This window comes from Lissotriton helveticus, chromosome 12 (assembly GCF_964261635.1).
Source record: "Lissotriton helveticus chromosome 12, aLisHel1.1, whole genome shotgun sequence".
NCBI classification, from domain to species: Eukaryota; Metazoa; Chordata; class Amphibia; order Caudata; family Salamandridae; genus Lissotriton; species Lissotriton helveticus.
In genome coordinates this window covers 278,343,645-278,465,540 of record NC_136073.1, presented here as the reverse complement: position 1 = coordinate 278,465,540, position 121,896 = coordinate 278,343,645, and the positions used below count along the sequence as shown (strand labels likewise).

Below are 121,896 nucleotides of genomic sequence, written 5' to 3'. Positions count from 1 at the left end.
AAACATTACCTTTAGCCAAATAATCTTATTTTTTGAGGGGGTCACCTGAGCTTTTGGCCCGGGGCTTGGCGGGCATCTTTGGAAACTACCAAACCCAAACAGTTCTGAAAATTAGACACCCGGGGAAGTCCAGGGAGGTATGGCATGCGTGGGTCCCCCAATGTTTTCCTACCCAGAAACCCCTGCAAACCTGAAATTTTGGTCAAAAAACCCACTTTTCCGTACTTTTTTGGGTGGGATCTCGCTGCCGGAACAAATGTCCTACCACCCACTGTGGGTGGGCCAAAGGCATGTGACTCAGGCTGGGGGGCTTAATTTGTCAAACTTAAATAGGACTAAAAACTACTTTTTTCAAAATTCATTTTTGGGGTGTTCTGCTTTGGGGCACCCACACAAGTGAGGTATCCTTTTACTCGGGAGAACAAGGGGAACGCAGGGTGGTAGGACTTTTTTGCCGGCACGGCGATCCCACGCCAAAAAGTTTGGAAAAGTGCTATTTTTACCTAATTTTAAGGTTTGCAAGGAGTTCTTGGTAAGAAAACATTGGGGGACCCACGCATGCCATACCTCCCTGGATTCCCCCGGGTGTCTAGTTTTCAGAACTGTTTGGGTTTGCTACTTTCCAAAGAATACCACCGAGCCCCGGGCCACAAACTCAGATGCCCCCCCCAAAATCAAGGTAGTTTTGCAATAAGGTAATGTAAATTCACCACCGTACGATTTGAACCGTTTCCTGTTGCAGCCACTATGTCTATCCACGCAAGTGAGGTACCATTTTTTTCAGGAGACCTGGGGGCACGCTGGGTGGGTGGAATTTTGTGGATCCACGCAGATTCCAGAACTTTCCACCACAGAAATGTGAGGGAAATGTGTATTTTTTGTCAAATTTTTATGTTTGCAAGGGATTCTGGGTAACAAAACCTGGGGGTAGGGAGACGAGTCACCCCATCCTGAATTCCCCTGGGTGTCTAGTTTTCAAAAATGTATAGGTTTGCTAGGTTTCCCTAGATGCTGGCAGAGCTTCGGCGCAAAAAGAAAAGGTAGTCTTTTTGTCCGAAGCGTGCTACATTTCACTGGGAAATTGAGGTGCGACCATGCTGCGTTTTGCGCTGTTTCATGTCGCAGCCACTATGCCTACCCACGCAAGTGAGGTACCATTTTTTTGGGAGACCTGGGGTCACGCTGGGTGGGTGGAAATTTGTTGATCCACGCAGATTCCAGAACTTTCCACCACAGCAATGTGAGGAAAATTTGTTTTTTTTGTCAAACATTTATGTTTGCAAGGGATTCTGGGTAACAAAACCTGGGGGTAGGCAGACGAGTCAAGCCATCCTGAATTCCCCTGGGTGTCTAGTTTTCAAAAATTTATAGGTTTGCTAGGTCTCCCTAGGTGCTGGCAGAGCTACGGTGCAAAAACAAAAGGTAGTCTTTTTGTCCGAAAAGTGCTAAATTTCACTGGGAAATTGAGGTGCGACCATGCTGCGTTTTGCGCGGTTTCATGTCGCAGCCACTATGCCTACCCACGCAAGTGAGGTACCATTTTTTTCGGGAGACCTGGGGGCACGCTGGGTGGGTGGAAATTTGTTGATCCACGCAGATTCCAGAACTTTCCACCACAGAAATGTGAGGAAAATGTGTTTTTTGTGTCAAATTTTTAGGTTTGCAAGGGATTCTGGGTAACAAACCCTGGGGGTAGGCAGACGACTCACCCCATCCTGAATTGCCCTGGGTGTCTAGTTTTCAAAAATGTATAAGTTTGCTAGGTTTCCCTAGGTGCTGGCAGAGCTACGGCGCAAAAACAAAAGGTAGTCTTTTTGTCCAAAACGTGCTAAATTTCACTGGGAAATTGAGGTGCGACCATGCTGCGTTTTGCGCTGTTTCATGTCGCAGCCACTATGCCTACCCACGCAAGTGAGGTACCATTTTTTTCAGGAGACCTGGGGGCACGCTGGGTGGGTGTAAATTTGTTGATCCACGCAGATTCCAGAACTTTCCACCACAGAAATGTGAGGAAAATGTGTTTTTTTAATCAAATTTTTATGTTTGCAAGGGATTCTGGGTAACAAAACCTGGGGGTAGGCAGACGAGTCACCCCATCCTGAATTGCCCTGGGTGTCTAGTTTTCAAAAATGTATAGGTTGGCTAGGTTTCCCTAGGTGCTGGCAGAGCTACGGTGCAAAAACAAAAGGTAGTCTTTTTGTCCGAAAAGTGCTAAATTTCACTGGGAAATTGAGGTGCGACCATGCTGCGTTTTGCGCTGTTTCATGTCGCAGCCACTATGCCTACCCACGCAAGTGAGGTACCATTTGTTTCGGGAGACCTGGGGGCACGCTGGGTGGGTGGAAATTTGTTGATCCACGCAGATTCCAGAACTTTCCACCACAGAAATGTGAGGAAAATGTGTTTTTTTTGTCACATTTTTAGGTTTGCAAGGGATTCTGGGTAACAAACCCTGGGGGTAGGCAGACGACTCACCCCATCCTGAATTGCCCTGGGTGTCTAGTTTTCAAAAATGTATAGGTTGGCTAGGTTTCCCTAGGTGCTGGCAGAGCTACGGCGCAAGAACAAAAGGTAGTCTTTTTGTCCGAAACGTGCTAAATTTCACTGGGAAATTGAGGTGCGACCAAGCTGCGTTTTGCGCTGTTTCATGTCGCAGCCACTATGCCTACCCACGCAAGTGAGGTACCATTTTTTTCGGGAGACCTGGGGGCACGCTGGGTGGGTGGAAATTTGTTGATCCACGCAGATTCCAGAACTTTCCACCACAGAACTGTGAGGAAAATGTGTTTTTTTGTCACATTTTTAGGTTTGCAAGGGATTCTGGGTAACAAAACCTGGGGGTAGGCAGACGAGTCACCCCATCCTGAATTCCCCTGGGTGTCTAGTTTTCAAAAATGTATAGGTTTGCTAGGTTTCCCTATGTGCTGGCAGAGCTACGGCTCAAAAACAAAAGGTAGTCTCTTTGTCCAAAGAGCTTAAGATTTCACTGGGAAATTGAGGTGCGACCACGTTGCATTTTGTGCCGTTTCCTGTCGTAGGCACAAGGCCGACCCACACAAGTGAGGTACCATTTTTTTAGGGAGACCTGGGGGCATGCTGGGTGGGTGGAAATTTGTTGATCCACGCAGATTCCAGAACTTTCCACCACAGAAATGTGAGGAAAATGTGTTTTTTTTGTCAAAATCTTAGCTTTGCAAGGAATTCTGGGTAACAAAACCTGGTGGTAGGCAGTCGAGTCATCCCATCCTGAATTCCCCTGGGTGTCTACTTTTCAAAAATGTATAGGTTTGCTAGGTTTCCCTAGGTGCCGGCAGAGCTAGGGTGCAAAAACTACAGGTAGGCACTTTGCCAAAAAAGGGTCAATTTGTAACTGCAAAATTTAGGTGTGACCACGTTGCATTTTCCTGTCGCAGGCACAAGGCCGACCCACACAAGTGAGGTACCGTTTTTATCGGGACACTTGGGGTAATTCAGATTTGTAAATCAACTGTTATTACCAATTGAGCTTTCGTGCATTTCTCCCTTTGAATGAAAGACATTGTGTAAAAAAAAAATCTTTATGAAAAATGACCAATAATTCTCATGCTAGTATGAGTATTCCCAAGTTTGAAAATGTGCAATTACATACTGTTTCTGAACTCTATAATTTGTACCCAATTCATAAATACATAGGTGTCTTTCATACAGATTATTCCATGTATACATTTTCCAAGACAAAGTACACTATACCCAGTAAATGAAAAAATACCATTGCAAGTTGCTGCTCAGTTTTTGAATCTGGGTTCGTCGGGTTCTTGGTGAAACTAGAAGTCCTATATATCCCCACAACCAGGAAGGTCTAACGGATGTAACGGTATATTGCTTTCCAAGAGCTGTCAAAATTAGAAAAAGTTATAGGTGAAAACGTTGAGACAAAAGGCTGTTTTTTTCAACAAATTTTCAATTATTCCAATATCTAACTGTTAGTTTCTATAACGAAACGTTCATGGATTAAGACAAATGACCCCTTTCCGAATTCGGAATTTTGTCTACTTTTCGAAAATGTAAAGCTTTCCAGGATCCATTATTGCTTTCAAACTCATTTCTACCATTAACTGGACGGAGGTGGAAAGCTCTAAAAATAGCAAAAATAGACTATGTCCCAGAAACATGCCAAAACTGAGTGAAAAATTTCGGTTCTCTGACAAAAGACTGTCATTCCCTGAAAGCTGAGAAAATGGAGATTTCAGCCCCACAAACCCTTTTGTGATACCATTTTCAGGGAAAACCCCAGAGGCTTTCATTTGCAGCCCGTTTTTCCCATTTTTCTGAAAAAAACAAAAAAAATCACTATATTTTGGTTAATTTCTGGGACCCCTCCAAGGGAATCCACAAACCCTGGGCGCCTTTAGAATCCACATGATGTTGGAAGAAAAGGACGCAAATTTGGCGTGGATACCTTATGTGGTCAAAAAGTTACAAGGGCCTAAGCGCGCACTACTCCAAAACGCCAAAAAAAGCCTCAGCACAGGAGGGGAAAAGGCCTAGCAGCGAAGGGGTTAAGCCTGGTCCACTGTCCTACTTCTAGATAAGCTCCAGTCACTGTGTCTAGCATCATATCTACTCCGTTGTACACCTGTTGGTTGATTTAGGCACTCACCCTAGATGATCCTAAATACAGGTCATGGATTTCATGAGTACAAATGGGCTAAAAGCAGGGAGAACACTAGGAGTGATCCTGTACAATAATTTTCTGTACCCCCACTTGCCACTTCAATGCATTATTTTTTTCCAACGGTATCATTCCCTTGGATACTCTATTGAATCCCTTCACTGTACAGAACAGAAGTGGTTCAATGCATTATCTCATATCATTTCAATAACTTTTGCACACAATATGACTAAAATTGTGATCTATTATCGCTTATGATGCACTTGGGCATCCCTTTCTAAAAAAAATACATGTGTTGTCCATTAATTTGGTCACCGCTTCAGCATCCACCCTACTTACCACTTCCACCTCTGGCCATTTAGAGGAATCACCAGCCATCACTATTAAATATTTTGCATATCCATCATCCTCCAGTATGGGTCCCACAGTATCAACTCCTGTTCTTTGCAAATGTATGCTGGGACAACTTATAGGACATAGCAGTGGTCTGAGCATTACCGGAGACACTTTGGAATTGTCACATTCTATTTCCATTTTCTCTACTTCTTTATCTATCCTAGCAACTAGTACATCTCCTTGAATTTCCTTTGGTCATAACCACCCCAAGATACCCTCGAATAGACTCCCAAAATCCTAATTCTCAAACTTTCTGATGGCATTAAATCTATTCTCATCAATATACAACTTTTCATTCACCTCCCAAATTGCCAATAATTCCTTTGGTATAGGAAACTTGGAGTGGAAATTGTGAAACTCACCACGAAATTCCAGTCACCCAAATGTCATCCCATTCATCTTAAGGTAACCCATAGTGGACTGCGACATGATACTCAAAATTCTGCTTAGATATTGTTCCTCAAGTATACAAAAAGTGATGGATGGAATGCTATCATTTATTTCAGACACTGGTAATTCCTGGGGCCATATCCTAATCCATTGTTATTTTGCACATCATGCCACCTCAGTTTGGACCCAGCTATGTCCACATCAGTCTAGGCCCTGCTCCAATGGGCACAGTCCAGGCAAAGCTGCCCAGGCAGGTCCTCCTTGAACGCGAACACAAGCAAGCCAGGACCAGTTTCGCCTTTGTTATGGACTAATCAGACCGGTCTAGCTTGGTTCCAGGGATACAGTGTGCATGAGACTCAAGTTTGGGCATACCAGTCCCACTTAGGGTGACATACTCAAGTATATAAAACGTGATGGATAAAATGCTTGAATTAATCTCTGCCACTGGTAATCAGTTTTGTTTTTGCAGAGCGATAGCGAAGCGGAGAGTGGGTGTCTGGTGTGTTGGTGAAAGTGTATACGGCTGTTCAGGTATTCTGGTCAAGTACTGTGTAGGGTTTTTGCGTGAGAAGTTTGAATTGGCTGCACTTGTGAATGGGGAGCCAATGAAGCTTCCTGAGGTGTGCTGTGATGTGGGTGTGACATGGGAGGTAGAGCACGAGTCTTGAGGTTGCGTTCCGGATGATCTGGAGTCTGTGTAGGAGTTGTTTGGAGATTCCGGCGTAGAATGTTTCCGTAATCCAGCCTGCTGGGCTACATGCTGGAGTGTATACTTGCTGGACTAAGTATCCATCAAGTTTGCAGATAGGGGCATGTCTAAGTACTATGTTTCCCCAAATGAGGAGAAAACATATTTTGAGTGCCACAATTTCATTTCAGTCTTCCTGAGGTTTCATTTTAAAAGCCTGAAACTGCCCGACATACGCACTTGCCTGATGACATGACAATTAATGCATTACGTTCTCAACAGCAACCTTGACGTGAACTGCAAGCCTACTCTAGTCCAACATTTTAAAACTATGTTGGAATTTCTCCCTATGCTATTTGCAAGAAGCTTATAGAGATCTAGCGAGAAAGGAGGCCCTTTAATAATTATCATTATAGTTGCAATTGCTGGCACCTACTGATGCTAAGCTTTATTTCAGCTGTAGGAGACAAACACAAGATTTATGGATTGTGCTAAGCATAGTATTGCAGATCCATGCCTGCTTTGCTCTTCCAGGAGGGAATTTTGCAGCTGTGCCTCATCATACATAGTGGCGTAGGTTCCTACATTCTCAGGTCCAAAGCAGCCGCTGGCCTACGACCTGTGGCTCAACACCTCCAGGACAAATACTTGGAAATTAATAGCCCATCTTCCCTTTCTTTTCGCTCCCATCTTTCCACTGGCTCAGCAAGGCTGGATAGAAAGGCTATGGTGGTGGCTAGTTGGGGAAACTTAACAGTCTTTTATTCCAAAAGTCAACCAGTTCTGGTGCCATCAAACAGGCACAAGAAGTATCCGAGTGCTGATGGGAAGAATCTAATAGTTTATAATTTAATGGATTGGCTATAGGGAGGCATATGAAGGTGTACCAGGCATTAATAAAGGGTGTTATGAAGCTTTTAACCTGTACAAGAACGAGAAGCTCCAGACCTCCCACCCTCATGCCACTTTTTAGAGCCACACACACTTTCCCACAAAATAATATAATTAGGAACTCCTACAACATCAAAGATATGTTGTAGCCTCAGAATTACCAGCCAAGGCTCTCCCAAACGTATTTTACTTAAAACTTTGTGCCGCATTTAGGTCACTCCCTTTTCCCTCCTATCCCAAAACGAATAAACCTGAGCTCTAGGTGGAATAGAGACAAGCTAGCATAGGATTGTCTTCCTGATTGAGTATAATTTCAATCCTTCACACGCATCTAACAAAAGTAACGTGGAGACCTGGTTTTTGAATACGGGTGTCTACTTCAATAATAACATATCAGTGCTAATTATAGGCAAGCAGGGTGGATTAGGAGTGCACTGTAAGAAGCAATGGGAAACCTGAAAGTTCTAACTACTTCCGATTCTGGTCTGAAATCAATAACATGATGTAGACGTGTGCATTTCTTCTCGCTTATCAAATTCGTTTCTCGCTCATACTCAATAATAGAATTCGGGGTATAATAATTATTATGTTTGAACCAATTAACATGTTTGAAAATGTGTTTGAATGCTTCCCATAGTGTGAGCTTTACAATCATAATAGGATATTAGCAACCATGTTTTTAGAAAGACAAAATTCTTTAAGTGCATATATCAGTCTGTAGGAGGAAACACCCAACCACCAATAACGTCATAAAAATAGCTCACGTCAAAAGTTTTTATGCTGGGAATGATTATTAAAGGCGAAGATCAGCTATTACGGTTTCATTAAAAGAAATTAAACACCCTAATGACGTACAGGGTTGTATGGCTCTACAAGCAGCACCCTAACGATAATGTTAATGGCTTCAATATCTCCGGACCAAAACTAAAGCTCACAGAAAAGTATAATCTCTGAAGAGAAATATTTGGTTCCCTTCTAGGATGCTCAAGAAAATAACTTGCTACAAAAACATAGTCACGGAACAGTAATTGAGCCTGTCCTCCTGATGCACGAATGGTTAGCTACAGTTCTGTAGTAGGGGATCTCTGTGTATAGTCATAATCTAGTGAATAGTCCCGCCCATGTGCGTGGACCCCGGAGCAATCAAAAATATTCTTTTACAGTGTCGAAAAATGCAGAACTGCACAGACACTTAAGAGAGAATTTAAAGACAGATAATGCAGCCTAATAAGGCTACACTGTCCAGTACTTCAACTAGAAATTCCACCACAAAAATCCACAAAACAGCAAAGCCTGTACAGATTTCCCTTGCTTTACAGCAAAATCCCTCAGGAATGATAGAGAGAAGAACCTGGACAGACAGGCCCCATAGGCTGCCATTATGTGGCTCAGAACAGGATACTGTGCCTTTAAGAGAACTTTCCAGAACTTCACAGTATCCCAGAATGCCCTGCAGGTCCCAGTTACTTTCAGTTCTTTTTTCCGGCTCCTGCAAGCAGGACCCTGGAGCATTGAGCTCTCCCTTTTCAAGGGTTTGTTGGTGTTTTTTCACTTTAAATTCGATTTGGGTACTTTCTAAGTACTTTTGTGCCTTTCTTCTTGGTTTTTTGCACCCTTTTGATGTCAAATATGCCTGCATTATTTGACAAATTCCCGGAGTGCTCCAGGAAGAAGGCCAAATCAGACCCCCATGAGGTGTGTATCCTCTGCCTTCCCTCTTCCCACATCCCAGAGGAGTGTGAGATCTGTCAAGGCTTCTCTGGCAGGACCCTGAAGGACAGAATGAAGATCAGGCTTCAGGGCCTCGAGGAAAGAAGGCTGAAGGCGCAAGGTGGGTCTGGAGGGGCTTCATCTGCCCATGCTGAGGCCTCTGGGGGACTCCCCAGGGGCAGGAAGTCCAGCAAACGCCCCCATTCTCTGTCTGGGTCGGTGGCACCCACCACGACGTCGAGAGGGAGGTCCAAGGCCAGCTCCCCGTCTCCCCAGGGCTCTGGGTCGAGGAAACGTCGGCCGTCGACGTACTTGCACAGGCCGCCGTCGAACCCCGTGACGATTTCATCGTCGTCGTCGACGTCGAGTGATCGGCGTCGGCGCTCGCCGCCGAGGCAACACCGCCGATCGCCATCGACGGACAGGACACTATCGTCGTCGAGGGGATCCTCGTCGTCGAGGCCGCCGTTGAAACGGAAGAGGTCGCCATCGGGGCGGAAGAGTTCGCCGTCGAGGCAGAAGAAGTCGCCGTCGAGGCGGAAGAGGTCGCCGTCGAGGTCGCCGTTGAGGCGGACGAGGTCGCCGTCGAGGAGATCGCCGTCGAGACACAAGGGATCCTCGTCGAGATGGTCCGGATCGACGTCGAGACATGGCAGACGTTCGGCGCCGAAGCATAGAAGACGGTCGACGTCGAAGGGGCGCTCGACGTCGAGGGACCTACGTTCGACGTCTGGTCACCGTTCTTCGGCGTCGAGGGATCGTGATGCAAGGTCTAGGACTGTGGGGGGCTCCCCTCAGTCCGGGAAGGATGGCGGGTCACCGGGATCGGTGTACTCGGAGGTGTATACTCCAAAGAAGTCTGTTACACCTCCGTCTCCGTTGCCAAGAGGTCTACCTCCGAGGGCTCCAACCCCTCCTCTGTTACCTCCGCTGCCTCCGCTTCCAACAGGACCACGGACCCCTGTGCCTGACAAGCCGCCACCGATTCCACCGAGGTCGGTCTCGTTGCCCAGGCTTCCGACCCCTCCCAAGAAGACTCCTAAGTCTAAGGAACCGCCCAAGCCCAAGACGTCCGCCCCGGGGAAACCGGCAGAACGTCCCAGGCCCAGGAGATCAAGGTCGCGCTCCAGACAGAGAGAAAGATTGAGGAGCAGACACAGGTCCTCCACTAGATCTCGACATCGCCATAGTAGGCATAGGTCCAGGTCCCGTACAGCATCCTCTAGGACCCGTTCCTATTCGCCTACTTTATCGGACTCCCCGGAGACTAGGGTGTCTCCGATCTACGACATCGGTACGTTCCAGGAGGTTCTCCTGAGGGGGGCTGCGAAGTTGGGTATCACGGTGACGGCTCCTACACCTACGACGTCCGTGATATTCGAGACTTTGCACAAGAAGCACCTGTCTCACCCTCTGCTGCCGTTGGTGCCAGGACTGGTCGAACCTGCGGAAGAGCTGTTTCTTACGCCAGCAGTGGTGAAGGCCGCTCCCTCCAGACTTCTGAAGAAGTACAGGGCGCCTGACTCAGACCCGGCCTTCCTACGGATGGACCCAGTGCCGGATTCAGTGATAGTGACGGCGGCCAGGAAGTTACATTCTACCTCCCCGTCCTCCCGGATAAAGAGAGCCGCTGGATTGATTCGGCTGGAAGGAAGGCGTGTGGGACTTCTTCCACTACTATGAAGGCTTCTAGTGATTCGGCGTTGCTGGGGCGGTACGACCGTGCGCTGTGGGATTCCATGGAACAGTTCGCGGACCTTGTCCCGCGTGACAGGAGGGAGGACTTCCTGGAAATCGTCAAGGAAGGGATGCTGGTCTCGAACCAGGCCATCAGCGCCGCTGCAGATATCTCCCTGTTGGCCGCACATGGCTACTGCCACGGTATCAACCAGTGCCGCCATGCTTGGCTCAGGCTTACGTCACTCAAGCCTGAGGCGCAACAGCGGGTGGCCAATCTGCCGTTTTCCGGTGAGACGCTATTTGGGAAACATGCAGACGACGAAATGGCCCGGATGAAGGCAGAGGCTGAAACCCTGACGGCTGTGGGCTTGGAGAAGCCCAAAGACAAGAAACCCTACCGCCAGTTCCAACGGCGGTTCGGCTCGCAGGGGAAAGGAAGAGGACAGTCTTCGGGACAACAACAGCAGCAGCAACAACAGCAGCAGTTCCAGAGACCCTTCCAGAAACGCCAGAGGGGTAGAGGTGGACAGCAGTCCTCTACCGCGGACAAGGGCCCGACCGGGTCTCGACCCCGAGCGGTTACTTCCCCTTCATCCGTTACCCGCTCCGGTGGGGGGAAGTGTTCAATTTTTTCTGGCAGAGTGGAGAAAAATTACTCAGGACACGTGGGTGCTGAATATGGTTTGCAATGGATACAGTCTTCGGTTCACCAGCCCTCCTCCATCGATTCCTCCGGTCAGCTCGCAGTATCAGCTGCGCGAGCTCCAGGCGGAGGCCGATATCCTGTTAAGGAAAAGGGCGATAGAAGATGTACCTCTGTCTCAAAGAGGAAGAGGTCTGTACTCCCGGTTCTTTCTGGTCCGCAAGAAGGACAAGAACGAGTTCAGGCCCATTCTGGACTTGCGACAGGCAAACAAGTGGATTCGCAGAGAAAAGTTTTGCATGCTGTCGTTGCATCAGATCTATCCTCAGTTGCAACAGGGAGACTGGCTATGTGCCATAGACCTACAGGATGCATACTTCCATGTGCCCATTGCATGCAAACACAGGAAGTTCCTGCGATTTCAAGTCGGCACCAATCACTATCAGTACAAGGTATTTCCGTTCGGGCTGAAATCTGCGCCCAGGACGTTCTCGAAGTGCATGGCAGTGGTAGCGGCACACCTGAGGAAGAACAAGGTGTTTGTCTACCCGTACCTGGACGATTGGTTGATCAAGGCCTCCTTCTCGGAAGCTCAAGCACACTTCCAGAAGACGTGCGTTCTATTGAACAGGCTGGGGTTGCACATCAACATGTCCAAGTCTGTCCCGACTCCGGTCCAGTGCATCCAGTACTTGGGAGCCTCCATCAATACGCTGTCAGCAAGCGTGTCTCCTTCGGAAGAGCGACGTTTATCACTCCTTCGGAAGGCTCGGGCTCTCATGTCCACTCCATCTACGACAGTGAGGACGGTGTCTTCTCTACTGGGATCGATGGCCTCTTGTATCTTCCTGACACCACATGCGCGGCTGCACATGAGACCGCTGCAAGAGTGCTTAGAGGATCAGTGGAACCAGAGGAGAGGATCTTGGGACGACAAAATACGACTGTCTCTACATGCTCTTCAGTCTCTGAAGTGGTGGTGTTCAGTGGAGAATCTCCTCAGAGGGGTTCCCTTCCACAAGGACATTCCCACTCAGACTATCGTGACGGATGCTTCTCTCCAGGGCTGGGGAGCGCACTCCGGAGACCTACAGATTCAAGGGACGTGGTCCTTGACGGAGTCCACGTACCACATCAATTTCCTGGAACTCCGAGCTGTTCACTTGGCACTGAAGGCCTTTCATCCGTCCTTTCAGACCAACTCTCTGCTTGTACAGACGGACAACACGACAACGATGTATTACCTCAACAAGCAGGGGGGCTCGAGATCCCGCACTCTGTCGCAGGAGGCGCAGGCGATCTGGCACTGGCTTCTGGCCCGAGGACTGTCGATAACGGCCACCCATCTGCCAGGTGTGCAGAATGTTCAGGCAGACGAACTGAGCAGACTGATTCAGGAAAACCAAGAATGGGTCATAAACGACGAAGTACTAGGAGAAGTCTTCGCAAGGTGGGGAACTCCAGACGTAGATCTGTTCGCCACCGTCGAAAACAGCAAATGCCGAGACTTCGCCTCCAGGTACTACCAGCCGGGGACGCTGGGGAACGCGTTATGGATCAACTGGTCGAACAGCTTTTTGTACGCTTTTCCGCCCATTCCCCTGATCCCGACGGTTCTCATCAAGCTGTCCCAATCCAGGGCGAGGATGATTCTGATTGCCCCGGAATGGCCCAGACAGTGGTGGTTCACGGACCTGCTTCACCGGTCTCTCCTTCCTCACATGAAGCTATACCGCAGGCCGGACCTTCTCACGAAGTTCGGGGGGCGGATGGTGCACCCCAACCTCTTGTCTTTGAGTTTGGCGGCATGGCTCCTGAAATAGTGCAATATGGCCATCTGAATCTCCCAGAGGATTGTATGGACATACTGAAGGAGGCTAAGCGACCTTCCACTAGGACTTCCTATGCTTACAAGTGGAAGAGGTTTTGCATCTGGTGCAAGTCTAAGACCTATGACCCTACGACATGCAAGGAGGATGTCATCCTTCCATATCTGCTACATCTGGCGCAGTCTGGCCTTAATGTCCATTCCATTAAGGTTCATCTGGCTGCTTTGACTGCCTACAGGAAATGCCCTTCACAGACTTCCTTCTTCCAGATCCCTGTGATCAAAGATTTTCTGGAAGGCTTGAAGAAAGTGTTCCCTCCTGTCAGGCTTCCGTCGCATTCATGGGACTTGAATGTGGTGCTGTCCAGGTTGATGAAGGAGCCTTTTGACCCTATTCATAAGGCTTCGTTGCAGCACCTGTCCTGGAAGGCGGCGTTCCTCGGGGCCATTACATCGGCCCGCAGGGTGAGTGAAATTCAGGCGTTGTGTTGCCAAGAACCTTATACTGTATTTCATGCTGCTAAGGTTGTTATGCGTACTCACCCTAAGTTTCTTCCCAAGGTTATTTCTGATTTTCATATCAACCAGACTATAACTTTACCTACGTTCTTTCAGAATCCTTCATCTCCAGCGTAAGGTCTTTGCATTCCCTGGATGTTAGGAGGGTGCTGAAATTTTATCTGGATAAAACCAAAGATATTCGTAGGTCAGACCAATTGTTCATCAATTATGGATCAGTCAGGACGGGTCTTGCTACCTCTAAGCAGTCCATCTCGAGGTGGATTGTGTCCTGCATACAATTGTGTTACTACAAAGCTAATAAGACCTTAGGGGGCTAACCTAAGGCTCATTCCACCAGGGGCAAAGCTGCCACGACAGCGTTGCTTCGTAATGTTCCCATTGCAGAGATCTGCAAGGCAGCCACTTGGAAGTCGGTCCATACCTTTGCTAAGCATTACTGCCTGGACGCTGATGCCAGGGCAGACGCTCAGGTTGGGCAGGCTTCGCTGCGGAATCTGTTCGCACAATAGTGGCGTTATTTCTTCTTTCTCCACCGCCGCTTGGTGTGGGGATGGGCTTGCCATTCTATTCACTAGATTAGGACTATACACAGAGATCCCCTACTACAGAAGGAGTAGTTTCTGTCCTGTAACTCCAGTTCTGTAGTAGGGGTATCTCTGTTATAGTCATAAGCGCCCGCCCTCCTCCCCTGTGGAGAGAGTTTTTCATGTAAGGAATGCTACAGGTCTGGCGTGTTACGCCTTCAAAAAGAACTGAAAGTAACTGGGACCTGCAGGGCATTCTGGGGTACTGTGAAGTTCAGGAAAGTTCTCTTAAAGGCACAGTATCCTGTTCTGAGCCACATAATGGCAGCCTATGGGGCTTGTCTGTCCAGGTTCTTCTCTCTATCATTCCTGAGGGATTTTGCTGTAAAGCAAAGGAAATCTGTACAGGCTTTGCTGTTTTGTGGATTTTTGTGGTGGAATTTCTAGTTGAAGTACTGGACAGTGTAGCCTTATTAGGCTGCATTATCTGTCTTTAAATTCTCTCTTAAGTGTCTGTGCAGTTCTGCATTTTTCGACACTGTAAGAGATTATTTTTGATTGCTCCGGGGTCCACGCACATGGGCGGTACTATTCACTAGATTATGACTAACAGATACCCCTACTACAGAACTGGAGTTACAGGACAGAAACTACTCCTTATATTATCACAGATTATACAAAGAATAAGAATTTCATAACCAACTTTATTGAAAGTTTTGCAGCAAACCACATCCTAGCACTGTACGATTTGTGATCTACATACAAGTACAAAAAACACAGTTGATGGAAAGAATGTAGAACAATGTCATACATTCACCCCAGTACAAGGATCTGGGCCTAAATCCATCGTTTTTTTGCACTCCACACCACCCTGGGTTAGACACTGGCTATATGCAAATCAGCTCTGACCCTGTACCTCATGGGAACAGTCCAGTCCGAACTACCAAGCCATGTCTTTCCCAGACCGGAATCAAGCATCCAAGGACCGGTTTCTGGCTATCAGCCTTCATCATCCTGGATAGCTTGACTCCAGTGGTGTGGAGAGCCTGGGACTCACGTCTGAGCATCCCCAGCCCACTCGGGGTGAAATTGCAAAAAACACAGTTGATGGAAAGAATGTAGAACAATGTCATACATTCACCCCAGTACAAGGATCTGGGCCTAAATCCATCGTTTTTTTGCACTCACACCACCCCAGGTCAGACATGGCCATTATGCAAATCAGCCTTGACCCTGTGCGCACCAGTCCAATGTCAGACGAAGAGCCGCCCTCCAGCATCTAAGGGAAACACATGTGCAGGATGGCTACATATTGTGTGATCAAGCCCCATAGAGGAGGTAGAGCACCCAGTCTATGCCCAGTGAGCATATGTCCAGCCGATATGCTGGATCACCTCACCCCCGGTGAACCAATCTGTACCTTGTGAAATGCAAGGTAGTACAGGTACGATAAATCCAGGCCGCCATCGAAAAGGGGGTTTACACAACGAAAAGAATGCCACCATGTGCCGACTCCCAGCCCACACAAAGCTGGTAATTTTAGTGGTCTCGAGTGAAACCATTTGCAGGGAATGTGATGGGGATAGCTGCCCAACACATACAGATAGCGCAGGAAAAATATCATTTTGAACAGGGCTGTGCGCCCTATGGGATTCAGAGGCACTTTGGCCCACTGGCTGAGGTCCTGCTCAAGCCACCAATTCAGTCCCCGGAAGTTGAGGGCCCAGGTCAGGCATGAGAGAAACGTGCACCCCATAATATTTAAATGAGTTATGTCAAATAGGAATGTTGGGGCACCAGACTCACCCTAGGGCGTCCCCCCTCCCCTCCACTAAGCAGGACTTGCCCTCATTGACCTGGAGCCCAGATCCCTCACCATACAGCCGAAGAAGTGTTAGGCAGCCGGCCCGTACGCTATGGATCCCTCAGGAACAGGAGCACATCATCCGCATACAATGCCACACAGTCTGCAAATCTAGCCTCCAGCACCACCCTGAGATCTAAACATCGCAGCGCAAGAGCTGTGCCAGAGGCTCTATTGCCAACATAAAAAGCAGTGGGGACAGAGGGCACCGGCGGTGCTTGCCCAGTTCAATGGGAAAGGTTGGAGATAAGATTCCGTTCACCTGGACCTGGGCAGTCGGGAAGTGGTAGTGGAGCCGAACCATCCAACTGAACCCCCCCTCCACCCCAGCGCGACAAAGAACTCCATCCATAAAGGCCCATGACACAGTGTCAAATGCCTTTGTGAAATAGACTAGCAAAAGGGCCTGAGTGACAAAACTCCAGCGGCCGGGACAGCAAGATGTATTCAGTGACGTGTGCTAAAGCCCGGCATCAATCCACATTCATCCGGGTGGACAAGGTGAGGTAAAGCCGGACCCAGTGGCTCAGCCAACACTTTTGCATAAATCTTAATGTCAGCGTTGATCAGAGAGATAGGGCAGTAGGTGCAACACTGGTCCCTCGGGAGGCCTTGCTAGGACAGGACAACGATGGTGGCACAACCCAATTCCGGCAGAAAGGACCCTTGCCACAAGGCGGCCATGTAGAGGTTTAAAAGGTGGGGACAAAGGATCTCACAGAAGCTCTGTAATATTCAATAGGATACACGTCCAGGCTGACCATTTAATTTTCCTGGCCTGCAACCCAGATACCACGGCACTCACCTCAAGCATCAAAGATTGATCCAGTTCCTGGGCTAAGGCACTGGGTACAGTCGGCAGCGGTATGGTGTCTAGAGCTCCACCGGCGGCAGGGAACACCGGGAGTATAAATAACCCTTTGTAAAAATCAGCAAAGGTTTGGGCGATTGCTGGCAGGTCTTCACAGAGACAGTCCCGGGAGTCTCGAATCACCAGGACCACTTGGTCGGAAATACTGTAGGTGGCCAGCCAGTACAATAATTCACCACCTTTATCCCCAGAGGCACATACCCTCTGGGTGGAGGCTCTCCAACACTGCCGTGCCTCTGCCAAGGAAACCTGCTGCAGTTCAGTGCGGGTACTGGCAAAAAAGATGATGAGAATGCTCGGTTTCTTGGCGGCGAAGTATCACCTCCATACTCAAAATCGGAGTCTCAAGTTCGGTCAGGCGTACCAGGGCCAATCGCCTCAGCCTTCGGAACATAGCCCTTAAAGCGGCCTCTTAAGGATGGCTTGCTAGCCGCCAATATCATTACTGCTGAAGACACTGAGCCAAGAATCAGCTTGAAGAACTGAGGTAATTCCTCCTCGAGAAAGGTCTCACACTCCGGGTTCTGCAAGTACCATGCATTCAATCTCCAGCTCAGCCGCAAGAAATTGGTTTGGGATCCCCATGACAACAACAGGGCATGATCAGAAATGCCACGCGGAAGTATGCACACGGATTGGACAGAGAGAAGACCTACAGCCGTAACCACATCAGGTCTATGCGGGAGTCTGCAGCACGTACAACAGATTGATGGTTGTAAGCCCTCCGAGTGGGATGCCAAGAGCGCCAGACGTCACAAAAGCCCAGCAAATCAGCCCAAGAGGACAAGTGAGCCGCATGGGAGCACCTTGTTGGGTACCCGCGGAGAAGGTGTCCAGGACCGGGTCTGGAAGTGCGTTAAAGTCCCCCCGATCATCGCAACGCCCTGAGGGAGAGTCAGGGTGAAGGTTCTCAGTGACTGCAGAGAAGGCTGCAGCAGAGGTTACAGGACACAAAAGGAGATACAATTATAATGCTATGCTTCCAATCAGCCATCAACGCTCACTTAGCAGCCCCGAGTATCAGTATGGTGTGCTGTAACAGCCAGGGGAAATGATTTGAATAGCAATATGGAAACTCCTCTAGAGCCACATGTAAAACCTGAGTGATACACCCGATCATAACCGAACCGTCCCAAAAATGGGTAGTTAGTTCCCAAGAGATGGGTCTCCAGCAAGAGAACGACCGCCAGCCTGTCGCGCTTAATGCATCTCAAATCCGCAGACCGCTTTAAGTGATCCAAGAGGTTATCACATTCCAGGAGGGTACTGTTAACGTGGGGACGACTATGACCCAAGATGAGCAACCCAACCCGGCAGTAGTGAACAGGGGATCCATGTGACCATTTGTGCTGTGTCGATTCAAACTAGCCAGTACAAAACATTCACACAAGTAAACTAGGCTCAAGAGCCCAAACAAACTACTCACCCCCAACATTCCCCCTCCCCACACTGCACCCCAGTCAGCATCTGTTGCCCTAACAGTCCCCAATCCTCTAACTAAAGGGGGAGTAGTAACTACTGTGGTTCACTGGCGCCCATAGAGCAGGACCCAACGCCGGACAGCTTGATATACTATAGTCAATTTACCCCTGGCACCCACTAGGATGATGCTTAGAAGTGAGAACAATGCAGGTTAAGGGCCCGAACAGGAGAAAGGAGGGAAATAAGATCACCCAATAACCTCACACAGTCTTAACACAGCCCACCTTTCATAAACCACATTAAAGTCTCAAAAAAGGGCATTAGAGTCAGGGCGGACTGAAAATCTGAGATGTGATGACGAGTCCAGGCCCACCCCATAGGGCAGAAAACCAAGAGTATCAGAGGTTCTCATCATCACTCAATGAAGCCGGGTCAATGGCAGGGGCCTCTTGAGCCGGGCAAGAATCCTTCGCACCAATATCGGGAGCGCCCCCCCCCCCCTCCGCCGACAGTAAGAAAGTGACCGAGCGTGCTCCGTCGCAGGCTTCAAGTGGATGCGCTCGAGTCGGGGGCTCCTCAGCAACCTTCCCTTGGCCGTCAACTCCTATTCCTGGTCATGCATGTTGAAAAGGTACAAGACTGTAAAAAGACCTTGGGGCGGGTGGGAAATAGTGGCATTTAGCGCAAGCCAAAAGCTCAGAGATTCTGCTTGACTTTGGCAAAGGAGCGCCGCTGCACCAACTTTGTATAATCTGGGAATAGAAGAATCCTTGCATTGTCATACTGCAAGCCAGGTTGGTTGTGGGTCTCTTGTAGTATCCCTTCGCAGCGTTTAAAATTCAGCATCCGCAGGATTACTGGCCACGGAGAAGCCACAGGCGGGGCCTCTATACCAAGGAACGGTGGGCCTGTTCGATAAATAAAAATGGGAACAGCTTGTTCTCAGGCATCCATGTTTTGAACCAATCCTCAAGCACCTTGGCCAGTACCCTCTGTTCCACTGATTATGGCAGGCCAACATATTACGCAGGATACATTTTCGGCTACTTCTGCCCACTCCGTCAGGGAGGACACAAAGGCGGACAACCTGGACATCTAGCTTTTGAGAGGCAACATTTCATCCTTGGCCATGGAGAGTCATCTCTTGACCTCCATGGTTCTGTCCACTTTAGGCAGATCTTCGGGCATCAAGGAGGGGACGACTTGCAGAACATCCACTTTAGATTCTACGCCGTCTCGAGAGTCCGGTTTGGCTTGAAGTATCACAGTCAAATCTGCCGCCCCTTGCCTCCACGAGTCAGACATCAGCCCAACCGAGCTCTCCTCATGCTCATGGGTGGCGGTCCGTGGGACCATATACTGGTCCATCTTAATTTGGGAGGGAGTTGGGGTTTGCGGCAGTACCTTCCCCGTCCCATCCTCCACAGCCAGGGGCCCACGGCGAGGGCAAGGAGCAAGCAAGAGCAGTTTTAGTGCAGGACCTGCCACATCGCAGCCGTAAAACAGCGGGACTCCAAAAGGCAAGTATGCAAAGTAGGCAAAGGAGGGATGCACCGGAAGAGGAGAGAGAGGCACAAGATGGCCAGGGAGTGACTGCCCACTAAAAGTTGCAGGGTACCATCAAGCACCTTCACACAGCAGCAGTCTGGGCCTCATCCACCAGAGGCGCCGCCACCCTTCCTTAGCAGGCCCCAGGTACCCGCACTCCTCCCCCTCCGCCAGCCACACACCCAAGCTGCGGGCAGGGAGGCACGTAGTCGCTGTAGTCACTGGGGGCAACCAGGCTTACCAGTCATGTGGGAACCCAGTAGGATATTTCAGGATTCAGAGGTGGGTGGGGTGGTCCAGCCAGACAGAGCCAGATCGCGAGGCCCCCCCTTGCCACAATGCCAGCCGCAGAGCCGACAGCGCAGAATGTTCCCACGTAGTCAGCGTTCAGTCACTCCACCACAGTACATGCAAGCTTGATGGATCCACCTTCCACTTCAAATTATCACAGATTTAAAAAACACGAGTACAGTTCTTAAATATGTACCAAACCCAGCCTTTTGGTCAAAGTGGGACAACTGGATTGAGGAAGATGTCTTTTCTGATGACTACGGCGATAGTGTGCAGGTCTCTCAGAGGACAGACAATTCAAGGTGGGTATTAGATCAACTTGTAGGCACTCTAAATTTTTTGGTAAATATCCGTTCTGTTGGAAAAAAAAAAGACAGAAAAATGGACACTGCTTGACTAACAGATCTACACAGCTGAACAGCCCTTGGCCTGTACAAGTATAGACAAAGTGACTTGATCACCTTGGGGCAAAAATTGGACTCATCTACAGCAAAACTTCACAGCTGTTATCTTTGATGATTATCTTTAGCGACAAGGCAAGACTTGAAAAAGCAATGATCTTGTAGTTTCCTACTGAAGCTTGGAAGGACCATCTCAGATGGTAATGAGTTTCTACATTGAAGTGCAAACAGCTGCATGTTCCAGGGCTCTATCATATTTCATACTTTATAAGTTCTTCATTCATACACCCACTTAGAGTCAACTTGGTCCACACCATGCTCAATAAATTTGTCCAGAAAAGATTCATATAATTTATTTGTTGATCACAAGTATAAAGAATAGACATTTCCCTCCACAGTGTAAGGACAATCGCACTGAAACGGTAAAGCAGCTAAGAAGTGCATATCCTCTTCTTCAGACGGGACAGATTTAAAAATAGTCATGATACCAGGCAAACAGCCATGTAATACGTCTTCATACAGAGCTGCCTTCAGGGATTGTGTCTGGCACCACCTCCTTTTTATTATCTTCAGGTTTCATGGCAGGAAACAGTAGCACTTCCTAGAAAAGATAAATAAAAAACTGTGATGTTTATTTCCAGGCATGTCTGAAATAAACGCATTGAGAGCAAAATTTCAATAATATTCCTTGAAGTTATGCATCCACAAGAAAGAAAATATATGTATATATCCAATTGTTAGGAGTGGATAAACCACAGGTCCGGACCACGAACAGGCACACACTCCCAAAAATCCAGGTAAGCGGGCTCAACATTGCATGATAGAATTTATTGTTCCATAGATAATGCAGACCAGTGTCCGCCCCAACATTATATATATATATATATATATATATATATATATATATATATATATATATATATATATATATATATATATATATATATATATATATATATATATATATATATATATATATGCTATAGTCAGGTCAAAGTATGCATTTTTGATGCATACAGCACACAACCCAGCTCCTTCACGTTTCGAATTGAGATAAGTGACCAGTTTCAACCACTCCTCTGCTTGTTTAACTCTACAGAACCATAATAGATAGGCATGAGTCTTTGCTTTGAGGGTAAGACAGTGGAGGACATGATCAGAATTATCCCCATCCTCTGATATACCCCCACAGACCAACTTAACTCCACATCAACAATGTCCACTCCATCACCCTCCTGGAGAACGTGAACAACATCTGCCTCCCCTAACTGGTCACCGAACCCACTAGACCCCATCTTCACTTCTAGCGACATAATCCAGTTCAGCCACACCACAGAACTCACCTGGACCGACCACAACATCACACACTTCACCATCACCGATGCCCAGCACCCCACCACCAGGCAGCAGATTTCCCTCCGCAGCTGGTGCAAGGTCACCAAAACTCAGTGGTCACAGACCCTCACCACCTCCCAACCCAAGGCCTCCACAGATCTCAACCAGGCCATCCAGAACTTCGCGGCCTGGATTTCTGACTGTGCCGACAGTCGTTCCGCTGAAACCTTCAAAAAACCAACAAGAGACCAAACTTGCCACCTGGTACACCCTAGGACCACCAAGTGCAACTGCCACCAACTGGAAAAACGATGGTGTGCCACCAAGAACCCCGCCGACAGTGCAGCTCACAAAACAGCCCTCAGCAACTACCACTGGCACATCAAAGAAGCCAATAAAGCAGACATCAGCACCAGCATCGACTCCGCTGCCAACCACACAAAGGAACTCTTCAAAATAATCAAAGAATTCTCCAACCCGACAGCCATAGAGAACAACATCCACCCTCCCAAGAGCTTTGCGACACCCACTCAGACTACTTCCACAGCAAGATCACCAACATCTACAACAATTTCAACATCCAACTCTCCACAATCAACCTAGACTACCTCAACCAACCAGCAAACAGCCAAACCATCACCACCTGGTCACTGCTCACCACCCTGACCGCCTCAGCCATCCATTCCGGGGCGCCTACCGACCCTTGCCCTCACCACCTCTACAGCCTCAACACCTCCATCTCCACAGCAACTTTACCAGGAAAGATGGAAACACGCATATGTCAAACCCCTCCTAAAGAAACACTCCGCTGACCTCAACAATCTAAAACATTTTCCTCCAATCTCACTGCTCCCCATTTGGCCAAAGTTCTTGAGAAAGCAATCCACTAGCAACTCACCAAATTTGTGGAACAAAACCACCTACTGCAAGCCTCTATCAGGATTCTGTGTCAACCAAAGCACTGCGCTGATAGCTACCACAGACGAAATCAGAACACTCCCCTCCCGTGGAGAAACGGTGGCCCTGATCCTCCTCAACCTCTCTACGGGATTCAAAACAGTCTCCCACAACACCCTCATTAGACTCTACAACATAGGCATATGACAAGACGCCCTCAAGTGAATCGCCTCCTTCCTTAAAGGATGCACAGGGAGCATCAGACTGCCTCCCTTCACCGCCGCACCCAAAGGCATCATATGCGGCATACCACAAGGATCATCTCTCAGCTCCAAGCCTGTTCAAGATCTATATGACCACCCCTTGTAGAGGTCGTCAGATCCCACTCAACAAAATCTCCTACGCAGACGACACTCAACTAATCATCTCTCACCGAGGACCCAGCCAAAACCAACTATAGCAACGCCATGACCAACTTAGCCAAATGGATGAGACAACTGATCTTCGGGAAGAACACCTCTGCATGGGAACACAGCTGGTGGCCTGCAGAAGTCGAACCCACAGCAACTGACAAACGCACGTAACCTCTGCATTGTAATCAACAGCCAAATGGCCATGAAAAGAAAAGTTAACAGTCACCGCCTCCTGCTTCCACACATTTCGCATGGTCCGCAGAATCTTCAGATGTATCCCAACCAACACCAGAAAGACAGTCACTCAGACCCTTGTCACCAGCCACCTCGACTACGGCAACACCCTCTACACCGGCATCTCCACCCAACTCCTCAGAAGACTCCAGACCATAGAGAACGCTGCAGCCAGACTCCTCCTGGACCTCCACAAACAAACCCACATCGCGCCACCCCCCTCCCCCCACCTGAGATACCTCCACTGGCTCCCCATCCAGGAAAGATGCCAGTTCAAGATCCTCACGCATGCCTACAAAGCCCTCCATGACCTAGGACCTGCCTACCTCAACCATCGCTGAACTCCATCAACCTGCTAGACACCTAAGCTCTGCTTCACTCAACCCAGCACCGGCAGTCGCTCCTTCTCTTACATCGTAACCAAGACCTGGATGAACCCCTCCGCCCCTCAGCTCCGTATGGCCTCCTCACTGGTAGACTTCAGAAAGACACTCAAGGCCTGGTTCTTTGACAGAGACACAGCGCCCAGATACCCTTAGGGGTGACAGAGTGCACTTTACAAATACTGATTGACTGACAGAATTGTGTCTACCTCCGGTTACAAAAGGCCAGTGGGAGAGACTGTGATCTTGGAAAAATCTGTCCATAAAGTCATAAACCAACAGTGATGCAAAGTTCAGTTATTTCTGAAACAACTGAGGCCTGCATCATCTAAGGTGCAAGGATCCACAGAACATAACAAGAATACAAATTACCTAGAATGCAGTTTGGGTAGTACTTCTAGGCCTCATCTGAAGAATGAATGAAATTGTTCTGTACTGGGTGATGGAGAGAATACAGATGTGTTCTAAAAAGCTAGGTAACATTTAAGCCTGAGGCAGCCACAGACCAGTAAGTGACTGGTTTCAAAATGCATTTTTGATTCCATTATTATACTTACACTATGTAATTACAATGTATCAGCTTGAATTGAGGCTTAGTGGGTCTTGCCACAACATGTTGCTGAGTTTGTTGGTGATAGTCCTCACATTAAGGATACTACTTGCTGTCATTTGTGATATAAAAAAAGTGCAAGTTGGGAGGCAAAGCTTGCTAATAACAGTAGGTATTGTTTAAGTTTTTTATTGTAACCATTAGGTCTTATCATTTTGATGTTTTTTCAGAAGAGTCCTAAAGTTTCTTACTATAGGTTATCTTCATCTTAGTAGAGAAAGAAGCTGACCGCCTTTAAAGTTTTTTTGGCGCCAAAGAACACATGAGAAACTTCCCTTTTATTAAACTTTGTTTGGGCTGCAAGTGCTGTAGCACCATGTAAAGTCTAGTTTTATGTATTTCTGGGTTACATTGGATTAGCATTGGCTGGAGCTTACAAAGTGACAAGGTAATTTAGAACAAACAAGGCTGGATTGCTGACATTCACTTATACCAGAATGTAAAAGAAAGTCAATTCTTGCTTTAATTCTTTTCACTGATCCTACTTTTGCCTGTCCAGATTGCATTGCTCACTCAGGCACAATTTAGGGGTTACATTTCACAAAGTCTTTGTAAATTGTAAATTGATACTTGTATAGCGCACTACTCACCCGCAAGGGTCTCAAGGCGCTTGTACGAATACCGCTGTGGAACCCATCCTGGCTTTCCCTGTGAGGTGTCCACTCCTGGGCACCCCCAAGGTGGAGGCCAGGCATCCTTAGCGTTGTGGGGGCCGTTGTGGAGATTAAGCAAGCTATTGCCCAGAGTTGCAGAGTGGGACTCCATGATTGGAATAGGCAACGAGGCGAGAATTATCAGGTCCGTGGAATTTTGAGCCCAAGACCCGCCGAGGCGGGGAATTGAACCCTGGTCCCGGGCTAGACCTCTGCATCAGGGTCTGCCGCTCTAACCATTGAGCCACACTTCTCCACTTGTGCCACATCACAGGGCACTAGTTGAAGTCTTATAGTTCTACTTTTACAGAGTTGCTTGGAGCGTTTGTAAAACACTAGGAACAGTTCGCTCACTGTGGGATCTTGTAATTTACCACTATCTATTGAAACCAGTAACCTCTCGTAGAGGAAAAATTGTCACAACCTTCAGCAAGGTCAAACATATTCTAATAGATTTGTGTTTGGAATAAAGAATGGAGACAAGAAGATGTATTGTTGAAGCCTAATCCACCCCAGAATTGTTTTTAAATTCCTCAAGCTGCTGCACTAAACTTTGCTTGGGCTTAGCTGCTTGGCCAAATGCTACTGAACAAACTGCTGTCACAGGGAACATCATGTCCCCCAACACATACACCTGAACACTTTCCTTTTAGCGGAGGTTTGAGTGTTCTGGAGTGAGCTATTATTTATTTTCTTGGATTTCAGTACTGCGTCTTAGGTTTCAATACCAGATATCGTGGTATAGATCATACAACAGCCATTAGGTGTTGTCTGATCTGTAAGACATTCGTGCCTCAGGGCTAAATGTAAAAAGGCCTTTGCCCCTCAACTACAACCAGGCGGCTGCCCCCGCCAGTCACTGAATAGCCTTGGTTGAGAAGGCAATAGGAGGCGGAAATGCATTACATTTTGTGTGTCCCCCTGCCATGAGAGCCAAGGTTAGATGTTGACAAAAGCACACAAAAAAAATTAAAGAGACAGAGCACCTCCAGTGTGCTTGCATGATTAAGCTCACTGGAGGAGAAACACAAGGTAGACCAGAAAATGTAAAAGGAGAGACCATTCTCTGGTTGTCTTTCCAAACACCAAGTGCTCTACAGGTACCATACAGCAGCATGGCAAGTAATTTCAAACGGTTTAAAATACTAAACCAAAAGTAGGAAGCCAGAGCTTTATTGGAAATCCAGCTAGTTCCAGCCAACATGGAATGCCTTTAAATAACAAAATGCTGTATTCCTGAGTCTTCTGTGGGACAGTTCCACAATTCAATTACTTATGCAATGCAAACCTGGAATTTACCTTCATATTGTTCGAGTCCGTGAGGAACATGGCAAGCCGATCAACGCCCAGTCCCCAGCCAGCTGTAGGTGGCAACCCATACTCCAAAGCAGTGCAGAAATTTTCATCAATGAACATGGCCTCATCATCACCAGCAGCTTTAGCCTAAATGAGGAAAGATGGTAACACACAGGCACTGAGTATAAACAGTCTTAATTATGCCCAGCCAGCTAAAAAAAGACATATGGAGAGCACAGAGGAATGATGGATGAATGTATAGGCTTATTACTTCACTTCAATAATTGGTTTGCAGCTTGTGGCCATTCTAGTTTTGCGGACTCTGGTAGCTGGGCTTGATGAGCACCTCAAACATTCTGGGCATCGATCACAGCACAGTATGCCTGACTCATGTTGTAGGCCCTCAATGCCTCACAACATGCTCGCCCTATTTAGGATCTAATTTTGCAACTGGGTTTAGAGCCATACTTGCATGGTTTCTTACTAGCGCTTCCAGTACCACCTATTCCCTCTTTCACATCCAATTAAATGACTGATCATGACTTCTGCTCTTAGCACACATACCTGTACTTGATATGTTCTCAATCAATGAAACATGGACTGCATGCCATATTCTGTCGCTCATAATTGCTACAGAGACCTGGATTGTGAACTCTTCAAGTGGAGTAACTGTACACATACTGTCACATCCAACTGATGCACTCACAAAGTCTATTGTATATAACAATCCCTAAAACCCATTTACAAAGAGTTCTAAATCAAATCATTCTAAAGGTAACTAAATGCAGGATACATCTCAATTAACAGTTTACATTTGTAAATTAAAATGATCTAAAGTTTTTTTGATGCAAAAAGTAGTGTATATCACATTGTAATAACATGAGCGTCTGCAGAGTCTTCCAGCGTGAGAAGAATGTAGGAGGTAGGCAGCAAAGAAGTGGTGATGTGATGCATTTTGAGAGCATGAACAAACGAAATGGAGGTGCAGGTATGAATAGTTGTAGATTTCACCCGTCTCCTTTTGCAATGAGACATTTTGATATTGATCCAAATGAAATAGGGGTTAGACTGTTCCCATACAGCTCTCCCACGATGTGAACCATTTTGGTATGTTTGTTCATCTTTTTCTAGAACTTCTTACAATCTACTAATTTCTCACAATCAAACAACAAACATCAGACAAAAGTGACAGCCTACAATGTTCTGTATGAAAGGGCACCCAATTTGAGAATATTCTATGATGCCATGGAAATTGTCGTTCGAGCTAAACAAACGAGAACAAAATGTGTAAATTATAACTAGACAGATCCAATTAGAAATATCCTGTAAATTAGATTTCCGTTAGTTCTTTAAAAGTGTTTCTACTATAAATATTATCCTTCAAGTTTTGAAAGGTCTCTACATGCACTAATTGCAAAATGATGTATTTGACAAACCAGTCTCTTTCCTTTCAAAAGAGATAAAGAATGTCTGCTATACATAGTGCCTCCCAAACATTAGTTTAACAAAGCAACTGAGTTCTTCACTCAGTTCTATTTACTATACTCAAGATTACACTAACTTCTGTGAAAATATTTTATGTTGCAGATGATACTGTCTTTGCCAACATATATACTGTGTGCTTCGTATCGATCACAAGATATAGTGCCACGTTCAACATAGTTGACAGCTCTTCTTGGCACATACAGTGAGTGGCGTTGGTATATCCTGGCTGCTATTTGAAGGCATAATACGGCTCCAAATACATGGATTACAATTCTTTACAGTGAAAGAGGTTTCTGTAGTTAGGACAGTTGCCTACACAGATTTCTAGTTGTAGATGGAGTTGCTGGTCTTCAACAACAACACACTTGTTTACCTTTGCCTGATCCTCAAACAACTCTCTTTGTCGGACTGGATCATTCAGCTCAGTGTAAGCATTGCACACTTCCTTCTTCATTACAAAAAGCTCAAACCTTTCCGTCAGTCCTTTCTTTGAACGATGCCTGGAGAGATCAAGAGGGAGCACATCAGTTACATTTTAATCCAACTCGAAGGCATTCTGAACATGAATTCTTAACAAATTCTCAACCGAACATTAGGGGGAAAAATATAAACAGAGCACTTTTGCAAGTGAATACTGCAGACTGGTGAGTGGGAAATGTAGGTGTCAGCCGCCCCTGAAAAAAACATTCTGCCTTGCAGACAGCAGGTGTAGTTGTTGTATGCTACTTTGTCTCTCCCTTTCATCACCCCGTAAGAGAGTCAGGCCTAACAGGTCAAAGAAGACTACTTGTTATTGTGTAATATACCTTGCCCCAGCTGTTTATAAAAGTCAACAATGGACAAGCAGTATGGGGAAGAAGTGTCGGTGTTTGATTTAAGAACAAGTTGGAAAGAATTAGTTCACCCCTTATTCACATTAAAATGAAATGAACAAGCAGATGAAATCCAAAAAGGGCTTCTGGGAGTCAGTAAGTGTCACACATTCTTAAGAGTCAGTTAAGAATCGATGGTGTGACCAGGTCACCATGCAGTAGTGACACCGATTTAAGCTAAGTTTACGCATGTACTGTGTGCCTTTCTAAAATGACTCAAAAACTATCCAACGTTACGGACGGTGTAAAAACAGATTGAATGATCCCTTTGTGTGAAGAAAATGTGTATGTGGGTTTGTGTAACTATGCAGAATGGTGGCTGTTGATCAGAGATTCAACATATTCGCTCAAAATACCCGACAGTTACATCTCTGAAAAGGGCTCCCTAATTGAATATTGCATATATGAGATTTTCGTTTTGATTGTCAAATGTTTTTTTGACGTTTCATACATGAAAATAATAAAAATACATAGAAAAATGAAAGGAGTAACCTCGTTTGGAAGATTTTAGTATGTAATGTTTGTATGTCAGGAAGACCAGCGTGCAGAGAAGAAGCTGTAAAACACAATTTCAGTTTTGTCTGTGTGACGTGAGCGCGAGAGGGCATAAAGAAATGGATGTCCAATTATAAGGAGGAGATAGAGCGGTTATTCAGGTCGCTGAAGTATGAAATAGAAAAATCTAGATTATTGCTAGCATGAAAAGGCCAAGAAAGGGTTAAGGATGAGTTGGGAAAAGCTTGGTTAAGGTAGGAGGACACAGCTGTGATCAAAGGTCAGTGCCCTGGAGAACGGCACAGGGTTAAGATTATGGACTCTAATATGCAAACACATGGGTTCTGTGATAGATATAAAATGATAGCTGGAAAGTTCATAAACTCACAACACAGCAAAAGGGTGCCCATGAATTCCCGATGAGGCTGGTAAGCGATGAAATACCCCCATCACAAATGATATGGGCCACAGAAACACAAGAGATGGTTATGCTTTAAAGTAGCCAAAATCTCTGGGGGATACAGCAATGGAGAATGAGAAATAACTAGAGGGGAAATGGCATGGTGGAGTATTGGCACCAAAATAAGAGATTCCCTTGGGAAAGCTTCATTACTCAGTGAACTCTCAGGGTTGAGGCCAGAATTCCCATTAACTTTGCACCCCCCCCCGTTAATGGGATCCTGATCATTTTAACTCTATGGGGCAAAATATACTGGGGTATTATTAATGTAGCCCCAAATTAAGAGAAAAAGGAGCAGCAGACAGAGTTATCGACTGATTAAATGCAGCAGATACATCCAGGAGAATATGAAGGGCAAAGAGTTTAGAATGCAGAGTAGAAGTGCGGGTCTTTGTGCCATAAGAAACAAGAGTAGTTTCAATGGGGTAAGCGGAGCATGCATTGGGATTTTGGGACAGGGTCGGAAACCACAAGCTCAAGATGGTTACAGAGAGGAGGGGGGTCAGAATTACATTAGCAGGAGATATGGCTTCTTGTTTTCACCCCTGGAACCTGGCCGCTGATTTTTGATTTTAATAGCTACTCGGTGAAGGAGCATGGCAGCACAGGCAAGATTGCCTCTCACCCTCTGAACATTGCACACACACATTCCTCCCAATCAACATTAGTATACAAAAAAAATAACATCGAGGTAAGCTTTAACTTTACTAGACGACTTTCAATTTCCAACATAATCCTCCACATATTAAATGGGTAATGTGGTCTTACCATTTAGCAAGAGGGCTCATGATCTGAGGATGATCACAGATAAAGGTGGGACTAATGCAGGTTACTTCAAGGAACTCGCCAATAAGCTAAGAAGCAAAATACAAATATCAGAAAGTATATCAACTCAAATAACACACACAGCCCATATTTAGAAAGAGTTCTATTTAAGGAAAAACTCGACCTTCCTACCATGCCTGAAGTGCCAATAAAGGTTTTTAGGACAACTTTATAGTAGCACCACATGGTCCCTAGCACCACCTATGCGAACAGAAAAATGCTTTCCAGTAAATTCTACATCCTACTCCAAAAACCAAATTACAGAATCACTAACTATATGCTCTGGGGGGCATGGCTGATTAGTGCTTTTAACATGTCCACAAAGTCGTTTTTTATGGTTGCCCTTCATTCTAATAGGACGCATCAGACTTGTGCCACCTCACAGCTTCACTGTGGAACCAAAGTGCAACTATCTTTCCCATGGCTAACTAGACAGAAGTATTCCGTAGAAAGAGCACTACAGAGGGTAGGTATTGTGTGCTTCAGATGGACACCTGGTCAGGGAAGAGGGTGTGACGCAGCGGTCAGAGCTGCCGACCTGGGAGCTGGGGATCCTAGTTCAAGTCTCAGCGTCAGAGCAACATCCTGGCGGGAAGAGGCCAAGATCCACTCTCCTTGTGTTCCCTCCTCCATTTGGACTTTGACTTACTGGATGACTTCGACCACAAAGGCCTGGTGCAGGAGTAGCCTTAAGAGGCGGAATGGGTCTACACTTCCGACTTGGAACGAGACTTATGCAAGGTCATACTGAGGTTCAGCTACATACAGCTTACATTTAGTCCCGGATCGTCTTCGAGTGCATGAGGGCACACTCCTAGCACACCTTGGAGTTGTGCCCTGAGCCCAGACAACAAAGATAGACCTCGTACAGGTCCATTTAACAGGGGTTTGACATCACCATATGTTTTGAACCCTGTAATGTTATGTGGGAGACCTCGGTATCTTGCACACTGGATTTCAATTTGGAAAAATTGCCAATCCAGATGAAAAGGGTAACGGAGCCCTGGATCTGTGCTCGAACGCTTGGAATGAAGGTCACAAGGCAGGGGTGGTGCTTACATGTGGCTCCGCTCCACTTACAGGGCAGAACACAGCCTATATGAAGTCACAAAGCAATGCACGTGAGCACTGCTGTGAAAAGCATCTGATTCAGTGTGGCGCCTGGGGAATATTCTTAAATAATAGGACTCTAGAGTTGGAAGTATTCATCAGAAACAACAAAGTTAAGTGACGGTAAGTCACAATTGACACAGAGTCTTGCTTTTGTATTTAGATAGTTACAATTAAGTTGGTGAGCAAGGAACCAGAGCAGTGCATTGACCAGCTATTGAGGGACACAGGTATACTCAGTAGCCATGTGTGTTTCTTTACCTCAAATTCTTGAGGTCAAACCTTCTAATCCCATCATTTTGGCTGTGCTACGGCATTAACATGTATTCATGTGTGGCAGCTATTTCCTACATACAGTACTTTTGCCAAACACTCTGGAGTTACAGAGCTAATAGTAAAAAATAATGGAGTGCAAAATTACAATAAAACATAATCGAAAGGCAAGGTGTGCAAGTTAAACTAAGTGAAGCCAGGTTAATGAATCACCAGACAGCACTTCTGAGCAGAGAGCAAAAAAGGGGGAATGAACGCCTGTAGAGAATATGAGCAGCAGAAATATAGAGGACTGAAGGGGATTGCGTGTATAGGCAAGAGGTACACAAAAAGAAAGAGGTGCAATCATCAAGACAAGGCAAGCATTAGATTAAGAGTAGCAGTTGTATAGAAATTAAGGAAATGACATCTTCCTTATATAAATGTCAGGCATCTGTAGAGGCATGCAATAAAAGAAATGTGATCTGACAGAGTGGTACTAGGCAAAGATTACTCCCCATTTATGGAAGAGGAGGAAAGTGGGAGAGCAGACAGAGCGAGATAGCCCCAGAGAAAAACACAGAATGTCAGTATTGTTGCAATGGACTGGAAAGAATGAAAGCATTGGATGCTCAATAGGCAGGATGTGATGAAATTATTAATCTGTCAGCTGAAGTCAGAAAAATAAAAACCCGGCATCTGTTATCGTAAATGTGACCAAGTCTAAAGAGTGTGATACGAGAAGTTAGGGGGTAGTGTAGTAGGGGAACCGCAGAGATCAAAAGACAAAGACCTGGAAAACGGCACACCTCAGATGCATAAAAAGATGTTTAACCAGCATTTGCATGTAACTAGGTTCTATGCAAAAAAAGAAAATGATAACCAAAAAAAGTGCCAAATTACAAAGTGACGAAATAAAAAGAAAATGGGGCAGATATTTGAATAATTGGCCATTTAACACGTGTGACAAATACAAACATCAGAATAAGAAGGGAGTTTGGAATGCAGAGCACACATGAGGGAGTTTTAAAGCATAAAAAGAGCTCTATATATGGAGTGCAGAGAGGGTGAATCAAGGTTTTTTAGAGCAGATTGGAAACCACACAGGCAAGATGTTTACAAAGTGGAGCAATGAGGAAAATAAGAAGCGCATATGGAATTAGTTTCTGAACAATAGGCAGAACAGTAGCATATTCAAAGAGTCAGGACACATGCAAGAAAAGGGACGGATAAGAGAAGAGTTAACAGATGGCTTAAGAAATGCTAGAGTGAAAAGATGGGAAGCAGTACACATAAATCAGCATATGTTGTTTGAAACGTGGTTGTTGAGACCTAATCTGGACACAAGTACGAGCTTCTAAACTAAACAGGTATCTTCAAATGTGTACTATCTAGACATACTACTCAATGGCAAAATATGTGAAATCACATTTATAGTTCTTCAAAAATATGTATAATAAACACTTTCATGTCCGGGTTGGTTACCCAGCCTGGGCAAACTGCCTTCCCACAAGCCCTCAAGTGGTGTCCTCTCCTGCACTCTCTGTACTGGTCACCTGCTACTGGCAGTTCAATCCCAGAATGTAAAGTCTCTGTAGAACTCACACAGCTTTTCGTTCACAATTCTGTTTTTCTTAATTTGCATATATGAATTACCCCACTCAGCAACTGAACATAATCACTGTTCTACCCAAATTGAAATTCCACCAATCATGGTATCGGACCGGTAGCACTTAAGCAGGAAGAGGACATTAACATTCCACAACAGTTTTTAGCACAATAGTGCTTAAGAAACCTCTTATATAACGGTGGTTCAAACGAAAATGTATTGAGTATTCTTGAGAAAAGACAAGTACAGGTAATTAGCTTGCATTCTTTTCCTAGTATCCTGTTGATCAGACTGGCATGCATTACAACAAAAAGGCACATAGAAGTATCATAATTTAGACTCTAGACTACCTGGATGCGGAACTGTCACCATGTAGATTTAGTTTAGTTTTAGACATGTCAAGAGTGTTTTGGCTGTCGTCGAGATCCTTCTTTTTGGCAACCAAGGTTTCCTAATCTAGGGCCTTTTTAACCCGTCTGAGGTCTTGATCCCCTTTCGATTTTGAGGCTGGTTCAGAGGGTCGACTGCCAACAGTGTCTTTGACTCCTGGGATTCTTTGAGTTTATGCTTTCCCTTGATCCCGGTTGGTTTTGGTATCAGGGCAGCCTTAGATTTGGAGTCCAAGAGTCTTGACTCCTTGTCACTGCTTCCTTGTGTTACCTGGCACTTTATTTTTTTGCTTCTCCATGAAGACTTCTTGGTCTTTACCTTCTCAGTCTCAATGATGTTTAAAATGTCCACGTCTTTTCACAGGCCTACCTAGGTGTCTGTTGCTTTAGAGACAGAGGACCTTTAGGTATGTCTTCACCATATTATGCGCACCTCTGCTTTTCGCTTGTGGTCGCAGACCTCTGCAATGTGGTCTTTTGGCAGGCAGATGTTTCAGACTTTGTGGCTGTCCTTTTAGGAGTACTTATGGTGGCACTATGGGCAAAATCTAAAGGGGGTATGCTCCAGACACTACCTTCATTCTCTGAAGGTTGTTTTTTGTTTGTGGAAATAATATCTTCTCTACATCGTTGATGTAGCCACTGATTACCCATCAATAGCTTTTTCCCCAAAAAAAGTCTTCAGCGAAAAACGTTGTGATTGTTGAAGTCTTCCACGTCAATGCTATGCTTCGAGCCTCAACCGTGGAAAAATTAATATGAAGATGGCGGCCAAACAAATGGTTTGCGTGTAGGGGCGTCTGATATCACAGACGGTAGGACTAGTACTCCAAATGGCTACCACCACACAGCAACAAAAAGAAAAAGTATGGCAAGCAAAATTATTCTGGATCCAATAACTAAATGGTGGAATAAGGCACAGCATGCAAATTCAGTGCAAAATCCTTGAGTACCATGCAGTTCAAACTGTAGGTCTCATCTCCAGTTTCTACGCAACCATTGTCAATAATTGATTTGAGGGAAGGATGGGAGGATTGTTACTAACATGGGGAGCATAGGTCTAAAAGTTCTTAAGTAAGCTACTGCACAGGTACCTTCCCTTTATTTTTAAGTAAGAACCGAATCGAATCAGAATATAAACAGAAGAATATGTTTTGGTATTCCACTTGTCAATACTGGGAATCAGGCATGCAACTGGGAGTCTAGAAAGCTGCACATGGGAGATACTGATAAAATGGTCACTGAAGCCTTCCAAGATGGCAACTTGTATAAAGTAGGATTTTCAATAAGCCACCAAAGGATAGAAAAAGCTCATATTCTCAGGGCTTTGCCCTTAAGCAAAGTTTTGGAAAATTTTTGTGCATTTACTGTAGGTCTTTATAGACCTCTAAATTGTTAAGATCTTCGACCCTTGATGTATGTAGATGAGTGCAATGGTTAGGGAGTGTCATTGCCAAGTTAATGTGTAAAATAGACTGACTGCTGAAAATAAGTAAGGGTGCATCCTGAACAGAACACAACCTTCTTTAAAATCTGTTCTGGACTCCGAGACAAAAAGTTCAAAGTTCTTAGAGGGAATGGAAGTAGGTGGTGCAGTGTACTGGAGACATGATTGTGTAGGAGAAGTACATGTGAGATAAATGGTCATGGGATATGCAAGTGTGCAATATAATCTATTTAGTTGATTAGTGCTTTAGGTAAGGCTATCCTCTGAAGGTCAGCTTGACTCTTTTTCCCCCACAGCTCACCTTGGGGCAGATTTATGTTAACTGGCGCATCCCCAGGGATGCGCCAGTTAATGTGCGCCACAGCTCCGCCACCCATGGTGCGCCGCATTTATAATGCGGCGCACCATGGGGCAAAAACGGCACAGATGCGTGACGCATCTGTGCCGTAAAGGTGACGCATTGCTGGAGTTGCGTCGCAAGCGCGACGCAGCTCCAGCAAGGCTCGGGGGTGCCCCATCTTAACAATGCTGCGTCAAGACCTACGCCTGCTTCAAGCAGGCGCAGGCTTTTGACGCAGCATTGGCCTGAAAGTGACTGAGTGAAATCTTATAGATTTCACTCAGCCACTTTTGCGAGGCGCACCTGCCCCGGAACGCCCACCCTGCGCCGGAACGCCCACAAGCGGCGCAGGGCTTTACAACGTGACGCATCTGTCTAGATGCGTCACGTTGTAAATCGTTCGTAGGGATGCGCGACGTTTACGCCGCCTTGCGTGACGCAACAGCGGCGTAAACGTGGCGCAAGTGCCTCATAAATCTGCCCCCTTATCTTTACTAAATGACTGGGCTGCAACCTGGCGATGACGAAAGATGCAGAGGTCATATTTTTAAGGGTCTAGTGGTTGGTCCATGCTTAGACTGCATATTATCAAGGACTTGGCAGTGTAAGGAAGGGCAAATGTTACATATTTACAGCATAAGAGTAATCCTTAAAGAAGAAGCACATTACCTTGTCCAAAAGTCTGGCAGTCGTCCTTGGTGGAGGGCACTCCACTCCTTTCTTTACACAAATATCATCCAAAAACGTGCGCATTTCTGCATTTAAAAACATTGAAAAGAAACGCTGAGTCTACTGCAGTAGAATATTAAAGTGAGTAAGACAAAGCTTCAAGGAGAACATGCTGGTTAGTACACCACTAAGGAAAATGTTTCAATATATATAACGGTTCACTCAAAAAACAATACTCCTCCCATTTTCAGGACGGAAAATCTAACTTAATATTGACTGTATTTATTGTGAATGAGCCCCTCAATCTGCTTGCGTTTAGGTAGTATGGTCCAATTTAGCTTGCAGAACAACAGAAACGTAATATGGGCGCCTGATGGATCCAAGCAACAGGCAGGTGTAGCCCCTGGGACCTGATGCAACTGCTCGGTTCTGAATTTGAAGCAGGATCCATACCTGCCCCCAGAAGCACATCTACAACCAACATATGGAAGGGAACAGATCAGCCATGCTATTCGGGACACAGCACTGCAGGAAACTGGTAGAGGTATCCAACTCTTGAGGTTGCTCTGTCTCGAATATCCTCCCTCTTGCTTTTCGATTCTAGGTAACGTTTTTTTCCTTGATTAAAGTTAATTTGTTTGTTGTTCTACTGCACTAGTTCAGGGTTACCTATGTTAAGGGCAGGTAAGTTGTCTGTGACAAAGGCCAAGGTACATCAAGCAACAGAAGAGTGTCAATTGTTCTATGTGTGTAAGCACAAACACATGAGAAGGGTTGAAAAAAATTATTAATAATAAATCACATTGGATTTTACAGGAAGCCCTCACTCACCACCCTGGTTGGTGACATGCTTCATCATCGGGCCCACAAGGAGAAGCCAAAAGCCTTCCTGGTGTGCTACTACGCCAGAATACTGCGGAGCTGGTTTTTGTGACAAGAGTATGAAAAAGTGAGTTAAAAATGTCAAGGTTGTATGCCACACAAAAAAACTTTATTCAGTGGTCAACCTGACATATTAAAAGTATGTGTAGGGAAATTACCAAGTAAATTGTTTGGATATTTCCACTTAAGGTGGGGTCGACATGTTTCTGCCCGTTATGTGCGATTTACTGGGCATTCTTCAGGACCAGGGGGAGTGTACCTCGGTGGTATGGGCGCGCTAAGGCCCACCCTGACCTGAGGATGTGAAAGTTAAAATCGTGTAAAAACTATTAAGTGCAAAGAGAAAGAGAGAACAAACCAACAAGTTGTGGGATTTACCTCGAAATGAGAGGAACCTGTATAGTTTGTCAGCTAAAATATCCACGCCCCATAGGTCTCGGGAGGAGGGTGGAGGCGAAAATGGCACACCACCCGCAACGCTTGGCACCCGCTCGGTACCTGGGTTCTGCCCCTTGACCGGACCTCGTGGAAAGGCCAAGGTACGCCACATCTGGTATCAGTATTGTCCCAGTGCCAGCTATGCAATGCATGTGTGGATTACTCCACCCCAGGATTAAATGCAATACGTTATGGTAAAATATCTGCGCCCGGTGTAAGGTACAACCTATAATGTCTGATTTGTAATTTACCTTCGGTCTCAAACTGCTCCGTGTCTGGAAGTGATACTCCCAGCGCTTTCTCCAATTCTTCTACCATACTGATCCTCCGGAATGGAGGCGTAAAGTCAACCTCAAAGGCTTGGCCTTCAGGTCCTTCTGGGTGGTACGAAATCTTGTAATCACCTGTGATGTGTTTCACCATACCTGCAAGAGAAATCATGTGAGCTCTGCATTTGACGTAACCCGTTCAGCAATTTAGTGCCTTTGCGGCACATCACATAACAAAAGCCTGTTCTCTGCTTTCCTGAAATACAAATTTGCCTATTCCATGCCTGCATGTTGAAATCATTTCTATAAGGACGTTTTGGAATCCCTACCTACAGGGTATGGTCCTCCATAAGACTATGAAATTGCTGTGGTTGACTAAAAGGCAATACTGTAGTGGAGGTGTATTGGATAATTTATGCTAAATAGTTTGAGCTTTTTTGCCATTTTTCTAAGGAATGTATTATTACCAACACACAGGTTGACCGTTAGCTATTCATTGCTTTGACCAAATAGTTAGTGGAAATTCGGTGTCATGGAACTAAACAATCAATAAATTGTTAATGTACTCCACAAACTTTATTCACTAGGGAGAGAGGAGTTGGAAGTAGCATAAAATGCACAGAGGTTTTTTAAACATCAGAGTACATTAAACCCTTCGACGCTCATGACGAGCTGGGCTCGTCATGGCGTAGCCTCCTCGCACGCTCATGACGAGCCCAGCTCGTCACGTAAAGTGCGGTTTCGCAAAACCCAGCGTACGGGCGGAATTCCGCCCGCACGCATGCGGTTAAAACTCACTGAATATCAACTTGTGAGAAAATACACGGGAAGAGGTTAGCCACAGTGACAACAAAGAAAAAAAATTAAAACAAACATAGCTGCTGCCTTGCAGATACCAACAAGCAAGTTTTCCCCCTTAACTCTGTGGTAGCTAGCCTGGGCCCCTCAATGAACACAAAAAGCTGAACATGATCAACGTACCAAGGCCAATCATAAGATCCCTCACATGAAGACTGGGATTCATGGAGAAAGAAACCAGCTTAAAACTTAGGTAAATTAGGAGAAAGAAAGAGAAAGCTGGATAAAGATAATGGTTGGGTGAAAGACAAAGTAACCATGAAAGCCACAGGGGGGAATAACGCTAGCTGCAAAGTGAAACAAGAAAGTAAAACACAAAAATAAAAGAAAGAAAAACGGAGACAGAGCGAGAGGGCCAGGCTGAAAGAGAAAGGCACAAGCAAAGAAGAGCCAGACACAAAAAGATACTAAAATGATAGATACTTGATGAGGCAAACTGCTATTAACAGACAGCAAGAAGAGCTAGAGACGCGTGCCAAGATGATGGGGACATTGAACAAACTCAGAAACGGAGGGTAAACGAGAATGAAAAACGGGGAAAAAAATACTGAATATGTCAGATGCCAGTATAGAAATACTTAAAAAGAGGTAGAGGATCCCATAAACTGGAAGATACAGAGCGAAGTACTGAGACACAAGAATAGGACATTGGTTTGTATTTAACCTCTTCAGCGCGGCGCAAATTCTCGCGCTGTGCTGAAGGTTCTGATGAGCCAACGGGCTCATGACAGAACGGTTCCGTCATGAGCACAGGTCAACCGACGCTCATGACGGAACCGTTCCGTCATGAGCACCGAAGGGGTTAAGAATAATACTTCCAACTGCATAGACAATAATAATGTGCTAAGTAATATCACCCACCGAACCATACAGACATTAAGACACTCCTACTGATACTCAAAAAAACAACTAATAACCTATAGACACTCATGTAGCTACTCACAAATCCATGCAGCCACTTATACACAAAGTGAGAGACTGACAGATATTTACATATTTAAACATTACTCACCAACCCATATATTCACTAAGATACAATTAATCAGTCAGTTATACAATCAATTTTACGCAAAAAAATCATCCGTTTAGACACTTATATACCCATTTATTCTTCCATCGACCTGGAGATATACATATAAACCATATTTAATTTTCAGAAAAACACATTCACTGGATGATGTCTCAGTGATGTCATCAGTGATATCATTTGAGAGGTCATCAGTGATGTTATGAGTGATGTCACTGACCATGTCATGAGTGATGTAATATGTGACGTCATCAGCAGTGCATTGCGGGCGCGTGAGTTAGCTGAACTAACTATAACGGGGGAATTTCAAAGGTTTTGTATGAGTGAAATGTCCAGCTAACTATAACATGTGTGAAACCTATGGTTTTTTCAGTGAATATATATAGTATATATATACACACATATATAGTTATATAATGTGCTTCTCTGGTGCATCTAACAAGCTGGTGGCATGTGTAACTACATTTTTTTTGTCTTGTAATTTTAATGCTTAGCAAAAAGAACTAAGAACTAAGTAAATACCAGCACTTCCAATGATGTTTAATAACAATATGTATATCTAAATAATGTAACCGATGTTATATTTGTCCTACGATCTACTAGTTCTTTCCATAGTCCATAATTAACCTGATATTTTAGCTTATGTATTTCAGGGCTAGCCGATCAAGTAAGAACATATATTATTAGTAACATTGGTACTTTTTTTTATTCTATGTAGTAATTTATAGTGGTACAGCACTGGAAGTCACCTTAATTTTATATTCATGCTCTAATTGTTCTTGCTTTTTACATTTATTCACAGTACAAGATTATTTTAATCTACAGAATAAAGTAATACTATAAAAAAATAAGTGACTAACGTAAATCTGAGAGGTAAGTTTCAGCAGGGATGGAATATTATCTTGGGTACAGAGATTAGAGCAGATAGCATAGTAAATACTGTCAGAAGCAGAGAGGGTTACAGACCCGCTAAAACAACAAGCAATGGCAAAGCCAATAGGTATTGTCATGTGAAAGAGGTGTGGCGCAGCGGCCATGGTGCCTGACTCCGGACCACAGGGTTCGCGGTTTGATCCCCGGGTCCGGTGGCAGGTAGGCCCAGCATCATGTGACTCTGGGCAATAGCTCGCTTAATCTTCCAGATGGCCCCCAGTGCCAGGACACCTCTCCTGAGGTAGCTGTGTGCTTTACGAATGCTGGTATATGCTGCAGGGCTAAAAGTTGGGGAAAAAGCACTATGACAAGGCCAGCATAGTAATGGTGGAAGGGAAGAAGCAACACAGACCACAAACGGAGGACAGGGGAAGATAGAACAATGGCACCGCAATCGGTGCCAGCAGCAGAAGGGCACCAGTCAAAATAAGGCAATCCGTTCTTTGTCCATGCTGCACATGAAAGAAAGGGAAGTGGAACTGGCACACGCCGTCCAACTAAGTGGCAGCAAATAAAGCCAATGAATGGTAAGCAATGGGCGGACTCAAAGCTCCTTTCAGTAAATAAAACTTCTTGCAAGCTCAGCACATGCGCTCAGTCTTTGGTCAGACCTAAAAACAGCATGCAGTGAACACCCTACCACATAAAGGAAGATAAAATCCTGAAATGCATCAAGCGGGCAGAAATCCATAAATATTTGCTCTGTTAGGTTTAAGGGCTAAATATCCCCTCTTCATGCAAAGTTCTGCTTCTGAGATGAAAACCTGACTAAAAAAAAAAGAAAAAAAAAGGTGACCAATTTTAATCTCCTCAGCTCGCTGCAATGCATTGAAAAATAGGAGTTGGCCCTTCTTACTTGCATAAAAGGCAATAACAGTGTTCTTCATAAACGGCTGCAGACAGTTTTGTAAAGCATCTAAACACTAAAATAGAATCACACTAAAATGTATGGACCTCAGAAGGATGAAAGGCTGGGTTGGCCTTGCTACAAATCAAACCCATCATAACCTGCCGAACACTCTACATACCAGCTTAGTGCTTTCTAGTGAAGTCAAGCACGGAACGCACAACTACATATACAAAAAGCAAAGCAGCATAGCTACAGAGAAAATGCTCCAAACCACTTCGCTTAAGTTCACGTGATATAAATTGCTCACTGCAAACTTGGAAAAAGCTTCTACCTACAAAAGAAGCATGTAATCACAAGGCAGTCCTTTTATTTCTATACTGAAGCAGTGTCTAATTCCGGAAGACGATTTGGTGTAAAAAAAGAAAGATGCATTTACTGAAAAACAAGAGTTTGTGACATTCCAGCTACAGGTGCAGACTTTGGGACAGGGGAAGCACGTTCGAGACTCAGCATCTGCTATACATACTGTTATTCTGGGCAAATCACGTAATCTCTCCGCAACTAAAAAACAAAATGAATGTGACTTTGTGTAATATAACTAGTGATCATGTATAGTGCCTTCAGTACCTTTGGGATCAAGTTTACACTTTATAAAAGCTCCACACAAAAAACACGATGCGAAAGAGGATCAGTTACACCATATGTATCCCTTTTGTATGCAGGCTGTTTGGCTATAACCAGCAGCCCCGGTGTCATGCAGATATCCAACACAATCTACACAGTTCACGTCCCGGACTTGCAATCATCTGGACCCAACACTAGGCGGCGTTCTATGCTATAGATATGAATTCAGCAGCCCACATGCCTCGAACGCTTCATATTCTATTAACATTTCGGCCTGTTGATAGAAACAGAGGCATGACAAATCACAAGTCAAGAGGCTACCGCCAAAGAGATTGCGGCCTATGGGGGCTAGTTTCGTCTGCAAGCAAGTGAAGTTGTGCGGATCTAGCCCGCCCAGCGCACATGGCAAATTCATTCAATTTCAACCATGGAGCACGGGACATGGGCACAAGATCCCACAGATGCATGCTAAACTTAGTCTGCCAAACTGTGCAGAGTTCCCAAACCGGAATCACCAGGGGTATTAAAAGGCATCTCCCGACAAGTCATGAATAATTGCAGCCACTCCGCCTCTATACTCTATTATTCCGCACTTCTAATCTCCAGGGTCAAGGCACCCACAACCAAGCAGAGGGGCTTGCTTGATGTTTGACCAGCACAGAAGCAAAAGAGTACTTTTGGGATAGAAGTGAAGCAAGGTTGAGGGCTGCGCAACCCTATCAGCCTTGCTTTATACTTTTGATAGGAAGCAATCTGTGCTTGGTCCATGCTCCACTGAGTGAAAACCAAGTGGCACCCGGCATTCGCTGGCTAATTAGGAGGCAGCAAATAAGAGTGACAATGAAGCCAATAAATGCTAAGCAATGGCAGACTCCAAGCTCTCTGTGTAAACAATACCCTGTACAGCACAGCATTATCACTGTCCACAGGTGAGACCTAAAAAGGAGAGTGCATTTGAGAGGCAGGCAATAGAAAGGGTCGGTGTACATATGAGGAGCAAAGACTACATAAATGTCGGAAGTACATTTATGAAAGAGAAAAGAAAAAAAAAAAAAGAAAAAAAAGAAAAAAAAAAAGACTACAGCAGGGAGGAGACTCGCTCTCCGAGAGGGAGACAAGAGCACAAAAGAGGTACACCTAGGAGCAGATACTAAAGTAAAGCACAGTTTTCACTCAAAGAATAGAACATGGATGTGAGTGCACCTAAGAGGTAGCCACTAAGGTAGACAGGGTCACATCTCCCTCTGTATCATTAGTAGGACATGGTAAGAAGGACGAACAAGGGACGCTTCACATTGTGATGAGCAGAAAGTCTAGAGGGACACTTCTTTAAAACATTGTATACATACCGGAGAGCAGCCTTTCTGTGAGGTCCATCAAGTCGTGGTAATCTGCATATGCCATGTAGAACTCACAAGTTGTGAACTCCGGGTTATGGGTCAAGTCAATGCCTTCATTTCTAAACTGACGACCAATTTCATATACTCTGTCAATTCCTCCCACTACCAGCATCTAATAGGAAGAAGCATATCTTAAGCGGCCCCATCATTCAGCACCAAATAAGTGGCAATACAAGTATCGCTAAATATTCCCCAATGACTCATCAACACCAAGAGCTTCAGACAAAATGTTCACATCATACACTTGATGGTTGTCCATAAAACAGTGGTCCTCACCCAATCCACACAAAAAAGGGAAACAACTCTAGTACCTCCACCAAAGAACTTGTATCCACTTTTACCAATAGTCATAATGATTGTTATGTCTCAAAACACTCACCTTTTAAAGGAGGTCCTTTCTTCCTTCATCCCTATGACCAAAGGCATTTCACTAGCCTCCTCCCTCCGTTTTCATTCAGAAACGCTGACAAATGTATTATTACACAAACTTGTCCTTCCCATGGGCAGTTGGGGTTCCTATGTTCGTTTAATCTCCAAGAGTAAGACTGCTTCTGTTAACTTCCCCCTTCCCAGTTTCAGTTCAATGACATACTGTGCCACTAACAGTCATGGAATTTCAACAATTGTCTTCCTAGTCCCTTCTCTGTGTACCTGTGTTCTTACCCACATCATGCTGACACTTCCAATTCCCACTTCCCCAACTGAGCAAGTCTACATGGTCATTCCCTTGAGCATTTTTATTGAACATCAGTAAATACAGCATCCTTACCTTGTGATACAGCTCAGGTGCAATTCTCATGTACAGGTTCATATCCAGTTCATTATGGTAGGTGATGAAGGGTTTGGCCACAGCACCCCCAGGTATTATGTTCATCATAGGAGTTTCAATCTGAAGTTCAGGTAGGACAATTAGAATTGGAAAAAAGCACAGCCAAATAGAAACACTTCAAACTTTAGTTGATAAAGGACATGCCTCTAAAAACAGAAGGAGCCCCATCACCACCCACACCCAGGACCAGTCATGGCCACAGACCTGAAATCAATGCACGTAGCTCATAACAGTAACTCTACATAAAGCCTACATTTAAATAATAAGAAAAAAGGATTACTATTGAACTTTCCCATCCATGACTTGGAGGATCTAATGGTAAGGTTCCTAGGTAGCGGTAAGTGCAGAATATTTACATGTACACCAAGCATAAAACTGACAGTGAACAGAGACTATTTCTAGAAAAAATCATGGGTCTAAGAAACTGCGCTGGGTAGATATTAAAGTACAACTGCAGGAAAAAGAAAAGATACCGGCAAGGGATTTATTTTTTTATTTTACTTATTCCCATTTCATTTTCCTTGTTTCTAAACTGTGCCCCTGTTGCTAGAATTAAGCCTGAAAATGTTCACTGCCAGAGTCAGATGCCTAACAGCCATTTTGTTCAACATAGAAACTCAACTGAAGGCAGCATACCCCATCAATATTTTGGTATCATTTTGGAGAAAGAACAAGAAGAGCTTGTACCTCAGTCTGGAAAGGGGGTGGCAAGGGAATCTACTGAAAACGCTCATGCCTCAGAACAGCCACGTACTCTCAATAGCCCTGGGTAAGAAATCTTCAGGTTGGCAAGTTTAGAATACAATACTTGTAAGCTAATATCTCAGTTGTGAGTTCAGGCATAAAGAGGACTTCTTAGAGAAGAAGATGTGACCTGATTGTGGAGAAACTTATAAAATCTCGTCAGAGTATATCTTCCAAGAATCATGATGAAAATGGTTTTTTTCTGAACACTATTAATGGAAGGGCCTTTCTCTTCAAAAAGAATTTGCTTTGACAATGGTAACTCCTCAATCCCAGATTCAAGGCTGCCTATCAATCAATCAAGGGTTTGTAAAGCGCACTACTCACCTGTGAGGGTCTCAAGGTGCTAGGGGAGGGTTGGGGGGCTGCTCCGGATCAGTCGAAGAGCCAGGTCTTAAGGTCCTTCCTGTTTGTGTGCAGGGTTGGAAGCGTCTGATGTTCAGGGGGAGCTCGTTCTAGGGCTTGGCTGCGATGTGGGAGGAGGCACTCCCGCCTGTTCGGTTTCTTCGGATGCAGGGGACCTCTGCCAGGGCGAGCGGAGCGGAGGTTCCTCTTGTTGAGTTATTTGGGTCCGATGATGAGGTATTTGTAGGCGAGGAGTTTGAAGGTGACCCTCTTCTCGACAGGGAGCCAGTGGAGGTCTCATAGTTGTCCTGAGGACGAGTCTGGCAGCGGCAATCTGGATGGTCTGGAGCCTGTGTAGGAAAGATCTGTTGATTCTGGCGTAAAGGGCGTAGCCATAGTCCAGTCTGTTTGTTATGAACATGTCGGTGACTATCTTGCTGCAGTCGCTGGGGATCCATTTGAAGGTCTTGCGGAGGATGCGCAGGCAGATGTAACTGGTGGAGGCGACGGCGTAGATCTGGTGGTTCATGGAGAGGGAAGTCTAGGATGATGGCGAGGTTTCGAGCGTGGTCTGTAGGGATCAGTAGGTTGCGGAGGGCCACCAGGAGTTGTCCCAGGCGTTGCAGGGTCAGAGGATGAGGATCTCGGTCTTCTCCGAGTTGAGCTTCAGGCAGCTGTCTTTCATCCAGGTTGCAACGTTCTTCATTCCCTCCTGGAAGCAGAGTCTGCTGTCTTCAGGATCCTTTGTGAGTGAGGATGAACTGGGTGTCGTCCACGTAGGAAACCATGCTGAGCCCATGCTGTCTGACAATGGCAGCGAGGGGGGCCATGTAGATGTTGAAGAGCGTGGGGCTGAGTGATGAGCCTTGGGGCACTCCCAGTTGATGTTGGGTTCGGAGAGGAAGGGAGGGAGTCAGATCCTCTGGGTTCTGCCGGAGAGAAAGGATCGGATCCAGTCAAGGGCGGCGCCTTGTATCCCAGCGTCCTGAAGTCTGGCAGCGAGGGTGCGATGAGAAACAGTGTTGAAGGCTGTGGAGAGGTCTAGAAAGATGAGGGCCATGGTGTGTCCCTGGTCGAGTAGCATGCGGATGTCGTCTGTGGCGGCGAGGAGGGTGGTCTCGGTGTTGTGGTTACTGTGGAATCCAGACTAGGAGGTGTTTAGGATGGAGTTCTCTTCGATGAAGGTGGTCAGCTGAGTGTTCACAAGTCTCTCTGTGACTTTGGCCACGAAAGGGAGGAGAGAGATGGGCCGTTAGTTTTTTAGGGCCGTTGGGTTGGCTGTGGGCTTCTTGAGGAGGGGTTTAACCTCAGCCCGTTTCCAGTCGTCTGGGAAGATGCCGGACGTGAAGGAGGCATTGGTGGTAAGTCCAAGTTTGGGTGCGATGGCGGCTCTGTGGAATATGTGCAGTGGGCAGGGGTCCGTAGGGGCTCCAGAGTGGGTTTTATGCATGGTAGTGGTGATGTGTTTGACTGTGGGCAGCTTCCAGGTCATGATGGTAGGCTTATCGGCCGCAATGGGAGAGTGATGTCCAGCGGCGGTTCGTTGAAATGGTCTTAGAGGTCCTTGATCTTCCGGTGGAAGTAGGAGCTAAGCTTGTCGCAGAGTTGCTGGGAAGGTGTGATGTACGTGGCTTCGCTGGGTGGTTTGGTGAGCTGCTGTATGACGCTGAACAGTTCCTTGACGTTAGTCGCATTGGTATGGACTTGGTCTCTTATGAAGGTCAGTTTGGTGTCACTTATGCGCAGTTGGTATTCCTTCAGGGCGCTCCTGTGATTGTTCAGTGCTTCTGTAGTTTTCTGGGTTTGCCAGGTTTTCTCTAGGCGTCTGCAAGAGCGCCTGGCTTCCTGTAGTTCAGTGGTGAACCAGGCGGCTTTCAGTAGACGTTGCTTGGCGGGGTGCGAGTATGTTGGCGCATCGGGCGATCCAGTGGTGAAGTTCTGTGGCTGCAGAGTTGGTGTCTGTCGTGGCGGGGGGGGGGGGCATTTTTTGGGGGGGGGGGGGACCTTGGTGGATGGTGGTGATGGAGTTCCTCTGGGACCTTGCTCCAGTTTCTTTGTGGTGGTCGTGGGGCGGGCTTGGGAGCATTGGTGGTGTTGAAGGTGAAATGGATGCAGTGGTGGTCCGTCCAGGTCGGCTAGGTGGTGTGGCTGAAACAGATGTTTGTTCCTCCAGCGAAGATGGGGTCTAGAGTGTGTCCAGCTCTGTACGTGGGTGTGCTGAGCAGCTGCTTCAGTCTGAGGTTGGCGAGGCTGTCGAGAAGAGTGATGGAGTGGGGTTTGTTGTGGTTGTCGAGGTGGAAATTGAGGTCCCCGAGAAGAATGTAATCCAAGGAGGTGATTGTGTGGGGTGCGGCGAGCTTGGGGATGGTAGTTGCGGACTGGGTGCGAGGACCCGGTGGTCTGTAGATGAGGGTGCCGAGTAGCATGGTCCTGGAGCTGGTCTGGAAGTGGAGGTGTTCTGTGTCAGAGTGGGGGATCACTCGTGCTGGATGTGGCGAGTCGGAGAAGGGTGTTGTGTGCGATGGCGAGTCCTCCTCTGGGGCGGTCCTTTCTCTGGAACTTGTAGCTGTCAGGAATGGCAGTGGTGATGTCGGGCCGCAGGTGGCGATGGTCCAGGCGAGAGGGTATCGATCAGGTCCCAGATCTCTACGGGATGTCGGTGTAGGGAGCGCACGTTGAGGACGCAAGCCAGGGTGTTGGTGGTGCGTGCATCGGGCGGGCCTTCGGTGGTGGTGGTGGGGGGGGGGGTATTGTCGATGGTGAAGGATCTGTGGTAAGCTCTGCACGCGAACTCTCCATGGGTGGTGTTCGGTGAGGCTCTTACACAGTCGGCGTGTCTCCCGGGGTTGAGGATGGTAGAATCGTATCAGTGGGTGCTGGGTGATCCAGGGTTCCTGGCGCTGATGGGTGCAGACTGGCTTGCCTTAGGGGCGCCTTCAGTGCCAGATGCGCACCCGAGCTGCGGTCTCCGTTATGTAGGGCAGGGGAGGGACCTCAGGTGGGAAAACGGGTGTGGGTAGAGGGTAGGGGCAGGGTGAGCAGTGGTGGGAAGCATGGGATGGGGACGGAGGAGGGGGCAAGAGCGAGTATGGCGGCACAAAATTAAAAAGACAGAGGCAAAATTAACCAACAGTGACAAAAAATACAGGAGAAATCCAGGCCTGACCCACATTAGAATTATGAAAGCACATGCATTGAGCATTATGAACTAGTTGACCAGTTTTGAGAGGAGCGTAAATAAAGCTCCCACTTATGAGTGTTTGACAGTGGACTCATTGAAACGTGTGAGACCTTACATCAGAGGTCTTCAAACTGGGGGGCGGGCCCCCCAAGGGGGGCCTCAAGTGATCCCAAGGGGGGCGTCAGGCTGTGCCCAAAAGAAGCATTATGCTCAGAGCAGTGCTTTGCTTTACGCATGGAAGAAAACGAGCAGCTGTAGCCTCTCTGTAATGTGCCATCACTAACAGCTTTTGTCATTTATATCAGGCTGGGAGAAGGTGTCAGAAGGGGAGGGACACCCACATTTCTATTAATCACACTGTGGGTATTTTTACTCGTTAGTAAGGTCTGCCTGACCACAATAATATGTTTGGTAATCGTGTATTTGGTTGCATTACTAAGAGGATTTTACTGGAATGTTTAAATATGTCTCCTGTTTAAATAAATTGAGACATATTTAAACATTGCCATTTTAATGGAATTATTGTGAAAAATTCTGAGGCAGGGGGGCCCGATAAATTAGATTTTTTCACTGGGGGTGCGCGGCGATAAAAAGTTTGAAAACCACTGCCTTACATCTAGAAGCTTTTTCAGCTTAGTAATTTGCTGTTGTATTTAGTCTGTATGAACAGGGATATTGAGGCTCTGGTTGTAAGTATTGTAAAGCCCACCTGACCACTGTTTGGCAAACAAGGCAACCCATCTCCAGAGACGTTCAGAGACTTTGAGAGGGTAAAATATCAGAGGAAGCACTAGACCTCAAAAGACATTTGCTAGCACTCGTACCTTTGGGGCTCTCTCCATCACAAAGTCTTTCCCTAAAGAGTCTAACACTGGGTAAATCCAATCACCAGCAAACAAACTGACATTTTTTCATTAATTACCCAAGGACTACTAAAGGAGATTGCTTCATGTAGTAATTCGTGATATTAAAAGAATTGCAAACTAACAAAGACTTAAATATTTTTATTGACAGCTGTCGTCAGCTACCAAAACTTTTTTTCTGGACTACAGGGGAATTTAACTCACTACAATGACATAATAAGTTAAATGCCAGGGTGCCAACATGTTTAGTAAATATTTGGTAACAACTAGGGAAACATGCTGCAGCATTGTTGGTAATGATACAAGACATATGACATGGACTCAAAACAAGAGTGATCACAGCCTGCAACTGCGCCATGTTATTCTGTATCTCTAAAGAGCATAGGTCAGGTGTGAGCAACAATGCACAAATCCTACCCAGAAAGACATCAAAATCCCTGAGATGAAGCATTCTGGAGGTGCAATGAATTCTTAAAACACAATAAAAATAGATAATAAAGACTAAGCATAATGAATGATTCAGAACCAATACATGACAGGAGTCACAAGTGGCGCAGTTTGGTCGTATGGGGAGGGTGAAGGGGTTGGAATTAGTATTAAAAGGAGGGTTATGAATGGGCTACAAGACATGCAGGTCCAATCTCACAGAGCCTATATATTGGACTCTCAACAGGAGAAGATTACTTCTCATTTAATCTCATATGAGGACTCACCTCCAGGAATCCTAGGTCATCCATGAAGCGACGTAGGTAGGTGATCATTTTTGCTCTGATAATGAATTTCTGTCGCACATGATCATTGATAATCAAATCAAGGTATCGCTGACGGAATCGAGTTTCCTGGATTGAAAGAAAATTATTATTTACACAGCTTTGTTCCTTGAAATGTATGCCAATGCACTACAGGTATAACAAAATGAAGTCAGAGTAAAGCAGCCAAAGAATCTGCCTTGTCATATTGTGTGCCTCGTGCACTCTACATGCTGAATTAAGATAATTTGGAATGCACTAACAGTCTAACTAAAAAAAGAGGGGACCTGAAGAGAGGCTGACATTTTTACTTCAAAAACTGCTAACTTAAGGTCTCAATGATCACATACATAAAAATAAGATTTCACCACGTTCAGCATGATATGCCATTACCTTGTCCTTTAGCCCAAAGTGGAGGTGAGGCAGCATGTGTAGACAGGGTGACAGCAGTGTCATCTCAATAGGTATGATGCTCAGTTCACCTTTTTTGGTCTTTCCTGGGTTTCCTCGGACACCTACAATATCTCCTCTCCGAAGTTTATTGTTGATTGCAGCATACTCTTCCGCCGACTTGTAATTCCTGTGATGGAAAAATAACTGTTTTTCTCTTTAAGAATCCCTTGGGCAAATCAACAGTTTCAATGTTTTACTAAATGTCCTGCCTACTTTAAGACTAATCTAAAACGGGGAAGCAGTATCTAGCAGAACAGCTGCAGAACAAAATGCACAATATATATAGACAAGTTCACCATTGAGAATGGCAAGTTTACCGCCTGGATTCTGTGTGCAGTCACCAGCAACACTTCACATGTTCTAGCAGTCATTGGCCTGTGCAGGTTCTGAAATCTGAATACACCAGTGTACTTCAGTCCTGAAGCGAACTACTTTCACACTTTGTCTTTAGGACCTCAGCCAGCAACGTCTGAAGGACAATGCTCTTTGTTTGGGGATTTCATTGATAGGGCAATTGAATTCTCACTGGTGGAATAGTTGGCACCTGTAAAGGCACCAGGCCAATATTTTTGCTGGGAATACCAGGCTGAAATGACATAGAATAAAAGCAGACTAGCCTTATGTTGGACCTGGCCTCGTGGCGTGGTTCCCCCCCCCCCCCGATCCTCAGCACCCTATACGCACAACCCTGCACCCCGAGAACCACTGGCCGGCCTATTCCCAGTCCGCCCAGAGCCCTATACAACCCTCCCTGCATGCTCTGACCCGGTGCCGGGTGCCCCGTCCCTACATCCCTACACGTGGCCACCGGTCACCATTATTGCCACACAGGCCCACCGGCCGCCATTTTTCCTTCCCGCAGTCCCTAGCTCTGCAGCCCTTGGCCGACCCCGGCCCCGGCCCCAGAGAAGCTTAGGCGGCAGACGCGCCATGACCCGGCTGGGGGGTAAAGGGCCCTCGAAGTACCCAGGACCAAAGAATTCGATAGCACCTCCGGCCTCCCCCCGAGAGACTAGTTTCTCTCGCACCTCTGGCCTGCCCCTGCGGGCTGGTTTCGATCACACCTCTGGCCTCCCCGAGAGCTGGCTCCAGACCTGGATGGGCGTCTGGGAATCCCCGGACGCATCTTCTAAAGCATCAAAGGGCCAGCCGACGGGACACTCTGCCGACCCGCCCCCGGACCACGAGGTAGCCTCCTGCGAGGGTCCAGACATCAAAGGGCCACTGGACTATATGAAGGCCCGCCCCAGAACTAGTGGGCAGTTGTATCCTGGACACGAAAGCCCTGCTGATCTGATCACGGCTGACCTGGAGTAGAACCCGAACTTTGTACCCTACGAGCCCTGCTGACGCGGTTGCGGCTCACCCTCGAAGAAAAGGAACTGAAACCACGGAGCCCTGCCGACCTCGTTGCGGCTCATCCTTGAAACACTAAGGACTTCGCTGAACATCCTGAGCCCTGCTGACGCTGTTGCGGCTCCCCGCGAACTAACAGTACCTCTGTACACTCCGGATCGAGCCCTGCTGACCTCGTCGCGCCTTGAGGAGTACTCTGGTCCGGCTGGACCATCGACGCTACCAACACGACCTGACTCGAACCGAAGTGAGTAGACCAGTCAGTATCACCGCCACCTTCCGTATCCCCCCCCCCGCCCCGGGCTCGAGGATTGAGAGCTGTGCGCAGGGTACGTGACGTACTGGCCGACTATTGAGACTGTCCCGCTTCCCTATTCCTTCCAACCGAGACTTTATGATCCCTCGATCATTGTAAATATTGATTCCTTTTAATTGTGATAAAGAGCGTGCTTACTAAAGATCCACGGTGTGGTATCCGTTCATAAGTGTGGTGTGAACTCAGTGTGTACGATCATAGATTCAGAGTCCTCCCCGGCGGGGACCGCACGTTAAGACTCTGCAGTATTGGTGGGAGTGGAGGATCCCGGGGTGGTCGGAAGAGCACCTCCTGACCCCTGGGGTCACCCCTTCTAACATTGGTGGCAGCGGTGGGATTCGACCCCACGCCTCCAGTCTCTCTTATAGCATATGACCTATTCTGAAAACAGTTCTACCCCATCCAGTGTCTAAGATCCAGACAATTCTTGAATGTCAAGGTAATGAAATGATTTAGCTGATTTAGTAGTCTAGTAAGTGGAGAGTCTATAGTACCATCATCCGGTTAATTAACCATTGCGCTCTAGTGGCCCTGGTCACCTCCAGGACCATGAAACGTTTACATGCACCTCGGTGTGATGTAGTTAAGTTGATTCTCCCTCGCTCAACGTTGGTAAACATGTGGGATGCTTCATTGAGGCCACATTGGAGAACCGTGGAGAACCATTAAAGCATAGTCTAGTTACCATCACAGACGGGAAAAACTGCCAGCTGCCATTCCAGGCAGGAATTAGGCTAATATTCTGGCCAAGAAAACTATCTGGAAATACAAGGGTCAGGCATATTCATTTTTCTTTTTTAAAGGTGAATTACCTGAAGCAGGAGTACTGACCTCTAAATGCCACTGGGCACAGCTCAATGAACAAGCATTTACAATGCAATAGGTCTCGCAGCATTAAAGTTTGAGTTATTGGCATTGTGTATGACAATGCGCTGCATAACAATTTTAACAAACTTTGAATTGGTGAGCAGTGAGAGTGTGTGCACCAGTATGCTGTTTTTGAAAGCAGTGTGGTAGAGAGTGCAGGAATTTGGGTGACCTGAGCAATGTGGATGATGCACCTCACGCACGGGGCTGCCGCAGTTATTATTCACACAGCTCTGATGGTGCACTTCACGCACGGGCTCACAGCTGTTAATATTCACACAGCTCTGATGATGCACCTTACGCACTTTGCATGCAGCACACAATGGCGGCTTCATTATACAGGATTATTGCCATTCTGTTTTTTCTGTGGTGAGCAGTAGACTTGGGTCCTGCGTTTCGAGGACAATAAAGGAGTATCGGCCATGTTTGGCTGCAATGCACATTTTAGTTTGAGAGACCTGCTAGATTTTGCGATCTACAGAGAACCTTTAATTAAAGAAGTTTCGGGTACACTTTCTACGCACTAACAGAGGGCAAATAAACACTTTCCTCGGTCTAATGTGGATATCGAGACGGCTATGAGCGGATCGGCTTCTCGAAGTATGGACCTATACCGTTTAGCTCTGAATAAACGAGTTTTCCTTAAGCCCTGATAATGACCTCCTAAAAAGAGTTGTTACCCCTACACTACATGAGGTTGAAACATGCAGGCATGTTAAGTACCACCTCAACCATATAATTACTGGCTACGATTCTGAAGAGTATCTTTCAATTTGAAAAGGAATCCCCATCCCCCTGAAATCCATACTCGCACACACCCGTAGGGGTAACCCGAAAGCTGGAATAAACCCCATAGATGTTACGATAGCAGCCTGGCAAGCACTTGGCCGCTCAGCGGAGAAGCTGCCTGGCGCTATGCTCACTCTTACTGTGGCTGAAATCGACAAGATGCAAGATGGGTTTCCTAATGGTAGCTTCCTAACAGTAACTAATCCAAATTATATACATAACAAAACGCCACTGTTCTATTTCACCTTTCACAGACTGCGTAACGCAATGCGTGCACATTTTCTCACATTTCCTTTGGAGTCTCCGACTCTGCAGTCCCTACACACACTCCTAATCAGTTCCACGAGACATTAATAATAACTAAACTATATAGGGCGGCCAGGGAGGAGAAAATGCCAGCTCGTAGTAATAAGAGTCTGGAGACATGTAATAGGTCCTTACCCCGTGATAGCGATAGTTCCAACAGCATGACCTTAAAAAACGTACATTTATTAAGTCCGGCTAAGCATCACCCAAAATGTTTCCGCTCCATGAGCCGTGGTACTCCGTGATCATGGAGTCGACCAGGAGAGAGCGACCAGCCAGCTTGCCTCCTAGGTTCATCCACAAAATACCATTCCAATGCCTGGTTTTGGCCGAGGCTGGTACCGGTACCGCTACTCCCAATGCATTTACAAACCAATACCTCTTACTCGCGTACTGGGGCTAAGCTATTAAATGTTTGTTCTTTTTGTCACACACGGCTCATGGAGCGGAAACATTTTGGGTGATGCTTAGCCGGACTTAATAAATGTACGTTTTTTAAGGTCATGCTGTTGGAACTATCGCTATCACGGAACCGACTTACCAGCAGGATTCTTTGTCCAGGGCTTGGCTCCTCTACTCGTTGCGCCGGCCACCACTCAGTGTTTCACCTGCCTGGGTCCTTGTGTTCCATCATGCCTCCCAAGGTGCAGGGGAGGAACCTAGCGGCTGTGGCGAGTCGCGCTCCTGCAACCCGTGGACTTGGTTCGGCAAAGTCAGCCGGCGCATAGGGGGAGTCACCGGTCACGCAAGGGGGATCAGCAGCAGCTGCTGCCGCCGGGGACATAGTTCAGAGTCAGCTAATGCCCTCGGGAGTAGCGGTACCGGCACCGGCCTCGGCCAAAACCAGGCAGACCCTCCCCGCTATGTTTAAATCCCGGGCGGGCAAAATGAAGACGCTGCAGCAACCAAATAAAACAAGCATTGGCGCGCGGGTGTGAAAGTAAAGCAGCGCTGCGGCGAAATAAAATTAAAAAATCGCTATTGTGTGCTTCCGCTTTGGCCGGCAATGCTTCCGGGTCGCCGCAGGCAGCGCGGCGGCCCGCCCTGCACGGGGAAGGGAGGCAGCTTTCGAGGAGGACAGCACCTGGCCGCGAGCGCGTTCTCGTGCGCGTGACCTTACCAAATCGCCGCGCGCGGCCAGTGCTGTCCTCCTGGAAAGCAGACACGCTGACTATAGGTCTTTGGCGAGAGCGAGCTTCGCTCGCTTCACCGAGACCTAAAAAGGACCAGGGATTTCAGAAACTCTTGCTTTGATGGTGACTAAATCAAACAAACAGTTTGAAACCATAAAAAACAATGTAAGTTTTCTGAATACCAAATAACCTGGGTTTGTGTGTATGCTGGTGCTAAGAGGAGACAGTTTTACTTCCCTACTGTAAAGGAAGTACACTTAAGGCACCTGTATGTTGGGGCCCTGAACATAACAGGAGGCTAGACTTTAAAGAACAGTGCATTGGGGTTACAGCCGATGACTTAAGAATGAGTAACAAGTAATTCAGCCCGCCTGCCTGCTGCTTTTTAACGCCTCGTGGCCCCCGCTCCGCGGGAGCTGCTCGCTGCTGGCCACAGAACGCTCCCTGGACTACGGAGGATCTATCCGGTTGGTGCTTGAACTTTTGTGGGACCCTGCTGCTGTTTGGTGTTTTATTGGGACAGTGCAGTGAAATCGCCGGACTAACGCGGGATTACGGGACTGCGAGGACCAGCATTCCCAGTTTTCTTCCAGCTGGTGCCTCTTCCCGTAATTCAGCCTGCCTACCTGCTCCACATAAACAGTCTCTTCCCACGCAATGCGGGACGAGCCGGGCGAAGCCCGGGCCAAGGGCGGGCCCGTCTGAGCCCGTCCGAGGACGATCGAGGCCGGGCTGGGCCACCTCCCTAAGTCCGGTTATGTGAAGAGTACTCTATTATTTTATACCTATTGTTGCTGCGCTGCAGATCATCCCAGCCCAAACCTACCCAAACATTCTGTCTATATTGATTGTTATTTCCTGTGCCCGAGTCCCCCACCCATCATTTCTAATGGCATCTTGAACTGGGAGAGGTCGAAAGGTTACACTTTCCACCCCTGGGGGGCCGGTTACCGGTACCATGGATCAATTTATTACAAGGGTTGCAGTGGTGCTGGAAAAAGAAATAGCCCTAATGGAGAAACGCTTGTCCTTGGATCTTTTAACGGGGAAGCGTTCATCTCTAGGCACCATTGGGTCTGCTACCACCCCAGAACAACCAGGAACAACTGACCCTCTAGTCACCTTGAGTCCGCGATCCAGCCTATCGCTGGTTGGGCTTGACACTTTTGTGGCTGATACTTCAACAAATATATCCACAGGTTGCTCTGTCGCTAGTGGGTCGCGAAGTAGGGATTCAAATTCCCCTGTGACCAATAGTGCCTTAACTAAAATCCAAACTCAGGCGACACCAGCCGGCAAACAACCAATGGCAATTCACTCAGTAGGCAAAAGGAAAAGAGGGGGTGGTCCTCAAAAGGGTGGCGCGGCAAAAATATTAAAAACAACTATGTTAAATTCAGCACCACAACATATTGCCCAGTCCCCTAGTCCCCATCCAAATCAACTGCCTACCTTAAGCAGTGCAAATGACGGGCTATTTGATAAAGTGCAAAAATTATTTAAATCACGGACACTACCTCTTTTGGAGAGAATTAAATTGATTAACTCAAAACTAGAGCAACTCGAAAAATTAGTACTAGCTAACTGTAGCGCGATGGAAAAGATAGCGAAAGGCATGGAGGGTCCTAGCGCCAAAGCCCCCTCATTTCGTCTTCCCGGGCTTAGAAGTAGTAGTGAGGCTGCCCAACAAGTCCACAAAGACAGGGCCAACAACCAAAACCCCCAACCTCGTGCTGAGACGCGTCCCGTAGAGATGGACTTATCTGGTCCTACCGGGGATAAGGGTAAGGGAGATGGCAAGGTGACATGTAGCCAGCCTGCACACTCTGTGCGGGTAGCGGAGAGACTGCCTAGTGGGACAACTTTACAGGGAAGCGAGGGTACTATACAGCGGCTGCCTTGTATTAATCTCCACCCAGTGTCAGTACCGTACACGGTTATTCTGGCGGGTGTTCCGGGGATTAGTGCTGATAAAATTGAATCACATAGGGAGTTGAAAAACAAAGTCACCCATTGGCTCAACCGGAATAGACCACTTCCACCTTCTTCAAACGCAGAGATATTAAATGTTAGAAGGGTGAGTTGGTTGGGTCGTAGTTGTCAACTTTAGAGACCCAAGGGTGGTAGAGTACATATGTTATGATTCTAGGCTTGGCAGAGTGGGAGATGTTCAAACCCTGGGCCTAAATTATTTTTATGCTTACCATGGGCCAACCAACCCCACCTCCTTTATTCGCAATATTAGACCGTTTGGTGTAAAACCGTTTGACAGGGTAGAGTATCATATGCCCCTGACAAACCGATTCGACCCTCTTATTGGCCTAGAGGGGGTGGACTGACTTGAGAACAACTACAGAGGTCTTATGGTGGTCCAGCCATTGGGAAGGGAAGACTCAGCACGCCAACTGAGTAGGGATGTGGATCGCCTTGTGGGTCATGCAATGGCGGATGGTGATAGTGCTGGTAGTGGTTTAGGTCCCTGTCCTTCACCCAGGATGCCTCCAGTACATCACGGTGGGATCGTAGCGAACAAGATTTGGGGGGGGTGAGGCGGTCGAACAAGGTTTGGTGAGGTCGTGCCCAGGCTCCTCAGCAAGAGGGGCCCCTACTGCTGGAAGGAGATTAATTGGGTTAAATCCGTCGGAGTCTGGTCAAAACCAGTACGCTACTCGGGACAACCTGTTAAAAATTGTCTCGTGGAATATTGCAGGCCTGAGAAGCAAAACTTCAATAGAAGAGTGGATAGATTTTGTGGAGGACCATGATATTCTGATTTTCCAAGAAAGTTGGGCCCTTGATCCTATCCATCGCATGGGGTACTTAAACTTTTTTAAACCTGCTATTAGAGGCAAAAGAGGTAGATCGTCAGGTGGCCTGACTATTTGGGTGAAGCAGTCGCTTAGCTACAGGCCCACCGAAGTAATGGTGCTTAACCCTGACATTCTTGTTATAAGGCTGTCGCAGCCGAATGATATGGAGATCATCATTATTAATATATATGCTAGAAGCCAGCCTGGGGGCGGAGCTCGGGAATTACTAAAGAGCTGGACCTCATTCTCAACTCTGTCGGGATGGTTGGCTTCGTGATTGTGGCAGGGGACTTCAATTGTACATTTGAACCCATACATCTTGTGGGTGAAGATATTTTAGCAGAGGAAGATGCACAGTGGAATATCCCCTGCCTCGACCTAAACCCGATAAAGAAGTGGACAGAAGCAGCCATACAGTGGCTGGGCTTCTGCCTCGAGCGGGGATTGAGAGCGGTCAATGGTCGATCCAGGTCTGACAAAACCGGTCAGGTAACCTTTGATAATGGTATCCATTCAAGCCGAATTGATTATATTGAATATGCTACTTACCAGTATGCATCTGTTCTTGGCATGTAGGGCTGCTAACATTCATATCTTAGCATTAGATCGCCGCCTAGTGTTGGGTCCGGATGATCGCACATTGTTGTCCTGGAAGAGTCTTCGAAGTATCCTGAGATAGGTGGCTCCTCCCCTGGACTACAGTGCGCATGGGCATCGGCTCCATCCCCAGATTGTTTTTCGCCATTGTGGCAGAAGATGGAGTGAAAAGTGTAAAGGATGTCCATGCTAATGATTGAATACAATAGTAGATCTGCAGCTGCGACAGGCACCGGGGAGGAGGGTGGGCGATATGAATGTTAGCAGCCCTACATGCCAAGAACAGATGCATACTGGTAAGTAGCATATTCAGTTCGAGGCATGTGGGCTGCTAAATTCATATCTTAGCATAGAATACATAGCAGTCCCTCCATTAGCGGCGGTTGCCCGTGCCAGCTGCAGAAACCTGAAAAAGTGTCTTGAGAACAGCCTGTCCCACAGCAGCTTGCTGCTTGGAATGCACATCAACACAGTAGTGTTTTGTAAAGGTATGTGGTGTAACCCACGTGGCTGCTCTGCAAATGTCCTCTAAAGGAATGTTCCCTAGGAAAGCCATGGATGCCCCCAATTTGCGTGTGGAGTGCGCCCTTGGGGGTATCGTTAACGTGCGCTTGGCCTTGTGATAACAGATTTGGATGCACTTAACAATCCACCTGGCTATTCCTGCTTTGGAAATAGGGTTGCCTTTGTGTTGTGGTGAGAAGGCAACAAAAAGTTGTTTTGTCTTCCTAAAGTGTTGTGTTCTGTCTATGTAGTACATTAACGCCCTCCGTACGTCTAACGTATGGAGCATTCTTTCCGCTACCGTTTGTGGGTTTTGGAAGAATGCCGGCAAGTCAATAGTCTGGTTGAGATGAAACTGTGACACCACCTTTGGAAGGAATTTGGGGTTAGTACGTAGCACTACCCTATTTGGATGAATCTGAATGAATGGCTCTTGGATTGTGAGCGCTTGTAGCTCACTAACACGCCTCAGTGACGTAATAGCAATTAGGAAAGCCACTTTCCATGTTAGGAACTGGAGTTCACACGAGTGCAGTGGCTCAAATGGTGGTCCCATCAGTCTGGTGAGGACCACATTGAGGTTCCACACCGGAGCCGGCGGTGTTCTTGGGGGAATGACTCGTTTCAGGCCTTCAAGGAAAGCTTTAATAGCAGGCACCCTGAAAACAGAGAGATGCTGCCTATTTTGAAGATAAGCTGCGATGGCGGATAGATGTATCCGAATAGAAGTGAACGCTAGATTGCACTTGTAAAGATGTAGCAGATAGCAAATGATGTTAGGGATAGATGCATCTAGCGGGTTGATGTCATTGGCTGTACAGTAAATGACAAAACGCTTCCATTTTGCAGCATAGCATGCTCTGGTAGTTGGCTTCCTTGCCTCCTTGATGATGTTCATGCATTCTGGAGGTAGGTTAAGGTATCCAAACTCTAGGACTTCAGGAGCCAGATCACCAGGTTGAGCTGTTGCGGATCTGGATGCTGAATTTCTCCATGGTTCTGCGTCAAGAGTCTGGGCGTGAGGCGCAGTCTTTGATGCGGCACCACTGAGAGTTCGAGGAACGTGGTGTACCATGCTTGGCGCGCCCACGTTGGAGCAACCAGGATGAGAGTCATCGCGTGCTGCCGTAGCTTTCTTGCCACCAGCGGTATCAGAGGGGCTGGCGGAAAAGCGTACGCAAATTTGCCTGACCAGTTCATCCATATCGCATTCCCCTGCGACTGTGGGTGAGGGAACCTGGCGGCAAAGTGTTGGCATTTTGCGTTTTCTTTTGTGGCAAACAGGTCTATCTCCGGATGACCCCACCGCTGGAAGTACGGGAGGAGTACTGACAGATGTAACTCCCACTCGTGCATTTGATGGCTGTATCTGCTGAGCAGATCCGCCATCTGATTGTCCTTGCCCGGGAGGTGTTCTGCCATGAGGAAGATGTTCCTCTGAATGGCCCACCGCCACATGCCCTGAGCCAGATGAGACAGCTGTGGCGAGTGGGTGCCCCCCTGTTTTTGAATGTAGTACATCGCGGTCATGTTGTCCGTCCGGACTAACACTACCTTGTTGCACAGATGTACAATGAAGGACTTGAGCGCCATGAAGATTGCCATCAGTTCCAGATAGTTGATGTGCATCTTCTGTTGCTGCGTCGTCCATAGTCCCTGCACGGTGTAAGTGAGCAAATGAGCTCCCCATCCCTGGAGAGATGCGTCCGTCGTCAGGATAATCTGTGGCACTGGCTCCTGGAACAGTCGGCCCTTGCAAAGGTTGTGTGGAGTCCACCAATGCAGAGAGTCGTATGCCCGACTGGTAACCAACACTAGGTCTGTTAATTGTCCTTGAGCCTGTGTCCACTGATTTGCTAAGCACTCCTGGAGCGGGCGCATATGTAACCGTGCGTGAGGGACTATGAAGATGCAGGAGGCCATCATGCCTATCAACTGCATGAACACTCTCGCTGGAAGTGAGTGTCGTGGTTTGAACTTTTGGATTAGAGACTGCATGCTGTCTATCCTGACTTGGTTTGGGTGAGCCATGGCCGTCAGGGTATTGATCGCCGCGCCCAGAAACTGCCGGACATGTGCCGGCTGAAGATGCGACTTTGGGTAGTTCAACGAGAAGCCCAGATCGTGAAGGAGGTGAATGGTAGTCGACATGTCCGCGGCGCACTGTTGTTCCGACTTGGCTTGAACGAGCCAGTCGTCTAGGTAGGGGTAGACATGGATGTTCTGCCTCCTGAGGTGCGCCGCCACTGTCGCCAGACACTTGGTAAATACTCTTGGGGCTGTGGTCACTCCGAAGGGTAGGACCTTGAACTGATAATGTTTGCCTTGGATAGTGAATCTGAGGTATTTCCTGTGGGACGGGTGTAGTGGAATGTGGAAATAAGCATCCTTGAGGTCTAAGGTTGCTAAGAAGTCCCCTTGGTTTAACAAGGGAAGAATCTGTTGTAGTGTAAGCATATGGAAATGTTCTGACAGTATATACAGGTTGAGGGGACGCAGATCCAGAATGGGTCTGAGAGATCCGTCCTTCATTGGAATAAGGAAGTACAGGGAATATACCCCTGTGCCCTCCTCCTCCACCGGCACGAGCTCGATAGCGCCTTTTTGCAGCATCACCACTACTTCCTGCTGCAATAAGTGCAAATGCTCTGCGGACATAGGCCGTTGCCTTGGTGGAATGTTGGGTGGAGTGGACTTTAACTCTAGACAATAACCGTACTGGACAAGTTGTCGCACCCACCTGTCTGTGGTGATGTTTCTCCAGACGGGCAGGAACTGCTGTAGCCTCCCCCCGACAGGTGTTAAGTGGTCGGGGGGCAGTGACAGAGAGTCACTGTTTGCTTGGGGTAGAGGAGCGGGAGTTGTTGTTTCCTCTGCCACGTCCTCTGGTGCTGTTTCCTCGGTAACCCCCCTTGTTCTGTTTGGGGTACGAGGATTGTGCTCCACCTCTAGAGAATTGTGATTGTTGACCCATCTGTCCTCTGGTGACTCCACGCGCACCTGAGCGACGAAAATTGTTGCCACGAAACTGTTGTGATTGTAGGGCCCCCATAGACTTAGCAGTTTCGGTGTCTTTCTTTATTTTTTCTAGGGTGGTGTCAACATCTGGACCAAACAGTCTATCAGGATTGACTGGCTGATTAAGTATGGTTGTTTGAATGTCAGGTTTAAACCCCGATATGCGGAGCCACGCCTGTCGTCTCAGCATGACGCTAGTGTTAATGGCCCTAGCGGCCGTGTCCGCGGCATCAAGTGCACACTTTATGGCTGCGTTGGAGATCAGTTTTCCCTCCTCTATAAGCAGTTTGGTAGCCTCTTGAAACTGCGGAGGCAGGTGTTGTAAAACTTGCTCTAGGGTGTCGTAATGCGCCCTATCGTAACGTGCCAAGAGTGCCTGTGTATTTGCAATACGCCAAAAATTGGCAGCCTGTGCAGCTACTCTTTTGCCTCCTGCCTCTAGCACTTTGGACTCCTTATCCGGGGGAGGAGCTTCACCCGTTGTTTGGGAGTTGGCCCTTTTGCGGGCATTTGCAACCACCAGGGAGTCAAGCGGCAACTGTCCCCGAATGTATGCAGGGTCTGCAGGTGCTGGTCTGTACTTTTTTTCGATACGTGGATTGACCACTCTCGCCCTGGTAGGTTCTTTAAAGATGTCCGCAGCATGTTTGAGGACCCCTTTGAGCATAGGCAGTGTCTTTACTGTCCTTTCAGAGACTGAAAAAGTGTCAAATAAAAAGTCTTCTTCTACTGGGTCAGCATGCATGTCCACATCATGATTAGCAGCTGCCCTCTCAATGAGTGCATGAAAACCTGCAGAATCTTCTGTTGGGGAGGCACGAACACTGAAAGGCTGTGGGTCTTGCCCCACATCTTGGGTGCTTTGGTCACCAATGTCATCATATGAATCCGGCTGTGCATCTGGTTCATTGATGGGGAAAGTGTATTGGTCATCTTCATCATATCCCTCACCCTCAGAGTGTTCTGGGGAAGGAGTTGGGCTCCTTCTTGGAGGAGGCTGGATAGGTTCCATGAGGCCTGAAGCGTCCTGAGGAAGCCTTTTCTTTTTCAGGGGGATGACATAGGAGTCCACTGGCTGTGAAGTGATTCTCCTCTTGTAAAGGGTCAATTTGCCCATGTCTGCGTCGATAAAACGCTCAGAATCCTCTTCTGAGTCGAGTACCCGACTTGAAAACGCCCCTGCCGACTTCTTTGGCGCCGATTTTGTTGAAAAGGCCTTCGGCGCCTCCTTTGGCGGCAGAAGGAAGAGAAGTTTGTTCGCAGGCTTCACCGGAGTGTCCATCGGCTTCTGTGGCGATGGCATCGGAGCCGACGTTGCAGAGGCCTTCTCCCTGATTCTCTGTAGTGAAGCGGCGACGAGGGACGCGTCACTTACAGTGGCCTTTGGCGTCGACGAGGAGGACTTGACCTTGCCCTCGGATCCGACGTCCTGTTGCCCCTTCTGAGTCTTTGACGATGATGCCGCAGCCGCCGACCCAGAGTCCTTGGACCGATGCGCAGATGTACCAGCCTTCGATCCGTGTGACTTTTTCGGCTCCGTCTCCACCACGCGTCCGACTAACGGAGTCCCAGTCGGAACCGGAGCCGTTTCGCTGGCTGTTGCGGGCTTTGACGGCGCCGCAGCGGTCGACCCGTGCCGACCACCCTTCTTAGAGGATCCCTCCTCTGTCGTCGATTTTGACACTGTGGAATCGACAGACTTCTTCGACTTCTGTGGCCCGGAGGTCGACGGAGTCGATGAAGCAGCGGGTTTGGTCGTTTTCGTTGGTACGGCCGCCATTTTAGGTGTGCTCGAATCCATAAGTTTCGGTTTCGATTTTGGGTCGGCCATTTTAGGTGTAGTCGATACCGTAGGTTTCGGTTTCGATAAGGCCTGCCCAGCAAGTTTGTCCGTGGCCGGGCCGGAAGGCGGGGCCGTGGCTTGCGGTACGGGGTCTAGGGTAAGGCCGACAGGCGATCCCGTGACCCGATCTCGATCTTCGTAACCTTCGGGGCATAGCTCGTCCCCTGAGCTATCTTCCGCGGCCCCATAAACCTCTTCGACGTCCCCTACCTCTTCGACGTATTCAAGGCCTTGACCCCCGACTCCGTCGTCGTGTTCCGGATCTGCCTCGACCTCCGTCTCGGGCGGGGAGATTTGAAGATGATGGCTCTGGTCCTCGTCTTCTTGGTCGCCGAAGATGTTTTCTGGATCTGGGGCCGCTTGTCTGGCTTCAAGGCGCACCGCGCGCCGAATCTTGAGTGTTTTCTTGGACCTGAACTTTGCACAGGCCCTGCAGTTGCCGTCGTCATGGTCTGGCGAAAGGCATTTGTTACAGACCGGGTGCAGCTCTATATGTGGGTATTTGGACCCACAGAGCGGACAGAGCTGAAACGGACTCCGCTCCATGCTGTAAAGTTGCAGTCGTGTCGCGATGAGAAGGCCCCGATGTCCGAAGAGTGTAAGCACTCCGCTGATTCCGACTCCAAGAGACGGAAGAACTCGAGACCGCACGCAAACAATACCGACGCAAAGAATACAAGGCCTTTTGGCCGTTTAAAGTTAGTTTTTCTCGGTTCCGACCGAGACGTCGAGACCGCATCCGAACCCAATGGCGGAAAAAAAACAATCTGGGGATGGAGCCGATGCCCATGCGCACTGTAGTCCAGGGGAGGAGCCACCTATCTCAGGATACTTCGAAGACTCTTCCAGGACAACAATGTGCGATCATCCGGACCCAACACTAGGCGGCGATCTAATGCTAAGATATGAATTTAGCAGCCCACATGCCTCGAACACTAATTAAGGTTGAGTATTGGTCCCTTCTCGAGGACATGATTATATCTGCCTGCCCTGAGAGCGATCATAACCCGCTCTTACTTAACTTAAATAAAAACAGCGGGTGGTCTGGAGACTGTCAGAGCCACAGAGATAGTAACAGCAGAAGCCTTTCTTACCAACGATAGGCGTAGGGTCCGGTGGGATAGGGTAGTCGATGATCCCCTAATTTTAGACAAGATCTCCCATGAGGTTTCAACCACTTTGTGTGCCTTACAGGCTCTGGCTGAACAAGAAGACCAGATTGCTAAAACTAGTGCTCTCCATGAGCAACTTTTTGGGGTATTGAAATCCCACTTCTCCAAAAGTGTCAAACCCATTAAATTACCACCTCACAAATTAGGTAATCAATGGTACAAAAAATCATGCTGCTCTGCCTATGGCTCTCTGGTGTACGCCATCAAATCACGGAATACCAAGGACATTAGGGCAGCAAGGATTGCATACAGGAAAATCCAAAAACAGGCCAAAAAGGATTGGGATGATCAGCACTGGCAGGATCTACTAGTGGCTAGTATGTCTAGAGACCAGACAAAGTTCTGGCAGATAGTTAAATGGGGAAGCGCAGTGGAATCCCAAGTCCTGGACAACCATGTGTGTGCCGCAGTTTGGGTAGAATATTTTGAGTCTCAGTTTAGGGGTCTAGAATCTGTGACAGTCCCTGCCCCCCCTGCTCTTTCCCCACAAGTCCTGACCCCAAGCCACTCCCTAGTGTTTGTTGGGAAAGCTGTAGAGAACTCACTGAGGATGGTACAAGGAGGAAAAGCACCAGGTATGGACTGCATCCCGGCAGATCTATTTAAATTTGACTTAATTAATTGGGTGCCTTACATTACCTTTCTTGCCAATGCTATTGCGAAGGGTGCACAAATCCCGGGCTCTTGGCTAGGAGCCGAGATCCTGCCTATATTTAAAAAGGGGGATTGTTCTGCTCCGGGGAATTATCGCCCCATCAGTTTAATAGATGCCATTCAGAAAGTAATAGCTAGGATGGTGCTTGCTAAGATTCAGATTTGGTTGGACCTAGAGAATGTCATGTCCCCCTTACATGCTGGTTTTAGATCCTGTGTAAGCACGATTGATCAGGTGTTTAGATTTATTTTAATTTATTGGAAGGTTGTCATTCTGGGTGGTGGAACTATTTATGCAGCGTTTGTAGACTTAAAGTCTGCCTTTGACTTAGTTCCAAGAGCTAAGCTATGGAATGCCCTGGGAATGATGGGGATGCCTCAAGAACTCCTTCAAATAGTAATCAGACTTCACGAAGCAAACTTCGCACAGGTTAGATGGGGCAAACGGGGGCAGGTTACAGAGAGATTCCTGGTCTCTCGGGGTGTACTTCAAGGGTGCGTACTTGCACCGACCCGGTTTCTGTTGTTCATCAACAGGGTAGTGCAGTACTTCGCAGCATTGCCTACAGATGCCCCTAGCTTAGGTGGTAATAAGTTCCCGCTACTCATCTTTGCGGATGACACCCTTATTCTATTTAAAACGCAGAAGGGTCTCCAGTCCGCCTTAAACAGGTCTGAGGTATTCTGCGAAGATAACGATCTACAGGTCAATGTTACAAAGACTAAATTTATGGTCTTATCCAAAAATAGATTGCAGTCGGGCCATGTTAGTTTGAATGGCAGTGTGTTAGAGCAGGTTAAAGTCATGACTTACCTTTGGGTTGTATTGGAAAACAGGCTTAGCTGGAAACCCCAGCTCGACATCTCTCTCTGAAGTTTGCTCAGCTAACAGGGTGCTTAATTAAGGAACAGAGAACTTCACTGACTAAAAGGATAGGACCTGTTTAAAAAATGTATAATGCTGAAATAAGTTCAGCTATCATGAACAGCGCGGACTTATGGGCTTTTTCGGACCTGTCTCCACTAGTCAGAGTTCAAAATAAATTCCTTCGTAATCTTGTAGGCCTTCCCCAGTCTAGCCCCTTGAAGCCCCTGTTACTCGACCTGGGCTGCCATCCTATTGATGATGTTTCACGTTTCCGAGCAGTTGCCTTGTGGAGGAGAGTGTGGACCACCCCGGAACTGGCACTTTTTGCTAATGAAATCCTGGATGTCAGATCCGTGGTGGGCTCGGGCAATATTCTCTGGTTCGAAAGAGAGAGAATGCTCCTGGAAAATATGGGCCTAAGCCATCTCTGGATCGCTCCGAATAATAATGTCTTCCCCTCGAAAAAGGAATTCAAAGCTCTATATTGGTCCACAGTAAGACAACAACTCATAGCACAGACTGACAACACCTCCCTGCCTGGTAGGTTCTTAGAGCATAAACTTGACCCTCCTCTAGAGGCATACTGGGATATCATCACCAAGAGTGGTGATAGGAAACTTTTTCACCAGTTTAGGGTCGGGTCGCTTCCGTTGAGATCATTCACCAGTAAATGGCAAGGTCAGACAAATGTGTTTTGTCCTTGGTGTGAGGACCAAAAAGAGTCACTAGGTCATTTCTTTTTTGTTTGCCCAGCCTATTCAGCTCCCCGGAACAAATGGCTAAAACCTATTTGTAAAAATTTGAGAACACGGGTGGGGCTGGAGGCGCTGCGGTTAATGAGGACTGACACAACAGAACTAGGGGTCATTGCAGTTGCAAAGTTCTTGGGTTGGTCGTGGATTATCAGAGCTAAGCACCTAACAGATAGTTGACCAATTTCTCTAATCTGTTTTATAATCATATTTTAGTACGTCTTTAACCGCATACATGTTATATTGTTGTAACATAATTTTTACTCGCTAGGGAATGACGTTTGAGTTAACTTTTAGAATTGTCTTTTATGATGAAATATTTCGAAATAAAGACGTATGAACTGAGTAACAAGTGTGACACAGCTGCCAAGAGAAAGGGAGACATACTAGGATACTTGTGGAGGAGTAAAAAAAACCTAAGGCTGTGATAACACAATATGCATTACTGCCCCACTGCCTAGATTATGGACACTTATTCTGGAGGCCAAATCTACCCATGGATTAAGACAGGAGATCCCCTTTAAAAAAAAGCTAAATAATCTAAATGGGCTTATTGTGGAGGATAAGATGATACTTTGGTCAGATAAATTCTTAACAGGAGAAAAAAACAGTCCAAATGAGGCAAACACCATAAAACGGAGGATTTCTGCAAAAAAAATTCAACAAGGGAACATATTTTGAAGACAGCTGTAACGAAGACAAGAACGCCGGTAATCAAGTGTTAGTCTGACATCTAAGGTTATGAACTTTCAGCTCCAAAGTAGCACCAGTGTGACATGTTCTTAAGTGTAAAATGTGTAGAGTATAGAGGGACCGGAAGCCAGAATAACAAATCAGAGTAGGAGCTGAGCAGATACAGATAGTACAATGTGTGGTGTTGGCAGTCCCATTCTGTTAGGGATTGGTGGTGGTGGTTAAACAGGTAAAGTCAACTATACATTTAAAAGCAGCAACTATTACTTCTGCAAGAATATTCAGTAGAGGAAAACTTCTGAAAGACCTGGACCCCAAGATCTCAAAACTAAAACCGCTTGGGGGAAAAAAGAAAAAAAAGGCGAGGAAAAACCAAATGTGTTTGCAAAGGAAAGAGACATATTTACAAGGCATAATCCCCATACAGGGCAAACAGCTAGCACAGGCCTCACAGTGACGATCGTAGATCTCTAAGCACTGCCAAACTGCAAAGATCATGCAGAAACTTTGAAGAAGCTGTGTAATAGCCTTCTTAGAGTAGGGGCATCTCACCCGTACTCCTAGATTAGTCACATGTGACTTAAATACTCACTTACTAGACTCCTCACCAACGAGTGAAATCAGCGATGCACAGGCAGGCCAATGGTACATCCCGATACAGGCAACCACAGAGCCGGGAAGGAGGAATCAAAAGGGCCTTACCCTGCTTGGCAAACTGGAACCCCTGGGTCTAAGGGCCCTAAACGGATGTTACCAAGGTGATTTTCGTGTCGTCATCTCTTTTAATTCCACCCACTGCAACTTCCTGAATGTTTAAAAGTTTGGCTCCCGGCCCTTAGTACAACAGGTCTGCTCTTTCAAAATGGGGGAAAGATCAGTGACCACTTGCCTCAAAAGCTGGAACTCGCCCTTGTTGTGACCAAGAACACAAGTACCGTAGACCTTTTAGGATCAACTGATCTGCCTGACCTAAGGAGGGTAAATAAGACTGCAACCTATATAAAATGCCTGGAGAACGAAGCTGAAAACCATTTCAAGCTGGCTCACAGCAACAAGAATTCTCTGAAAAGTAACTGGGAAACATTCATAAAATCTCTCTCTCAACAACACGCCTCAACAGTCAAGCCCTACACAGCCCAACCATCACCAGGTCACACAACACAAGGTCGAAGGAAGTGCACCAGTAGAGAAATCAAAATACTGAAGAGGGGACAATAGAGACTTGTGAGCAGTACGGCGGTTCCCTCAAAACAAAATCCATACATTTGAGTGAAGGCACAAGAATTAAGGAGCTAAAAAAGGCAGTGTGGAGCAAAAAGAGGGCAATATCCGATTCCTTCTGGGCCAAGCTCATCTGGGACTCTAAGCACCACAATTCAAATGCCTTCTGGCGATCTATTACCTCCCTAAAAACACACAGCAATGCCACATCCAGGATCAAACCTGTCTGAAGATACTTGGGCATCCTTCCTCCTCACTCATTTCAACAACACAACGAACGTAGCCGACACATCGGGTCGTAAAGGGGCGGCCTTGACTGCCGAGTGCCTGCCTCCAGATTCACCGCCCTGCATCTCAGAAGAGGAGCAAATCTTAAACAAGGCCACAGTGAAACAGCAGACAAAAGGCTGAATCACATATGCTCCTGACCGTAACGAAATCCCTCAAGCAATTTATAAAACCAACCCAGACAAATGGGCAGGGCACACTGCCCCGTTATTCACCCACATCCAATCAGTTGCCACAATCCCAGCCTCCTGGCGAGTGTCCATCATCTCACTATCTTTAAGGGTGGCAATAAGTTAAAACCCAAAACCAGAGTTTGATAGCGCTCACTGAGACAAAGTATTATGCAGGCATTTCCCTGGAACGGCTCCTCAACTGAGCTAACATAACCTCATTCATCTCAATCAGACAGGGTTCACAAAAAAATGGGGCTCTGACAAACATCATGGAATTGACCCTTCTGCTTGATGCTTCAACACCAACCAGTCTATCTATGCATAGATAGAAAGCGGCCTTCGACTGTCACACGAAATCTGCTTTGGAGCAAACTAAAGAACTGGGACGCACTACCAGTGCTTCAAAAAGCAACTGAAAAACCTATATATGGATACCTGGGTCAGAGTAAAGCTAGGAAGAGGGGGTAACCTCTCCAGGGTCATTCCAACATCTTGTAGGCTCATGCAGGGTTGTGTTTTAATACCAATGCTTGTTAACCTATTCCTGGAGGACCTTTCATCATCCCAGTCAGTGGTTAGCTCTGACGCCCCGAAGCTGGGCACTATTTGCCTCCCAAACTTGCTTTATGCCGATGACTTGGTGCTGATCAGTCAAATTAAGTTGGGGAAGCACAGCCTTCTGAACCCCACCCACAACTATCGACTAAGAAACAATCTGACAATCAACACCAAGAAAACCAAAATCATAAACTGCTCCAGAAGAACAAGTAGCAAAAATCAGCTGGTTCCTTGATTCCACCAAGGTCGTAGAAGTCACCAATTATAAACATCTCAAACTCGCATTCGACAAAGAAGAAAACCGCACAGAAAGGATCTAAAAAGAAAAGGGCTCACTCTGGCAGCAGGCTTCAGGACACTTTTTAGGAACCTGAATGGGCTATCTTACAGCCCTAGAAATTGCAACACCGAAGACAGTCCCAACTCTGGAGTAAGGAAGCGAAGCCCTTCTAAGTAGGACCTCATCTACTCTGGACACACAGTCATCAGAATCTACAGGGACATTTTCCATCTCCCTAGATATACAGTGGCTGCCCAAATTGGGTTAGAATTTGGCGTAGCCAGTCAATAGCAGGATGCTAGCATTCACCATAATGTTTTACAGGCTCCAGTGCACTGAAAAGAACACCCTAAATTATAACGCCTACTGTAGAGCAATAACCCCACTCAGCTGCAAAAATCTCAATTGGCCTGCTTGAACTAGCTCAACTATTGTCCACAAGGCCACTCGAGTCGTTCTGAAGGACAACTAGCAAAATATCAAAACTACTTTCATCCCTGGAGGATAGAGCCTCCCTCAAGAACTGCGCCCAAGTATGGATGGTACTGAATAGCTACATACTCCTAAGGCCACAACCATACCTGGGTGAAGCTTTTAGCAGCAGGTCCAAGGGAACCTTCCTAAAACATCGCCTTGGTGTCCTCCCCACTAATATGGATGCAGCACCTTGGCTAAGTGCAGAAGGAGAAGCTCCCTGCAGGCTTGTCGGCCAACCAAAGGAAGACACAATCCACACTTTCTGCCTTTGTAGGGCCACCTTAAATCTGCGCCTCCACTGGCTTAGGGCCTTTTGGAACCAGAGAGGGTCACGCTCCTGCAGACAGACAAGAATAGCACGTTTAAACTCATTGGACCCTCCAGTAATCCCTGAACTGTAAAATATCTCCAGAAAATCGACCAGGCATTAAATAAATCACTCCATCAGCGAGCAAAGCTCACTCAGCCATGATCTCCGGCCTCTGCCAGGTCAGGGCAAATCACCTTCCTCATTAATCGTAGCACTGGACTTGCATCCAGGCTTACTTCCTGTGATTTAGTAATCACTTGCACAGGTCTTTCCTTTTGCACAAAGCACTTTCTCTACCACTGCTACATGAACCAACTGTGACTCAGACGAAAATAATCCTCTACACATGTTAAGTTGCCTCTTGCTTATTTATACAAAGAAGGACTCAACCGATTAGCTGGGACAATGAACTTCGAATATTGAAATCCCTCCTTCGCTTATATGTCACAGATCTTTATCATTTTAATGTATTTTATTCATTCACTGCACTTAATTTATATTGTAATGGTATTAATTAATCTAACAACAAAGTTAACTACTACTACAATCCAAAGCATCCTCAATAACTCAAGATAGGTCAAACATCAGAAAGAGATCTTCTGGCTGCTAGACAGTTCAGTTGTGTAGGTTTGGGTTTCACTTAAACCTTGGAGAACCTTCCCTTGGTCATAGTTTACAGCACACCGTGGCGGAGCATCTTTCCCATCAACAATCACCTACATTACGGCCTCTTTATATTTACCTAGAATTTGCCATCACTTGCAGTTTTACTCCTTCACCCCGTAGATCATAAAAGATCAGTTTCATGCCAGATTCTCTTTTCGCGTGGATTCGACCTGGAAACAAAAGAAGTCCATTAAATATGGGGACATCCTGGAACAATGTGCTCATCTCCTTAGTGCTTTGCAGTGGGGAACAACCCACCTTGTCAATACTGAAAATAAACCAAATTCCCTTCCTACCTGCTGAAGGCAGAGGGTGACCCTTAAGAAGTCACATTTAAAACTCTGAGTGCTCAGTGATTAACCCCAACCATACTTCTGCTTCGTTGTAGCACGACACCCATGAAACTCCTGCAGAACACCCACAATACAAGTAGGCTATATCTTGCTAAGAACTCTGCACACTTGCTATCGATTCTACTCATTAACCTAAAAAAAGGGCCATTGTATTTAATCCTCCACAATGGAATCATTATTCCGAAACTGCTCCAGAGTAGTGTCCGTCAGAAATAACCCCTTGAACCCTCTATTTTATTGTCACATGGGAATTTGCCATAAATTATTATACCATTCACCCCATCCAACAAGGAGAAGACAATTAAAGCACTATGCCTTTCCTTCAACCCACATGCTGAAACGGTCACAATTGCATTCCTGGTCAACCATCAGGAATTACTGGGGAAAAATGGATATGGGTTCCAGTGCTTTCTGGTGTCCTCAGTGGGGACGGGTTATGTGACTTTTAGTCTGGAGTGCATGCTTGTACCTTCATTCACTTCAGAATATTCTATGGTCAAAGCAGTTAAAGTGCCACTTTGGTGGCCTTCTTAAGAATACGAGGATGCACCCTTTCTTTGATTGAGCAACTTCTTAACTAGGGGTCTGTCAGCTCTGTGTTTTCTCTCTCAGTTTCCCAAACAAAGCATCTGCATTGTTCCAGCATAAAGTAGCTCTTAGCAAATGTTTCATCTCCATACTGTGACCTCCCTAGACCCTTCCATTCAAAATATCCTGCACCAGTTTCCTGTGCTGCTGCCCACCTAGCATGTGTCTGGCCCCAATCAAGTTTTATTAGTTCTACACTGGCCTTTCCATACTGATTTCCTGTTTCAGGAAACAAAACCATGCTCGCACAAATGTTAAATGTATATTTCAAGATGTCACTGATAAAATCTGTGATGGTCTTTGTTGCCCTCCACTAAAGATACAGCGATTTGGCCTATAAAAATAGCATTAATATATCAGGCCTCACAAAATATTGAACTCAAAAATCAATATACGGGATGTGTTGAGAAATGTTAATATATACTTCGCCAAAGCCTCTCCAAGAAAGGTACCAGACTATAGGGAACAAGCCAAGAGCTTTGTTCCTCACTAATTAAATGTTTTCACAAACATCCACAATTTACGACTTAAATGAAGTTGCATTCGTGAATTGCCTTAACTCTCTTGGAGGCTAGTACGGTAGACAGGGCCTGGTTTCACAGAGGACTTGCTTTTTCATTTTTTCCACAGCAAAAGCTTTTTAACTGCTTACAATAAATATGTAAACGATTGCAGAGCCAAAATTTGTATTAAAAAATCATAAGGACCTTTCGATACAATGTGTAGCACAAACTTCAGGGCCTCAAAAATAAAGGGGTTTCAACACAAATCGAGGGGATTTTCTCTTCGAATCTAACCTGCAACACTGAGAGTCACATCAGTGAGGTGGTCTCCCGTCTGCAAGTGGCTGTACTTCTCAATGAATTCTGTGAGTGACAGGTCCACATGGAACTTGTGTGGGTACGGGTCCTCCTTGGTTCCCTTGAGCTGTTGGATTGCTTGCGTACGGATCTTGAAGTATTGCTAGAACCGAGAAAAAATACTTTTCAGACCAGAGATATTTAATAAAGAAAAATTTCCTTAAAGAATACATTCTAAATGTCTAGTCCTAGCGTCCTATAACCAATAGTTCTTAACCACTGCAAACCTGTGGCATTTTCAGAAACTGCTTCGGAAACTTGGCCTTTTAAATTATATTGGACAGTTTGAAGCACAATTGCACAGCCCATCCACTTAGCATCTAACAACCTCCATCTCCAGGGCACCCAACTCTGTCTCAGATCGTTTCTCTCTGCGGTCAATAACTGAGGCACAGCAATGGACTAAGGTGGTTGAAAGGAGGGGTGATGTGTGGATAAGCACAGGTAACAAGCATTGGTAAAAAGAAATAAACTACAACATAATTTATTTAACAAGTAACTTTTTTAAACTACCTCCCAACTCACCTACAGCCGACCAGTAGGAACATTGAACCAAGCCGGCAATACTACAATGGGGTTATAGCACAGGTTGCGTATAGGATTTCAGTGAGGCAGATGCAAAATGCAGATTTATCGAAACGGGTACTAAATGAACGAGATCCAGAGAGTTATGCTTACAGAAATACATTTGGACTAAGTGATACTCTTGCCAAACAGATGTCTCTTAGGGAGATGTAGCTGGAAGTCACAAATGCAGCACTGGTTTTGTCTGAACAAGTGAAAGAACGTATGGCTCAGAATGAGAAGATCCCTGGGTGCACAGACTCTCCTAGCCGAAGTGAGGGGCATCAAAAGATTCGTTTTCAAACTCCATATACTTTAAAAATCAAACTGGAAAAAGTTAAGGCTTAAAGAAAAGGTTTTCTAAAATGGCAAATGTGCTAATCAAAGGGATCCTTTACTGACGGGACACGCACAACACTGTGTAAGGATTTACACTTTTCTGTTAGCTACTCAAACCTATCTAATCACTTCCATACAATTCATAATCAAAGAAATTACAATTGTAGTTTTCTTCAGTTACTCCTACGTCAAGACCAGGGTTTTATAAATCACGCTAAACCTAGAGAAAGAGTGCTCAAAACTATAGAATTCTCTTACACAATTTAATCACATAATTCTGTACGTTATTTTCAGTAATAAACAGCTTTTGTCTTGTCTGCTGTAAGTAGATATTGAATCTGATGCCTGAACAGCCTCAGACCGAAGCGAAGCGTTGCAGCAAAATTTAGGTAAACTGTAGAACTGGGGAAAAAAGAAAAAGCTTTATCTACATTTCTTTTACATGCCTACCAACCGGAGTAATTGCTGGCTTCAAGGGTTAATTTCAGTGTCTATGAACCACTTTTTTTGTTTTATTCTTTTTATTGAAGTAAGACAATCACATAAACATTGCCGATAAAAATGACTGGTTACTCATATCATCAATATGAACCACTTTTATACTATAATCAGCTAGTCTTTTTTAGGCACAGGCATGATCTTTAAACTGGATGTGGCCAGGTTTAAAAATTGGGAGTTACCTATCAACAACTGGAGTGTATGGCTTTGTTAAATCCACCTTTACCCCTCCCCCAAAGATATGCTTCAGGAAATGAAAGAAAAAAGGAAGGAAATATGTTATTCAGGAACCTGTGTGCTCTCCTCATCCAACTGAGCACTCACTCATGGTCCAAAAGAAGCATAGATAGTGGCTTGCTACCTGTTCATTGAAGGTATGCTGCCACTTCACCTGAGGAGTGAATCACTGTACAAATGCAAAGAGTGCACGGCATTTGAATCCTGGGAGTACTTTCCTTGGACCACTACAATGGAGGAGAAGGAATATGGTTTGAGTGGTAGGGAATTTTTTCGTTATCTGCAGGTCCGGCACGCCCTCACCTCAGTTTTGCCTCCTGATGAGGCCCTGCCCGAGTCTTCCCCCCTCGAAGATCGTGTCCTGGATGGGCACCTGCCTGATAGCACTATTTCCCTGATCTATAAGAAGCTGATCAATACTAGGGCTGACTTATTGGTTCGACTTCGGGAGGCTTGGGTCGGTGATGGGTTGGAACTGGACGACGAGGACTGGCAATCGGCGCTCTCTTCTCCCAAGGAGGTAGCCATTCCTGCCCGTCTCCGTTTGGTTCAACTTAAAATCCTTCATTGAGTGTATGTCACTGGTCCGCGTCTGGTAACGATGGGCTTTTCCTTGGATGGGTTATGTAAGCGTGGTTGTGGGTTGAGTGCTACTTTTTTACACATTCTTTGGGAGTGCCCGATTGTGGTGGCTTACTGGACTGCTGTGCTTGAGGTGATGACTGCTGTGACTGGTGTTGCCCTGCGGCCGGAGCCTCGACGATGTCTGTTGAATGTGTGGGAGCCCACTGACTACTCTGTGGCCCAGACCAGATGGGCTACCTTGGGTTACATGGTTGCGAAACGGGATGTCGCGCAACTCTGGGGCGCATCCAGGCCGAAATGGGAAGACAACATGGATTGGTCCATGTTTCGTGAGAAAACTGTTTATGTGGCCAGGGGCAGACCCGGGGCGTGGACGAGGATTTGGGGCCAGTGGAATGAATATCGTGGGGATATCTGTACACCTCCCCTTGTAGGCACTACTGATGTTGTCCTCTCTCCCTAGGCGAGCGTTCCCGGAACCCTTTCATACAGTTTTTTTTTTTTTGAATTTCCGATTCTCCCCGCTGTTCCCCCTACCCCCCCCCCCCCCACCCCCCCGACTTTGTCGGAGCCTCAGGGCTCTTGGTGGGTTCTCCTGATTGTTGACCATCCCCTCCGTTCTCTGGGCTGACCTTGACTACCGTGCATTCGCCTTTTTAGTGTTTGTTTTTCATTTTGTATAAAATAAAAATTCAATATGCTCTGTGACATGTTGGGAGTAATGCGTGGTGCTGGATTTGTGCCTGACCACGGGTGTACACTTCTGATTCGTACCTGGTGCCTTATTGTTAGCGGCCAGCCCGTGAGGTTGTAGGCCCATTCTTGTATTTTTCTATGCTTGCTCAAATAAAGGTTTTTGAACAAAAAAAAAAAAAAAAAAATACAATGGAGGAGAAGGAGCAAATGTCTGAGAGGTCTGCCAAGCAGACTGGAATCTGTTCCTGAACCAAAGCACAGCATGTTGACAGCATAGGTGAGAGCTAAATATGCTAACTCTTGAGTTAATTACCTATAAATTATTGCTGAATTTAGTAATACACATTTTTCTATAGATCCAGTGTGTGCGTGCTCTATTTTTGGCTAATTGGCTTAAACCAATGGTAAAAATAAACCCTCTAGTGTATTGGGAGTTCAAATCTAAAATGGGGAGTGTGCATTAGCAGCAGATGGCATCAGTGGGGTTAGAGGCTGGCATGGCAACAAAACAAACTTGTCAAGAGCTAAATTAGCCTCTCGCATTGAGGGAGTCAGATTGTAATGGATTTGGATGCTGTCTCTATAGAACTCCAAAGGATGACGTGACCAGCCTAATAAGCCAAGACACTGATGCGCTGCGATGGTGCAAGCATCGGATTGTTTGCACTTCCTGAATACAGATATCTATATCTGCAACAGGGAACCTTAAATTCCTTTGAGTCAGAATGTTGTAGAAGGCTGTAATACCAGAATGTCAGGTTTTGGTCATAGAGTGGAAATGGAGGGCGGGGAGGGGGGCAGGACAGAGCGGTGTATGTTTGTGTAAAGAGTGGACAGAGTCCAAAGAGGATCAATAGGTTTCTAAAAGATGGTAGTTTGCAGGTTGAATTCATCGCCATTGGATGTGTCACCTGCACGTTCTTTGTTTCAGAATTTCTTCGCCAAAATTGTAGCATTCTGGTGGCCGGAGAAGGCCCTGTATTTTTGTTATGCTCTCTGTAATGTGCAAGGGACATGTTGTGAGCGCACGTTCGAAGTGCGATTGATGCATGCAGATAACGGTGTATAAACATTATTCACATTAGGTTCTTGTACAATGGGATTAGTAAGTGGGTGTGCCGTGCACTCACGGCAGCAAACTGTGATGCCTGGGTAGCAGATCGTGTGCCAAGACTAATAATTATTTTTATCGAAAACTTTGCACACACTCACTGGTAGCGCTCTTCATGACAAAAGCTGATGTGTGCAAGTTGTATACACTATGGGGTTTGCATATGGACACAAAAGTGTGCTGTACATGCACACTGTATTGCGTGCATTCCCAAAAGCTACATATTTTGTTGCATGCTTTTTATTTTGAGTTGTGTTTCATTAGTAGTGTTTCCTGGGCTGAGCAATTTGAAATCTGCACCCCAAAAAGCATTGGCAATAGTGACAGATGCAGGGGAGCAGGTTCAGATCATGGGAGTCTAGTTGGAGAACGCCTTTTGCACTCTCTTGTCTTGATATGTTGGTGTCCTAACTGTGGTTGCACCAAGCACCTCCAGAGGTGGCAAGCTTGTCAGCCAGATAGGCAGGATGCCAGTTGGGATGGCTTTGGAGACCATATTAGCTCATCTTGAAGATGATGGAGGCTACAAAGGGGAGCCAGTCGATTTCCATCAATGTGGAGGTGGCATGTGACATTTCTTATGGCCTTGATGGGGGATAAGGTGTAGGATAAGGCAAATATCTATGCTAACTCCATTTTATACTTGCAACTAATGGAGGAACTTATATAATCTAACCAACTGGGCACGGACAGCCTAGGACTACCATCCTGATATACCATGGGACTATTTAGAGTTTTCTGTATTTTACGAAGCGAGAATATGATGCTCCCTGTTGCATGTTTCACTTGGGAGCACAACCTTCATAAAATGATGCCACTTTGTAGCCGTTATAAACATGCCCATCTTGGGTAAGAACAAATGCGGTTATTCTGAGGCATTTCTGCAAGATTCATGAAAATAATACATTTGCCAAAATGTTTAAGGTAGCTGGTCTTTAGTTCAAGAAATATTACACATTTCAACACAAGACCTGTGAAAAGGTGCATGTAAGACAAAAGCAAAATTGGTTTTAAGAAGTGGCTACTCGTTTGCTAAAAACTTGAAGAAACAGAGCGTTTGTTCCAGACTTTTGAGAACCATTTAGCATAGGGTCAGGAAAATGCTATTATTTGCTCAATGCTCACATTAGGGTCAAGGGTTTCCTCTTCAGACAACAAGCCATCTTCAACAGGTTGACCTCCAGGTGCCACTGGGTGCTTCTCTGCCGGTTCCTTCTGCTTTGCTTCTTTTTCCGCTGCCTTCTTCTCTGCTTTTAAGCGCCTCTTCAGCTCGCTGCAGAACAAGAAAGGAAATAATCACAGAACTGCAACAAACTCAACCTCTCCATCAATGTATTCTCTGCAAGACTTTAGATTATCCTGGCCTCAATTCTGCTTACTCCAACCAAAATGCACAAGCGCTATGCCGTTTACCCAAATATAGTGAAGGTCAATGTAGTTTCACAACCAACCCTGCTAACTCTGTATGGCTTCAGAGGCACACAAACCACACTGAAAGATGAGAAACTGAATAAGGAAGTGAGACCCAAGATTCAGTCCATCTAAAAGCACGGTCAGCACAAACCGCTCTATCAGGGACCATAAAGAAAACTGCAGCACAGCAACACATCGGCATGGTCACACAAGCACCATCCCTTAAAAGAATTGCATGCACATGGACCGCAATCCTATTGACATTTCACAGAACCCAGTATTCTATCCAGCAAAGCTGAACTCTCCACTGTGATAATATGGTGCCAGTGGTCAGCAAATTCTGTGTGTGGTCACATAACTAATTTTGACCGTTTAGTTTGGTCTGGAAATTAAGGTTAACTAGTGGAACGTACGTGTTAAGAAACAGAATGCTAGAAATTAAATGTAAAAGGACATTTCCGCATCAAAAAGTAAACATGGAAGAAGAGAAAACAGACCAAAAAGTAACCAGCGCCGACGAGTCTACAGAAGACATGCTGGTAGGAACAAGAGCAGAGCATCAGAAAAAATGTAATGTCAGGTGAGGTGACATGCTACTTGATCATTCACTTCAGAAGATGCAGGTCACCAATTGACAACTAGGAGTTGTGGTGCTCAAAGAAAGAGGGGGAGGAGTAAAAATCAATGGTGGCAAGCCAAGAAAAAAAAGCTACAGAGAGGACAAAGGAATAGAAGCTCAAATGCCTATCACTGCGCCCCCTTTCCCTCACCAGCATCATCATTTTGGTGTCTCAGAATCAGATGCTTAGACAGAGTGTGCCAACCTTTTGTAGATTCCAGTAAGAACACCCGTGGGATCCTTGAATATCAGCATGGATGTATGGGTCACGACATCAGGACACAATCACTTGCATGCTAGGAAAAGCCAGAGGCTTGGAAAGAACATATGTCAAGTGCCAACCAAACAGTAAAGTTGAACAAGAGTGACATTAGCCAGACAAGGTCAGAGACAGAGATATGGTCATAACTCTGTTGTCCCATACACGACTGACATGCCACCAGTACTGCAGAACCGAACCAGAGCAAAGTTGAGTGGGGGCTGTTGCCAAAGCACTGGGTGCTTATCCAAGATACAGTCAGAAAAATGCCCAGATGAAAAGCGCTGCAAGTCCCAAACACATGATCAAAAGGGTCACAGGACTGTAGCAGCAAAAGACAGCCAACAAATAGGCTGCAGGAAAAAGCTCCAGGCAAGGTGCATGACGAATTGGGGAGAGCTATTGAGAGAACAAATAGCAAATTGATTTGGAGCACCAACACGGGCATCTGACATTATCGAAGCATGCACAGTAACCACTAGTTAACAAGACACTGACAACTATTATTTAAGGACAGATATCTTGCCATAGCTGGCATAGCACACAAAGCAGTATCATGACCAAGCACAAACGGGTATAGGAGAAGTATGAGCCTCGGTTATAGGTAAGGATTTAAGAGACACCCCTCCCCTATATGACAGGAATGATTGGCAGTCATGAATAAAAGAGGTTGGTGGAACCCCATGGGGTAATGTAGGAAAGAGGATGAACTGGCACCAACCTTTTTTGACCATGAAGTGCCTTGTCCCTGTAGAGAGAGGGGGAAGTAGAAAGTTGGCAGAGCAGCACATCCTCCTTCTGGCCTCGCTGTGCCCAACCAGCTCGGAGTAGGGACACCCTAAAGAGCCTACAGGCCACCCGGGTCACCATGGCCAGAAGCAAGAGAAGTTTCACAGTCTGGAAAAATTACCTGAGCAAAAAACACAATATGTCAGCTGCAGCCAGGGTACATCAGTGTGCAAGCAGGGCAGTGACGGAGCAGATTCCACAAGACATACCGCCACCCCAACCAGACCAGAAGAAAAAACACTAACAGTAGCCAACAATGGACAACATCCCCACTTACCAAAAGAAACAAATTCACTAATTACTGGCCTCTCAAACAAAGCCAATGATGGGATTGAGAAACAGGCATGAAAAAAAATCACTATAGGCGCACCCCAGCTTCTTTCAATGAGGAACCCCTTCTTTTAAAACTGGACTTTTAAAAGTCTTAGTTGACTCACTATAGACTGCCAAAGTCTTTCCTATTACCACTGTAGTTTCTCTTCTTTCTGTTATGTTTAATTACGATTACTTTTTAGGTCGAGCTGGAGTGCATCCGATAGGATGCTCCAGTTCGACAACTTTAGTCAGCCGTCTCGGGGGAATTAGGGACAAGAGGGTGTTACGAGCTTTTCCTTTTGGATTTGGGTGCGCGAACGCGCACGTCCAGCCCCACGCCGCGCCGTGCACATCCCCGGCTCCAATTTCTTGAAGTTGGCACACATGCGCGCGCATATACACACACAGACAGACAGACACTCGCTCGCTCACACACCCCCCTCCCCCCCCACAGTCATCGGCCTCTTTTAAACACACACGCATACACACAGACTCCAAGACACATAGACACACACACGCTCATACACATACAGAGCCCCCCCCGCTGCAGCTCTTAGTGCAAATGGCGCCTTCCTTGGAGTCCCTCCCGGACTCAAGACAGCCAGAGAATGCCCCCGAGAGCCACCAAGGCGAAGCCCCACTCACCGGCTTCCTTGGTGCGGCGGCTCTCCTCTCATCGGCAGCTGCAGGGCTCGTCTATGCCGGTTACCACGGGCTCTCCCTCACTCGTGGAAGGCGCCGGCAGCAGGACTCTTCCTCCCTCCTTCTCAGGGCAAGTGCACCGGGGCGCAGGGTAGGCTCCTGCCTGCTCCGGTGCTCAAAACAGCCGCGGCTCTTCCGTGGGAGGCGGGGTAGGCTCCCGCCCTCCTACTTCCGGTTTCCCATTGTCCCGCCCGGCCTGCCTGACTTCCTGGTCGCAGGCCGGCGGTAATGTTCGGTTTGCCCCGGGCTGCGGCGGTGATGCGGGGGGACACACGAGGGGTAGGCTCCCTCCAGAATTTAATTATAAAGCGAGGTGACACTCGCTACAAGTGGAAATACGCCGCAATTTGGGGCAAATGCCGGGTGGGCACCGGCTTGGAGCACCACGCGCTTCAACGGCAAACACAGCGCTCTAAAGCGCTAAGGAGGCAAATCCCGCTGCCAATGCCGGGTGGGCACCGGCCTCCTGCAACAAACCGCTCCCAGGCGCTTCAGGGAAATGAAGCGCTCCCAAGCGCTAGGCAGGTGAATACAGCGCTCCCAAGTGCTATAAAACTTGTCGCTTCAGAGCCCCCACATCCTAAAAATCTCACCACACACTGGAAGGGAGCAGGCTCTGGGGTCATCGGTTTAAAGCCCTTTTCTAGTAAAAACATTATTCCACACAAACTGTCACCCAGAGACCCAGTACCCCTGATACTCTCCTGCAGCACTCTCACCACAGTGAGACTCGTGTGAAACCAATGACGTGTCAGAGGGAGAATGACACCAAAGGATAAAAGGCAGAGGCTGCCCAGCAGAAATGTGAACCTATAATCTGCAGAGAAACACACACACACACACACACATACGCACACACACATACATATATGCACACGCACGCATGCACACGAAGTCACTGAAAAAAAGGACAAATTAACACTAGGTATCAATTACATTAAACAATGTTCCATGTGTAGCGCTTAACACAAAAACGAATGAATAGCCCCCGACAACTATCCAACACTGCCAGCTCTTTCCTGTATACCCTACCATATTGTATAATGCTATTAAAACAGAGACTTTTTAGGTCGATCCTGAGCAGCGCATGTGCTGTTCTTCGAAGCACGCTGTATTCAGGTATGGACTTGCTAAGATAAGCTTGCAGTTTTGTCCTATCGCTGAAGGTTGGTAGGTTGGGGAAGAAGTGTCTGGGGCGTCCTTTAAACAAGCATTTGCAATGCAATAGGTCTCACTTTTGCGAGAGTTTAAGCTATTAGCATTGTAAATGACAATGCCTTTTATTTATGTTTTAAAAGCAAAAACATAAATATACAGAAGCAAGATGGCCGCCGGGTAGGGAGCTCCTGTGAGGAGCTCCCGGTGCTGGGGATCCCATTCGGGCATTATCCCTGTTAGCACCTACCAACACGACGGAACGGACGGAGAAAGAAGAACGGAACGAAAGAGTAACTGGATCGAGTAACTGGATCGATTAACTGGATTGGATTAATGACCCCTGAAATGCCCCGAGCGGACCTTCGATTCTGACACCCTCAACGCTGACTGATCGACACCGCGGTCCACCCTGCCACCAGCTCTGCACTGGACCCAAGGCGGCATAAGAGATGAGCATCAATAGGGGCGGCTGAAACTACTGGAGCCTAGTCCAGACAGCTCAATGACTTTGGTGAGCTGGAAGTGGTCCCCCGCGACAAGGCGGAGGAGGGCACTGGAGCTCGGTTGAAACTCCAGGAGCCTAGTCCAGACAGCTTGACGACGTCGGAGAGTTGGACATGGTCCCCCGCTACAAGGCGGAGGAGGGCATTGGAGTTCGGTTGCTGACCCTTCCCGAGAAGCCCAAAGTCACACACGGATGATTTGGCGGGCACCCTCGGCAGCACAGGATCGGTGACGCTGAGGAAGGGGGTCGGCGTCGACTGAGCCAGCTCAGGTGAACAAGCGCCCCCCCCCCTCCAAGGAAGGTTTCAAGACGGAGCGGTCGGTGTCTGGAGCGGATCCGGTGTGCCCCGGGGTGTGTTTTCAGCAGTGTTTCGACGGAAGACCCCCCCCCCCCCTCCCCCGCCGTCCAGTGGTTCGGTGAGTACCGAATGGGGGCATCTGGAGCGGCTCCGGTGCGACAGTGTCCGAATGTTTGTGGCAGCTTTTTGGGCGGGAGGCTTCCCCCCCTCCCCCCCTCACACTGCCGGTATGCTCTATTTACCGGTGTGTCGGGGGCAACCTCTGCGCAACTTGGGAGAAGCCTGATGTGAGCAGCAGCGTCAGTGGTGATTTCTAAGGTAACGGCACGCAGAGCTATTTGCCCATCGGCACGCAGAGCAAAATTCCCATGCAGGTCTTTTCACTCTCTGCCTGGAACACAGCACACAAAACTATTTAAACAGCCTCAGGGGCGACGCGAAGGGCAACTACTTGCAATCACATCATATCAAACACTCATGCAGGCTTTTTTTTACGCTTTGCCCGGACTTCTATGTGACTGGTATTTTCGCGGGCTTTTCACTCTCCATTGCTAACCTGGCTGGGGCCATAAAGCTGGAACCATAAATCACCCCCCTGCCCACCATGAAGCTACATACCAACGCGGTCAGGGAGCAGCAAAACAGAGATAAGCCACCATCTAGCAGCATAGAAGCTGAACTCTGCTCCCCCCCTCAATCAACATGGAAGATGGACTAATTCGACATCCCCAGAGTAGAAAGAGAAACCAAACTCTGGAATCCTTGCATTTTGGCTGCCATCTTAGACTGGTCTCTCCCTCTCTCTCTCTCTCTCTCTTTGTCGGCCATTCTGGACTAGTCTTTCTCACCACTTGAACTCACCCTAGGGAAACCCTCATTAGGCTAATATTAATTAGCGGATGTCTGCCACTTTGCGGTATCATACCTCCAATCACTTTTAATGCACCGATAGTTAGCCCATATAGCATCCTAAGAAATACTACTATTAATTAGAAAGACTACTATTAATTAGCGAGTGAATGCCTTTTATTGCAGTACTATACTTCTATTTGTTTATAATGCACCGATCGTTAGCTCATATAGCACCCTAAGAAATGGCCTATTTAGATTATTATCAACTAGTGAATGTATGCTTTTTATTACAGTATTATACCTCTACTTGTTTTTAATGCACAGATTGTTAGATCACATTGCACCCTATGCATGATTTACCTGATTGTACTGACTGCTTCTTCTGATTTATTTGTTTGACGATGTATTGTTTTCTCATCTGATTGACCCCTCTGAACTATGATCCCTCATGTATCCCTTCTATGTAAAGCGCTCTGATATCCGCAAGGATCTTGTCCGCGCTATATAAAACTTTCAAATAAATAAAAGGCATTGCCATTTACAATGCCAATAGCTCTAACTTTAATAATGCGAGACCTATTGCATTGCAAATGCTTGTTAAGTGTTAGTAGGTGAATAAAATAGCTCCCCAAAAACAAATTAAGTCACTTTTCTTTCTCATTCTGCCCCAAACGTAAGAACTACTGTACAATTCTTGGATCTTTCACATTTAAATGGGGGCAACACAAAGCTAGCTTGAGTTCCAAAAACCCCACAAGCCCCTTTCAGAAACATTCTGCATCATGCCTTGCCAAACCCCCTAAAACATCAGATGTCCTCACTACTATGAAAGAATGCCAATTGTTTCCGCTCAATGCCTGAATCCACAGCAAAAGGGCTTGCATTACCATTACTTCTACCCAGTTATTTGAAAGGTCAGCACAAGATGAACGGGGGGCAAGAAAACATTATAAAGCAAATCACATCTGCTCCTTCAAATCCACAGTGAAGAAATTATTCTCCCGTCAAGTATGACGACTCTGGAGCCATCTCCCAGAGGATCACAGAACTGGACCCAAACTACTTTCCTTATGGAAAAGTATCTTATTTATTCAAATCTTATCTTAAAGGAGGAGGTTACAAGCTAGAAATCTGTAGACACCCTAACCCCACTATAAAGAACTCACAATCCAACCAAAGAAGGACTTGCTACAACTGTCCTCACAACTCCAGGTAGCAACTTACACTCACCAGTCAACTTGACTCTCCAGTAAGTAACTCACAAGTGCACCAAATAAGGACCACCTAAATCCATCTCACACCCTAGCCCACTAGATCCCAGTGACCTTACTAACCAACCAGAAACATGCACATTGATTCATTCCTTGATACTATGAAGGAAGCAAATTGTTACTCTACTGTCCCTCTCACCATCTACAAAAATGAAGTGCTCTACAATTCTCAACCACTCAGTATTTTGCCCAGACCACAATGTTCACAAATGATCCAACTAAGTTTCCAAGCACAACCACGGCTTGACCAATCCCCTCACCCAGAGACCAAGCAATTATTCAGATATAAATTCCTCAACAACTCAAGGGGAACTAGGTTGAAGCCGAGAACAAAAATTCAAGACCTACAAACATTATTTTATAATTATTTATAGTGCGCAGCCCCCTGAATGCCCACAACTAGCACACTAACCGCTTGTAAATGGGCCCAGAAAGCTTACAGGATCCTAGTCAGCAGCCTCTCTCCACTCAATCAATCGTCAGATACTATTGCGGTGGGCCGGAGAGTAGTATTAAGCTAAACGAGTGTCTCAGGTAATGTTCCAACACTCCTAAAGCCTCACAAAGCACTATACAATTCATGACAATTTTAAAAACGCTCGCTATTAAAACCAGATACTAAAAAGAAGTTTCTGCATATAGTGCATAACGTACAATTTTGATGAATGGCAGCTATACGCCGCAGAGAAAACATTACATTAACAGTAGTGGATATGGCATCATTATTGACCTGAAAACACATCACTCTGCTACTCGTCATCTTACCCGAAAACAGAGCTCTGCACAGCTGAGATATAATAAAGGTACCAAATGAACCCGTCAAAGCCATAGACAGGCAAAAGGGGCACAGCTTAGCCTCTCAGCACTGATGCAGAAGCCAGAAATCCACAGTGCTACCTCTAAAGCCTACCAGGTAGCAGGGAAATAGTTTCCTTCTGCCAGCCAACAAACATACGGCGCTCAGGGGCAGTCAACACCAAAGCAGATGGGAGCACAGCGACCACTTACCTTCCTCTACATTAGTAAGTGGTTGCTGCTAAAACATCCAATGCATACAGTAAAGACAGTTCACCCATGATTTGATGAGAAATGCATTAGAGATTAAATGCTGCAAACAAACATAAGACTATGTAGGCTCTCTCCCTCCCATGCACACAAATGGCAGGCAGAACCAAACATGCATTCACAGTAGCAGGAGGGAGCAAATACAGTGCACACGGAGAGCACACTCCAATGGAGAATGATTTTTTTTTTTAAACCACCCCCATATCATTTCAGTTTGGGGCCCATCTACCGGAGGACCTGATAACCACACCTAATCTGTTTTTGTTATGGAAAAAGTAGCTTATCTATTCATATCTTACCTTACAGAATCAACTTTCAAGCTGTAAATCTGTGCACACTCACCTCACCGTAAATGATTCACAATCCAGTCAAAGAGGGACTTAATACAACTGCCCTCTCCGGTCAACTAAGACTCTTCAATAAGCAACCCACAAGCACAACATTACACGCCAATTTTTTTAAGTGCCTTGTAATGCAATCAAATTAATTACTCCTATCGTCTCAAAATTGTGCTCGTTCATGACTTTAGCTCTTACGTGGCTTTAAGCAACATGTATGGGGTGTCTGATGTGGGCTCATATCAAACATTCAGATAACCAGAGACTAAGTAAAACAGTCCCAATAGGGTATTTATATATAAATGTATCTTATTAGGTGATCTCTTAGTCGCAGGTTGAGTGTGCACCTCGAATGGTTGCTAGTGAAGCAATCAACCATCCAACCTGTTATAGTTTCAGACTCTTTGGCATAATTCTACTACACACTATTCCTGCAGACATCTTGCAGGAGTAGCTACTTGATGCTTGGAAGGCCACAGACCGATTATTTTAGGATGGGGTGATCTTCAAATCTACATCAAGAAAATACTATTCACATAGGGTGATTATCAACATCTCTCTCCCACTTAGGAAATCCTTCAGTCCGTGAGATATTGTCAAGAAGACGCACTTGTTAAATGATTATGGAAATAACGTATTATTGTTTTGCTCTTTTCGGTCCTGACTCATAGGCTTTCACTTTCGTTTCAAGTCAAACGAAAGTGCAATACCTCCAAGAAGGACTTGAAATCCCGTCTGTCTTACAAAATGCTTCCACTAGAACTCGCCGAGTTATCCGCGTCACCCACTAACGTATACAAATGATATGCAGCTTCACAAATTAGTCAACAACGCCACTAATAAGACAGGGCGATGCGTTGACCCAACCCCTCATTGCCAGGCAAGTTAAACTGGTTCCCAACGTAGACAAGAACCAAATGCAAAACCTTCATCTGCTACGTGTCTCTCTGTGAAAGCCACAAAGATATGCGGAAGGCCAAGGAATCTCATATTTTTTTTTACTACATTCAGAGTCTCGTTTTGACCAGAGGTGTGCGGGGAAACTGTCCGGCTGATGATACTTTGTCGTAAACATATCAAGAAATTGTACGTGATCAAAATTCCTTTCTTCTTTTCTCTCTCTTTATTTAATGTTGTTGTTTTTTGGAATATCAGTGCATCGGCGCACCTTATCAAAAACAAAAGCAAATTGCAATTAAATGAAATTTAGAGCCGTAAGCAATTGCAAACCACAATTTTATGGAAATGCCAAACTGAAGACAAGCACTGGCAAAGCCAATACGGTTAACGTTTAAGCATGTGCAACTCACTGTACTAAGGCGCCGGCAAAAGCATCAGAAAAGATGCTATACAAAAAAAATCCTTTATTTTATATAGCATCCATTTTACAGATACTTGTAATGTCCTGCTTTATTTAATAACACATGCAATACTTTCATCAATGCTCACTTCCCAGGTGCTGCCTGGTAGCTCGCCGACTCCACTTTCATGCATTACAGTGAACACAAAAGAAAGCACCCAAACATCCAACAGAAAAAAACTGTGATAATTAAATACTCCAGTCACTTAACACAAGAGGAGTTTGACACTATCGCACATGAATGGATGAAGGCTACAGAGCAAAAGAAACCAACAACTTAAGGCCGATCGCCTAAAGCAAGAATAGAACACGTTTGATATGAATAACACAAACATCGCACATGTCCCACCAAAAAGGGAGTTCATTTCCTAACCAGTAACAACATACATATTGTTAAAATTGATTAAACTGCGTTTCCAAAACCAAGCAAAAAAATCTGCTCGTTTCAGGTTAAGTTGCAACCCACTTTTGTGGACATTAGATGACCCACAATACAGAATGCAAAAATCGTCCAGTCATTTTAATTTCAGTTCTTTAACTGTAAAACGTGGCTTCCGTCTTTCCCCCTCTTTGGGGAATCCGACACTTCAAATGGTAAAAGGCACACGAGGGTACTTTGCTACTTTCGGTGGATGTCTTGGATAAAGTGCTCCACAAACAGTAAATATCTTTCCATTTGGAATTATTTTTGTATTTTGTATTGTGGGGCACTCGACAACAAAAAAGGAGGGGCTGATGAAAAGCCTCTAATTCATGAAGACGAAAGGAGATTTAATTGAATCTCATTTAGAACGAGGAAGATACTGTGAGGATAGATTAGTGTTCTTACGTAAAAAAATTACTGCTTTAAAATAAATATGAGTGATAAGCCAATTTGAATACCTTTGCAGGCCACTAAAGAATATATCAAAATGACATTTAAAATAAAGCCAGTGAAAATTTCAAGGAATGAGAACAATTTTCCGCCCAGATTGTCAGCAGCATGTAGGACCACTTTTAGTAGAGCCACGAAGGGCTGTATATAACTAAAACAAGTGAGAGTACACAAGATGTCAAGATGGAGTGGATACACTCAATGTAGTACACTTGAGGATCAAACTGTGGGGAAAGGCTTTCAGACAGCTGAAGGACATTCTTGAAAGGGAAGGTGCCAGGCTCCAGAAGAAAGTAAGAGCTGCCATCTCCAGTGCATGCATGTAAATTAGTCGGTTACCACTCAGACCACCCCCCCCCCCCCCCATGTATCACATGCGCGTCTCATGAGTCTGAGTGCCTTCAGTAAGTTAGTCAGCTGCTTCTGAGACCCACCCGTTCCCTGTATGTCACATGCGTTTCCCTCGGTAGTCCCAAGTCTCGCTGCCTGACATGTATGGTTCGCCCAGTCCCTTCCTGGTTGCATCAGCCGCACTCTGCTGAAGTTAGGCTGGGGATTGAAGTTCAGAACCAAGCTACGCGTAGCCCAGCAGCGAACCCCGAATATGCCCTCGCACCACATCCCCCACAATGCCTCGAGAGAATGCGACACACTGCATGACGGGAAACCGGGTCCGCACAATAGCCGGTAAATGGAACCCACATCCCAGCGGGCTCTAGACCGGTCTCCGAAGCAAGAAGCGGCGCACAGCGGTCTCCTACTGTCAAGCGCGAGTCACACGGCCACACTCCACCGCTTACTTCTTGCTGAGCTTGTCTGCGTCCCCGGGATGCGCTTCCACTACGTCCGCCATGTCTGCCACTGAGAAAAAGAAAGAAGTTGAATTTCCGCAAGCGGACCACAAGCTCAGCCCCGAGGACAGCGGGCGGAAGTGACGTAGCAAACTGCAACAGACGAGAGACGACGGACGCTGGCGGTCGATTTAAACTAGCAGAAAGCTGATAACATTTTATGGCTAGTAATGCAGACGTGGCAGGCTGCATTCAAGTTTGTAAATCAGTACCCTGCTGGTTTAAGGCCGCTTGATTACGGTGCAATATATATTCACACAAATCAATATATTATTCACATATTCACGTATACAGTATACGGTATACTCATACAATAACACACATATTTATACCAAACTGTTATATAATACTGTATGTATGTGTTACGTATATTATGTGATGGTTAGTTTCCTAACAGTCAAACCTGAAACCCCGAGGCAGCGTGATTGATCCGCATTCTAAGGAGTGAATTGCTCTCCTCCTGAGGTTTTCCACCCAGACGCCCAGAATCAATATACATGATTCCTATGTGATTGCGGCAATAAGGACAAGCAACTTCACGTGTTAAACCCTAATCAATAGAACTTTTAAATATTAAACGATACCATCTAAATCTGAAGATGGAACACTGCTGACAGCTGTGAGAAGTTATTCAACTATCCACCGCCGTGGCTTATATTAATTTTACAACGACATTCGTTAACACAGGATATTTACAAAGACCCTGAAACAAGACAGACATCGAATTGGTAGTCTTGAAAAAGGTGGAAGATCAATACTGCACAACCACCGAAACGCGTCGACGCCTAAACCCAGTACAATTCAAATCTCCTCTTCCCTTGTCGATATACAAGTCTCAGTGTACAAGACTAGGGAGAGATCAAATTGCAGTATTGAATGTACACCCCGTATCTAACCCCGTATCTAACAATTTTCATGTTTTGCAACTTTAGTCTGTCTATTATATTGTGTAGGTCACAAGAAATTGTCCAACTATTTTAGTAGTTTACGAATAATTTTATGTGCTTTTTATGAAATGTATGATGTATAATTGTGAATTGGTTTTTATTTCTGTCATTTTTAATAAATGTTTTTGTACTTTTGGAATAACACTTTATGTTTTTGTGATTCTATCAATGAATGCTTTATAGCTAGATTGTAGCTAGATCCAGTATCTGTTTCAAGGGAATGGTTTCATTTCTTTAGTTTCCTAATAGTACAAGTAGTGATGTAATCATTAGAATGTATAACTTGGAGCTAGTATATATAGTGAGGTAATAGAATGCAGTCGAGGAGGTGGAGCATTGACTGCGTTGGAGACACTGGGGGATATCCCAGTGCTGTCACTTGCGGGCTTTATGTATTGAGGTTCCTATAAATAGAAGAAACCTTGTTCTAATCAATTCTGGCTGCCCTGATCTCTGGATGACATATGGGTGCTCATATTCCTCTCTAAGGACACCTCTAAAGGACCGATAGCCTAGTTACTTCCATTGGAATGTTGCAGGACACTTACTGTACTTAAGCGGCTCGTACATTAGTGATCATGTCACTTACCGCTACAAAAATGGCCTGCCTATAGGGTGTCTTCTACCCAGTAAGAAGCCAAATGCTGGACCGTGACTAAAAATTCAAGACGAAGGCATAGCTGCCAAGGTTTCAGATTGCCATGTGTGACATTTTCAAAATTTCAGTGTAATTATGAGTGACATTTCAACAACTATGAGTGACATCAAGTGATGAAGACCAGGGAAACAAATATCAGAAATAAAATTCATGCCAAGCGGCTCCCCCTACACAGAGATGTAGCCTGTGGTTAACTTTAAAGGTATTGGTAAGGTTTTCCCAACTCAACGTTATAAGCAATGGCTTCTACCTTTAATTGACTGTAGGATGTGCCTTTAATTGACTGTAGGGTGTGACCAGCTAAAGGCAAGAACTGTACTTTTCAATTCAACTTTAAACTCAAAATTATGAAGCTGCAAGCGTGACTGGAAAATCTTTTATTTTCACACCAGACACAAAAGCTAATATAAGCTGCTCCCTAAGTTGAGCAGCATATAATAAACAAGCTCGAACCTGGAAAATCACCGCCTAAACATTAGCAATATATTTATATTGGTAGTCAGTATTTCAGCTGCTCTATCGTTGCCCACCTGTAGTCTCTGAAAGCCAACACCAGGTTAGCAAACATACATGAAACATCTGCTGAAAGAAAGTATTTCCTTGAACATCCTGTCCCTGTGGCAGCTTCACGCTTTCACTACAGTGCTCGGCAAGCAGTTAAATAAATCAATAGATGCGCTCTGCACCCGTGGTCTTGATGTGCAGCCGCTCACTCTTTTTACCGATTTGCATTGACCTCTACACACACAGCACCTACATACCACACTAGATGCACAGCAAATACGGAAAAAACATTCTCTCTTTTAAAGTGTCTGTTTTAGTTGGACATAAACTATAATGTGTCCCAAAGCATAATGAGGTTTCTTTTCTTTCGATTCAAACATTTACGACTCCAGTAAGATGTATATTTATTTTAGAAGATACACAAGATGACAAGGGAAACACCCACTCCTGTTTAAATTGAGAAATCGCGCTTTAGTGCTGCCACAGAGAAGGCTCTCGACCACCCACGGTGTACCTGAAAGAAGCTCTAGGCCGCGAACTATCCCTTCACACAGCCTTTATATTCTCAGGAGCCAGAGTTACCGTCTGTGTGGACCAACAACACTTATCACATCAAAGGCCGGAGGAGATTGACTTTCCACTAAAGAGAGCCCTCCAAGTCCTAATATCATTGGAAAAGTTCTAAAAGCATAAATGTGGCGGGGAGCCACGCAGTTAAAAAAAAAAACGGATCCACCAGTAACTTTAATATTAAGCGACTCCATCTGAAGAGCAGGACGTCACCACAGGAAAGAAGGCGGCCAGGGGGCAGCAGCACAGCGGGATGCAGATGCTGCAAAGGAAGGGAGAACGGCACAAGCACCCCCTGCTGCTCTTGTTAACTACTACCAGTTGTATTTTGTTTGCTCACGATTGTCACTTTATTTTTGCCTCATGTAATTAACGTTTGCTTTTGTGTAATATTGGTTGTCTCGTCATTTTCTCCTCATGTCTCAGTACTGTCATTTCTTATTGTGAAGCGCTCTGACGACCCGGGGTAAAGTCCGCGCTATAACGCATAATATAAAAATAAATAAATAAAACCATTACCATACACCGGCGGCGTCGCGTGCGCAGCGCTCTTTGGACATTAGTGAACTGACACTTACTTATAGTTAGTACCTGCTGCTGCCCACCCAGCCACGATGTGCAGTGGCCACTCTGACTCTGCCAGTCAGTGCTTGTCTTCATCCAGGGCAGGCTGGTCTATCGCTCCACTCCAGTCGACGCGCGACCGGCTGACGGACACTCGGCTGGGGCTGGGCTCTGCTACCGCCGCGGGGCGCCGGCCCCCTGGGCCCGGCGCGGCCGCGCTCACAGTTTTCCTGGTGGCCAGAGCTCAGCTGTCGCCGGCTCAGCTGAGCTGCCACAGTGGTGGTCAGGATGCCCTGCAGCTGTGTGAGGCTGCACAGGGGGCCGCGACGAGTGGCCATGATGCTTGAGAGACCGCGTCTCGTGTGCCACAGCCTGCACTCAAATCCCCCGCGCTTCTGCACTTCCTGGTTCCTCCAGACGTGACGGGCATGGCACTATCCCGGGCCGGCACATCCGGATTAATCATGGTGGCCCCTGTGGTGCGCCACCGTGATTGACAGCTCTGAGGCTGTATCGACTGAGCAGGCAGCCCGGCCCCCCTGCAGACTGGAGTCTGAGGTAGCCGCGCCGGTGTTCAATGTTACACCGTCCCCCGTGACTGAGCGTCCCCCCTGTGTTTGTGCGCATGCGTACAGACATTGCGCATGCGCATTTACGTTTTCATGACATTTCACTACGTAGGGTATAATTCATTGTACCCCCTTATCGGCGCACATTCGTCGCAGTCCAATCACATTTCTGAATGACAGTCCATCCAATCATCGCGTACTTACGTTTTGTTTCACTTCCATCTAACCAATGATCTAATTCTGTGGTGTATATAATCCCATGACGTTCTTTGGAAATTTCTTTTTAAGCTGCTCGTCGGTGAGTAAAGTCTTGCCTCTGCTCTTGTCTTTTACTGGTTCATACTTTCTTTATAAATAAGTTGTCATTGGTATTGTTATTGGTATTGTTATTGTAAGTGGTTGTTCGGTATTAAATGTTCCTTTTAGTAATGCGCACCGAACCGAAATGTAGAATTATTTCCTTTTAGTAATGCGCACCGAACCGAAATGTAGAATTATTTTTCGACGACGTCCTTTCAACCGAAATTGCTCCTACTTTATTTATAAAAAAGTTGTCATTGCTATTGTTATTGTTATAGTAAGTTGTTAGGTATTAAATGTTCCTTTTAGTAATGCGCAACAAACCGAAATGTAGAATTATTGTTCGACGTCTGTGTTTCCGTCGGCGTCGAAAGCCCATGTTCCTTTTAGTAATGCGCAACAAACCGAACATACCGAAATGTAGAACTATTGTTCGACGTCTGTTTTTCAGTCGGCGTCGAAAGCCCACATGTGCGTGTTTGAATGCGCAGCCAGCATAAATGTAGAAGTAATGTTCGACGTCTGGTGGCAATGCATATTAACCTTTTTTTAAAATTTTTAAGCCACCCATGTGTTTTTCTTTGTAATGTGCTACGTACTGAGTTACCTTTGCCCATTCATTATCGATCGATTTGTACATGAAAGCCCGCTATGTGCCCGGTCGTTACTTTTAATAGCGTCTGCGTTGAAACCCCAAATGTGTTTTTGTTGAATTCCTAACCATCACAAATTGTAAAGTAATGTTGTGCATGTCCTTGCATTTCATATCTGCAATTGTAATTCTAATGACCCCACCCATGTGTGTATTTTTTATAAACTGCGACGCATCGAGTTACTGTTCAAAATGGCGTCCGCCCATTCCTTCTCGAACGACATTTTAGGGCTCTCCTGCGTTGCAGCGCGAAGCGCGCTGCCGCTGGCAAGCCTTATTGTCGCTGTGAAGGCATCCCCAGTGGTACAGACCGGTGCACGAGTAGACACCGGGCTGTAAACGCGCGAGATGCAGGGAACACCAACGTGCACGCTCACGGCGTCACGCTAGTGTCCTCCCGCGTCTCTTCCAAGGCGCGCTCCAGGCCGAATTGCGGTGGGCGTGTGCGTGCTCCAGCGTTTCTGTGGCCGCAGCATGGTACCTACGGGCTTGTGGGCTGCAGACGGCATGTGGTAAGTGATGGCCGGGGTGATTTGTTTGCTTGTTTTCATTTATTTGACTTACAAGGAGCCCCGAAAACAATGGTATCTTAACCTAAATAAACACCACAGATAGATTAAAAATAGAAAGACACTGCTTACACTTAACATCGCATCTGCGTGCACGTGACCTCACACGTTCACACTTGAAGAGTGCTACAACAAAAGGCCAGGTCGCTGAGGCAAATTAAAGACATTCGCCTTCCACGTCAATAGCATGTCAGCATATTACTGCATAAAACCATTAACAAATGTAATGGCAAGACCCACTGCGATTGCAACAGATTTCCGAACAAGCTATTGCATAAGCTCTTCATTCCACTGGGCTTTGTTGTGGTTTGTACTTTGTTTTAACCTATCCACACCATGTTGATTGGAGACTGCGCGGTTTTCAGGATGGCCGTAGCATACAGTCAAAGTCCGAGTTTATCATTTACCAATGATGTTGCGCGCTTAATAATCAGGCCCTGCAGAACTACTAATTTTACCTCAGATGGCGCATGCACGTGCACATCACAGGGAACCCGCTCACTTAACAGTAACTCCAAAGGCGCGTGGGATTTGAAGGAGAGCACTGTACCTGCCTACGCCCACAGTCGGTCGGCGCTTTTACGTTCACTTACAGACACCAAAACCGCAGTAACAAATAACTTTTTTTAAACGACAAGAACATGTCAGCTTGAAAGGGCAATTCCTTTGAATGTCGCCTAAGAAGTTGTTAAGTAATTATTCTACTTGCAAGATCGAGTACTGTAGCCAGCTAATGAAGCCACCACCCCCGAGTCCCACCAAAGCGCCTACATCCAGACGCCAAAATGCAATTAAGTACCCAGGAATGACCGAAGGAAGTCTTTCCTGCACTAAACTTTCACCTAGAGAAAGAGACTCTCTTTCAAGACCGTTTTTAGACAATAAACAAAGCAAAGTGTTAAGACTGGAGACAATGGCAACAGGCCCTGCACCACCGCTAGGGAGATAGTTTATTTTCTACTCATTGACAAGGGGAGCCTTGGAGGGTTTTACAGCGTCGCTGACAGAACAGCATTCAAGCGGAATCCGGGGGATTAGTTATTTTTAACTTAATCTCAGGTTGATAGCCATGTTTGAACATCACTTTCAAGGCAAAGGTGCAAGGACTAGGAACCGGATCTCACGTTTGCCAAGACTGAGTGGATCCAGCAAGGCCTTCTCCCAAAAATCCGGTACGCAGCACTTTAAAAACGAGAGACCGTAAGTGTGCATTGTCCTAGATGTGGTGGAGAGAGAGCTTCCTTTCTGCATATGGCCTGGGCATGCTCGAGCTATGGTGCATGCCTATTAGACAACTGTGATCACACAGTTATAGGCAGTGCTGCACAGCCGATCAAGGAAAAGCCTCAGGTGTGCCTGCTCTGTATTGTTGAACAACCTAAAGGGGATAAAATACACTGAAGGTTCCTACAGTTGGCATTTGTACTGGTTGAGGGAAGAGTGCCATAGGGTGGTTGAACATGAGGGTCCCTTCCATTCCTTTATGGACGTACTTGATTGGGTGCTGGCAGAGGAAGCACACATGAAACTTAATCGATGGGATTAAAAATTGCAGGAGGATTTAGACTTCTGAACCACGCAGTTGGAGCCCATGTAAATGAGGATGGGTAGGAGTAACGAACAGGGCACACAATCACAAGGGACTGAAAATACTATCACACAGGAGCAGTGGTCGATGAATGCAAGGGGAGATGTAGTTCCATCGGTTCGGGTTGAGCTATGGGCAGTCGGGGGTTGCACACTCGGTCATGTGTATTTAGGGCTTCGATGTAACCATGTTTCTTGAATACCACTGTGTTAATTGAAGTAATCACTTTGGGAGGGGATTGGGGGCAAGACTGAGGGGTGGGGAATGAGGTTTGGTTACTTGAAACTAGTACTTAGAGATGGTGTGTACAATGAACAAATGTTCCATTGGCTGTCATTTTCCTGTTATACTCTTCATTGGTTGTGCTGAAACTGTGTCGTAAGGATTTGATATTATATGTTGACCCAGGAAGGATTTGCTCTCAACAATTAACCAGTAAAAGATATTTTTTTAAATGGAGTGCAGGCGTGAATTTTCTACTGCACTATAAACAGTGCATTAGCGAAAAGGGACAATCTGTTTGAACTCAGTTGGCATCCTGGCCCGCATTTCAAAGGTGTGCTGGGAGGCAGAGTTCCATCGCAGGCGGTGGAGTGACTGCATCCATTTGTAGGGGAAGCCTCAGGAAATGCATGGAACATCTGTGCCTCAACTGCGGGTGCACTTACTGTTATTCTGCCCCAGCTTTGGCCACCAAATCTCAGGGTTACTTCGATGCTTTAACAAATTAACAGTTCCTTACCAAAAGATTACATAAACAACATTTTGAAAATTATCTTGCTACCCTTATTATCCTTTCACAATCACACAGAGCCATCTGCCCGTGATGAAATCCTTAAACCCTCGCTAAGAACCACATAGGTGCAAAAAATGATGGCGATGATACAGTAATGATTTCTTTCTTCGGGCAGGGAGCAGGTGGTGTATGGAATAATGGGAGATTAGCCATCTGTAGCGTAGAGCAGTCATGCCACGGATGGTGGTAGGATAATCAACATTGGATTAAGACAGAGGAAGGGTTGTGGCCACACTTATTCCCACAATATTGCTCTAGCTGTACTTGTTACTATGAAATAGGCATGGCCGCTGCAATTATGTGGTAAGGAAGGCCATAGCTCACTTAATTATGCGGCATAATGCAGCACATTCTAAAGCAGTATTCGTTTGCCATTTTGTCACTTTAACACATGCTAAAGCCTGTTTGCACAAGTTTATCTCACAAGTACCAGTTAAACACATCAATACAGCAACCGAAAGGGGACCCGTCAACCCTTTCATTGAGTCTGTGACTGTGCGGACCCACATGTGGTCTTTTTTCAGGTTGAGCAGTAGAAACCGTCTTGCATATACTTTAATATATACCCATATGTGTATGTTTATTGTGGGCTCTGGAGATCAGCCCTAGGACTTGTAGGTTCTTTTTTTCTGTCCAACTGCCTCTGTTTTACTGTCTTGATAGAAAACGACCAGTAGAGGTCAGTAAAATACCAGAATCACTTTAGCATTCTCTAGATTCCAATCCATAGAAATTGTCTTCCATGAGCACCCATAGACAATAATATTTGTTTTTAATCTTGTATTTTCAGTGATATGGCCACCGAAGGCCCTGATTTTATTTTATATTAAAAACAGAACTTTGGACTATACCATTTCCTGCTGAAAGGCAATATTTCTCTCCAAGTGTTCCCATACCTGGCGTGTCACGTAGTTTGGTGCTTACTTTCCCTCCATGTTAAAGAACAGTAGATGTTTCAGCACCCAGGCTAATCTGCTGCATAGCTAAATACATATAAGGTCCCAAAGGCGAGACAGATTGCATTGCAAATGCTTGTTCTGTAAAGCACCCAATGTGCCTGGTCTGTAATTAGAATTGTGTCTGCGTTTAAATCCGACATGTGCGTGCTTGAATGCGCAACCAGCACAAATTTAGAATTATTGTTCGACGTGTACTGGCAATGCATATTTGCAACGTTATTTATATGTAATCTAGCCATGTGTTTTTCTTCATAATCTGCAACGCATAGAGTCAAGTTTGCAAATGGCGTGTGCCCATTCATTAGCGAGTAAATGTTCGCCTAAAGTCCGCCATATGCCTGTGTGGTTCCTTTAAATGCATCTGTTTTCAAACACAATGTCCTTTTTTGAAATCGCAACCAACCCAAAATCTAAAGTAATATTGTGCGTTTCCTTGCATTGCATATGTTCAACTTTAATTCTATTGACCCCACCCATGTGTGTATTTTTTATAAACTGCGACGCATCGAGTTACTGTTGAAAATGGCGTCCACCCATTCCTTCTCGACTGACTTTTTCTGTAAAGCACCCCATGTGCCTAGTCTGTGATTAATGCAGATGTTTATGGAAGTGTTTTATGAAGTATTAGTTGGTGAGCATTACACCTTCATTGTGCAACGTCTGTAATATAATGTGACTCAACATTAATCATTGTTATTTTTTTTCTGTTTCCTAGGTCACACTCACAGCCCTGCTGACAGTATAACAGTCACAGCCCTGCTGACAGTATAACTGTCACAGCCCTGCTTACAGTCTGCTGTCCAAGCCTTGCTTGGCGTCTGTTCCACTTCAGTGTGTATTCCATCTCTTCCTTGTTTTCACTAAGCATTCACTTTGCAGAGCAACCGACTCTTGTGTTCCTTGTAGTTGGTGAGTGCTTTTTACACTGCCTTTTCACCCTGATATTTAACCCCATGTTTTAGCTTTTCTGAGTATTCTTAAAAGTTTCATCGATTGACATAAGTGGTTGAATGAGCTGTCAATATAAATTATGTCCTTCCGTCTGCAAAATTTTTTAAACTGAATTGTTTTGTAAATAGTCTTTTCAAACCACATTTCGTGAGCTCTAATTTGATTGTCTCTGAATGTCATTATTGCTATCATCACCCTTGGTAATTTACTCAGTAATCAAGCAGTATGGTGTCTTATGATTAGAAGTCATTTCCATAGCCATGGTAAAAGTAAACTTTTCTCTGCAGACTATAAGGATACAGAAACCTTCTTCTTGGAGCATTCCTTGCATGTTGCCTTTATTTTTGAGCAGTGACTTAAAATCATGTATTCTTATTAGCCGTTTAATGTCGTAGAAAGTGTTTGACATTCATTGTGGATGTTCTTTTTATAAGTTGAAGATATCATCTCTATTTCTGTATAGTACCTTGTCTTGTACTGGAATGTCAGATGACATGTTTTATTATGCCATTTTCCCTTTATCATGATCTCTTCAATGGCTTTGTATTGTATTTTTGAGGTCAAAGTGTATTGCATTTATTTATGTTGTTATCATTTGTACATGCTAGAGGTACTGATGGTGTCATTGTATTTTTGTGTCGTCCCCGTGCTGTATATGCATATTTCAAATTTTTTTTTGTATGTCTTTTTAGTGGTAATCTAAATGGATCCCTTAAAGTTCAATCAGCTTGTGGCATATTTGAGCCGTAATGTGTATCCAGTATGTTTCACCAAGGTAGATAAGCATGCATTGTGTCGAATGTCCAAAAACTACGTATGTGAAGGTATCTTATTTTTTCACTTTAATTCTCAATGGTGCCATGTGTTATAGTATGTGCTGTATTGCTTGTTGACTTTGGATTTCGATCATGCTTGTTTGGTAAATCTATGTTTTTGTTTCTTTTTCTTTATCGTTGATAGATGGACATTTGTTTTATAAATTTAAAGATGTGAAGAGAAAAGTTGTTGTTGGTGCTGAAGCTGCTCGAAATATATTTCATGAATTTCATTCTTCGACATTTGGTGGTCATTCTGGTATTAATAAAACACAACGAAGCATCAGAGCCCGTTTTTTTTGGCCCGATATGTCAAGTCATATTAAAGAATGGGTGAGTGTTACTGTTTCCTGTTATTTCAATTTGTTATGTTGAATGTAAATCTTCTTTAGTTTGTACTTTTTTTTTTGTACTATGATTTGCTGTAATGTGTGCGTTTCTTTATAATCAGACATCGTGTTTAATTGAGCTTTGCAATTATGTATTTGCAGATTAAACTTTGTGATGCTTGTCAAAGGGAACAGCCATCTCTCATGAAGTGCCCCGAGTTAAAACCGATAAAAGTATGTTAAGAAATGTCATACTTTATCTTTGAAGGTCTATCAGCAAAATCAGGCTTTGCTATTTCATATCCCATACTTTTGCAATTGTTTTATTTGTAGGTGACTCGTGTTTGGGAGCTTCTAGGAGTGGATTTGATGGGACCCTTACCTACAACTCCTGCTGGATACAGATATATTTTAACTGCAACCGATTATTTGTCGAAATGGGTTGAGGCATTCCCTTTAAAAACAAAGACTGCATCTGAGGTTGCTTTGAAACTTTTGGAAATCTTTCTGCGCCATGGTAGTCCTGAAAGGATCCTCTCAGATCAAGGGCGGGAGTTTGTGAACGAAGTAAGTGAAGTATCTTTTTCTGCCATTGTTGTCATGTTTTCATGTATTCTCATAGTTTTTCTTATTTGTGAATTATGTAATGAGTCGTTTTGTAATCCTACTGATTTTTAACTTGTATTGCACAATTGTTTTAGAAAGTTCTGAACTTTCCTTTTTAGGTTAACGCTAATATATGTAAGCTGTTGAACATTGAACGGTCTGTAAGTGCACCCTATCATCCCCAGACAAATGGGTTAGATGAGCGTACAAATGCTAACATTAAAAGGTAATTGGTGTTTTATTTATTTAAATTTTTATATAGCGCGCACAAGATCTTAACAGATATCCGATCGCTTCACAGAGACAGGGATAGGGGCAACAGGGAGGTGACTACACTGCATAATGGATAGGGTGTGATAATGAGAGACTTAATAGGATATCAGTCGTGTATCAAAAAAATACCTCAATCAGGTAAGCCGTAAAATAAGATTGCGCAAAGTCTTTTATCGAGCTACAATTGAGTTTATGAGTACTTTGGCTCTATGGATGATTTATACCATTTTCTCACAATTAGACAAAACAAGGTGTATTTTTTTGTGACTAGTGCATACATTGATGTATTGTTTCCATATTTTGTCTCTTTTGAACTTCAGTAATGTTTTTTTTACGTTAAGTCTTTATGCATCACATATGTCCGTTGAAAACAAAGTCCAATAACGATTCGTTACTTTTAAAAATCACATAAGCAACATCGTGTTTCTTTGTACAGCACATTGTCCAAGTACGTGAATGAGCACCAGACTGATTGGGATCGTTATTTGGACCATGTTTTGTTTGCCTTACGATCGATGCCGCATTCCACCACCAAATTTTCCCCCTTTCTACTGTACTTGGGCCGTGAACCAATATTCCCTTGCGAGCTTGATGATGAGCAAGTATGAGATTTTCAATACTTGAATTAATATTGGTATCTGTTCATTGTTATGTGTGCTAAATTTGCTATGTACTACTTTACTTTTCTTTCCACACTAATTAAGCATTACTTAAGTCTTATTCGATTATTATTTTTAAAGGCTAATTGTATTTCTATACAATTAAAAGTCATGTATTGATTTTTATGTTTCCTTTATTAGCTTGAGTATGTACTACCATCAGAAAGCGAATATCCCTCCATTGTTGCAGAAATGAAAATTAGAGCAGCAGACTTGCATGAGCAGGCAAAGCGGAATATAGAGGTTGGCCAGGAAAGGCAAAAACTCAAATTTAAAAATAGACTTTGCAAGAAATATCAGCCATACATCTTCCAAAAAGGAAAGTTAGTGTTATTGCAAAATACCAAGCGTTCCACCAGAAAAGGCGGCGTTTTGGAGCACAGATTTTCAGGACCCTACACTGTTTCTGAAGTACAAGGGAAGCGTGTAAAGCTAATGAATGCTAAAAACACAGTATTAAGTAGAACTTTTAATTTGGACATGTTGAGGCCTTACAATGTAAGCAAACCAGGTAATTTTTGTTCTAGTACATTGCTTTCATTCTTGACCTAATAATCGTGGTGTTATATCCGCAGCTTTTTTAATTTTCTCTTTAAGTAATATGAACAGACTTGTTTTGAACACGATCGATTAAATACCAGACGAATTGACTATCCAGAACAATTCTTATGTTTTTATTTGTTATAGGTATATGATATAGTACTGTGTTTATTGAATGAACTTGTTAATAATGTTCTTTTACAAAAAATGTTTCTGCAGGCACAATGAACAGTGATAGTTGCCCTTCTGTGCTTCCATCATGTCCTGCACCTCTCCGACTGTCACCATCAAGTTTCCAAGAATTGCAAAATGTCTCTCCTCCAAGTCACCTTTCATCATCGCCAGCAGGGCTTGCCCCGTCTCCAGCAGGGCTCGCCCCGTCTCCAGCACGGCTCGCCCCGTCTCCAGCACGGCTCGCCCCGTCTCCAGCACGGCTCGCCCTGTCTCCAGCACGGCTCGTCCTGTCTCCAGCACGGCTCGCACAGTCTCCAGCACGGCTCGCACAGTCTCCAGCAGTGCTTGCACCATCTCCATCAAGCTTCTCAGCAACTCCACCACACATCTCTGCGTCTACAGCACAGCTTACAGTGTCTCCATCATGGCCTCTATCCCCTCTATCCTTTGAGTCTGTTTTGAAGAAGCAAGTTCTCGATGTGTGGAATAAACCTATCACTGGAAGGTTGGAAGCAATAGTTTCAAGTTTTAAACTATATGATTCTTCGTTTGCTACCTTGAAAGGAAACGAATGGATATGTGATGAGGTAGGCCTACTTAAAATAATTTTTTATTGTACGTACTGTAATTTTGTATGCTTTTCATCTTTGTCCTTGTAGTAATGCACAGTTTTTCTTCTTCTTATACTTCTCAAGGTAATAGATGCTTATCTGTCAAGAATGTGTATGCTAAGTGCAAAGGTACTGATCTTTGGAACAATAAGTAATCAGACAACTTATCATTGTTATTTATTTTAAAAATATATTTAGTGACACTATTCTCACCTCGTTATATTTTCTTTAATATTTAGTGTTTATTGATGTCTGCCAGAGTGGCTTCCTCTGTATTTAGTGGCAATTATCCATCATCTTCTTGCCGGGTAAATACTGTTATGTTTTTCTTGTATCTGATTTTTTTTATCTGTATATTTTGTTGTTCATTTTTGTGAGAATAGTAATTTCCTTATTTTTTCTGTATTCCATAGCTTCCTCTTTTTGAAAATGAGACTGTCCTGTGTCCCACCAATACCGGAATGCATTGGATACTATTGGTGAGTGTAAACATTAATGATTTGATTTGCATGACTTTGTCATGTAATAGATGTTATGCTTGATGTTTTCTAATATGTTACTCCCTCTGCTAGCATTTTCCTTCCACAAGTTTTGAAATCTCAAATGTGTGTAAAAATATGAAGTTTCAAATATTTATTGCCATGCAATTTTTCTTTCCAGATAGTGAAACCTTTGTCCAAAACGTTATTACTATACGACTCGTTGGTTGGCGATTTTGCGAAGTACCGTCAGTTTGTAAGAAATTGGAGGTACGAGTGTACTTTACATGTTTTTTTAATGTTTGTAAATACTGAATACTTGGTACACTGTGGAGTTATGACTTTAAGATAGTAATTGTTCTCTCTAGTTACTTCTTGTTTTTTTTTTTTTGGAGGAACAAATATTAAACATAACTGTTCATATTTCCATGACCAATGGCAGTTAGTGGTAGAAAATAACGCCAAGCAACAGGACAGCTACAATTGTGGTGTTTTTTGCATGCTGGTAATTTCTCAATATTGTTTTCATTCATTTATGTTACCTTCGATGGTTTTATGTGTAGCTATGCTTATTATGTTACAACTTCTGAGCTTACTTCGGTGCTAATGCCAGTGTATGGTGGTAGCTTTTTGACTGTTAGTTTATTTGGACCATTGACAGGAAATGAATCTCGCTATTTTCTGAGCTTGGATGAATTTTTTCAAAATTTGAATTGGTAAATTGTTTATAAAGATCAATTAGGTAACATTTCCTTACTTCTATAACGTTGTTATTTTTGGATGTTTGTTTAGTTTGCAGAATCGTACATAACTGGTTTTCCCGTTCCGCATCAAGAGATAATAAATGCTGCTTTTCTGCAGGATTACAGACTATTTATAGCAATGAAGCTCATGGAGTTCTCAGGTTAGAGTGAATTATTTTCCAACATTCCTTTTTATAATGCAACCGTTGCATTTTTGGATTGAGAAGTGTACATTTTCGATGTATTTGGTGTTCTTTGCTATTTTCAATGAATCGCAGACTTATTATTCTTTACACTGTCTCCACTGTTGATTGTTTATCACTTCTTTCAATAACGTAATTTGACAATCTGTACATTTTTTATAGTACCTCTTTTCATGCTGAAATGTTTGTCTTTCTTAAAATTTAGATTCTGTCATTGATCTCTGTGGTGGATGTAATCGTACCTCCTCAAGTTTGTCCACCGTCCTATGCAATGAGTGCCGCAGATGGATTCATTTTAAATGCATTAAAGTTGACACGTCTTCGTTGCCTCCTGATCGAGGTTTCATTTGTATCAAATGTCTTTGAAAAAGCATGGTAATTATGTTAGTTATCAGGTTTTTGCAAATCAGCTGTACATCACCATGGTCTCAAGTGTCATGTCCTCTGCTATTGTCAGTAGTAAGCAAGTTTACTGCTTGACTGTTTGGCATAAGCGATACTTTCCTTGTAAATTCATGATTGAAAAATGGTGAGGTAATGTTGTTATCTGAAATTGGTTGTACTTTATCCTTTTATTACATTTAAATGCACATTACTGAACCTTCAACCAACAGTCCTTATCCACAGTTGGTACTATGTGCTTTTAGGTATTTGAAGGAACCTATTTCCATCAGTCATACGGTGCTTGCCTTATGTTCGAGCCTATCCATTGATCGAAGTGTGATTACCTGATCTCCCCAAAATTCACCATGCCCTCTTAGCAGCATGTACCCACAAATAATAATTATGAATTGAATTTTAAGTTGTCTGAATGGTCGGCACACTAGAACACTGGTAAAAGGTAGTCATTGTGTGTTTTTCATGTGTTATGCATTTCCTTACTGTTTAGTGATTCTCAACTTACCTCATCCCGAAAATCTACCTGTAGAAGTTCCTCAACTTGGTTGACGCCAAAAATTTCCTGTAACTATTTTGTTGATACCGAAACCTCTACGCCACTGCCCCTTGCATACAATGTCTATGCTTTGCAATTTCCGTAATCATTTATCATCTTTCCTATGCAAATTGTGTAATATGAGGCAGTTCACCAAGACTACAATTGTAGTATCCCACTCAAATAGAAAGTTATGTTTTAATATTAATTTTTAAGACATATTTTGCTTTTCCTTCAATTTGACTCCATCACTGTAACCGTGATCACTCCCTCTATTTACACTTTACAAACCAGTCTTGTTAAGCCCTGTGCAAGACTTCTTGTCAACATTAGACATCTTTTTCTGTCAATGATCGCACGCCAACCAAATATCTCCAATCCAATTACTCCTCTTTAGCAATATGAATGAGAAATAGGCAGCCTCGATGAAAATGTTGACGTTCAAATCGCTCATTTCCAGTACTTATTTAGTGTAGTTAACTCACAACATAAGTATGATAAAAGATCATATATCGTTTATAGAAAAAAAAAATGTATACCAAATAAGTCTTGGCTAAAAAAGCACAGAAACTCGAACCTAGAGTGCGGTCATATCCCAAAATGTGTATCATATTTAAATGCTATGCATAAGATATTAAAACCTTAAAGATTATCTCTTTCCTAAATTAACACATATAAAATGTCAGTCAACGTCCACTCGGTATTAAAATGCCACATTAAATGTTAATCTTGTTATGAAATGTAGTTGATATATAATACTATATGTTTATCGAAAAGGTGGATTTTGATACAGTTTGTTAATCCTCATAATGTGTGTAACTGCCAAGACATTACACAATTTTTTTTTGGTTAACCTTTAAAGTTATGGTTGCCATTTAAACACCACATTAGTATATACACTTCTTATATCGCACATTGCTTTTATGGCAATCTTAATACGATATTGATGAATGTTATAATGCAGACATCAGACCCGTAAAAATGGGGAACTCAAGAATTGAGTGTAGACACCGTTTGTCAATCTATATTTACTTAGTTAAACATTTAAGATAATTGAGTGGGGTCTACACTATACTAACGACTTCTGCTCATTATATGTTTCTACCTCGTTTTGTCTAATGGGCTCATTCTGTGTGTAAGTGATGTGCTTAATCAAATGGCACGTTTTTGAGTCTCAAATCGAGGTGTATTTCCTCAGGTCAATTCTGTTCAATCTATATGTACTTTCTTAAAGATTGAAGGTAATTGTGAGTGGGGTCTACCAGTATACTAACGAGTTCTCCTCCTCATATGTTCCTATATCTTTTTTGATAATGGGGTCATTCTGTCTGTAACTCATGTGTGTAATCCAATGGCACTTTTTTGATTCTCTCAAATTGAGGTGTATTTCCTCAGGTCAATTCTGTTCAATCTATAGGTACTTTCTTAAAGAATGGAGATAATTGTGAGTGGGGTCTACCAGTATACTAACGAGTTCTGCTCCTCATATGTTCCTATGTCTTTTTTGATAATGGGGTCATTCTGTCTGTAACTCATGTGTGTAATCCAATGGCACTTTTTTGAGTCTCTCAAATCGAGGTGTATTTCCTCAGGTCAATTCTGTTCAATCTATAGGTACTTTCTTAAAGATTGAAGGTAATTGTGAGTGGGTTCTACCAGTATACTAACGAGTTCTGCTCCTCATATGTTCCTATATCTTTTTTGATAATGGGGTCATTCTGTCTGTAACTCATGTGTGTAATCCAATGGCACTTTTTTGAGTCTCTCAAATCGAAGTGTATTTCCTCAGGTCAATTCTGTTCAATCTATAGGTACTTTCTTAAAGATTGAAGGTAATTGTGAGTGGGGTCTACCAGTATACTAACGAGTTCTGCTCCTCATATGTTCCTATGTCTTTTTTGATAATGGGGTCATTCTGTCTTTAACTCATGTGTGTAATCCAATGACACGTTTTTGAGTCTCAAATCGAAGTGTATTTCCTCAGGTCAATTCTGTTCAATCTATAGATACTTTCTTAAAGATTGAAGGTAATTGTGAGTGGGGTCTACCAGTATACTAACGAGTTCTGCTCCTCATATGTTCCTATGTCTTTTTTGATAATGGGGTCATTCTGTCTTTAACTCATGTGTGTAATCCAATGGCACTTTTTTGAGTCTCTCAAATCGAAGTGTATTTCCTCAGGTCAATTCTGTTCAATGTATATATACTTTCTTAAAGATTACAGTTAATTGTCAGTGGGGTTGACCAGTATACTAACGAGTTCTGCTCCTCATATGTTCCTATGTCTTTTTTGATAATGGGCTCATTCTGTCTGTAACTCATGTGTGTAATCCAATGGCACTTTTTTGAGTCTCTCAAATCGAAGTGTATTTCCTCAGGTCAATTCTGTTCAATCTATAGGTACTTTCTTAAAGATTGAAGGTAATTGTGAGTGGGGTCTACCAGTATACTAACGAGTTCTGCTCCTCATATGTTCCTATGTCTTTTTTGATAATGGGGTCATTCTGTCTTTAACTCATGTGTGTAATCCAATGGCACGTTTTTGAGTCTCAAATCGAAGTGTATTTCCTCAGGTCAATTCTGTTCAATCTATAGGTACTTTCTTAAAGATTGAAGGTAATTGTGAGTGGGGTCTACCAGTATACTAACGAGTTCTGCTCCTCATATGTTCCTATATCTTTTTTGATAATGGGGTCATTCTGTCTGTAACTCATGTGTGTAATCCAATGGCACTTTTTTGAGTCTCTCAAATCGAAGTGTATTTCCTCAGGTCAATTCTGTTCAATCTATAGGTACTTTCTTAAAGATTGAAGGTAATTGTGAGTGGGGTCTACCAGTATACTAACGAGTTCTGCTCCTCATATGTTCCTATATCTTTTTTGATAATGGGGTCATTCTGTCTGTAACTCATGTGTGTAATCCAATGGCACTTTTTTGAGTCTCTCAAATCGAAGTGTATTTCCTCAGGTCAATTCTGTTCAATCTATAGGTACTTTCTTAAAGATTGAAGGTAATTGTGAGTGGGGTCTACCAGTATACTAACGAGTTCTGCTCCTCATATGTTCCTATGTCTTTTTTGATAATGGGGTCATTCTGTCTTTAACTCATGTGTGTAATCCAATGACACGTTTTTGAGTCTCAAATCGAAGTGTATTTCCTCAGGTCAATTCTGTTCAATCTATAGATACTTTCTTAAAGATTGAAGGTAATTGTGAGTGGGGTCTACCAGTATACTAACGAGTTCTGCTCCTCATATGTTCCTATGTCTTTTTTGATAATGGGGTCATTCTGTCTTTAACTCATGTGTGTAATCCAATGGCACTTTTTTGAGTCTCTCAAATCGAAGTGTATTTCCTCAGGTCAATTCTGTTCAATCTATATATACTTTCTTAAAGATTACAGTTAATTGTCAGTGGGGTTGACCAGTATACTAACGAGTTCTGCTCCTCATATGTTCCTATGTCTTTTTTGATAATGGGCTCATTCTGTCTGTAACTCATGTGTGTAATCTAATGGCACTTTTTTGAGTCTCTCAAATCGACGTGTATTTCCTCAGGTCAATTCTGTTCAATCTATAGGTACTTTCTTAAAGATTGAAGGTAATTGTGAGTGGGGTCTACCAGTATACTAACGAGTTCTGCTCCTCATATGTTCCTATATCTCTTTTGATAATGGGGTCATTCTGTCTGTAACTCATGTGTGTAATCCAATGGCACTTTTTTGAGTCTCTCAAATCGAAGTGTATTTCCTCAGGTCAATTCTGTTCAATCTATAGGTACTTTCTTAAAGATTGAAGGTAATTGTGAGTGGGGTCTACCAGTATACTAACGAGTTCTGCTCCTCATATGTTCCTATGTCTTTTTTGATAATGGGGTCATTCTGTCTTTAACTCATGTGTGTAATCCAATGGCACTTTTTTGAGTCTCTCAAATCGAAGTGTATTTCCTCAGGTCAATTCTGTTCAATCTATAGGTATTTTCTTAAAGATTGAAGGTAATTGTGAGTGGGGTCTATCAGTATACTAACGAGTTCTCCTCCTCATATGTTCCTATATCTTTTTTGATAATGGGGTCATTCTGTCTGTAACTCATGTGTGTAATCCAATGGCACTTTTTTGATTCTCTCAAATTGAGGTGTATTTCCTCAGGTCAATTCTGTTCAATCTATAGGTACTTTCTTAAAGAATGGAGATAATTGTGAGTGGGGTCTACCAGTATACTAACGAGTTCTGCTCCTCATATGTTCCTATGTCTTTTTTGATAATGGGGTCATTCTGTCTGTAACTCATGTGTGTAATCCAATGGCACTTTTTTGAGTCTCTCAAATCGAGGTGTATTTCCTCAGGTCAATTCTGTTCAATCTATAGGTACTTTCTTAAAGATTGAAGGTAATTGTGAGTGGGTTCTACCAGTATACTAACGAGTTCTGCTCCTCATATGTTCCTATATCTTTTTTGATAATGGGGTCATTCTGTCTGTAACTCATGTGTGTAATCCAATGGCACTTTTTTGAGTCTCTCAAATCGAAGTGTATTTCCTCAGGTCAATTCTGTTCAATCTATAGGTACTTTCTTAAAGATTGAAGGTAATTGTGAGTGGGGTCTACCAGTATACTAACGAGTTCTGCTCCTCATATGTTCCTATGTCTTTTTTGATAATGGGGTCATTCTGTCTTTAACTCATGTGTGTAATCCAATGACACGTTTTTGAGTCTCAAATCGAAGTGTATTTCCTCAGGTCAATTCTGTTCAATCTATAGGTACTTTCTTAAAGATTGAAGGTAATTGTGAGTGGGGTCTACCAGTATACTAACGAGTTCTGCTCCTCATATGTTCCTATGTCTTTTTTGATAATGGGGTCATTCTGTCTTTAACTCATGTGTGTAATCCAATGGCACTTTTTTGAGTCTCTCAAATCGAAGTGTATTTCCTCAGGTCAATTCTGTTCAATCTATATATACTTTCTTAAAGATTACAGTTAATTGTCAGTGGGGTTGACCAGTATACTAACGAGTTCGCTCCTCATATGTTCCTATGTCTTTTTTGATAATGGGGTCATTCTGTCTGTAACTCATGTGTGTAATCCAATGGCACTTTTTTGAGTCTCTCAAATCGAAGTGTATTTCCTCAGGTCAATTCTGTTCAATCTATAGGTACTTTCTTAAAGATTGAAGGTAATTGTGAGTGGGGTCTACCAGTATACTAACGAGTTCTGCTCCTCATATGTTCCTATGTCTTTTTTGATAATGGGGTCATTCTGTCTTTAACTCATGTGTGTAATCCAATGGCACGTTTTTGAGTCTCAAATCGAAGTGTATTTCCTCAGGTCAATTCTGTTCAATCTATAGGTACTTTCTTAAAGATTGAAGGTAATTGTGAGTGGGGTCTACCAGTATACTAACGAGTTCTGCTCCTCATATGTTCCTATATCTTTTTTGATAATGGGGTCATTCTGTCTGTAACTCATGTGTGTAATCCAATGGCACTTTTTTGAGTCTCTCAAATCGAAGTGTATTTCCTCAGGTCAATTCTGTTCAATCTATAGGTACTTTCTTAAAGATTGAAGGTAATTGTGAGTGGGGTCTACCAGTATACTAACGAGTTCTGCTCCTCATATGTTCCTATGTCTTTTTTGATAATGGGGTCATTCTGTCTTTAACTCATGTGTGTAATCCAATGGCACGTTTTTGAGTCTCAAATCGAAGTGTATTTCCTCAGGTCGATTCTGTTCAATCTATAGGTACTTTCTTAAAGATTGAAGGTAATTGTGAGTGGGGTCTACCAGTATACTAACGAGTTCTGCTCCTCATATGTTCCTATGTCTTTTTTGATAATGGGGTCATTCTGTCTTTAACTCATGTGTGTAATCCAATGGCACGTTTTTGAGTCTCAAATCGAAGTGTATTTCCTCAGGTCAATTCTGTTCAATCTATAGGTACTTTCTTAAAGATTGAAGGTAATTGTGAGTGGGGTCTACCAGTATACTAACGAGTTCTGCTCCTCATATGTTCCTATATCTTTTTTGATAATGGGGTCATTCTGTCTGTAACTCATGTGTGTAATCCAATGGCACTTTTTTGATTCTCTCAAATCGAGGTGTATTTCCTCAGGTCAATTCTGTTCAATCTATAGGTACTTTCTTAAAGAATGGAGATAATTGTGAGTGGGGTCTACCAGTATACTAACGAGTTCTGCTCCTCATATGTTCCTATGTCTTTTTTGATAATGGGGTCATTCTGTCTGTAACTCATGTGTGTAATCCAATGGCACTTTTTTGAGTCTCTCAAATCGACGTGTATTTCCTCAGGTCAATTCTGTTCAATCTATAGGTACTTTCTTAAAGATTGAAGGTAATTGTGAGTGGGGTCTACCAGTATACTAACGAGTTCTGCTCCTCATATGTTCCTATATCTCTTTTGATAATGGGGTCATTCTGTCTGTAACTCATGTGTGTAATCCAATGGCACTTTTTTGAGTCTCTCAAATCGAAGTGTATTTCCTCATGTCAATTCTGTTCAATCTATAGGTACTTTCTTAAAGATTGAAGGTAATTGTGAGTGGGGTCTACCAGTATACTAACGAGTTCTGCTCCTCATATGTTCCTATGTCTTTTTTGATAATGGGGTCATTCTGTCTTTAACTCATGTGTGTAATCTAATGGCACTTTTTTGAGTCTCTCAAATCGAAGTGTATTTCCTCAGGTCAATTCTGTTCAATCTATAGGTATTTTCTTAAAGATTGAAGGTAATTGTGAGTGGGGTCTATCAGTATACTAACGAGTTCTGCTCCTCATATGTTCCTATGTCTTTTTTGATAATGGGGTCATTCTGTCTTTAACTCATGTGTGTAATCCAATGGCACTTTTTTGAGTCTCTCAAATCGAAGTGTATTTCCTCAGGTCAATTCTGTTCAATCTATAGGTATTTTCTTAAAGATTGAAGGTAATTGTGAGTGGGGTCTACCAGTATACTAACGAGTTCTGCTCCTCATATGTTCCTATATCTTTTTTGATAATGGGGTCATTCTGTCTGTAACTCATGTGTGTAATCCAATGGCACTTTTTTGAGTCTCATGATTCAAGATAATTGTGACTGCGGTCTACCAGTATAGTAACGAGTTCTGCTCCTTCTATGTCCCTATATCTTTTTTGATAATGGGGTCATTCAGTCTGAATGTCATGTGCTTAATCTAACTCCACATTTTCCTACCGTGCCTGTACTTCGATGTTCTGATTGACAACGTACAGACCCCTCCTGTGCCTGTCTTTTTATGTTCTGATGGACAAAGTGCATGCCCCTCCTGTGGCAGTACTTTTATGTTCTGATTGACAAAGTAGAGGCCCCTCCTGGGCCGTTACTTTTATTTTTTCCCATTGCGAACCACAGCTGAGGCATCCATAAACTTCATGATCATGTTGGACAACTTGAGGCCCGTGTTTTATTCTTTCCTGGTAAACAGGTTTAAAGAAAACATTAGTAGTCTTAGCTCATTCAGAGATGTGTTTGTCAATTCTTTTAATTGAAACTCTTGAACTTTTTTCGAGAAGTGTTTTTTCTGTTGTTTTAAATTCAAAGTACAGCCCCTTTATGATCTCTTTACGGTCCTTTTCATTGCCAATAGTTTAAATTACAAAAAACAGGGCCCTACCGGGCTGGTATTGTCATGTTCTGATCGACCCCGTGTCTGGGCCTTGTCGGCGTTGACATCTTTATTGGCCGTTCATTGCTTGTTGTCAATGAAATTTTTGTTCAAGTTTCTAGAACTCCTTCTCTTGTAATTGTCATATAGAGATATGCGTGTGTCCCGTATCCTCGCCCATAAACCTTTGGCTGCATGGGTGGCAGGTACTTATTGGTATGCGGTACTAGTCCGTCAATGTTTCCCTCAGTGTATGTCAATTAGCTGTAGGCTTACCTCTGGCTGGAGCTGCCCAAATCCTTCTGTGCCTGTGCCTTTATTGTCTGTTTACTGTCCATTTAGTATTCGAGTCTTCAAATTCCAAACTGCAGTCCCCTCTGGGGCACGTACTTTTATGTTCTGATTGACAAAGTAGAGGCCCCATCTGGGCTTGCACTTCTATTGTTTTTCATTCCAAAATACAGCCGAGGCGGTCACAAACTTCAAGATCTGTTTGGACATCACGATGCCAGCACTTTATACATTGCCGGAAAACCGGATAGAAAGAAACATTGGTAGTCTTCCAGCTCTTTATTCTCATTCTGAGCTGTGTTTGTCTTTTCTTGTAATTCAAAGTCCAGATCCTTTTCTGAACAGTGTTTTTTCATGTTATTTCCATTCAAAATACAGCCCTTTCTGAGCTCTATACTGTCCATTTAGTGGTTCAGACTTCAAATGACAAAGTACAGGCCCCTCCTGGGTCTGTACTTTTATTGTTTTCCATTGCCAAGCACAGCTGAGGCAGTTACAAAAATCATGATCATTATGGACAACTTGAGGTCAGCATTTTGAGAGTTTCTTGCAAACAGGATGAAAGAAAACATTAGTAGTCTTCCAGCTCATTTAGAGATGTGTTTGTCAATTCATTTAATTCCAACTCGTGCACTTTTTCTGAGAAGTGTTTTTTTGTCGATTTAAATTCCAAGTACAGCCCATTTCTGATCAGTTTACGGTCCTTGTAATTGGCCATTGTTTAAATTGCAAAGTACAGGCCCCTACCGGGCTTGTAATTTGATGTTGTGATTGACCCTGTGTCTGGGCCTTGTTGGCATGGACACCTTTTTTAGCCGTTTAATGCTTGTTGTCAACGACAGTCTTTTTTTCAAGTTTCTAGAACTCCTTCTCTCGTAATTGTCATATTGAGATATGCGTGTGTCCCGTATCCTCGCCCATATTTTTCCAGTACCTTGGCCTGAGTGGGGATATTGGTGACAGGGCGGTAGTTGTTTAAGTCAGCTGGGTCAGCTGTAGGTTTATTGAGTCTGCGTGTGACTTGCCCCACTTTGATGGAGTGTGGGATTAGACCTTGCTGAAGGGAGCTGTTAATGATTCTAGTCCAGAGTGGTAGGAGAACGGGGGTGAATTCTGTAACACCATTATCAGGTAGTGGGTCTGTGAGTTTATTAGAGGGCTTCAAACTGCCGAGCAGTTTGTGTATTGCTTCTTCAGAGTAGGTGTGTAAAAACGACCAGCATGTGTTACTTTCAGGTTGGGTGTCGGGCCTTTTGATGAGGCTCGTGTATCGACTCACATCATTAAGGAGGTCACTCCTTATGTTGTTGATCTTTAGCTTAAAGAAAGCAGAAAAGTGTTCACAGTGTGGGATGTCGTTTCTTGTGTCTTTTGATAGTAAGGGTTGCGTCTTTGTTTGACTCTCGACTACTTCGAATAGTTTTTTGTCTTTTTTTGCTTGGTCCCGTTGTATGCCGAACTCACATATTGCGCCTTTTATTTTCCTAAAGTATGCATTTCGTTTGGTCTTAAGTATCTTGCGATGCTGTGATGAGGGGTCAGATGTCCATGTGCCTTCTGTCATTCACATAGCACGCCTGTCTTCATTGAGGCTGCCATCCTACCAAGGGTTCTAGATCTTGGTGGACACGCTCTTTACTTGCAGTGGGGCGGCTTCATTGATTATTGAATTCTTAGAGTCGAGGTAGTGATCAGTCAGTGATTAAACATCAGAGGTCCCAGGAGGGGGAAGGAGGCGATTGGTGAGGTTGGGAGGCAGTGAGTTGTGGTTCAGGTTCTTCATGTCTTTTTTCCAGATCTTAACTTGTGTGGGTTGTGCCGCGATTGGTTTAACCTTTCTCAATTATGTAGAAGGTGATAATGTGGCGGTCTGACCAATCACAAGGTTGGATTTCCCCTATTTGGGTTCAGTCTTTGTGATGATGAGACCAAGTATGGAGCCTTTGTCGTGTGTTGTGATGTTGCATATTTTGGTGTGGTTAAACGCGTCAAGGAAAGTTTTGAGACTATTTACCACTGCGTCTTTTTTATCGTTCCAGTGTAAATTGAAGTCACCCAGGTAGATTTGCGTGATCTGCCGACCTGCGTTGGATGAGATCGTGTCCATGAGATGTTGGGTGAAGATGAGGTTGTCCCCAGGAGGGTGATAGATGAGATATAGAGCACATACTTGTTTGCCCTCGCTGGAGATATCAAGACAGAAGAGTTCAAAAGATGTGAGGGAGGGGGAAGTGATTTTAGCAATGTAGAGGTTGCTCTTGAAAATGCATGCGATTCCCCCGCACGTCTTCCCGGTCGTGTCGAGTCTAACGATGTGGTTATTGGGGGGGGCAAGTATGTCCATGACAGGTGTAGATGTTCAAGTTATTGTTTTTTATTCCTAAATACAACTGATGCGGTCACAGAATTGAAGATCAATTTGGACATAACGAGGCCAGCAGTTCATATATTGCTGGAAAACATGATCGAAAAAAAAATTTGGTAGTCTACCAGCACTTCATTCTCATTCTGAGTTGTGTTGGTCTATTCTGTTAAGTCAAAGTCAAGATCCTTTTCTGAGCAGTGTTTTTTCCTTTGTTTTCAATTCAAAGTCCAGCCCCTTTCTGAGTTGTATACTGTCCATTTAGTGGTCCGGTGTTCAAATTACAAATTACAGGCCCCGTCTGTGTCTGTATTTTCATTGTCTGATTTTCTACGTTTACTTTTATTGTTAAATTTTCACATTCAGTCCCACTTCGGGGTATAGTTTCAAAATTGCATGGGCAGAAGTGGCCTGTATTTTTACTGTCGAGGTCTGGTCTGTTGGAGTTCTGGACTTTTTGGTTCCGTCCAGAGGTGTCAGGGATAACACCCGAAGACCCCGGAGTTCCACCTGTCTCGGTGCACAAACAAACAGAAACACGGGCTTCTCGATGGTGGCGTCAAAGACCAAAGGTTTATTACCGCAGGGACACAGAAGTCACAGAAACTACACATGGGCAGTGTCTAGGAGCCTGTTCGATTTGTACAAAGAGGGTTGCTCCTTATATACTAAATATTGGGCTTCAGGCGAATTCTTTACATGTTACCACAGTTCTAAACATTCGTGTCTTAAACAATAAATATTTGGCGTTGCACAGGAATCGTCAACAGTATCTGATGTCAAAACATTACAAATGAGGGGTTCCCACTAGTCCATCATAATCCCATGTCAATTCTTCATTCAAGACCCGGACCGCCTCATCGTAAATTTCGTTACCTCCCCCTAATAAAGGCCCAGAAGGAAAGGAGCAGAGCCAGGTGCAGAAGATAGAAAGACAGGATAAGAAATGTTTGTGGGTCGTAAATGGGCACGGTTACCAGCTTCGGCCGCCTAATCATGATCAGGCCAACGAACACAAGAACCAGTATAGCAGGACTGGCCTCAGGCTGGGGAGGCAGTTCTTGCCGAGTCATGCTGCTACAGTGTTGCTGGCCTAAGGTGCACGTGTCACTCGCAAGGTGAATCGCCGGTTAAAGCCTACGTGTCCTTTAATGAAAAGAGGTCATTGCGTGTCCATTGACTATGTGAGGGCAAGGAATACAAAATGGCTTCCGTGTTCTAAAATGGATGCCACGGGTAGAACAGAAATGTGTTGGTAACCGGAGTGCTCTTGTTCGTAGCATAGCGAAAACACCAGGATATACTAAATGGATCATTTGCGGTTCACTGATACCAAAATTATGTATTTACGACAATGTTACAAACACGAGTAAAATCGTCACGGAACCTCAGACCCTCCTTTTGCCCTTACATAGGCAATTACTCAGTCTATATCAGAGTCAGAGTCTAATTCTATGCTCATTAGGTTAGTGACATGTTGTTGTATCATCATCCTGTCTCGTGCCTTTTCTCCTAATGCAGGTGGTTTTCTGAAACAGGTTGCAGCACAGAGGCTACACAGAGCGGGACCACATTGGATAATAAGACAGCACGAGAACAGAAATACTAGGATGACACCAATGACCATCAGAACCTTCCATCCCCACGCTGATACCAGAGTCCAAAACCACTCCATGAAGGACCAGTTTCCCTTATCTACGTGTATAGAGTCGGAAATCTTATGTAGCTTAGAGATTGCTTCATAGACTGTTGGAGCATTATTTGGAATAAAGACACAACAGCTCGATTGGATCATTCTGCATACCCCACCTCGATCTGCAAGTATTACGTCTAGAACCATACGGTTCTGCAACGTCATGAGACGATCCGCCTGAAGCTCAGCTGTTAAGTTACTAAGGGCACCAGCAGTTTCTGTAATAGTAGATTCAACTACCCGTGTTAGTTGACGAATATTTCTACTATTGGCCATAGGCCCCCAAAACGGAAGGAAACCTTTGAAGAAGTCTCCAGCTTCTTGACCAGCGGTATCTTCCTTGCTGAAGACACCTCTTGCTACTCTGGTTTTGTGATAATCTGAAGAAGCAGTGTATGTCGGGGGTAACAATCGAGCAATATAACATGAACCTGAAAAGTCAGCAGGCAGCCATGTATATGCTCTGTCCTGACAAATGAAGTAGGTACCCCTAGCAGTCAGAAAGGCAGGGGAGGAGTTAGACGGAAATATGTAAGTCTCAACGCACTCACTCCTCCCTAGCTGAGCTCTCGGATTTCTCCCATTTCCTTGTAAACAGACCTGACCTCGGTGAGGCACGACCCAAACTGAAGTGGAGCTTTTACGCTTGCTTTCTCCCAAACTAAGGCGATACTCTGTAGAGTTCCAACTCAAATACACCAGTAATTCATCTCTAGGATAAGATGGAGTATTATTGACGTCTTTAATCATATCAATAATTCCCTGGACTAAAGCTTTGTTGGCTGAGTTGTATTTAGTGGACCGTGGTGGACGCGAAGGATAGGTCTCAAGGGCATATGAGAAAATGGTCTGAAAGGCCTGAAATGATCCATTATAGCTGAAAGGCAAGACTAGATAGGGAATGCCTTTATCCATAGTGTGAGGTATCAAGCCACACACCCAGCAGTCTGTAGTATTAACTATCAGTTGGTGTTGATGCAAGAGCTGCACAAATGTATTGTTAATAAATTCTGAGCGTCGAGCTTGTTCGTGTTCAGGAAATGAGTAAAAAGAATGCATAGAAGAAACCGTAGAAGTAGTAGGATCAAGGGAAAGTACTGTAGTTACTGGCATAAAAATCAAATGTACACCAAAGACGATTCCACCCACCAACGTTATCAAAACAATTAAAAATGTAACTGCACATTGCATTAGAAAGCATTTGCTGTGTAGTATTCTGTACAGTCTATTTCTGCGAACATAAATTACATTTTCTCGTTGTAGCTCAGGAAGCTCCATCTTCTACGACCGTTCGCGACCACTGATGATGTGTACGTAGATGAAAATGCCTCTATCAGCCCTGGGAGTTCCCAGAACTAACAGAAAGATCGACCTTGTGTCTGACCCCCGCAGATTCAACTAGGCACACAGCCACGACCCTACGGCTACCCAGACGGCAAGGCAATTTAAAAACAAAAAGAAACAATACAAAGTATTAGCAAACTTCCTGGCTGGAGGCAATGTATAGCAAATTAAAATCTGAAAATAGGCAGTTTCCTGCTTTATTTGTCCATATTGCGAGAACGTAAGTTGTATCTCAGTTTTGCAGGAGCTGTCTGATCTGGAAACAATGTATTTTCAGCTGACGTTGCAATGTTCACGTTCGCAGATGGCAAATGTTCTTTTGGTGCAGATGGCAAATGTTCATTGGGTGTGGATGACAAATGTTCAGGGTTCAAAAGAGCAGTTTCAGGAGGAGAGTCAGAATTTGGTGAATCCGTGATCAGTTCTGCATCGCTGAAAGGTATGAACCTGGGGACTTGTTCCGTTTCAGAGGCACCGATTCCTTTCTTTACCCAGTTGTCGTAAGGAAGTGGCAGAGGCACACGTTTAGCATGTGTCGTATGGATCCAATTTCTCCTTCCGGCCACACGAATAGCAGTTCTCGTTGCTAGCAGGACTTGGAATGGGCCAATGAATCTGGGCTGAAGATTTTTTGTTCTTGCAAAATTTCTGATGACCACCTGATCACCCGGTTTCAGCTGATGGCCTGGACTCTCCGGTGGCTTTGGCAATGCATCGAAAACCTGTTGGTGAATAAGACTCAATTTAGCAGTCAAGTCGAAAAGGTAATCAATTAACATTGGGTATTCCAGCTGCTTAAATTCTTTCGGTCTAGGTACCCCCCAAACATTTGCAGGACGGCCAAAAACTATTTCGTAAGGACTAAGCCCTACTCTAGAATGTACAGTTGCTCTTGTTGATAGCAAAGCCAGAGGCAATGCGTCTGGCCAGGACAAACCCGTGGATGCTTGTATCTTAGCGAGTTTCAGTTTAAGGGTGCCATTGTAACCCTCGACTAAACCCGCGGACTGGGGATGATTCGCACTATGAAATTTCTGTCTAATCCCTAGACCGGCACACACACTCTGCATAACTTTCCCTACGAACTCACTTCCGTTGTCTGACCATACAATCCGTGGCATTCCGTATCTGGGGAAGTATTCTTTAAGAAGAATTTTGGCGGTGGATAAGGCAGTATTGTCCTTTAGCGGGTATGCTTCGATCCATCTGGAGAAAGCACAAACTACCACTAGGACGTATTTCAGATTATTGCAACGATCCATGTGAATGAAGTCTAGCTGGATCACCTCAAAGGGGCAGGAAGGAGGAGCGAAGTGACCTGCAGGTGTGGGGATTCCCTTGCCAGGATTATGCATCAAGCATACCATACAATTTCTCACCACTCTCTCTGCACACTTACTAATCCCGTCATTCTTCCAGACCGGGGCCAACATCTTACAAATCCCTTTTGAACTGATGTGCGCTGTTCCATGTGCCATCGTTACTACTGCAAGCACATACGCATCAGGCAACATCCAACGCTGTTGTTCCGACAAGTCAATCCAACACCCACTCGAGTCCAATTTACCCGTGCTCTCTCTCCATGCAAGTTTTTCCTCCTCAGTCGCCTCTTTCTGAATTTCCTTCACGCTTTCCACTGTGTCCTCACACATTCCAGACTCAGAAATCCATCTTGCAGACGTTGCAACATACATTCTACTCATCATATTTCTAGCTGTCTGTTTTGCGATCTCATCAGCAAAAGCATTCCCACGACCAACATCATCCGTGATTGCTTTATGAGCACTGCATTTCACAATCGCAACTTCAGTCGGCAAGGTTAGAGATTCCAACAAGTCATTAACTAGCTGACCATGTTGAATCTTAGTCCCATGGGACGTAATG

General features: G+C 44.9%; 1 protein-coding gene across 3 annotated transcripts; it reads right to left on the bottom strand.

Annotated features, from left to right (window-relative positions):
- Positions 1-20,660: 20,660 nt before the first annotated feature.
- Positions 20,661-90,799, bottom strand: KARS1 (lysyl-tRNA synthetase 1). 3 transcript variants are annotated; one of them, XM_078670129.1, is made up of 15 exons: positions 90,643-90,797; positions 81,037-81,225; positions 79,150-79,297; positions 73,932-74,097; positions 72,270-72,363; positions 50,483-50,669; positions 50,054-50,179; positions 44,148-44,267; positions 43,328-43,490; positions 37,669-37,842; positions 36,098-36,183; positions 30,225-30,310; positions 28,003-28,129; positions 26,148-26,291; positions 20,661-20,924 (listed from the first exon to the last, which is right to left on the bottom strand). In XM_078670129.1, the coding sequence occupies exons 2-15, from the start codon at positions 81,183-81,185 to the stop codon at positions 20,838-20,840; spliced, it is 1,857 nt and encodes a 618-aa protein (XP_078526255.1). In that variant the 5' UTR covers positions 81,186-81,225; positions 90,643-90,797; the 3' UTR covers positions 20,661-20,837. The 3 variants fall into 3 exon arrangements, with proteins under 3 accessions (XP_078526255.1, XP_078526257.1, XP_078526258.1); XM_078670131.1 differs by lacking the exon at positions 90,643-90,797 and adding an exon at positions 90,277-90,442; XM_078670132.1 differs by lacking the exon at positions 81,037-81,225 and having other exon boundaries at positions 90,643-90,799.
- Between the last annotated feature and the right edge of the window lie 31,097 nt (positions 90,800-121,896).

Bases quoted from the DNA above. Each gene is read 5' to 3' on its own strand.
- KARS1 (XM_078670129.1), bottom strand. From the start codon at position 81,185: ATGGTGACCCGGGTGGCCTGTAGGCTCTTTAGGGTGTCCCTACTCCGA. The intron at 50,180-50,482 runs GTAATGGCATAT...CTTTCAATCCAG, and splicing joins ACTTTGGGCTAAAGGACAAG to GAAACTCGATTCCGTCAGCG. The intron at 37,843-43,327 runs GTATGTATACAA...TTTCTCTTGCAG, and splicing joins CACAGAAAGGCTGCTCTCCG to GTATGGTGAAACACATCACA.